Source organism: Rhinoderma darwinii, assembly GCF_050947455.1.
Source record: "Rhinoderma darwinii isolate aRhiDar2 chromosome 3 unlocalized genomic scaffold, aRhiDar2.hap1 SUPER_3_unloc_6, whole genome shotgun sequence".
Lineage (NCBI taxonomy): Eukaryota > Metazoa > Chordata > Amphibia > Anura > Rhinodermatidae > Rhinoderma > Rhinoderma darwinii.
Genome location: NW_027461749.1, coordinates 338390 through 482568, shown reverse-complemented (window position 1 = coordinate 482568; position 144179 = coordinate 338390). Strand labels below are relative to the sequence as shown.

At 52.9% G+C, this 144179-nt stretch overlaps 2 protein-coding genes and 1 non-coding gene across 4 annotated transcripts; all 3 read right to left on the bottom strand.

Annotated features, from left to right (window-relative positions):
- Positions 1–11030: 11030 nt before the first annotated feature.
- Positions 11031–16763, bottom strand: EIF4A1 (eukaryotic translation initiation factor 4A1). Of its 2 annotated transcripts, none has more exons than XM_075847407.1 (11): positions 16670–16763; positions 14504–14552; positions 14295–14427; positions 13848–13987; positions 13605–13773; positions 13269–13378; positions 12739–12882; positions 12319–12456; positions 12027–12116; positions 11609–11688; positions 11031–11393 (listed from the first exon to the last, which is right to left on the bottom strand). In XM_075847407.1, the coding sequence occupies exons 1-11, from the start codon at positions 16690–16692 to the stop codon at positions 11249–11251; spliced, it is 1221 nt and encodes a 406-aa protein (XP_075703522.1). In that variant the 5' UTR covers positions 16693–16763; the 3' UTR covers positions 11031–11248. The 2 variants fall into 2 exon arrangements, with proteins under 2 accessions (XP_075703522.1, XP_075703521.1); XM_075847406.1 differs by lacking the exon at positions 16670–16763 and adding an exon at positions 16224–16378.
- Positions 12960–13099, bottom strand: LOC142683561 (small nucleolar RNA SNORD10). Its single transcript, XR_012853969.1, has one exon. It is a non-coding gene; the product is annotated as a small nucleolar RNA SNORD10 (small nucleolar RNA).
- Positions 16764–71472: 54709 nt separating the features above from the next.
- SENP3 (SUMO specific peptidase 3) lies at positions 71473–121572 on the bottom strand. The gene is made up of 11 exons (XM_075847408.1): positions 121194–121572; positions 103301–103748; positions 103017–103217; positions 86228–86339; positions 85917–86064; positions 85774–85821; positions 82441–82518; positions 73627–73764; positions 72196–72279; positions 72065–72115; positions 71473–71987 (listed from the first exon to the last, which is right to left on the bottom strand). Exons 2-11 carry the CDS (start codon positions 103737–103739, stop codon positions 71877–71879), a joined length of 1410 nt encoding a protein of 469 aa, XP_075703523.1. The 5' UTR covers positions 103740–103748; positions 121194–121572; the 3' UTR covers positions 71473–71876.
- Positions 121573–144179: the final 22607 nt, after the last annotated feature.

Genomic DNA, 144179 nt, shown 5'->3' with positions numbered 1-144179 from the left:
TTTCAGTTTTTTGGTCACGAAATTAAGTAATCAAAAAGTCGCACGTATCCAAAAATGGTGGCTATAAAAACTACAGCTCGTCCCGCAAAAAACAAGCCCTCATACAGCTCCGTCTACGAAAAAATAAAAAAGTTATGACGACAAAAAAATACATTCAAAGTAATTGTATTGTGCAGAAAGTTGTAAAACATAAAAAAGTCCTATAAAATAGGTATCACCGGAATCGTACGGACCCGCAGAATAAAGGTAACATGTAGTTTATAACGCATGGTGAACGCTGTATAAAAAGAATTAAAAGAAAACTATGGCAGAATTGATGTTTTTGGTCACCTGGCCTCCCAAAAAATAGGATAAAAAGTGATCAAAAAGTCACATGCACCCCAAAATGGTACCAATAGAAACTACAGCTCGTCCCGTAAAAAACAGCCCTCATACCACCACGTCTATGAAAAAATACAATTAGTTAAGGCTCCAATAAATCAAGAAAGAAAAAATATACAGTTGTGCCGGCCCGAGGGGAACATTTCTTCTGTTTCAAGAGGCGATTTATCGGGGCCCTAAAATTAGGGAACCAGGAAGGGGGGGCCCAAACATATCTGCTGGAAGTGAGGGCGCCCGTATTATACCAGGGAGGGGAGGGCCCAAACATATCTGCTGGAAGTGAGGGCGCCCGTATTATACCAGGAAGGGGAGGGCCCAAACATATCTGCTGGAAGCGAGGGCGCCCGTATTATACCAGGATGGGGAGGGCCCAAACATATCTGCTGGAAGCGAGGGTAACCGTATTATACCAGGAAGGGGAGGGCCCAAACATATCTGCTGGAAGCGAGGGTGCCCGTATTATACCAGGAAGCGGAGGGTCCCCATATTATACCAGGAAGAGGAGGACCCAAACATATCTGCTGGAAGCGAGGGCGCCCGTATTATACCAGGAAGGGGAGGGCCCAAACATATCTGCTGGCAGCGAGGGCGCCCGTATTATACCAGGGAGGGGAGGGCCCAAACATATCTGCTGTAAGCGAGGGCGCCCGTATTATACCAGGAAGGGGAGGGCCCAAACATATCTGCTAGAAGCGAGAGCGCCCGTATTATACCAGGAAGGGGAGTGCCGAAATATATCTGCTGGAAGCGAGGGCGCCCGTATTATACCAGGGAGGGGAGGGCCGAAACATATCTGCTGGAAGCTAGGGCGCCCATATTATACCAGGAAAGGAGGGCACAAACATATCTGCTGGAAGCTAGAGTGCCTGTATTATACCAACAAGAGGAAGGCCCAAGCATATCTGCTGGAAGCGAGGGCACCCATATTATACCAGGAAGGGAGGGCCCAAACATATCTGCTGGAAGCGAGGGCGCCGGTATTATACCAGGGAGGGGAGGGCCCAAACATATCAGCTAGAAGCGAGGGCGTGCGTATTATACCAGGAAGCGGAGGGTGCCCGTATTATACCAGGGAGGGCCCAAACATATCTACTGGAAGCGAGGGCGCCCATATTATACCAGGAAGGGAGGGCCCAATCATATCTGCTGGAAGCGAGGGTGCCCGTATTAAAACAGAAAGGGAAGGGCCCAAACATATCTGCTGGAAGCGAGGGCTCCCGCATTATACCAGCAAGGGGAAGGCCCAAACATATCTGCTGGAACCGAGGGCGTCCGCTTTATACCAGGAAGGGGAGGGCCCAAACATATCTGCTGGAAGCGGGGGTGCCCGCATTAAACCAACAAGGTGAGGGCCCAAACATATCTGCTGGAAGCGAGGGTGCCCGCATTATACCAACAAGGGGAGGGCCCAAACTTATCTGCTGGAAGCGAGGGAATTGGCAATTCTGAGGAAAAATGTTAATATTTACTTTGCACCATATGCAGCGCCTTCATTTATGGGAAAGACCTGTAGGGTGAAAATGCTCATTACACCCCTTAATAAATGCCTTGAGGGGTGTAGTTTCTAAAATGGGGTCCCTTCTGGGCGGGGTTTCTTTTATTATTTCCCATCAGAGCCTCTGCAATTGTGAACCAATTCTGTGTAAATCGTCAAATTAGGCCTCAATTTCGCATGTTACTCTCTCACTCCTGAGCCTGGTCGAATGTCCAGGCAAAAGATTAGGGCCCCATGTAGGGTGATTCTAAAACCGGGAAACACCGCATAATAATTGGAGAGCGGTCTTGTTATGGTGGCACAAGCCGGGCACCACATATTGGCTTATCTATGGAAAAAATAAACATTTTTACTCTGCAATATCGAGTGCACACTAATTTATGCAAAACACCTGCAGGGTTAACATGAGCACTACACCCCTATGTGAATACCTTGAGGAGTGTGGTTTCCAAAATGGGGGTCACTTTTGGGGGGTTTCCACTGTTTTGGTCCCATAGGGGTGTTGCAAATGCGACATAGAAACCAGAAACCAATCCAGCAAAATCTGAACTCCGAAAGCTAAATTGTGCTCCTTCCCTTCTGAGCCCTGCCGTGTGTCCAAAAATGAGTGTATAACCACATATGGGGTATTGATGTACTCTGGAGAAATTGCTTAACAAATGTTGGGGTTCTTTTTCTGCTTTATTGTTTGAGAAAATGAAAAATTTTGCGCTAAACCTACGTCTTATTGGGAAAAAAAAATGTAACTTTTATTTTCACTGCCCAATTCAAATAAAATCTATGAAACCCCTGTGGGGTAAAAATGCTCACTACACCCCTAGATTAATTCCTGAATGGGTGTAGTATCACAAATGGAGTCACTTTTGGGGAGTTTCCACTGTACTGCTACCTTAGGGGCTTTGCAAAAGCAACATGGTGCTGAGAAACCAATCCAGCAAAATCTGTGCTCCAAAAGCCAAATGGCGCTCCTTCCCTTCTGAGCCCCGCCGTGTGCCCAAACAGCAGTTTATGACCACATATGGGGTATTGACATACTCGGGAGAAGTTGCTTTACAAATGTTGGGGTTCTTTTTTTCCTTTATTTGTTGAGAAAATGAAAAATTTGAGCTAAAGCTACATCTTATTGAAGAAAAAGGATTGTTTATATTTTCACTGCCCAATTCTAATAAATTCTATGAAACCCCTGTGGGGTAAAAATGCTCACTACACCTCTAGATGCATTCTTCAAGGGGCGTAGTTTCCAAAATGGGGTCACTTTTTGGGCGTTTTCACTGTTTTGGTCTCTCAGGGGGTTTGCAAATGCGACATGGCCTCCGCAAACCATTCCTGCTAAATTTGAGCTACAAAAGCAAAATGGCGCTCCATCCCTTCTAAGCCCCGCCGTGTGCCCAAACAGCCATTTATGACCACATGTGGGGTATTGTTTTACTCGGGAGAAATTGCTTTACAAGATTTGCAGTGCTTTTTCTCCTTTAGTCCTTTTGGAAATGAGAAAAAATGAGCTAAACTTACATTTTCTTTGAAAGAATGTAGATTTTCATTTTCACGGCCTACTTCCAATAATTTCTGCAAAAAAACTATCCGGTCAAAATGCTTGCTACACCCCTAAATAAATTCCTCGAGGGGTGTAGTTTCCCAAATGGGGTCACTTTTCGGGGGTTTCCACTGTTTTAGCACCACAAGAGCTCTTCAAATCTGACAGGGAGCCTAAAATATATTCTAATAAAAAGGAGGCCCCAAAATCCTCTAGGTGCTCCTTTGCTTCTGAGTCCGGTGCTTCAGTCTGTTACCCCACTAGAGCCACATGTGGGATATTTCCGAAAACTGCAGAACCTGGGCAATAAATATTCAGTTGCATTTCTCGGGTAAAACCTTCTGTGGTACAAAAAAAATGGATTCAAAATGAATTTCTGCAAAAAAATAATCAACTTTGTAAATTTCACCTCGACTTTGGTTTAATTCCTGTGAAAAATCTAAAGGGTTAAGAAACTTTCTAAATGCAGTTTTGAATATTTTGAGGGGTGCAGTTTTCAAAATGGGGTGATTTATGGGGACTTTCTAATATATAAGGCCCTCAAAGCCACTTCACAACTGAACTGGTTCAACCCCCTCCTTTCTCCTGCCACTAGCCAGGAGAGAGAGGGGATTGTTTGAGGACACTAGAGCGAGTGTGTCTTCTCCAATTTTGCAGCATAAAGCAATGAGGTTGCTTTACCACATTGCCAATGCTGCAATTTTCGGAATTTCTCCCTCTAGTGACCAGCACAGGGAAATGTTATAAATTAGAATCTAATTTATAACATTTCCTGACTTGTGAAAAATTGTAAAAAAATTTGAACAATGTTTAATCAATTATATACTAACTGTTTAACTGAAAAAAAAAAAAATAAATTGTAGCGTTATTCCTTTTAATGTATCGAGCAAATTTTGCCAATAACATAAAGTTCAATGTGTCACAAGAAAACAATCTCAGAATCGCTTGGACAGGTGAAAGTATTCCGAAGTTATTACCACATAAAGTGAAACATGTCAGATTTGAAAAATGAGGCTCTGTCAGGAAGGTCAAAAGCGGCCAAAGGGGGAAGGGGTTAAACAAGAGATGATGCACGACGTGCGCCGGGTGTTTTGTTTTTCTCTCCTTGTCTATCTATAAATATATTAATGGCACACACAAAAAATATGATGAAATCCTGTTCCATGTAAAACCCCCTCAAAACACAAGGGGGCGCTCCCTCCGTCTGGAGAAAAATCTATGGAATAGTCTACCCCTGGAGCTGGTTCTTTACTGTAAGAGCAGTGAATCTATGGAATAGTCTACCTCAGGAGCTGGTTCTTTCCTGTAAGAACTGTGAATCTATGGAATAGTCTACCCCAGGAGCTGGTTCTTTCCTGTAAGAGCAGTGAATCTATGGAATAGTCTACCTCAGGAGCTGGTTCTTAACTGTAAGAACTGTGAATCTATGGAATAGTCTACCCCAGGAGCTGGTTCTTTACTGTAAGAGCAGTGAATCTATGGAATAGTCTACCTCAGGAGCTGGTTCTTAACTGTAAGAACTGTGAATCTATGGAATAGTCTACCCCAGGAGCTGGTTCTTTACTGTAAGAGCGGTGAATCTATGGAATAGTCTACCTCAGGAGCTGGTTCTTTCCTGTAAGAACTGTGAATCTATGGAATAGTCTACGTCAGGAGCTGGTTCTTTACTGTAAGAGCGCTGAATCTATGGAATAGTCTACCTCAGGAGCTGGTTCTTTCCTGTAAGAACTGTGAATCTATGGAATAGTCTACCTCAGGAGCTGGTTCTTTCCTGTAAGAACTGTGAATCTATGGAATAGTCTACCCCAGGAGCTGGTTCTTTACTGTAAGAGCAGTGAATCTATGGAATAGACTACCCCAGGAGCTGGTTCTTTACTGTAAGAACTGTGAATCTATGGAATAGTCTACCCCAGGAGCTGGTTCTTTACTGTAAGAGCGCTGAATCTATGGAAGTCTTACAGTAAAGAACCAGCTCCTGGTGTAGAGCGCTGAATGTCTTGAATAGTCTACCTCAGGAGCTGGTTCTTTACTGTAAGAGCGGTGAATCTATGGAATAGTCTACCGCAGGAGCTGGTTCTTTCCTGTAAGAACTGTGAATCTATGGATTAGTCTACCTCAGGAGCTGGTTCTTAACTGTAAGAACTGTGAATCTATGGAATAGTCTACCTCAGGAGCTGGTTCTTTACTGTAAGAGCGGTGAATCTATGGAATAGTCTACCGCAGGAGCTAGTTCTTTACTGTAAGAGCAGTGAATCTATGGAATAGCATACCCCAGGAGCTGGTTCTTTACTGTAAGAGCAGTGAATCTATGGAATAGCATACCACAGGAGCTGGTCTTTACTGTAAGAGCGGTGAATCTATGGGATAGCATACCGCAGGAGCTGGTTCTTTACTGTAAGAGCAGTGAATCTATGGAATAGCATACCGCAGGAGCTGGTTCTTTACTGTAAGAGCAGTGAATCTATGGGATAGCATACCGCAGGAGCTGGTCTTTACTGTAAGAGCGGTGAATCTATGGAATAGTCTACCGCAGGAGCTGGTCTTTACTGTAAGAGCGGTGAATCTATGGGATAGCATACCGCAGGAGCTGGTCTTTACTGTAAGAGCGGTGAATCTATGGAATAGTTCACCGCAGGAGCTGGTCTTTACTGTAAGAGCGGTGAATCTATGGAATAGTCTACCGCAGGAGCTGGTCTTTACTGTAAGAGCGGTGAATCTATGGGATAGCATACCGCAGGAGCTGGTCTTTACTGTAAGAGCGGTGAATCTATGGAATAGTTCACCGCAGGAGCTGGTCTTTACTGTAAGAGCGGTGAATCTATGGAATAGCATACCGCAGGAGCTGGTCACAGCAGATGTCTTTAAAAAAAAGACTTGGTTAATTTCCAAGAACAGAAAAATATTAGCTCCTTAATGTAGAAATTCTTCCCAGCCCTTGGTTGAAGATGGACATGTGTCTTTTTCTACCGTACTATGACACCGAGATGGTGGAGCTCTTCCACGTAATGCAGCAAATCAATGGCCACGCCTGACCTGCAAACGGGAGCAGTTAGGAAGCCAGCGGACTCCTGCCCCGAAGAGTGCGGGCGTGGAAATACCCCATCACTAAAAATCGTCACACTTGACTCTATGGTCGTCCTGTCGGAAACCCTGACTGCGGGGGGGGGAGGGTCAACGTAATCTTTGTGTTTCCTGCCCCTACAGAGGTCATTACTCAATCTCCACGTGTGCCGTCAAGAGTCTATTAACATTTTTTTTTTATTATTGTCCAACACCCTTTCCAGTATCATCTACGCCATAAAGCAAAGCGCTGATTGGCTTGGCAAGGAATGACGCACAAACTGGATTTAGTGCCACATTCCCTCACCGAAGAACGTAGACATGTGACCCCGCAGGCCGGTTTTGGCAAAGCTGCAGCCCTTTCACTTTGGGGTCAATCACCAGCTCCCACTCAGCGAGATCACGGGTGCCGGCGTAGTCCTATAAGCCTTGTGAACGCCCCCAGCTCTGCTATAGTAAGATCGCCTGTCACTGTTTAACCCTTTTTGCTCGCCGCAGCCCTTGACCATGGCAAGATCAAAGGGAACTCCCAGCTTTGATCTAGTCATCGGAAACCCGGTGATGCGATCAAACACCGGGGAATCCCTCTGCAGTCAGCCCTGGGGACCTACAAAGGACCCAAGGGCTGTCTGTTCAGTAAGCCTGCTGTTCGGTCGCACTATGTGATGTCACTGACATTGTATGATGTATTGGCATACAGGACTATGCTAATACATTAAAAGTAAAAAAAATAAGTTAGAGTTCTCCCTTAATGAGATTTAACCCCTTCCCGACATTTGGGTACGCCATGGAAAGCATTGACTTCCCGCATATTGCCGTACCCATACGCCAAATGTTTGGCACCGGCTCAGAAGCTGAGCCGGTGCAATCATCGTCGGATCTCAGCTGTATCTTACAGCTGACATCCGACTAACGGTGGGGACCGAAATTAGCTTTGATCCCCGCCATTAACCCCTTAAGTGCAGCCGTCAAACGCGATCGCTGCACTTAAGGTGTTTGCAGCTCATCGGAACCCCAGCAATGAAATTGCCGGGGTTCCGGTGGCTGAAATGGCTACCGGAGGCCTAATACTGGCCTCCCGGTTTGCCTAGCACGGAAACCGGTCAAGATCCGCCCGGCGGCAGAGCCTAATCGGCTTCCATAGCCCCCGGCAAGATGGCGCCAGGTCAAGAGCTGATCTCCAAAAGCCAAATAGCGCTCATGCCCTTCTAAGCCCCGCCGTGTGTCCAAACAGCCGTTTATGACCACATATGGGGCATTGTTTTACAAATTTTGTGGTGCTTTTCTCCTTTAGTCCTTGTGGAAATGAGAAAAAATTAGCTAAACCTACATTTTCTTTGAGAAAAAAAAAAAATTTAGATTTTTATTTTCAGGGCCTACTTCCAATAATTTCTGCAAAAAACCTGTGGTGTCAAAACACTCACTATACCCCTAATTTCCAAAATGGGGTCACTTGTGTGGGTGTTTTGTCCCCTCAGGGGCTTTGTAAATGTGACCTGGCCTCCGCAAACCATTCCTGCTAAAGGTGAACTCCAAAAGCCAAATGGTGCTCCATCCCTTCTAAGCCCCGCCGTGTGTCCAAACAGCCGTTTATGACCACATGTGGGGGTATGGTTTTACTCGGGAGAATTTGCTTTACAAATTTGGCAGTGCTTTTACTCCTCGTGGAAATGAGAAAAAAAAAAATTGCTAAACCTATTTTCTTTGAAAAAAATATAGATATTAATTTTCACAGCCTACTTCCAATAATATCTGTAAAAACCTGTGCGGTCAAAATGCTCACTACACCCCTAATTTCCTTGAGGGCTGTAGTTTCCCAAATGGGGTCACTTTTGGGGGATTTTTACTGTTTTGGCACCGCAAGAGCCCTTCAAACCGGACATGGTGTAATAAAAATAAGGCCCCAAAATCCTCTAGGCGCTCCTTTACTTCTGAGGCCGGTGCTTCAGTCCAGTCGCACGCTAGGGCCACATGTGGGATATTTCCTAAAACTGCAGAATCTGGGCAAGAAATATTCAGTTGCATTTCTTGGGTAAAACTTTGTGTTAAAGAAAATTGGATTAAAAGTTAATTTCTGCAAAAAAATATGAAATTTGTAAATTTCACCTCTACTTTGCTTTAATTCCTGTGAAAAGGCTAAAGGGTTAAGAAATTTTCTAAATTCTGCTTTGAATACTTTGAGGGGTGAAGTTTTTAAAATGGGGTGACTTATCGGGGGTTTCTAATATACAAGGCCCTCAAAGCCACTTCATAACTGAACTGGCCCTGGTAAGAATGGCCTTTTGAAATTTTCTTGAAAATGAGAAATTGCTGCTAAAGTTCTGAGCCTTGTGACGTCATAGAAAAATAAAAGGATGTTCAAAAAACGATGCCAAACTAAAGTAGACAAATATGGGGGGGGGGGGGGGGGATGTTAATTAGCAACAGTTTTGTGTGTTATAATGGCCTGTCTTACAAGCAGATACATTTAAGTTGAGAATATTAAATTTTTCGCTAAATTTTGGTGTTTTTCACAATTAAATACTGAACATATCGAGCAAATTTTGCCAGTAACATAAAGGCCAATGTGTCACGAGAAAACAATCTCAGAATCGCTTGGATAGGTAGAAGCATTCCAGAGTTATTTCCACATAAAGTGAAACGTCAGATTTGAAAAATGAGGCTCTGTCAGAAGGTCAAAAGTGGCTAAAGAGGGAAGGGGTTAAAAAAAAATCCAAAAAGTCATTTTGCATAAAATATATTTTATTGCCCTGCCCCTACACGAAATAAAACCAAACCTACACATATTTGGTACCTAAACATCCGTAATAACCTGAAGAATTTATCCAACGGGATATTTAGCGTGAACGGGATCAATGCCAAGAATCGCTTTTATATTCACACTGTAAAAATATTTTTTCTAGCTCCAAACCATGAAAAAAAAAAAAAACAAAAAAAACATTTTCTCCCACATAAAATGAGGTCTCCGATAGCCACGCCCATGAAAAAATATCCGGTCATTAAGAGGTTAAAGGTACAAAAACAAATATAAATTCCAATGTATGTTTCCCAGGACATCGCACATAATATTAACCACCATTAGAAAGCACAACTTGTTCCGTAAAAAACCTGAAGTCCTCGTATGGCCGCGTCAACGCCAAAAAAATAATAAAGTTACAACCTTTTGAAGGCGGGGAGGGAAAAAAAAAAACAAACGAAAATGAATCAGGTCCTGAAAGGGTTAAAAGGAGGGGAGCAGGTGAGTTGGTTTTTTTTGCAGCGCACTTCAAGGATGATCTGGAGGCCCCACATAGTGATCGCCGTTCTCCTTAGTCATTGGATGCAGCTTCCGAGGTCTTCACAATGGACTCTGCCGGCATAGCGAGCCAGTTCTTCATTTTGGACGAGCTCCTCTTCCGGTCTTCTGCTTGACCGGCGCATCATCCCAGTCACGGGCTCTTCTGATTGACATCTACGTGAACTTACGCGTTTCGAATTTTTTAAAAATCATGGATGCGCAGTAGCAATACAATGCATTACACCTGCGCAGCAAAATATTTATCAAACTTGATTTATGGTTTTGAATGCGCAGGCGCAAAACACTTTATTTTTACTGCGCATGCGTGACAAAAAAAATATAAAAAATTGAAACGCGCAAGTACACCAAGACGTCAATCGGATGAGCCAGCAATAGGGACGTCCTGGATGATGAACCATTCAAGCAGAAGACCGGAATAGGCGCTTGTACATAAAGAACCGACAGCGGAAGAGACGATATACGATGCCGGCAGTCACATAACTCTGCAGTAATGACCGCGACACCTTTATAATATACTCAGTTTGAGTCATGCATGTTAAGATAAAAAGCAACACCCCACACACACACACCCGAAATAGCACTAGACCCGAGACCGGCATCACCTGGTGACCCCTGAACGCCCAATGATTTATAACAAAGTTAAGTGCTTGCCTAAATGCCCAATTCACTGAAAGCAAGCAGATATAAAGTGTATGGCAATCAGATTGTATCCCAAGACCAGAGAAGCTGTCCCAGTCCTGACAAGGCAAGGTTTTCTGGTGTCAGGATGCAAAGTGTGAATGTCTCCATTCACTGCAAGGAAGCAGAGATGTGTGAGAAGTTAAAGCAAAGTATATTATACGTTTTATTAGACTAAGCGCGGGTTGTTTAGTCTTGACCGGACTACGACCCGTACGGTGCAGAAGAGATCACCACGGGTCGCAGTGCCCCCAGCACAATACCCATTTCCCACCAAAAACAGCACTAAAAAGGAAAGTGGGGGGGGAGGGGGTCAATAGGGGGAGGGGGAAAGCACGAGACAAACTAAAATGCAAAAAACAGGCTTTTATTTAATAAATACTATACAGAAAGCAAATAAAAGTTTAACAATTTGTGGGTTTTTTGGAAAAAACTTTGTAAAAAAAAAATATCCAAATTGAGTTCCAATTTAAAGGGGGGATTGGTGGGGGGGGGGGGTTTGTTTGGTCCACTGATTTGGTGGGAAAGATAAGGGGGGAGGATTAGTGTTCACTTTATTATGGAAGAAAACACAAGTACAAGTATTTACGGCCACAATAACCTCAAAATAACATTTATTCAAAACAAAAAAATGAATATAAATCATTTAATGGCATACAGGGGGGGAGGGGGCGCCCATGAGTTGTGCTCCCCCCGCCCCCGCTGTCCTGGGTGAGGGCTGGCAGAGGGGGCAGGGGGGTATTTTTTGTATTTTCCATTATACGTTTTTTTTCGTTTTTTTATTTTTCTCCCCTGGGGGGGTCTAGATCAGATCCGCCACGTTCATCGGCATCTCCTCGATGGTTGTGTTGTAAAAAGTCTCAATGTCTTTTAATGTGCGCTTGTCTTCTTCCGTCACCATGTTGATCGCGACTCCTTTCCTGCCGAAACGGCCGCCGCGACCGATCCTGCAAGAGAGGGAGAGTGAGCGGTCAGGACTGTCAGCGGCGCCGCGGCTGCTTGTGTCGGCCATGTTTAAGTTGCGAGAAGCTACGGACGGAGGCACTCGCGGTGGAGCATGGTCGCGTTAGTCTGCCAAGGGCCAACGTTCTGCGCTCAGCATGGGTGGGGCTGCGCAGAGAGGGAAGCACTTGGTGCCACGCGGGCCGCGGAGGTTACTCACCTGTGAATGTAGTTCTCTCGGTTGGTTGGCAAGTCGTAGTTAATGACCAGGGAAACCTGCTGCACGTCGATACCTCGGGCCTGGAGGAAGGAGTAAAACGTCACATTCACAACTAGAAGCAGACACGCAGGGCCCTGCCAGAAGGAGCGCGGAGCGGCCGCGTTATAGGAACGTCTGACCCCGCCAGAAGGACCGCGGAGCGGCCACACGCTATAGGAACGTCTGACCCCGCCAGAAGGAGCGGACAGCATTTCCTTGACCAAACGGTTCAGGGAGCTATTATGTATGACGCTAGGTGTCCCCAGTAGGGGACAGTGGTCCCATGGGAAGGCAGAGACTCCCCGCATCTTTGATAACTATGATGTGGTCCTGTATGTCGGTCGGGGCTTGAGGGTAAGGATGAAGGTTAGTCACTCACCAGCAGATCGGTCGTGATGAGGACGCGGCTGGAGCCGGACCTGAATTCCCGCATGATCACGTCGCGCTCTTTTTGGTCCATGTCACCGTGCTGAGGAAAAAGAAGAATTAATTAGGATACATGCGACCGATGCGCAGACAAGTGTCCCCACAGCATGAACCAGTCGTCAGTCACGTGATCACCGCGCTGGGATGAATGTGGGGTTACCGTTCTCTACCCCCGTCAGATGTAAGAATGCCCGTCACGTGACAGGTCCTTGCCCAGTGACAGGGGAGGCGGCAGCAGCACTTACCAGCGCGGACACGGTGAAGTCCCGCGCGTGCATCTTTTCCGTCAGCCAGTCCACCTTCCGGCGAGTGTTGATGAAGATGACGGCCTGGGTGATGGTGAGGGTCTCGTACAAGTCACACAACGTGTCCAGCTTCCACTCCTGTAGAAATAAGAAGCCGCATTGGTGGGACCGAGGGTGGGGGTCATTCATTCAGAGTCCTGGTAGAACTACAAGTCCCAGGAATGATGGCTTGACATGAAAGATATGTCCCCATAGCATGAACCAGCTGACAGTCACATGAAGCTGCGCTGGGATGAATATGGGGGTCATTCTCTGCCCCCGTCAGATATAAGATCTCGTGCCACGAGGCGCGTCCTTGCCCAGTGACGGGGGGGGGGGGGGGGGGGGGGCGGCGGCAGCATACACAGACTGACGTCTCACCTCCCGCTCTACGTTGACGTAGAACTGACGGATTCCCTCCAGGGTCAGCTCCTCCTTCTTGACCAGGATACGGATGGGGTCCCTCATGAACTTCTTGGTGACCTCCAGCACGTCGGAGGGCATGGTGGCCGAGAGCAGCACCACCTATGAGAGAGACATCCCGCCGGTTACGCCAGGCTGACTGACCCTCCAGGCCCATATTACACGCCGCGCCCCGGCAAGTCTTCAGATACGAATGGTGTGATCATTTTCCCAGAATCCTCTGCTCCAGACTGTTCCGGCCTGCAAGACGCGGACCGGAGAGTTGGAACAGACTGAAACCTGGGACTCAGATGACACGCATGGGATATCATCATGAGACTGCGAGGGGCGGCGATCAGGGGGTCCACAACGCCAAATCACACAAAACAACAATTTATACACGTGCCATGGGCCAGTAGCCGACCCCTTATGGCATCTCATCTGAAGACCCCACTACCCTAGTTTTACTATGTGCCCCCCTTTGTGCGTGCACCCCCCACCCACCTTACCTGAGCATTGCTGCTCAACTTCTGGAAGATGTCGTAGATTTGATCCTTAAATCCTCTGCTCAACATCTCGTCGGCCTCGTCCAGCACGAACATCTTGATGTATTTGGGGGCTGAGAAGGAAACCTTAGAATTAGGCGATTGGAGAACTACAAGTCCCAGTAACGGTGGCTTGACATGAAGGATCTGTCCCCATAGCATGAACCAGCTGACAGTCACATGAAGCTGCGCTGGGATGAATATGGGGGGTCATTCTCTGCCCCCGTCAGATATAAGATCTCGTGCCATGTGGCGCGTCCTTGCCCAGTGACGGGGGGGGGGGCTTCCGCAGATACTCACACAGGTAACGCCTGTTCAACATGTCGAACACTCTGCCCGGAGTGCCCACGATGATGTGCGGAGCTTCTGATTGCAGCTTCTGGACCTCGGCCCTCACGTTGGTGCCTCCGATGCAGGCGTGGCACGAGGCGCCCATGTAATCTCCGAGAGCCATCACCACCTTCTGAATCTAGGGGGGGGGGACGTTAAGTCAACGGGTCCGAGAACATGGCACGTCGGAGGGGGAACGGCATCGACACTTACCTGCTGCGCCAACTCTCTGGTCGGTGCCAGCACCAGGGCCTGTGTGGCCTTCATATCCAGCTCAACCTGCTGGAGGATGGAGATGGCGAAGGTGGCAGTCTTGCCAGTGCCGGACTGAGCCTGAGCGATCACATCGTAACCTGGAGGACGAGAGAGGAGTGTGAGGAGATGAGGCCACGTGAGCGACACCCCCCCCCCCCGGGACATGAAGGCTCTGTCCCCATAGCATGAACCAGTCGAAAGTCACATGACGCTGCACTGGGATGAATATGGGGGTCATTCTCTGCCCCCGTCAGATATAAGATCTCACGCCACGCGGCGCGTCCTTGCCCAGTGACGGGGGCGGCAGACAGACTGCTGAATATGAGACCCAGTGCATTGTGGGTACACCAGCGGCTGCCTGTCCGTCACACGGAGGTGGTGACACCCCCCCACGCCACAACTCACCCTTGATACAAGGTAGAATAGCTCGCTGCTGGATCGCCGACGGTTTCTCAAAGCCATAGGCGTAGATTCCTCTCAGGAGGGATTCAGAGAGATTCATGTCATCAAAGCTGTCCACCACCTCATTCCAGTTACTCTGCGGGGGGAGGGGATCGTTACACGGGGGTCCGGGGGGCACAGCAGGGTATACAGAGGACAGACCAGACACCTACCTCAATGATGCCATCAGGCTCCATGCCCTCGGGCCCATTATCTCTGACTCTGAAAGAAACAAACTGGAGGTCAGAGCCGGGCGCGAGACACCGGCAACGCGGGGCGCGAGACACCGGCAACGCGGGGCGCGAGACACCGGCAACGCGGGGCGCGAGACACCGGCAACGCGGGGCGCGAGACACCGGCAACGCGGGGCGCGAGACACCGGCAACGCGGGGCGCGAGACACCGGCAACGCGGGGCGCGAGACGCCGGCAACGAGGGGCGCGAGACGCCGGCAACGAGGGGCACGAGACGCCGGCAACGCGGCACAACGACGACACAAAGCACTAATATCACGCGCACAGCCCCCCCACCACCACACCAATATCACGCGCACAGCCCCCCCACCACCACACCAATATCACGCGCACAGCCCCCCCACCACACTAATATTACGCACACAGCCCCCCCCACCACACTAATATCACGCACACAGCCCCCCATATCACACACAGGCCGCCCCCCTATCACACACACAGGCTGCCCCTCCCATATCACAAACAAACCCCCCCCCATATCACACACAACCCCCCCCCCCCACATATCAGGCAGCACTCCGGGAGGTATAAAGCCACATGATAAATATCACATCACCGCAGTAACAGACCGGACATTATATAATAGACCAGAGACTGCAGCATTATATGTATCACAGCCCGACACCTCATCCATTATAATATATAGATCATCTCACTGCTCAATCACTAGAGATCACCGCCGATCATATATACACACTATCCAGTCATATAGAGGGGGGTATATACTATCCAGTCACATATAGAGGGGGGTATATACTACGCAGTCACATATAGAGGGGGGTATATACTACGCAGTCACATATAGAGGGGTATATACTACGCAGTCACATATAGAGGGGTATATACTACGCAGTCACATATAGAGGGGTATATACTACGCAGTCACATATAGAGGGGTATATACTATGCAGTCACATATAGAGGGGTATATACTATGCAGTCACATATAGAGGGGGGTATATACTATGCAGTCACATATAGAGGGGTATATACTACGCAGTCACATATAGAGGGGTATATACTACGCAGTCACATATAGAGGGGTATATACTACGCAGTCACATATAGAGGGGTATATACTACGCAGTCACATATAGAGGGGTATATACTACGCAGTCACATATAGAGGGGTATATACTATGCAGTCACATATAGAGGGGTATATACTACGCAGTCACATATAGAGGGGTATATACTACGCAGTCACATATAGAGGGGTATATACTATGCAGTCACACATAGAGGGGTATATACTATGCAGTCACATATAGAGGGGTATATACGGTGCAGTCACATATAGAGGGGTATATACTACGCAGTCACATATAGAGGGGTATATACTATGCAGTCACATATAGAGGGGTATATACTATGCAGTCACATATAGAGGGGGGTATATACTACGCAGTCACATATAGAGGGGTATATACTACGCAGTCACATATAGAGGGGTATATACTACGCAGTCACATATAGAGGGGTATATACTATGGTCACACATAGAGGGGTATATACTATGCAGTCACATATAGAGGGGTATATACTATGGTCACATATAGAGGGGTATATACTATGTTAGATCACAGCGCCGTTATATCCCGGGACTCTCCGGCCGCCACAGCCCATAACGTTAAACATACACCGCGCTCCGCTCCTCCGTCACGATCATTGTACGGTTATAATAATCGCCCCTCGCCTCATCCCTGCCCGGGGCCACGTGCAGCACCGGAAGTGGCCGCCATCTTAGAGGGAAGCAGCTCGGCATCGGAGCGGCCGCCATCTTGTCCTCTCCCCTCCCCCATCCTTCTCCTCCCGACACAGCCACGTGCAGACAGGCGGAGGCGCCCTCATACGTACACCCGACAGGTGACGCAGTTGTACGCGGCGGGCTCGGTTTACGAGGGGTAATAAAGGGACGGCCGGGTATAAGCAAGAAAGCTGAGCCGCGAACTACAGGGAGAGCGTGGGGTCCGTCGTAGCGGGGAGCAAGGAATGAGGGGCGTCGTTTCCTCTCACATACAGGGAAGCAGGCGATAAAACCGCCGCAATGCGGACGAGGCCTGTGCGCAGCGCGGACACTACTCACCGGTTGTCGTAGCTCGCAGACATTCTTCAGAGCGGAAGCTTCCTTGCAGCCGGCGAACGCCTTTTATATAGTGTCCCCTTGTCCCCGCCTACCAGTGATCTAATTGGCTGACGTGGAAAGTGGGGCTCTGACTTGCAGGCAGCGGGCCCAGCGGATTGGTTTCATAACATGTCTGTCACCCAAAGGCGAGCCGGCTCGAAGATCTATTGGTCGCTGCGTAAAAGAGAGCTCCGCCCCTACTTGCGATGAATTATTCTTCTTCTAGCCCCTTCATTGCGCCGCCTTCATTCCTCTGCGCCACCAGCTATTAGTCAGAAACGGCACGTGACATGGTCCCATATCGGCAAACCCGCCAAGTATCTCCGTCGCTAATTGGTTCACATTAACGTCGCTCAATACATTCCGGCTGCTTATTGGTGTAAATGTCTGTAACTCCAGCAGGACTAGCGACGTATTGGCTAACGCCGCGCCGATCGCTCCCACCCCCGTGTCCCTACCGGAAGTGATGTTTTCTCTCGTTTTTTCACGGAGAATGTAACCCGGGCCCGTCCCTCGTTATGTCGCTTCCCGTTCAATGTGTCTGGTAATACTCAGAGATACAGCCGGTCCTGAGCTGTGGGGAAGACGGGGACGTGAAATAATACCAATACACCCGACGGTTACCTCAGTTACTCTTATCTCACCCGGCATTCCTCCATACACCACACGTTATCATCTCATACACCCCGGTCTAGCCTCACCCGCCGTCTCATACACCCCGATGTATCATCACCCGTCACGTCCTAGATTACTAGAGCCACGCGCTCTAACGCCGTCATCTACACTACGGCGCTGTTCACACAGGTTTTTTTTTTTTTTTTCTTTGCCGACAGAGAAACGCACAGTCTTTGCTGCATTTTTTTTTTTTGGCCACGGCCATTGAGTGGAAATGCGGAAAGAAAGAGCATGTCACCCCCCCCCCCCCCCCCCGCGAGCGCTTCTCTTCACGTTCAGGAAAAAAAACCTGCCTCTACCCGTCAATTCAATCAATGGGAGGCGATTTCAGATGTTATTTTGCGTGGTTTGTGTCAAAAACTGCACCAGCAAACTGTGTGAACTAAGCCCTATACTCCTCCCATATCCTGCACTTCTCCCTGGTCATCTCACTCCTTTATCAATATCTTCATCCTCCCCGAACAATATCTTATGTAACTATCACCGACCCAACTCCTGCTCTACACCGGCCCTGCCTGCTGCCCATGAGACCGGCCCTGCCTGCTGCCCCTGACACTGCCCCTGCCTGCTGCCCATAACACTGCCCCTGCCTGCTGCCCCTGCCTGCTGCCCATAACACTGCCCCTGCCTGCTGCCCATGAGACTGACCCTGCCTGCTGCCCCTGAACTGACCCTGCCTGCTGCCCCTGAGACTGACCCTGCCTGCTGCCCCTGAGACTGGCCCTGCCTGCTGCCCATAAGACTGGCCCTACCTGCTGCCCTTGAGGCTGGCCCTGCCTGCTGCACATGAGACCGGCCCTACCTGCTGCCCATGTGACTGGCCCTGCCTGCTGCCCATGAGACTGGCCCTACCTGCAGCCCATGAGACCGGCCCTACCTGCTGCCCATGTGACTAGCCCTACCTGCTGCCCATGTGACTGGCCCTGCCTGCAGCCCATGAGACCGGCCCTACCTGCTGCCCATGTGACTAGCCCTACCTGCTGCCCATGTGACTGGCCCTGCCTGCTGCCCATGAGACTGGCCCTGCCTGCTGCACATGAGTCCGGCCCTACCTGCTGCCCATGAAACCGGCCCTGCCTGCTGCCCATGAGACCGGCCCTACCTGCTGCCCCTGAGACTGGCCCTGCCTGCTGCCCATAAGACTGGCCCTGCCTGCTGCCCATAAGACTGGCCCTACCTGCTGCCCTTGAGACTGGCCCTGCCTGCTGCCCATGAGACTGGCCCTACCTGCTGTTCATGTGACTGGCCCTGCCTGCTGCCCATGAGACTGGCCCTACCTGCTGCCCATGAGACCGGCCCTGCCTGCTGCCCATGTGAATGGCCCTGCCTGCTGCCCATGTGACTGGCCCTACCTGCTGCCCATGTGACTGGCCCTGCCTGCTGCACATGAGACCGGCCCTACCTGCTGCCCATGTGACTGGCCCTGCCTGCTGCCGATGAGACTGGCCCTTCCTGCTGCCCATGAGACTGGCCCTTCCTGCTGCCCATGTGACTGGCCCTACCTGCTGCCCATGAGACTGGCCCTTCCTGCTGCCCCTGAGACTGGCCCTGCCTGCTGCCCATAAGACTGACCCTGCCTGCTGCCCATAAGACTAACCCTGCCTGCTGCCCATGAGACTGGCCCTACCTTCTGCCCATGAGACTGGCCCTGCCTGCTGCCCATGTGACTGGCCCTGCCTGCTGCCCATGAGACTGGCCCTTTCTGCTGCCTATGTGACTGGCCCTGCCTGCTGCCCATGAGACTGGCCCTGCCTGCTTCCTATGTGACTGGCCCTGTCTGCTGCCCATGAGACTGGCCCTGCCTGCTGCCCATGTGACTGGCCCTGTCTGCTGCCCATAAGACTGGCCCTGCCTGCTGCCCATAAGACTGGCCCTACCTGCTGCCCATGAGACTGGCCCTACCTGCTGCCCATGTGACTGGCCCTGCCTGCTGCCCATGAGACTGGCACTGCCTGCTGCCCATGAGACCGGCCCTGCCTGCTGCCCATGAGACCGGCCCTACCTGCTGCCCATGAGACCGGCCCTGCCTGCTACCCCTGAACTGGCCCTGCCTGCTGCCCATGTGACTGGCCCTGCCTGCTGCCCATGAGACTGGCCCTACCTGCTGCCCATGAGACCGGCCCTGCCTGCTGCCCATGAGACCGGCCCTGTCTGCTGTCTATGTGACTGGCCCTGTCTGCTGCCCATGAGACTGGCCCTGCCTGCTGTCCATGTGACTGGCCCTGCCTGCTGCCCATGAGACTGGCCCTGCCTGCTGCCCATGTGACTGGCCCTGCCTGCTGTCCATGTGACTGGCCCTGCCTGCTGCCCATGAGACTGGCCCTGCCTACTGCCCATCTGACTGGCCGTGCCTGCTGCCCATGAGACTGGCCCTACCTGCTGCCCATGAGACTGGCCCTGCCTGCTGCCCATAAGACTGGCCCTGCCTGCTGCCCATGAGACTGGCCCTGCCTGCTGCCCATGCCTGCTGTCCATGAGACTGGCCCTGCCTGCTGCCCATGAGACTGGCCCTGCCTGCTGCCCATGTGACTGGCCCTGCCTGCTGCCCATGTGACTGGCCCTGCCTGCTGCACAGGAAGCTTTACCTGCTGCCCATGAGACCGACACTGCCTGCTGCCCCTGAACTGGCCCAGCCTGCTGCCCATGAGACTGGCCCTGCCTGCTGCCAATGAGACTGGCACTGCCTGCTGCCCATGAGACTGACCCTGCCTGCTGCCCCTGAACTGGCCCTGCCTGCTGCCCATGTGACCGACCCTGCCTGCTGCCCATGAGACCGGCCCTGCCTGCTGCCCATAAGACTGGCCCTGCCTGCTGCCCATGAGACTGGCCCTGCCTGCTGCACATGAGACCGGCCCTACCTGCTGCCCCTGAGACTGGCCCTGCCTGCTGCCCATGAGACTGGCCCTGCTTGCTGCCCATGAAACTGGTCCTGCCTGCTGCCCATGCCTGCTGTCCATGAGACTGGCCCTGCCTGCTGCCCATGAGACTGGCCCTGCCTGCTGCCCATGTGACTGGCCCTGCCTGCTGCCCATGTGACTGGCCCTGCCTGCTGCACAGGAAGCTTTACCTGCTGCCCATGAGACCGACACTGCCTGCTGCCTTTGAACTGGCCCTGCCTGCTGCCCATGAGACTGGCCCTGCCTGCTGCCCATGAGACTGGCACTGCCTGCTGCCCATGAGACTGGCCCTGCCTGCTGCCCATGAGACCGGCCCTGCCTGCTGCCCATGAGACCGGCGCTGCCTGCTGCCCCTGAGATCGGCCCTGCCTGCTGCCCATAAGACTGGCCCTGCCTGCTGCCCATAAGACTGGCCCTACCTGCTGCCCATGAGACTGGCCCTGCCTGCTGCACATGAGACTGGCCCTGCCTGCTGCACATGAGACCGGCCCTACCTGCTGCCCCTGAGACTGGCCCTGCCTGCTGCTCATGAGACTGGCCCTGCCTGCTGCACATGAGACCTGCCCTACCTGCTGCCCATGAGACTGGCCCTACCTGCTGCCCATGAGACTGGCCCTACTTGCTGACCATGAGACTGGCCCTGCCTGCTGCCCATAAGACTGGCCCTGCCTGCTGCCCATGAGACTGGCCCTGCCTGCTGCCCATGCCTGCTGTCCATGAGACTGGCCCTGCCTGCTGCCCATGAGACTGGCCCTGCCTGCTGCCCATGTGACTGGCCCTGCCTGCTGCCCATGAGACTGGCCCTGCCTGCTGCCCATGCCTGCTGTCCATGAGACCGGCCCTGCCTGCTGCCCATGAGACTGGCCCTGCCTGCTGCCCCTGAGACCGGCCCTGCCTGCTGCCCATAAGACTGGCCCTGCCTGCTGCCCATAAGACTGGCCCTACCTGCTGCCCATAAGACTGGCCCTGCCTGCTGCACATGAGACTGGTCCTGCCTGCTGCACATGAGACCGGCCCTACCTGCTGCCCCTGAGACTGGCCCTGCCTGCTGCCCATAAGACTGGCCCTGCCTGCTGCCCTTGAGACTGGCCCTGCCTGCTGCACATATGACCGGCCCTACCTGCTGCCCATGTGACTGGCCCTGCCTGCTGCCCATGAGACTGGCCCTACCTGCAGCCCATGACACCGGCCCTACCTGCTGCCCATGTGACTGGCCCTACCTGCTGCCCATGTGACTGGCCCTTCCTGCTGCTCATGAGACTGGCCCTGTCTGCTGTCCATGTGACTGGCCCTGTCTGCTGCCCATGAGACTGGCCCTGCCTGCTGCCCATGAGACTGGCCCTACCTGCAGCCCATGAGACCGGCCCTACCTGCTGCCCATGTGACTGGCCCTACCTGCTGCCCATGAGACCGGCCCTGTCTGCTGTCCATGCGACTGGCCCTGTCTGCTGCCCATGAGACTGGCCCTGCCTGCTGCCCATGAGACTGGCCCTACCTGCTGCCCATGAGACTGGCCCTGCCTGCTGCCCATGAGACTGGCCCTGCCTGCTGCCCATGAGACCGGCCCTGCCTGCTGCCCATGTGACCGGCCCTGCCTGCTGCCCATGAGACCGGCCCTGCCTGCTGCCCCTGAGACTGGCACTGCCTGCTGCCCATAAGACCGGCCCTGCCTGCTGCCCATAAGACTGGCCCTACCTGCTGCCCATGAGACTGGCCCTGCCTGCTGCACATGAGACTGGCCCTGCCTGCTGCACATGAGACCGGCCCTACCTGCTGCCCCTGAGACTGGCCCTGCCCTCTGCCAATAAGACTGGCCCTGCCTGCTGCTCATAAGACTGGCCCTACCTCCTGCCCTTGAGACTGGCCCTGCCTGCTGCACATGAGACGGCCCTACCTGCTGCCCATGTGACTGGCCCTGCCTGCTGCCCATGAGACTGGCCCTACCTGCAGCCCATGAGACCGGCCCTACCTGCTGCCCATGTGACTGGCCCTACTTGCTGCCCATGTGACTGGCCCTGCCTGCTGCCCATGAGACTGGCCCTACCTGCTGCCCATGAGACCGGCCCTGCCTGCTGCCCATGAGACCGGCCTTGTCTGCTGTCCATGTGACTGGCCGTGTCTGCTGTCCATAAGACTGGCCCTGTCTGCTTCCCATGAGACGGGCCCTACCTGCTGCCCATGTGACTGGCCCTGCCTGCTGCCCATGAGACTGGCCCTGCCTGCTGCCCATGTGACTGGCTCTGTCTGCTGTCCATGTGACTGGCCCTGCCTGCTGCACATGAGACCGGCCCTACCTGCTGCCCATGTGACTGGCCCTGCCTGCTGCCCATGAGACTGGCCCTTTCTGCTTCCTATGTGACTGGCCCTGCCTGCTGCCTATGTGACTGGCCCTGTCTGCTGCCCATGAGACTGGCCCTGCCTGCTGCCCATGAGACTGGCCCTACCTGCTGCCCATGAGACTGACCCTACCTGCTGCCCATGAGACTGGCCCTGCCTGCTGCACATGAGACCGGCCCTACCTGCTGCCCATGTGACTGGCCCTGCCTGCTGCCCCTGAGACTGGCCCTGCCTGCTGCCCATAAGACTGGCCCTGCCTGCTGCCCATGAGACTGGCCCTACCTTCTGCCCATGAGACCGGCCCTGCCTGCTGCACATGAGACCGGCCCTACCTGCTGCCCATGTGACTGGCCCTGCCTGCTGCCCATGAGACTGGCCCTTTCTGCTGCCTATGTGACTGGCCCTGCCTGCTGCCCATGAGACTGGCCCTACCTGCTGCCCATGACACTGGCCCTACCTGCTGCCCATGTGAATGGCCCTGCCTGCTGCCCATTTGACTGGCCCTACCTGCTGCCCATGAGACTGGCCCTGCCTGCTGCCCATGAGACTGGCCCTGCCTGCTGCCCAAGTGACTGGCCCTGCCTGCTGCCTATGAGACTGGCCCTTTCTGCTGCCTATGTGACTGGCCCTGCCTGCTGCCCATGAGACTGGCCCTGCCTGCTGCCTATGTGACTGGCCCTGTCTGCTGCCCATGAGACTGGCCCTGCCTGCTGCCCATGTGACTGGCCCTGTCTGCTGCCCATAAGACTGGCCCTGCCTGCTGCCCATAAGACTGGCCCTACCTGCTGCCCATGAGACTGGCCCTGCCTGCTGCCCATGAGACTGGCCCTACCTGCTGCCCATGTGACTGGCCCTGCCTGCTGCCCATGAGACTGGCCCTACCTGCTGCCCATGAGACTGGCCCTGCCTGCTGCCCATAAGACTGGCCCTGCCTGCTGCCCATGAGACTGGCCCTGCCTGCTGCCCATGCCTGCTGTCCATGAGGCTGGCCCTACCTGCTGCCCATGAGACTGGCCCTGCCTGCTGCCCATGAGACTGGCCCTACCTGCTGCCCATGTGACTGGCCCTGCCTGCTGCCCATGAGACCGGCCCTGCCTGCTGCCCCTGAGACCGGCCCTGCCTGCTGCCCCTAAGACCGGCCCTGCCTGCTGCCCATAAGACCGGCCCTGCCTGCTGCCCATAAGACTGGCCCTACCTGCTGCCCATGAGACTGGCCCTGCCTGCTGCACATGAGACTGGCCCTGCCTGCTGCACATGAGACTGGCCCTACCTGCTGCCCCTGAGACTGGCCCTGCCTGCTGCCCATAAGACTGGCCCTGCCTGCTGCCCATAAGACTGGCCCTGCCTGCTGTCCATAAGACTGGCCCTACCTGCTGCCCTTGAGACTGGCCCTGCCTGCTGCACATGAGACCGGCCCTACCTGCTGCCCATGTGACTGGCCCTGCCTGCTGCCCCTGAGACCGGCCCTGCCTGCTGCCCATAAGACCGGCCCTGCCTGCTGCCCATAAAACTGGCCCTACCTGCTGCCCATCAGACTGGCCCTGCCTGCTGCACATGAGACTGGCCCTGCCTGCTGCACATGAGACCGGCCCTACCTGCTGCCCCTGTGACTGGCCCTGCCTGCTGCCCATAAGACTGGCCCTGCCTGCTGCCCATAAGACTGGCCCTACCTGCTGCCCTTGAGACTGGCCCTGCCTGCTGCACATGAGACCGGCCCTACCTGCTGCCCATGTGACTGGCACTGCCTGCTGCCCATGAGACTGGCCCTACCTGCTGCCCATGAGACCGGCCCTGCCTGCTGCCCATGAGACCGGCCTTGTCTGCTGTCCATGTGACTGGCCCTGTCTGCTGTCCATGTGACTGGCCCTGCCTGCTGCCCATGTGACTGGCCCTGCCTGCTGCCCATGAGACTGGCCCTGCCTGCTGCCTATGTGACTGGCCCTGTCTGCTGTCCATGTGACTGGCCCTGCCTGCTGCCCATGAGACTGGCCCTGCCTGCTGCCCATGTGACTGGCCCTGCCTGCTGCCCATGAGACTGGCCCTGCCTGCTGCCTATGAGACTGGCCCTTTCTGCTGCCTATGTGACTGGCCCTGCCTGCTGCCCATGAGACTGGCCCTGCCTGCTGCCTATGTGACTGGCCCTGTCTGCTGCCCATGAGACTGGCCCTGCCTGCTGCCCATGTGACTGGCCCTGTCTGCTGCCCATAAGACTGGCCCTGCCTGCTGCCCATAAGACTGGCCCTACCTGCTGCCCATGAGACTGGCCCTGCCTGCTGCCCATGAGACTGGTCCTACCTGCTGCCCATGTGACTGGCCCTGCCTGCTGCCCATGAGACTGGCCCTACCTGCTGCCCATGAGACTGGCCCTGCCTGCTGCCCATAAGACTGGCCCTGCCTGCTGCCCATGAGACTGGCCCTGCCTGCTGCCCATGCCTGCTGTCCATGAGGCTGGCCCTACCTGCTGCCCATGAGACTGGCCCTGCCTGCTGCCCATGAGACTGGCCCTACCTGCTGCCCATGTGACTGGCCCTGCCTGCTGCCCATGAGACCGGCCCTGCCTGCTGCCCCTGAGACCGGCCCTGCCTGCTGCCCCTAAGACCGGCCCTGCCTGCTGCCCATGAGACTGGCCCTGCCTGCTGCACATGAGACTGGCCCTGCCTGCTGCACATGAGACTGGCCCTACCTGCTGCCCCTGAGACTGGCCCTGCCTGCTGCCCATAAGACTGGCCCTGCCTGCTGCCCATAAGACTGGCCCTGCCTGCTGTCCATAAGACTGGCCCTACCTGCTGCCCTTGAGACTGGCCCTGCCTGCTGCACATGAGACCGGCCCTACCTGCTGCCCATGTGACTGGCCCTGCCTGCTGCCCCTGAGACCGGCCCTGCCTGCTGCCCATAAGACCGGCCCTGCCTGCTGCCCATAAAACTGGCCCTACCTGCTGCCCATCAGACTGGCCCTGCCTGCTGCACATGAGACTGGCCCTGCCTGCTGCACATGAGACCGGCCCTACCTGCTGCCCCTGTGACTGGCCCTGCCTGCTGCCCATAAGACTGGCCCTGCCTGCTGCCCATAAGACTGGCCCTACCTGCTGCCCTTGAGACTGGCCCTGCCTGCTGCACATGAGACCGGCCCTACCTGCTGCCCATGTGACTGGCACTGCCTGCTGCCCATGAGACTGGCCCTACCTGCTGCCCATGAGACCGGCCCTGCCTGCTGCCCATGAGACCGGCCTTGTCTGCTGTCCATGTGACTGGCCCTGTCTGCTGTCCATGTGACTGGCCCTGCCTGCTGCCCATGTGACTGGCCCTGCCTGCTGCCCATGAGACTGGCCCTGCCTGCTGCCTATGTGACTGGCCCTGTCTGCTGTCCATGTGACTGGCCCTGCCTGCTGCCCATGAGACTGGCCCTGCCTGCTGCCCATGAGACTGGCCCTGCCTGCTGCCTATGTGACTGGCCCTGTCTGCTGCCCATGAGACCGGCCCTGCCTGCTGCCCATAAGACTGGCCCTGCCTGCTGCCCATGAGACTGGCCCTGCCTGCTGCCCATAAGACTGGGCCTGCCTGCTGCCCATGAGACTGGCCCTACCTTCTGCCCATGAGACCGGCCCTGCCTGCTGCACATGAGACCGGCCCTACCTGCTGCCCATGTGACTGGCCCTGCCTGCTGCCCATGAGACTGGCCCTTTCTGCTGCCTATGTGACTGGCCCTGCCTGCTGCCCATGAGACTGTCCCTACCTGCTGCCCATGAGACTGGCCCTACCTGCTGCCCATGTGAATGGCCCTGCCTGCTGCCCATGTGACTGGCCCTACCTGATGCCCATGTGACCGGCCCTGCCTGCTGCACATGAGACCGGCCCTACCTGCTGCCCATGTGACTGGCCCTGCCTGCTGCCGATGAGACTGGCCCTACCTGCTGCCCATGAGACTGGCCCTTCCTGCTGCCCCTGAGACTGGCCCTGCCTGCTGCCCATAAGACTGACCCTGCCTGCTGCCCATGAGACTGGCCCTACCTTCTGCCCATGAGACTGGCCCTGCCTGCTGCCCATGTGACTGGCCCTGCCTGCTGCCCATGAGACTGGCCCTTTCTGCTGCCTATGTGACTGGCCCTGCCTGCTGCCCATGAGACTGGCCCTGCCTGCTGCCTATGTGACTGGCCCTGTCTGCTGACCATGAGACTGGCCCTGCCTGCTGCCCATGTGACTGGCCCTGTCTGCTGCCCATAAGACTGGCCCTGCCTGCTGCCCATAAGACTGGCCCTGCCTGCTGCCCATAAGACTGGCCCTACCTGCTGCCCATGAGACTGGCCCTGCCTGCTGCCCATGAGACTGGCCCTACCTGCTGCCCATGTGACTGGCCCTGCCTGCTGCCCATGAGACTGGCCCTACCTGCTGCCCCTGAGACTGGCCCTGCCTGCTGCCCATAAGACTGGCCCTTCCTTCTGCCCATGAGACTGGCCCTACCTGCTGCCCATGTGACCGGCCCTGCCTGCTGCACATGAGACCGGCCCTACCTGCTGCCCATGTGACTGGCCCTGCCTGCTGCCGATGAGACTGGCCCTACCTGCTGCCCATGAGACTGGCCCTTCCTGCTGCCCCTGAGACTGGCCCTGCCTGCTGCCCATAAGACTGGCCCTGCCTGCTGCCCATAAGACTGGCCCTGCCTGCTGCCCTTGAGACTGGCCCTGCCTGCTGCACATGAGACCGGCCCTACCTGCTGCCCATGTGACTGGCCCTGCCTGCTGCCCATGAGACTGGCCCTACCTGCAGCCCATGAGACCAGCCCTACCTGCTGCCCATGTGACTGGCCCTGCCTGCTGCTCATGAGACTGGCCCTGTCTGCTGTCCATGTGACTGGCCCTGTCTGCTGCCCATGAGACTGGCCCTGCCTGCTGCCCATGAGACCGGCCCTACCTGCTGCCCATGTGACTGGCCCTGCCTGCTGCCCATGAGACTGGCCCTACCTGCAGCCCATGAGACCGGCCCTACCTGCTGCCCATGTGACTGGCCCTACCTGCTGCCCATGTGACTGGCCCTGCCTGCTGCTCATGAGACTGGCCCTGTCTGCTGTCCATGTGACTGGCCCTGTCTGCTGCCCATGAGACTGGCCCTGCCTGCTGCCCATGAGACTGGCCCTACCTGCAGCCCATGAGACCGGCCCTACCTGCTGCCCATGTGACTGGCCCTACCTGCTGCCCATGAGACCGGCCCTGCCTGCTGCCCATGAGACCGGCCCTGTCTGCTGTCCATGTGACCGGCCCTGCCTGCTGCCCATGAGACTGGCCCTGCCTGGGGCCCATGAGACTGGCCCTACCTGCTGCCCATGTGACTGGCCCTGCCTGCTGCCCATGAGACTGGCCCTGCCTGCTGCCCATGTGACTGGCCCTGTCTGCTGTCCATGTGACTGGCCCTGCCTGCTGCCCATGAGACTGGCCCTGCCTGCTGCCCATGTGACTGGCCCTGCCTGCTGCCCATGAGACTGGCCCTGCCTGCTGCCCATGTGACTGGCCCTGCCTGCTGCCCATGAGACCGGCCCTGCCTGCTGCCCATGTGACCGACCCTGCCTGCTGCCCATGAGACCGGCCTTGCCTCCTGCCCCTGAGACTGGCCCTGCCTGCTGCCCATAAGACTGGCCCTGCCTGCTGCCCATGAGACTGGCCCTGCCTGCTGCACATGAGACCGGCCCTACCTGCTGCCCCTGAGACTGGCCCTGCCTGCTGCCCATGAGACTGGCCCTGCCTGCTGCCCATGAAACTGGCCCTGCCTGCTGCCCATGCCTGCTGTCCATGAGACTGGCCCTGCCTGCTGCCCATGAGACTGGCCCTGCCTGCTGCCCATGTGACTGGCCCTGCCTGCTGCCCATGTGACTGGCCCTGCCTGCTGCACAGGAAGCTTTACCTGCTGCCCATGAGACCGACACTGCCTGCTGCCTTTGAACTGGCCCTGCCTGCTGCCCATGAGACTGGCCCTGCCTGCTGCCCATGAGACTGGCACTGCCTGCTGCCCATGAGACTGGCCCTGCCTGCTGCCCATGAGACCTGCCCTGCCTGCTGCCCATGAGACTGGCCCTGCCTGCTGCCCCTGAGACTGGCCCTGCCTGCTGCTCATGAGACTGGCCCTGCCTGCTGCACATGAGACCTGCCCTACCTGCTGCCCATGAGACTGGCCCTACCTGCTGCCCATGAGACTGGCCCTACTTGCTGCCCATGAGACTGGCCCTGCCTGCTGCCCATAAGACTGGCCCTGCCTGCTGCCCATGAGACTGGCCCTGCCTGCTGCCCATGCCTGCTGTCCATGAGACTGGCCCTGCCTGCTGCCCATGAGACTGGCCCTGCCTGCTGCCCATGTGACTGGCCCTGCCTGCTGCCCATGAGACTGGCCCTGCCTGCTGCCCATGCCTGCTGTCCATGAGACCGGCCCTGCCTGCTGCCCATGAGACTGGCCCTGCCTGCTGCCCCTGAGACCGGCCCTGCCTGCTGCCCATAAGACTGGCCCTGCCTGCTGCCCATAAGACTGGCCCTACCTGCTGCCCATGAGACTGGCCCTGCCTGCTGCACATGAGACTGGTCCTGCCTGCTGCACATGAGACCGGCCCTACCTGCTGCCCCTGAGACTGGCCCTGCCTGCTGCCCATAAGACTGGCCCTGCCTGCTGCCCATAAGACTGGCCCTGCCTGCTGCACATATGACCGGCCCTACCTGCTGCCCATGTGACTGGCCCTGCCTGCTGCCCATGAGACTGGCCCTACCTGCAGCCCATGAGACCGGCCCTACCTGCTGCCCATGTGACTGGCCCTACCTGCTGCCCATGTGACTGGCCCTGCCTGCTGCTCATGAGACTGGCCCTGTCTGCTGTCCATGTGACTGGCCCTGTCTGCTGCCCATGAGACTGGCCCTGCCTGCTGCCCATGAGACCGGCCCTACCTGCAGCCCATGAGACCAGCCCTACCTGCTGCCCATGTGACTGGCCCTACCTGCTGCCCATGAGACCGGCCCTGTCTGCTGTCCATGCGACTGGCCCTGTCTGCTGCCCATGAGACTGGCCCTGCCTGCTGCCCATGAGACTGGCCCTACCTGCTGCCCATGAGACTGGCCCTGCCTGCTGCCCATGAGACCGGCCCTGCCTGCTGCCCATGTGACCGGCCCTGCCTGCTGCCCATGAGACCGGCCCTGCCTGCTGCCCCTGAGACTGGCACTGCCTGCTGCCCATAAGACCGGCCCTGCCTGCTGCCCATAAGACTGGCCCTACCTGCTGCCCATGAGACTGGCCCTGCCTGCTGCACATGAGACTGGCCCTGCCTGCTGCACATGAGACCGGCCCTACCTGCTGCCCCTGAGACTGGCCCTGCCCTCTGCCCATAAGACTGGCCCTGCCTGCTGCTCATAAGACTGGCCCTACCTCCTGCCCTTGAGACTGGCCCTGCCTGCTGCACATGAGACCGGCCCTACCTGCTGCCCATGTGACTGGCCCTGCCTGCTGCCCATGAGACTGGCCCTACCTGCAGCCCATGAGACCGGCCCTACCTGCTGCCCATGTGACTGGCCCTATTTGCTGCCCATGTGACTGGCCCTGCCTGCTGCCCATGAGACTGGCCCTACCTGCTGCCCATGAGACCGGCCCTGCCTGCTGCCCATGAGACCGGCCTTGTCTGCTGTCCATGTGACTGGCCCTGTCTGCTGTCCATAAGACTGGCCCTGTCTGCTGCCCATGAGACTGGCCCTGCCTGCTTCCCATGAGACGGGCCCTACCTGCTGCCCATGTGACTGGCCCTGCCTGCTGCCCATGAGACTGGCCCTGCCTGCTGCCCATGTGACTGGCTCTGTCTGCTGTCCATGTGACTGGCCCTGCCTGCTGCCCATGAGACTGGCCCTTTCTGCTTCCTATGTGACTGGCCCTGCCTGCTGCCTATGTGACTGGCCCTGTCTGCTGCCCATGAGACTGGCCCTGCCTGCTGCCCATGAGACTGGCCCTACCTGCTGCCCATGAGACTGACCCTACCTGCTGCCCATGAGACTGGCCCTGCCTGCTGCACATGAGACCGGCCCTACCTGCTGTCCATGTGACTGGCCCTGCCTGCTGCCCCTGAGACTGGCCCTGCCTGCTGCCCATAAGACTGACCCTGCCTGCTGCCCATGAGACTGGCCCTACCTTCTGCCCATGAGACCGGCCCTGCCTGCTGCACATGAGACCGGCCCTACCTGCTGCCCATGTGACTGGCCCTGCCTGCTGCCCATGAGACTGGCCCTTTTTGCTGCCTATGTGACTGGCCCTGCCTGCTGCCCATGAGACTGGCCCTACCTGCTGCCCATGACACTGGCCCTACCTGCTGCCCATGTGAATGGCCCTGCCTGCTGCCCATGTGACTGGCCCTACCTGCTGCCCATGTGACCGGCCCTGCCTGCTGCACATGAGACCGGCCCTACCTGCTGCCCATGTGACTGGCCCTGCCTGCTGCCAATGAGACTGGCCCTACCTGCTGCCCATGAGACTGGCCCTTCCTGCTGCCCCTGAGACTGGCCCTGCCTGCTGCCCATAAGACTGACCCTGCCTGCTGCCCATGAGACTGGCCCTACCTTCTGCCCATGAGACTGGCCCTGCCTGCTGCCAATGTGACTGGCCCTGCCTGCTGCCTATGAGACCGGCCCTGCCTGCTGCCCATAAGACCGGCCCTGTCTGCTGTCCATGTGACCGGCCCTGTCTGCTGTCCATGTGACCGGCCCTGTCTGCTGCCCATGAGACTGGCCCTGTCTGCTGCCCATGAGACTGGCCCTGCCTGCTGCCTATGTGACTGGCCCTGTCTGCTGCCCATGAGACTGGCCCTACCTGCTGCCCATGTGACTGGCCCTGTCTGCTGCCCATGTGACTGGCCCTGCCTGCTGCCCATGAGACTGACCCTACCTGCTGCCCATGAGACTGGCCCTGCCTGCTGCACATGAGACCGGCCCTACCTGCTGCCCATGTGACTGGCCCTGCCTGCTGCCCATGAGACTGGCCCTACCTGCTGCCCATGAGACTGGCCCTACCTGCTGCCCATGTGACTGGCCCTGCCTGCTGCCCATGAGACTGGCCCTTTCTGCTGCCTATGTGACTGGCCCTGCCTGCTGCCCATGAGACTGGCCCTACCTGCTGCCCATGACACTGGCCCTACCTGCTGCCCATGTGAATGGCCCTGCCTGCTGCCCATGTGACTGGCCCTACCTGCTGCCCATGTGACCGGCCCTGCCTGCTGCACATGAGACCGGCCCTACCTGCTGCCCATGTGACTGGCCCTGCCTGCTGCCAATGAGACTGGCCCTTTCTGCTGCCTATGTGACTGGCCCTGCCTGCTGCCCATGAGACTGGCCCTACCTGCTGCCCATGACACTGGCCCTACCTGCTGCCCATGTGAATGGCCCTGCCTGCTGCCCATGTGACTGGCCCTACCTGCTGCCCATGTGACCGGCCCTGCCTGCTGCACATGAGACCGGCCCTACCTGCTGCCCATGTGACTGGCCCTGCCTGCTGCCAATGAGACTGGCCCTACCTGCTGCCCATGAGACTGGCCCTTCCTGCTGCCCCTGAGACTGGCCCTGCCTGCTGCCCATAAGACTGACCCTGCCTGCTGCCCATGAGACTGGCCCTACCTTCTGCCCATGAGACTGGCCCTGCCTGCTGCCCATGTGACTGGCCCTGCCTGCTGCCTATGAGACCGGCCCTGCCTGCTGCCCATAAGACCGGCCCTGTCTGCTGTCCATGTGACCGGCCCTGTCTGCTGTCCATGTGACCGGCCCTGTCTGCTGCCCATGAGACTGGCCCTGTCTGCTGCCCATGAGACTGGCCCTACCTGCTGCCCATGTGACTGGCCCTGTCTGCTGCCCATGTGACTGGCCCTGCCTGCTGCCCATGAGACTGACCCTACCTGCTGCCCATGAGACTGGCCCTGCCTGCTGCACATGAGACCGGCCCTACCTGCTGCCCATGTGACTGGCCCTGCCTGCTGCCCATGAGACTGGCCCTACCTGCTGCCCATGAGACTGGCCCTACCTGCTGCCCCTGAGACTGGCCCTGCCTGCTGCCCATAAGACTGGCCCTGCCTGCTGCCCATGAGACTAGCCCTACCTTCTGCCCATGAGACCGGCCCTGCCTGCTGCACATGAGACCGGCCCTACCTGCTGCCCATGTGACTGGCCCTGCCTGCTGCCCATGAGACTGGCCCTTTCTGCTGCCTATGTGACTGGCCCTGCCTGCTGCCCATGAGACTGGCCCTACCTGCTGCCGATGAGACTGGCCCTACCTGCTGCCCATGAGACTGGCCCTTCCTGCTGCCCCTGAGACTGGCCCTGCCTGCTGCCCATGAGACTAGCCCTACCTTCTGCCCATGAGACCGGCCCTGCCTGCTGCACATGAGACCGGCCCTACCTGCTGCCCATGTGACTGGCCCTGCCTGCTGCCCATGAGACTGGCCCTTTCTGCTGCCTATGTGACTGGCCCTGCCTGCTGCCCATGAGACTGGCCCTACCTGCTGCCGATGAGACTGGCCCTACCTGCTGCCCATGAGACTGGCCCTTCCTGCTGCCCCTGAGACTGGCCCTGCCTGCTGCCCATAAGACTGACCCTGCCTGCTGCCCATTAGACTGGCCCTACCTTCTGCCCATGAGACTGGCCCTGCCTGCTGCCCATGTGACTGGCCCTGCCTGCTGCCCATGAGACTGGCCCTTTCTGCTGCCTATGTGACTGGCCCTGCCTGCTGCCCATGAGACTGGCCCTGCCTGCTGCCTATGTGACTGGCCCTGTCTGCTGACCATGAGACTGGCCCTGCCTGCTGCCCATGTGACTGGCCCTGTCTGCTGCCCATAAGACTGGCCCTGCCTGCTGCCCATAAGACTGGCCCTGCCTGCTGCCCATAAGACTGGCCCTACCTGCTGCCCATGAGACTGGCCCTGCCTGCTGCCCATGAGACTGGCCCTACCTGCTGCCCATGTGACTGGCCCTGCCTGCTGCCCATGAGACTGGCCCTGCCTGCTGCCCATAAGACTGGCCCTTCCTTCTGCCCATGAGACTGGCCCTACCTGCTGCCCATGTGACCGGCCCTGCCTGCTGCACATGAGACCGGCCCTACCTGCTGCCCATGTGACTGGCCCTGCCTGCTGCCGATGAGACTGGCCCTACCTGCTGCCCATGAGACTGGCCCTTCCTGCTGCCCCTGAGACTGGCCCTGCCTGCTGCCCATAAGACTGACCTTGCCTGCTGCCCATGAGACTGGCCCTACCTTCTGCCCATGAGACTGGCCCTGCCTGCTGCCCATGTGACTGGCCCTGCCTGCTGCCTATGAGACCGGCCCTGCCTGCTGCCCATAAGACCGGCCCTGTCTGCTGTCCATGTGACCAGCCCTGTCTGCTGTCCATGTGACCGGCCCTGTCTGCTGCCCATGAGACTGGCCCTGTCTGCTGCCCATGAGACTGGCCCTGCCTGCTGCCTATGTGACTGGCCCTGTCTGCTGCCCATGAGACTGGCCCTACCTGCTGCCCATGTGACTGGCCCTGTCTGCTGCCCATGTGACTGGCCCTGCCTGCTGCCCATGAGACTGAACCTACCTGCTGCCCATGAGACTGGCCCTGCCTGCTGCACATGAGACCGGCCCTACCTGCTGCCCATGTGACTGGCCCTGCCTGCTGCCCATGAGACTGGCCCTACCTGCTGCCCATGAGACTGGCCCTACCTGCTGCCCCTGAGACTGGCCCTGCCTGCTGCCCATAAGACTGGCCCTGCCTGCTGCCCATGAGACTAGCCCTACCTTCTGCCCATGAGACCGGCCCTGCCTGCTGCACATGAGACCGGCCCTACCTGCTGCCCATGTGACTGGCCCTGCCTGCTGCCCATGAGACTGGCCCTTTCTGCTGCCTATGTGACTGGCCCTGCCTGCTGCCCATGAGACTGGCCCTACCTGCTGCCGATGAGACTGGCCCTACCTGCTGCCCATGAGACTGGCCCTTCCTGCTGCCCCTGAGACTGGCCCTGCCTGCTGCCCATAAGACTGACCCTGCCTGCTGCCCATGAGACTGGCCCTACCTTCTGCCCATGAGACTGGCCCTGCCTGCTGCCCATGTGACTGGCCCTGCCTGCTGCCCATGAGACTGGCCCTTTCTGCTGCCTATGTGACTGGCCCTGCCTGCTGCCCATGAGACTGGCCCTGCCTGCTGCCTATGTGACTGGCCCTGTCTGCTGACCATGAGACTGGCCCTGCCTGCTGCCCATGTGACTGGCCCTGTCTGCTGCCCATAAGACTGGCCCTGCCTGCTGCCCATAAGACTGGCCCTGCCTGCTGCCCATAAGACTGGCCCTACCTGCTGCCCATGAGACTGGCCCTGCCTGCTGCCCCTGAGACTGGCCCTGCCTGCTGCCCATGTGACTGGCCCTGCCTGCTGCCCATGAGACTGGCCCTACCTGCTGCCCCTGAGACTGGCCCTGCCTGCTGCCCATAAGACTGGCCCTTCCTTCTGCCCATGAGACTGGCCCTACCTGCTGCCCATGTGACCGGCCCTGCCTGCTGCACATGAGACCGGCCCTACCTGCTGCCCATGTGACTGGCCCTGCCTGCTGCCGATGAGACTGGCCCTACCTGCTGCCCATGAGACTGGCCCTTCCTGCTGCCCCTGAGACTGGCCCTGCCTGCTGCCCATAAGACTGGCCCTGCCTGCTGCCCATGAGACTGGCCCTACCTGCGGCCCATGAGACTGGCCCTGCCTGCTGCACATGAGACTGGCCCTGCCTGCTGCACATGAGACCGGCCCTACCTGCTGCCCCTGAGACTGGCCCTGCCTGCTGCCCATAAGACTGGCCCTGCCTGCTGCCCATAAGACTGGCCCTGCCTGCTGCCCTTGAGACTGGCCCTGCCTGCTGCACATGAGACCGGCCCTACCTGCTGCCCATGTGACTGGCCCTGCCTGCTGCCCATGAGACTGGCCCTACCTGCAGCCCATGAGACTGGCCCTACCTGCTGCCCATGTGACTGGCCCTGCCTGCTGCTCATGAGACTGGCCCTGTCTGCTGTCCATGTGACTGGCCCTGTCTGCTGCCCATGAGACTGGCCCTGCCTGCTGCCCATGAGACCGGCCCTACCTGCTGCCCATGTGACTGGCCCTGCCTGCTGCCCATGAGACTGGCCCTACCTGCAGCCCATGAGACCGGCCCTACCTGCTGCCCATGTGACTGGCCCTACCTGCTGCCCATGTGACTGGCCCTGCCTGCTGCTCATGAGACTGGCCCTGTCTGCTGTCCATGTGACTGGCCCTGTCTGCTGCCCATGAGACTGGCCCTGCCTGCTGCCCATGAGACTGGCCCTACCTGCAGCCCATGAGACCGGCCCTACCTGCTGCCCATGTGACTGGCCCTACCTGCTGCCCATGAGACCGGCCCTGCCTGCTGCCCATGAGACCGGCCCTGTCTGCTGTCCATGTGACCGGCCCTGCCTGCTGCCCATGAGACTGGCCCTGCCTGGGGCCCATGAGACTGGCCCTACCTGCTGCCCATGTGACTGGCCCTGCCTGCTGCCCATGAGACTGGCCCTGCCTGCTGCCCATGTGACTGGCCCTGTCTGCTGTCCATGTGACTGGCCCTGCCTGCTGCCCATGAGACTGGCCCTGCCTGCTGCCCATGTGACTGGCCCTGCCTGCTGCCCATGAGACTGGCCCTGCCTGCTGCCCATGTGACTGGCCCTGCCTGCTGCCCATGAGACCGGACCTACCTGCTGCCCATGAGACCGGCCCTGCCTGCTGCCCATGTGACCGACCCTGCCTGCTGCCCATGAGACCGGCCTTGCCTCCTGCCCCTGAGACTGGCCCTGCCTGCTGCCCATAAGACTGGCCCTGCCTGCTGCCCATGAGACTGGCCCTGCCTGCTGCACATGAGACCGGCCCTACCTGCTGCCCCTGAGACTGGCCCTGCCTGCTGCCCATGAGACTGGCCCTGCCTGCTGCCCATGAAACTGGCCCTGCCTGTGCCCATGCCTGCTGCCCATGAGACTGGCCCTGCCTGCTGCCCATGAGACTGGCCCTGCCTGCTGCCCATGTGACTGGCCCTGCCTGCTGCCCATGTGACTGGCCCTGCCTGCTGCCCATGTGACTGGCCCTGCCTGCTGCACAGGAAGCTTTACCTGCTGCCCATGAGACCGACACTGCCTGCTGCCTTTGAACTGGCCCTGCCTGCTGCCCATGAGACTGGCCCTGCCTGCTGCCCATGAGACTGGCACTGCCTGCTGCCCATGAGACTGGCCCTGCCTGCTGCCCATGAGACCTGCCCTGCCTGCTGCCCATGAGACTGGCCCTGCCTGCTGCCCCTGAGACTGGCCCTGCCTGCTGCTCATGAGACTGGCCCTGCCTGCTGCACATGAGACCTGCCCTACCTGCTGCCCATGAGACTGGCCCTACCTGCTGCCCATGAGACTGGCCCTACTTGCTGCCCATGAGACTGGCCCTGCCTGCTGCCCATAAGACTGGCCCTGCCTGCTGCCCATGAGACTGGCCCTGCCTGCTGCCCATGCCTGCTGTCCATGAGACTGGCCCTGCCTGCTGCCCATGAGACTGGCCCTGCCTGCTGCCCATGTGACTGGCTCTGCCTGCTGCCCATGAGACTGGCCCTGCCTGCTGCCCACGCCTGCTGTCCATGAGACCGGCCCTGCCTGCTGCCCCTGAGACCGGCCCTGCCTGCTGCCCATAAGACTGGCCCTGCCTGCTGCCCATAAGACTGGCCCTACCTGCTGCCCATGAGACTGGCCCTGCCTGCTGCACATGAGACTGGTCCTGCCTGCTGCACATGAGACCGGCCCTACCTGCTGCCCCTGAGACTGGCCCTGCCTGCTGCCCATAAGACTGGCCCTGCCTGCTGCCCATAAGACTGGCCCTGCCTGCTGCCCTTGAGACTGGCCCTTCCTGCTGCACATATGACCGGCCCTACCTGCTGCCCATGTGACTGGCCCTGCCTGCTGCCCATGAGACTGGCCCTACCTGCAGCCCATGAGACCGGCCCTACCTGCTGCCCATGTGACTGGCCCTACCTGCTGCCCATGTGACTGGCCCTGCCTGCTGCTCATGAGACTGGCCCTGTCTGCTGTCCATGTGACTGGCCCTGTCTGCTGCCCATGAGACTGGCCCTGCCTGCTGCCCATGAGACTGGCCCTACCTGCAGCCCATGAGACCAGCCCTACCTGCTGCCCATGTGACTGGCCCTACCTGCTGCCCATGAGACCGGCCCTGTCTGCTGTCCATGCGACTGGCCCTGTCTGCTGCCCATGAGACTGGCCCTGCCTGCTGCCCATGAGACTGGCCCTACCTGCTGCCCATGAGACTGGCCCTGCCTGCTGCCCATGAGACCGGCCCTGCCTGCTGCCCATGTGACCGGCCCTGCCTGCTGCCCATGAGACCGGCCCTGCCTGCTGCCCCTGAGACTGGCACTGCCTGCTGCCCATAAGACCGGCCCTGCCTGCTGCCCATAAGACTGGCCCTACCTGCTGCCCATGAGACTGGCCCTGCCTGCTGCACATGAGACTGGCCCTGCCTGCTGCACATGAGACCGGCCCTACCTGCTGCCCCTGAGACTGGCCCTGCCCTCTGCCCATAAGACTGGCCCTGCCTGCTGCTCATAAGACTGGCCCTACCTCCTGCCCTTGAGACTGGCCCTGCCTGCTGCACATGAGACCGGCCCTACCTGCTGCCCATGTGACTGGCCCTGCCTGCTGCCCATGAGACTGGCCCTACCTGCAGCCCATGAGACCGGCCCTACCTGCTGCCCATGTGACTGGCCCTACTTGCTGCCCATGTGACTGGCCCTGCCTGCTGCCCATGAGACTGGCCCTACCTGCTGCCCATGAGACCGGCCCTGCCTGCTGCCCATGAGACCGGCCTTGTCTGCTGTCCATGTGACTGGCCCTGTCTGCTGTCCATAAGACTGGCCCTGTCTGCTGCCCATGAGACTGGCCCTGCCTGCTTCCCATGAGACGGGCCCTACCTGCTGCCCATGTGACTGGCCCTGCCTGCTGCCCATGAGACTGGCCCTGCCTGCTGCCCATGTGACTGGCTCTGTCTGCTGTCCATGTGACTGGCCCTGCCTGCTGCCCATGAGACTGGCCCTTTCTGCTTCCTATGTGACTGGCCCTGCCTGCTGCCTATGTGACTGGCCCTGTCTGCTGCCCATGAGACTGGCCCTGCCTGCTGCCCATGAGACTGGCCCTACCTGCTGCCCATGAGACTGACCCTACCTGCTGCCCATGAGACTGGCCCTGCCTGCTGCACATGAGACCGGCCCTACCTGCTGTCCATGTGACTGGCCCTGCCTGCTGCCCCTGAGACTGGCCCTGCCTGCTGCCCATAAGACTGACCCTGCCTGCTGCCCATGAGACTGGCCCTACCTTCTGCCCATGAGACCGGCCCTGCCTGCTGCACATGAGACCGGCCCTACCTGCTGCCCATGTGACTGGCCCTGCCTGCTGCCCATGAGACTGGCCCTTTCTGCTGCCTATGTGACTGGCCCTGCCTGCTGCCCATGAGACTGGCCCTACCTGCTGCCCATGACACTGGCCCTACCTGCTGCCCATGTGAATGGCCCTGCCTGCTGCCCATGTGACTGGCCCTACCTGCTGCCCATGTGACCGGCCCTGCCTGCTGCACATGAGACCGGCCCTACCTGCTGCCCATGTGACTGGCCCTGCCTGCTGCCAATGAGACTGGCCCTACCTGCTGCCCATGAGACTGGCCCTTCCTGCTGCCCCTGAGACTGGCCCTGCCTGCTGCCCATAAGACTGACCCTGCCTGCTGCCCATGAGACTGGCCCTACCTTCTGCCCATGAGACTGGCCCTGCCTGCTGCCCATGTGACTGGCCCTGCCTGCTGCCTATGAGACCGGCCCTGCCTGCTGCCCATAAGACCGGCCCTGTCTGCTGTCCATGTGACCGGCCCTGTCTGCTGTCCATGTGACCGGCCCTGTCTGCTGCCCATGAGACTGGCCCTGTCTGCTGCCCATGAGACTGGCCCTGCCTGCTGCCTATATGACTGGCCCTGTCTGCTGCCCATGAGACTGGCCCTACCTGCTGCCCATGTAACTGGCCCTGTCTGCTGCCCATGTGACTGGCCCTGCCTGCTGCCCATGAGACTGACCCTACCTGCTGCCCATGAGACTGGCCCTGCCTGCTGCACATGAGACCGGCCCTACCTGCTGCCCATGTGACTGGCCCTGCCTGCTGCCCATGAGACTGGCCCTACCTGCTGCCCATGAGACTGGCCCTACCTGCTGCCCCTGAGACTGGCCCTGCCTGCTGCCCATAAGACTGGCCCTGCCTGCTGCCCATGAGACTAGCCCTACCTTCTGCCCATGAGACCGGCCCTGCCTGCTGCACATGAGACCGGCCCTACCTGCTGCCCATGTGACTGGCCCTGCCTGCTGTCCATGAGACTGGCCCTTTCTGCTGCCTATGTGACTGGCCCTGCCTGCTGCCCATGAGACTGGCCCTACCTGCTGCCCATGACACTGGCCCTACCTGCTGCCCATGTGAATGGCCCTGCCTGCTGCCCATGTGACTGGCCCTACCTGCTGCCCATGTGACCGGCCCTGCCTGCTGCACATGAGACCGGCCCTACCTGCTGCCCACGTGACTGGCCCTGCCTGCTGCCGATGAGACTGGCCCTACCTGCTGCCCATGAGACTGGCCCTTCCTGCTGCCCCTGAGACTGGCCCTGCCTGCTGCCCATAAGACTGACCCTGCCTGCTGCCCATGAGACTGGCCCTACCTTCTGCCCATGAGACTGGCCCTGCCTGCTGCCCAAGTGACTGGCCCTGCCTGCTGCCTATGAGACTGGCCTTTCTGCTGCCTATGTGACTGGCCCTGCCTGCTGCCCATGAGACTGGCCCTGCCTGCTGCCTATGTGACTGGCCCTGTCTGCTGCCCATGAGACTGGCCCTGCCTGCTGCCCATGAGACTGGCCCCTACCTGCTGCCCATGTGACTGGCCCTGCCTGCTGCCCATGAGACTGGCCCTACCTGCTGCCCATGAGACTGGCCCTGCCTGCTGCCCATAAGACTGGCCCTGCCTGCTGCCCATGAGACTGGCCCTGCCTGCTGCCCATGCCTGCTGTCCATGAGGCTGGCCCTACCTGCTGCCCATGAGACTGGCCCTGCCTGCTGCCCATGAGACTGGCCCTACCTGCAGCCCATGAGACCGGCCCTACCTGCTGCCCATGTGACTGGCCCTACCTGCTGCCCATGTGACTGGCCCTGCCTGCTGCTCATGAGACTGGCCCTGTCTGCTGTCCATGTGACTGGCCCTGTCTGCTGCCCATGAGACTGGCCCTGCCTGCTGCCCATGAGACTGGCCCTACCTGCAGCCCATGAGACCAGCCCTACCTGCTGCCCATGTGACTGGCCCTACCTGCTGCCCATGAGACCGGCCCTGTCTGCTGTCCATGCGACTGGCCCTGTCTGCTGCCCATGAGACTGGCCCTGCCTGCTGCCCATGAGACTGGCCCTACCTGCTGCCCATGAGACTGGCCCTGCCTGCTGCCCATGAGACCGGCCCTGCCTGCTGCCCATGTGACCGGCCCTGCCTGCTGCCCATGAGACCGGCCCTGCCTGCTGCCCCTGAGACTGGCACTGCCTGCTGCCCATAAGACCGGCCCTGCCTGCTGCCCATAAGACTGGCCCTACCTGCTGCCCATGAGACTGGCCCTGCCTGCTGCACATGAGACTGGCCCTGCCTGCTGCACATGAGACCGGCCCTACCTGCTGCCCCTGAGACTGGCCCTGCCCTCTGCCCATAAGACTGGCCCTGCCTGCTGCTCATAAGACTGGCCCTACCTCCTGCCCTTGAGACTGGCCCTGCCTGCTGCACATGAGACCGGCCCCTACCTGCTGCCCATGTGACTGGCCCTGCCTGCTGCCCATGAGACTGGCCCTACCTGCAGCCCATGAGACCGGCCCTACCTGCTGCCCATGTGACTGGCCCTACTTGCTGCCCATGTGACTGGCCCTGCCTGCTGCCCATGAGACTGGCCCTACCTGCTGCCCATGAGACCGGCCCTGCCTGCTGCCCATGAGACCGGCCTTGTCTGCTGTCCATGTGACTGGCCCTGTCTGCTGTCCATAAGACTGGCCCTGTCTGCTGCCCATGAGACTGGCCCTGCCTGCTTCCCATGAGACGGGCCCTACCTGCTGCCCATGTGACTGGCCCTGCCTGCTGCCCATGAGACTGGCCCTGCCTGCTGCCCATGTGACTGGCTCTGTCTGCTGTCCATGTGACTGGCCCTGCCTGCTGCCCATGAGACTGGCCCTTTCTGCTTCCTATGTGACTGGCCCTGCCTGCTGCCTATGTGACTGGCCCTGTCTGCTGCCCATGAGACTGGCCCTGCCTGCTGCCCATGAGACTGGCCCTACCTGCTGCCCATGAGACTGACCCTACCTGCTGCCCATGAGACTGGCCCTGCCTGCTGCACATGAGACCGGCCCTACCTGCTGTCCATGTGACTGGCCCTGCCTGCTGCCCCTGAGACTGGCCCTGCCTGCTGCCCATAAGACTGACCCTGCCTGCTGCCCATGAGACTGGCCCTACCTTCTGCCCATGAGACCGGCCCTGCCTGCTGCACATGAGACCGGCCCTACCTGCTGCCCATGTGACTGGCCCTGCCTGCTGCCCATGAGACTGGCCCTTTCTGCTGCCTATGTGACTGGCCCTGCCTGCTGCCCATGAGACTGGCCCTACCTGCTGCCCATGACACTGGCCCTACCTGCTGCCCATGTGAATGGCCCTGCCTGCTGCCCATGTGACTGGCCCTACCTGCTGCCCATGTGACCGGCCCTGCCTGCTGCACATGAGACCGGCCCTACCTGCTGCCCATGTGACTGGCCCTGCCTGCTGCCAATGAGACTGGCCCTACCTGCTGCCCATGAGACTGGCCCTTCCTGCTGCCCCTGAGACTGGCCCTGCCTGCTGCCCATAAGACTGACCCTGCCTGCTGCCCATGAGACTGGCCCTACCTTCTGCCCATGAGACTGGCCCTGCCTGCTGCCCATGTGACTGGCCCTGCCTGCTGCCTATGAGACCGGCCCTGCCTGCTGCCCATAAGACCGGCCCTGTCTGCTGCCCATGAGACTGGCCCTGCCTGCTGCCTATGTGACTGGCCCTGTCTGCTGCCCATGAGACTGGCCCTACCTGCTGCCCATGTGACTGGCCCTGTCTGCTGCCCATGTGACTGGCCCTGCCTGCTGCCCATGAGACTGACCCTACCTGCTGCCCATGAGACTGGCCCTGCCTGCTGCACATGAGACCGGCCCTACCTGCTGCCCATGTGACTGGCCCTGCCTGCTGCCCATGAGACTGGCCCTACCTGCTGCCCATGAGACTGGCCCTACCTGCTGCCCCTGAGACTGGCCCTGCCTGCTGCCCATAAGACTGGCCCTGCCTGCTGCCCATGAGACTAGCCCTACCTTCTGCCCATGAGACCGGCCCTGCCTGCTGCACATGAGACCGGCCCTACCTGCTGCCCATGTGACTGGCCCTGCCTGCTGCCCATGAGACTGGCCCTTTCTGCTGCCTATGTGACTGGCCCTGCCTGCTGCCCATGAGACTGGCCCTACCTGCTGCCCATGACACTGGCCCTACCTGCTGCCCATGTGAATGGCCCTGCCTGCTGCCCATGTGACTGGCCCTACCTGCTGCCCATGTGACCGGCCCTGCCTGCTGCACATGAGACCGGCCCTACCTGCTGCCCATGTGACTGGCCCTGCCTGCTGCCGATGAGACTGGCCCTACCTGCTGCCCATGAGACTGGCCCTTCCTGCTGCCCCTGAGACTGGCCCTGCCTGCTGCCCATAAGACTGACCCTGCCTGCTGCCCATGAGACTGGCCCTACCTTCTGCCCATGAGACTGGCCCTGCCTGCTGCCCAAGTGACTGGCCCTGCCTGCTGCCTATGAGACTGGCCCTTTCTGCTGCCTATGTGACTGGCCCTGCCTGCTGCCTATGTGACTGGCCCTGTCTGCTGCCCATGAGACTGGCCCTGCCTGCTGCCCAGGTGACTGGCCCTGTCTGCTGCCCATAAGACTGGCCCTGCCTGCTGCCCATAAGACTGGCCCTACCTGCTGCCCATGAGAATGGCCCTGCCTGCTGCCCATGAGACTGGCCCTACCTGCTGCCCATGTGACTGGCCCTGCCTGCTGCCCATGAGACTGGCCCTACCTGCTGCCCATGAGACTGGCCCTGCCTGCTGCCCATAAGACTGGCCCTGCCTGCTGCCCATGAGACTGGCCCTGCCTGCTGCCCATGCCTGCTGTCCATGAGGCTGGCCCTACCTGCTGCCCATGAGACTGGCCCTGCCTGCTGCCCATGAGACCGGCCCTACCTGCTGCCCATGTGACTGGCCCTGCCTGCTGCCCATGAGACCGGCCCTGCCTGCTGCCCCTGAGACCGGCCCTGCTTGCTGCCCCTGAGACCGGCCCTGCCTGCTGCCCATAAGACCGGCCCTGCCTGCTGCCCATAAGACTGGCCCTACCTGCTGCACATGAGACCGGCCCTGCCTGCTGCACATGAGACCGGCCCTACCTGCTGCCCCTGAGACTGGCCCTGCCTGCTGCCCATAAGACTGGCCCTGCCTGCTGCCCATAAGACTGGCCCTGCCTGCTGTCCATAAGACTGGCCCTACCTGCTGCCCTTGAGACTGGCCCTGCCTGCTGCACATGAGACCGGCCCTACCTGCTGCACATGTGACTGGCCCTGCCTGCTGCCCCTGAGACCGGCCCTGCCTGCTGCCCATAAGACCGGCCCTGCCTGCTGCCCATAAAACTGGCCCTACCTGCTGCCCATCAGACTGGCCCTGCCTGCTGCACATGAGACTGGCCCTGCCTGCTGCACATGAGACCGGCCCTACCTGCTGCCCCTGTGACTGGCCCTGCCTGCTGCCCATAAGACTGGCCCTGCCTGCTGCCCTTGAGACTGGCCCTGCCTGCTGCACATGAGACCGGCCCTACCTGCTGCCCATGTGACTGGCACTGCCTGCTGCCCATGAGACTGGCCCTACCTGCTGCCCATGAGACCGGCCCTGCCTGCTGCCCATGAGACCGGCCTTGTCTGCTGTCCATGTGACTGGCCCTGTCTGCTGTCCATGTGACTGGCCCTGCCTGCTGCCCATGTGACTGGCCCTGCCTGCTGCCCATGAGACTGGCCCTGTCTGCTGTCCATGTGACTGGCCCTGCCTGCTGCCCATGAGACTGGCCCTGCCTGCTGCCCATGTGACTGGCCCTGCCTGCTGCCCATGAGACTGGCCCTGCCTGCTGCCTATGTGACTGGCCCTGTCTGCTGCCCATGAGACCGGCCCTGCCTGCTGCCCATAAGACTGGCCCTGCCTGCTGCCCATGAGACTGGCGCTGCCTGCTGCCCATAAGACTGGGCCTGCCTGCTGCCCATGAGACTGGCCCTACCTTCTGCCCATGAGACCGGCCCTGCCTGCTGCACATGAGACCGGCCCTACCTGCTGCCCATGTGACTGGCCCTGCCTGCTGCCCATGAGACTGGCCCTTTCTGCTGCCTATGTGACTGGCCCTGCCTGCTGCCCATGAGACTGTCCCTACCTGCTGCCCATGAGACTGGCCCTACCTGCTGCCCATGTGAATGGCCCTGCCTGCTGCCCATGTGACTGGCCCTGCCTGCTGCACATGAGACCGGCCCTACCTGCTGCCCATGTGACTGGCCCTGCCTGCTGCCGATGAGACTGGCCCTACCTGCTGCCCATGAGACTGGCCCTTCCTGCTGCCCATAAGACTGACCCTGCCTGCTGCCCATGAGACTGGCCCTACCTTCTGCCCATGAGACTGGCCCTGCCTGCTGCCCATGTGACTGGCCCTGCCTGCTGCCCATGAGACTGGCCCTTTCTGCTGCCTATGTGACTGGCCCTGCCTGCTGCCCATGAGACTGGCCCTGCCTGCTGCCTATGTGACTGGCCCTGTCTGCTGACCATGAGACTGGCCCTGCCTGCTGCCCATGTGACTGGCCCTGTCTGCTGCCCATAAGACTGGCCCTGCCTGCTGCCCATAAGACTGGCCCTACCTGCTGCCCATGAGACTGGCCCTGCCTGCTGCCCATGAGACTGGCCCTACCTGCTGCCCATGTGACTGGCCCTGCCTGCTGCCCATGAGACTGGCCCTGCCTGCTGCCCATAAGACTGGCCCTGCCTGCTGCCCATGAGACTGGCCCTACCTGCTGCCCATGTGACCGGCCCTGCCTGCTGCACATGAGACCGGCCCTACCTGCTGCCCATGTGACTGGCCCTGCCTGCTGCCGATGAGACTGGCCCTACCTGCTGCCCATGAGACTGGCCCTTCCTGCTGCCCCTGAGACTGGCCCTGCCTGCTGCCCATAAGACTGACCCTGCCTGCTGCCCATGAGACTGGCCCTACCTTCTGCCCATGAGACTGGCCCTGCCTGCTGCCCATGTGACTGGCCCTGCCTGCTGCCTATGAGACCGGCCCTGCCTGCTGCCCATAAGACCGGCCCTGTCTGCTGTCCATGTGACCGGCCCTGTCTGCTGTCCATGTGACCGGCCCTGTCTGCTGCCCATGAGACTGGCCCTGTCTGCTGCCCATGTGACTGGCCCTGCCTGCTGCCCATGAGACTGACCCTACCTGCTGCCCATGAGACAGGCCCTACCTGCTGCACATGAGACCGGCCCTGCCTGCTGCCCATGAGACTGGCCCTACCTGCTGCCCATGAGACTGGCCCTACCTGCTGCCCCTGAGACTGGCCCTGCCTGCTGCCCATAAGACTGGCCCTGCCTGCTGCCCATGAGACTGGCCCTACCTTCTGCCCATGAGACCGGCCCTACCTGCTGCCCATGTGACTGGCCCTGCCTGCTGCCCATGAGACTGGCCCTTTCTGCTGCCTATGTGACTGGCCCTGCCTGCTGCCCATGAGACTGGCCCTACCTGCTGCCCATGACACTGGCCCTACCTGCTGCCCATGTGAATGGCCCTGCCTGCTGCCCATGTGACTGGCCCTACCTGCTGCCCATGTGACCGGCCCTGCCTGCTGCACATGTGACCGGCCCTACCTGCTGCCCATGTGACCGGCCCTGCCTGCTGCCGATGAGACTGGCCCTACCTGCTGCCCATGAGACTGGCCCTTCCTGCTGCCCCTGAGACTGGCCCTGCCTGCTGCCCATAAGACTGACCCTGCCTGCTGCCCATGAGACTGGCCCTACCTTCTGCCCATGAGACTGGCCCTGCCTGCTGCCCATGTGACTGGCCCTGCCTGCTGCCTATGAGACCGGCCCTGCCTGCTGCCCATAAGACCGGCCCTGTCTGCTGTCCATGTGACCGGCCCTGTCTGCTGTCCATGTGACCGGCCCTGTCTGCTGCCCATGAGACTGGCCCTGTCTGCTGCCCATGAGACTGGCCCTACCTGCTGCCCATGTGACTGGCCCTGTCTGCTGCCCATGTGACTGGCCCTGCCTGCTGCCCATGAGACTGACCCTACCTGCTGCCCATGAGACTGGCCCTGCCTGCTGCACATGAGACCGGCCCTACCTGCTGCCCATGTGACTGGCCCTGCCTGCTGCCCATGAGACTGGCCCTACCTGCTGCCCATGAGACTGGCCCTACCTGCTGCCCCTGAGACTGGCCCTGCCTGCTGCCCATAAGACTGGCCCTGCCTGCTGCCCATGAGACTAGCCCTACCTTCTGCCCATGAGACCGGCCCTGCCTGCTGCACATGAGACCGGCCCTACCTGCTGCCCATGTGACTGGCCCTGCCTGCTGCCCATGAGACTGGCCCTTTCTGCTGCCTATGTGACTGGCCCTGCCTGCTGCCCATGAGACTGGCCCTACCTGCTGCCGATGAGACTGGCCCTACCTGCTGCCCATGAGACTGGCCCTTCCTGCTGCCCCTGAGACTGGCCCTGCCTGCTGCCCATGAGACTAGCCCTACCTTCTGCCCATGAGACCGGCCCTGCCTGCTGCACATGAGACCGGCCCTACCTGCTGCCCATGTGACTGGCCCTGCCTGCTGCCCATGAGACTGGCCCTTTCTGCTGCCTATGTGACTGGCCCTGCCTGCTGCCCATGAGACTGGCCCTACCTGCTGCCGATGAGACTGGCCCTACCTGCTGCCCATGAGACTGGCCCTTCCTGCTGCCCCTGAGACTGGCCCTGCCTGCTGCCCATAAGACTGACCCTGCCTGCTGCCCATTAGACTGGCCCTACCTTCTGCCCATGAGACTGGCCCTGCCTGCTGCCCATGTGACTGGCCCTGCCTGCTGCCCATGAGACTGGCCCTTTCTGCTGCCTATGTGACTGGCCCTGCCTGCTGCCCATGAGACTGGCCCTGCCTGCTGCCTATGTGACTGGCCCTGTCTGCTGACCATGAGACTGGCCCTGCCTGCTGCCCATGTGACTGGCCCTGTCTGCTGCCCATAAGACTGGCCCTGCCTGCTGCCCATAAGACTGGCCCTGCCTGCTGCCCATAAGACTGGCCCTACCTGCTGCCCATGAGACTGGCCCTGCCTGCTGCCCATGAGACTGGCCCTACCTGCTGCCCATGTGACTGGCCCTGCCTGCTGCCCATGAGACTGGCCCTGCCTGCTGCCCATAAGACTGGCCCTTCCTTCTGCCCATGAGACTGGCCCTACCTGCTGCCCATGTGACCGGCCCTGCCTGCTGCACATGAGACCGGCCCTACCTGCTGCCCATGTGACTGGCCCTGCCTGCTGCCGATGAGACTGGCCCTACCTGCTGCCCATGAGACTGGCCCTTCCTGCTGCCCCTGAGACTGGCCCTGCCTGCTGCCCATAAGACTGACCTTGCCTGCTGCCCATGAGACTGGCCCTACCTTCTGCCCATGAGACTGGCCCTGCCTGCTGCCCATGTGACTGGCCCTGCCTGCTGCCTATGAGACCGGCCCTGCCTGCTGCCCATAAGACCGGCCCTGTCTGCTGTCCATGTGACCAGCCCTGTCTGCTGTCCATGTGACCGGCCCTGTCTGCTGCCCATGAGACTGGCCCTGTCTGCTGCCCATGAGACTGGCCCTGCCTGCTGCCTATGTGACTGGCCCTGTCTGCTGCCCATGAGACTGGCCCTACCTGCTGCCCATGTGACTGGCCCTGTCTGCTGCCCATGTGACTGGCCCTGCCTGCTGCCCATGAGACTGAACCTACCTGCTGCCCATGAGACTGGCCCTGCCTGCTGCACATGAGACCGGCCCTACCTGCTGCCCATGTGACTGGCCCTGCCTGCTGCCCATGAGACTGGCCCTACCTGCTGCCCATGAGACTGGCCCTACCTGCTGCCCCTGAGACTGGCCCTGCCTGCTGCCCATAAGACTGGCCCTGCCTGCTGCCCATGAGACTAGCCCTACCTTCTGCCCATGAGACCGGCCCTGCCTGCTGCACATGAGACCGGCCCTACCTGCTGCCCATGTGACTGGCCCTGCCTGCTGCCCATGAGACTGGCCCTTTCTGCTGCCTATGTGACTGGCCCTGCCTGCTGCCCATGAGACTGGCCCTACCTGCTGCCGATGAGACTGGCCCTACCTGCTGCCCATGAGACTGGCCCTTCCTGCTGCCCCTGAGACTGGCCCTGCCTGCTGCCCATAAGACTGACCCTGCCTGCTGCCCATGAGACTGGCCCTACCTTCTGCCCATGAGACTGGCCCTGCCTGCTGCCCATGTGACTGGCCCTGCCTGCTGCCCATGAGACTGGCCCTTTCTGCTGCCTATGTGACTGGCCCTGCCTGCTGCCCATGAGACTGGCCCTGCCTGCTGCCTATGTGACTGGCCCTGTCTGCTGACCATGAGACTGGCCCTGCCTGCTGCCCATGTGACTGGCCCTGTCTGCTGCCCATAAGACTGGCCCTGCCTGCTGCCCATAAGACTGGCCCTGCCTGCTGCCCATAAGACTGGCCCTACCTGCTGCCCATGAGACTGGCCCTGCCTGCTGCCCCTGAGACTGGCCCTGCCTGCTGCCCATGTGACTGGCCCTGCCTGCTGCCCATGAGACTGGCCCTACCTGCTGCCCCTGAGACTGGCCCTGCCTGCTGCCCATAAGACTGGCCCTTCCTTCTGCCCATGAGACTGGCCCTACCTGCTGCCCATGTGACCGGCCCTGCCTGCTGCACATGAGACCGGCCCTACCTGCTGCCCATGTGACTGGCCCTGCCTGCTGCCGATGAGACTGGCCCTACCTGCTGCCCATGAGACTGGCCCTTCCTGCTGCCCCTGAGACTGGCCCTGCCTGCTGCCCATAAGACTGGCCCTGCCTGCTGCCCATGAGACTGGCCCTACCTGCGGCCCATGAGACTGGCCCTGCCTGCTGCACATGAGACTGGCCCTGCCTGCTGCACATGAGACCGGCCCTACCTGCTGCCCCTGAGACTGGCCCTGCCTGCTGCCCATAAGACTGGCCCTGCCTGCTGCCCATAAGACTGGCCCTGCCTGCTGCCCTTGAGACTGGCCCTGCCTGCTGCACATGAGACCGGCCCTACCTGCTGCCCATGTGACTGGCCCTGCCTGCTGCCCATGAGACTGGCCCTACCTGCAGCCCATGAGACCAGCCCTACCTGCTGCCCATGTGACTGGCCCTGCCTGCTGCTCATGAGACTGGCCCTGTCTGCTGTCCATGTGACTGGCCCTGTCTGCTGCCCATGAGACTGGCCCTGCCTGCTGCCCATGAGACCGGCCCTACCTGCTGCCCATGTGACTGGCCCTGCCTGCTGCCCATGAGACTGGCCCTACCTGCAGCCCATGAGACCGGCCCTACCTGCTGCCCATGTGACTGGCCCTACCTGCTGCCCATGTGACTGGCCCTGCCTGCTGCTCATGAGACTGGCCCTGTCTGCTGTCCATGTGACTGGCCCTGTCTGCTGCCCATGAGACTGGCCCTGCCTGCTGCCCATGAGACTGGCCCTACCTGCAGCCCATGAGACCGGCCCTACCTGCTGCCCATGTGACTGGCCCTACCTGCTGCCCATGAGACCGGCCCTGCCTGCTGCCCATGAGACCGGCCCTGTCTGCTGTCCATGTGACCGGCCCTGCCTGCTGCCCATGAGACTGGCCCTGCCTGGGGCCCATGAGACTGGCCCTACCTGCTGCCCATGTGACTGGCCCTGCCTGCTGCCCATGAGACTGGCCCTGCCTGCTGCCCATGTGACTGGCCCTGTCTGCTGTCCATGTGACTGGCCCTGCCTGCTGCCCATGAGACTGGCCCTGCCTGCTGCCCATGTGACTGGCCCTGCCTGCTGCCCATGAGACTGGCCCTGCCTGCTGCCCATGTGACTGGCCCTGCCTGCTGCCCATGAGACCGGACCTACCTGCTGCCCATGAGACCGGCCCTGCCTGCTGCCCATGTGACCGACCCTGCCTGCTGCCCATGAGACCGGCCTTGCCTCCTGCCCCTGAGACTGGCCCTGCCTGCTGCCCATAAGACTGGCCCTGCCTGCTGCCCATGAGACTGGCCCTGCCTGCTGCACATGAGACCGGCCCTACCTGCTGCCCCTGAGACTGGCCCTGCCTGCTGCCCATGAGACTGGCCCTGCCTGCTGCCCATGAAACTGGCCCTGCCTGCTGCCCATGCCTGCTGCCCATGAGACTGGCCCTGCCTGCTGCCCATGAGACTGGCCCTGCCTGCTGCCCATGTGACTGGCCCTGCCTGCTGCCCATGTGACTGGCCCTGCCTGCTGCCCATGTGACTGGCCCTGCCTGCTGCACAGGAAGCTTTACCTGCTGCCCATGAGACCGACACTGCCTGCTGCCTTTGAACTGGCCCTGCCTGCTGCCCATGAGACTGGCCCTGCCTGCTGCCCATGAGACTGGCACTGCCTGCTGCCCATGAGACTGGCCCTGCCTGCTGCCCATGAGACCTGCCCTGCCTGCTGCCCATGAGACTGGCCCTGCCTGCTGCCCCTGAGACTGGCCCTGCCTGCTGCTCATGAGACTGGCCCTGCCTGCTGCACATGAGACCTGCCCTACCTGCTGCCCATGAGACTGGCCCTACCTGCTGCCCATGAGACTGGCCCTACTTGCTGCCCATGAGACTGGCCCTGCCTGCTGCCCATAAGACTGGCCCTGCCTGCTGCCCATGAGACTGGCCCTGCCTGCTGCCCATGCCTGCTGTCCATGAGACTGGCCCTGCCTGCTGCCCATGAGACTGGCCCTGCCTGCTGCCCATGTGACTGGCTCTGCCTGCTGCCCATGAGACTGGCCCTGCCTGCTGCCCACGCCTGCTGTCCATGAGACCGGCCCTGCCTGCTGCCCCTGAGACCGGCCCTGCCTGCTGCCCATAAGACTGGCCCTGCCTGCTGCCCATAAGACTGGCCCTACCTGCTGCCCATGAGACTGGCCCTGCCTGCTGCACATGAGACTGGTCCTGCCTGCTGCACATGAGACCGGCCCTACCTGCTGCCCCTGAGACTGGCCCTGCCTGCTGCCCATAAGACTGGCCCTGCCTGCTGCCCATAAGACTGGCCCTGCCTGCTGCCCTTGAGACTGGCCCTTCCTGCTGCACATATGACCGGCCCTACCTGCTGCCCATGTGACTGGCCCTGCCTGCTGCCCATGAGACTGGCCCTACCTGCAGCCCATGAGACCGGCCCTACCTGCTGCCCATGTGACTGGCCCTACCTGCTGCCCATGTGACTGGCCCTGCCTGCTGCTCATGAGACTGGCCCTGTCTGCTGTCCATGTGACTGGCCCTGTCTGCTGCCCATGAGACTGGCCCTGCCTGCTGCCCATGAGACTGGCCCTACCTGCAGCCCATGAGACCAGCCCTACCTGCTGCCCATGTGACTGGCCCTACCTGCTGCCCATGAGACCGGCCCTGTCTGCTGTCCATGCGACTGGCCCTGTCTGCTGCCCATGAGACTGGCCCTGCCTGCTGCCCATGAGACTGGCCCTACCTGCTGCCCATGAGACTGGCCCTGCCTGCTGCCCATGAGACCGGCCCTGCCTGCTGCCCATGTGACCGGCCCTGCCTGCTGCCCATGAGACCGGCCCTGCCTGCTGCCCCTGAGACTGGCACTGCCTGCTGCCCATAAGACCGGCCCTGCCTGCTGCCCATAAGACTGGCCCTACCTGCTGCCCATGAGACTGGCCCTGCCTGCTGCACATGAGACTGGCCCTGCCTGCTGCACATGAGACCGGCCCTACCTGCTGCCCCTGAGACTGGCCCTGCCCTCTGCCCATAAGACTGGCCCTGCCTGCTGCTCATAAGACTGGCCCTACCTCCTGCCCTTGAGACTGGCCCTGCCTGCTGCACATGAGACCGGCCCTACCTGCTGCCCATGTGACTGGCCCTGCCTGCTGCCCATGAGACTGGCCCTACCTGCAGCCCATGAGACCGGCCCTACCTGCTGCCCATGTGACTGGCCCTACTTGCTGCCCATGTGACTGGCCCTGCCTGCTGCCCATGAGACTGGCCCTACCTGCTGCCCATGAGACCGGCCCTGCCTGCTGCCCATGAGACCGGCCTTGTCTGCTGTCCATGTGACTGGCCCTGTCTGCTGTCCATAAGACTGGCCCTGTCTGCTGCCCATGAGACTGGCCCTGCCTGCTTCCCATGAGACGGGCCCTACCTGCTGCCCATGTGACTGGCCCTGCCTGCTGCCCATGAGACTGGCCCTGCCTGCTGCCCATGTGACTGGCTCTGTCTGCTGTCCATGTGACTGGCCCTGCCTGCTGCCCATGAGACTGGCCCTTTCTGCTTCCTATGTGACTGGCCCTGCCTGCTGCCTATGTGACTGGCCCTGTCTGCTGCCCATGAGACTGGCCCTGCCTGCTGCCCATGAGACTGGCCCTACCTGCTGCCCATGAGACTGACCCTACCTGCTGCCCATGAGACTGGCCCTGCCTGCTGCACATGAGACCGGCCCTACCTGCTGTCCATGTGACTGGCCCTGCCTGCTGCCCCTGAGACTGGCCCTGCCTGCTGCCCATAAGACTGACCCTGCCTGCTGCCCATGAGACTGGCCCTACCTTCTGCCCATGAGACCGGCCCTGCCTGCTGCACATGAGACCGGCCCTACCTGCTGCCCATGTGACTGGCCCTGCCTGCTGCCCATGAGACTGGCCCTTTCTGCTGCCTATGTGACTGGCCCTGCCTGCTGCCCATGAGACTGGCCCTACCTGCTGCCCATGACACTGGCCCTACCTGCTGCCCATGTGAATGGCCCTGCCTGCTGCCCATGTGACTGGCCCTACCTGCTGCCCATGTGACCGGCCCTGCCTGCTGCACATGAGACCGGCCCTACCTGCTGCCCATGTGACTGGCCCTGCCTGCTGCCAATGAGACTGGCCCTACCTGCTGCCCATGAGACTGGCCCTTCCTGCTGCCCCTGAGACTGGCCCTGCCTGCTGCCCATAAGACTGACCCTGCCTGCTGCCCATGAGACTGGCCCTACCTTCTGCCCATGAGACTGGCCCTGCCTGCTGCCCATGTGACTGGCCCTGCCTGCTGCCTATGAGACCGGCCCTGCCTGCTGCCCATAAGACCGGCCCTGTCTGCTGTCCATGTGACCGGCCCTGTCTGCTGTCCATGTGACCGGCCCTGTCTGCTGCCCATGAGACTGGCCCTGTCTGCTGCCCATGAGACTGGCCCTGCCTGCTGCCTATATGACTGGCCCTGTCTGCTGCCCATGAGACTGGCCCTACCTGCTGCCCATGTAACTGGCCCTGTCTGCTGCCCATGTGACTGGCCCTGCCTGCTGCCCATGAGACTGACCCTACCTGCTGCCCATGAGACTGGCCCTGCCTGCTGCACATGAGACCGGCCCTACCTGCTGCCCATGTGACTGGCCCTGCCTGCTGCCCATGAGACTGGCCCTACCTGCTGCCCATGAGACTGGCCCTACCTGCTGCCCCTGAGACTGGCCCTGCCTGCTGCCCATAAGACTGGCCCTGCCTGCTGCCCATGAGACTAGCCCTACCTTCTGCCCATGAGACCGGCCCTGCCTGCTGCACATGAGACCGGCCCTACCTGCTGCCCATGTGACTGGCCCTGCCTGCTGCCCATGAGACTGGCCCTTTCTGCTGCCTATGTGACTGGCCCTGCCTGCTGCCCATGAGACTGGCCCTACCTGCTGCCCATGACACTGGCCCTACCTGCTGCCCATGTGAATGGCCCTGCCTGCTGCCCATGTGACTGGCCCTACCTGCTGCCCATGTGACCGGCCCTGCCTGCTGCACATGAGACCGGCCCTACCTGCTGCCCATGTGACTGGCCCTGCCTGCTGCCAATGAGACTGGCCCTACCTGCTGCCCATGAGACTGGCCCTTCCTGCTGCCCCTGAGACTGGCCCTGCCTGCTGCCCATAAGACTGACCCTGCCTGCTGCCCATGAGACTGGCCCTACCTTCTGCCCATGAGACTGGCCCTGCCTGCTGCCCATGTGACTGGCCCTGCCTGCTGCCTATGAGACCGGCCCTGCCTGCTGCCCATAAGACCGGCCCTGTCTGCTGTCCATGTGACCGGCCCTGTCTGCTGTCCATGTGACCGGCCCTGTCTGCTGCCCATGAGACTGGCCCTGTCTGCTGCCCATGAGACTGGCCCTGCCTGCTGCCTATATGACTGGCCCTGTCTGCTGCCCATGAGACTGGCCCTACCTGCTGCCCATGTAACTGGCCCTGTCTGCTGCCCATGTGACTGGCCCTGCCTGCTGCCCATGAGACTGACCCTACCTGCTGCCCATGAGACTGGCCCTGCCTGCTGCACATGAGACCGGCCCTACCTGCTGCCCATGTGACTGGCCCTGCCTGCTGCCCATGAGACTGGCCCTACCTGCTGCCCATGAGACTGGCCCTACCTGCTGCCCCTGAGACTGGCCCTGCCTGCTGCCCATAAGACTGGCCCTGCCTGCTGCCCATGAGACTAGCCCTACCTTCTGCCCATGAGACCGGCCCTGCCTGCTGCACATGAGACCGGCCCTACCTGCTGCCCATGTGACTGGCCCTGCCTGCTGTCCATGAGACTGGCCCTTTCTGCTGCCTATGTGACTGGCCCTGCCTGCTGCCCATGAGACTGGCCCTACCTGCTGCCCATGACACTGGCCCTACCTGCTGCCCATGTGAATGGCCCTGCCTGCTGCCCATGTGACTGGCCCTACCTGCTGCCCATGTGACCGGCCCTGCCTGCTGCACATGAGACCGGCCCTACCTGCTGCCCACGTGACTGGCCCTGCCTGCTGCCGATGAGACTGGCCCTACCTGCTGCCCATGAGACTGGCCCTTCCTGCTGCCCCTGAGACTGGCCCTGCCTGCTGCCCATAAGACTGACCCTGCCTGCTGCCCATGAGACTGGCCCTACCTTCTGCCCATGAGACTGGCCCTGCCTGCTGCCCAAGTGACTGGCCCTGCCTGCTGCCTATGAGACTGGCCTTTTCTGCTGCCTATGTGACTGGCCCTGCCTGCTGCCCATGAGACTGGCCCTGCCTGCTGCCTATGTGACTGGCCCTGTCTGCTGCCCATGAGACTGGCCCTGCCTGCTGCCCATGAGACTGGCCCTACCTGCTGCCCATGTGACTGGCCCTGCCTGCTGCCCATGAGACTGGCCCTACCTGCTGCCCATGAGACTGGCCCTGCCTGCTGCCCATAAGACTGGCCCTGCCTGCTGCCCATGAGACTGGCCCTGCCTGCTGCCCATGCCTGCTGTCCATGAGGCTGGCCCTACCTGCTGCCCATGAGACTGGCCCTGCCTGCTGCCCATGAGACTGGCCCTACCTGCAGCCCATGAGACCGGCCCTACCTGCTGCCCATGTGACTGGCCCTACCTGCTGCCCATGTGACTGGCCCTGCCTGCTGCTCATGAGACTGGCCCTGTCTGCTGTCCATGTGACTGGCCCTGTCTGCTGCCCATGAGACTGGCCCTGCCTGCTGCCCATGAGACTGGCCCTACCTGCAGCCCATGAGACCAGCCCTACCTGCTGCCCATGTGACTGGCCCTACCTGCTGCCCATGAGACCGGCCCTGTCTGCTGTCCATGCGACTGGCCCTGTCTGCTGCCCATGAGACTGGCCCTGCCTGCTGCCCATGAGACTGGCCCTACCTGCTGCCCATGAGACTGGCCCTGCCTGCTGCCCATGAGACCGGCCCTGCCTGCTGCCCATGTGACCGGCCCTGCCTGCTGCCCATGAGACCGGCCCTGCCTGCTGCCCCTGAGACTGGCACTGCCTGCTGCCCATAAGACCGGCCCTGCCTGCTGCCCATAAGACTGGCCCTACCTGCTGCCCATGAGACTGGCCCTGCCTGCTGCACATGAGACTGGCCCTGCCTGCTGCACATGAGACCGGCCCTACCTGCTGCCCCTGAGACTGGCCCTGCCCTCTGCCCATAAGACTGGCCCTGCCTGCTGCTCATAAGACTGGCCCTACCTCCTGCCCTTGAGACTGGCCCTGCCTGCTGCACATGAGACCGGCCCTACCTGCTGCCCATGTGACTGGCCCTGCCTGCTGCCCATGAGACTGGCCCTACCTGCAGCCCATGAGACCGGCCCTACCTGCTGCCCATGTGACTGGCCCTACTTGCTGCCCATGTGACTGGCCCTGCCTGCTGCCCATGAGACTGGCCCTACCTGCTGCCCATGAGACCGGCCCTGCCTGCTGCCCATGAGACCGGCCTTGTCTGCTGTCCATGTGACTGGCCCTGTCTGCTGTCCATAAGACTGGCCCTGTCTGCTGCCCATGAGACTGGCCCTGCCTGCTTCCCATGAGACGGGCCCTACCTGCTGCCCATGTGACTGGCCCTGCCTGCTGCCCATGAGACTGGCCCTGCCTGCTGCCCATGTGACTGGCTCTGTCTGCTGTCCATGTGACTGGCCCTGCCTGCTGCCCATGAGACTGGCCCTTTCTGCTTCCTATGTGACTGGCCCTGCCTGCTGCCTATGTGACTGGCCCTGTCTGCTGCCCATGAGACTGGCCCTGCCTGCTGCCCATGAGACTGGCCCTACCTGCTGCCCATGAGACTGACCCTACCTGCTGCCCATGAGACTGGCCCTGCCTGCTGCACATGAGACCGGCCCTACCTGCTGTCCATGTGACTGGCCCTGCCTGCTGCCCCTGAGACTGGCCCTGCCTGCTGCCCATAAGACTGACCCTGCCTGCTGCCCATGAGACTGGCCCTACCTTCTGCCCATGAGACCGGCCCTGCCTGCTGCACATGAGACCGGCCCTACCTGCTGCCCATGTGACTGGCCCTGCCTGCTGCCCATGAGACTGGCCCTTTCTGCTGCCTATGTGACTGGCCCTGCCTGCTGCCCATGAGACTGGCCCTACCTGCTGCCCATGACACTGGCCCTACCTGCTGCCCATGTGAATGGCCCTGCCTGCTGCCCATGTGACTGGCCCTACCTGCTGCCCATGTGACCGGCCCTGCCTGCTGCACATGAGACCGGCCCTACCTGCTGCCCATGTGACTGGCCCTGCCTGCTGCCAATGAGACTGGCCCTACCTGCTGCCCATGAGACTGGCCCTTCCTGCTGCCCCTGAGACTGGCCCTGCCTGCTGCCCATAAGACTGACCCTGCCTGCTGCCCATGAGACTGGCCCTACCTTCTGCCCATGAGACTGGCCCTGCCTGCTGCCCATGTGACTGGCCCTGCCTGCTGCCTATGAGACCGGCCCTGCCTGCTGCCCATAAGACCGGCCCTGTCTGCTGTCCATGTGACCGGCCCTGTCTGCTGTCCATGTGACCGGCCCTGTCTGCTGCCCATGAGACTGGCCCTGTCTGCTGCCCATGAGACTGGCCCTGCCTGCTGCCTATGTGACTGGCCCTGTCTGCTGCCCATGAGACTGGCCCTACCTGCTGCCCATGTGACTGGCCCTGTCTGCTGCCCATGTGACTGGCCCTGCCTGCTGCCCATGAGACTGACCCTACCTGCTGCCCATGAGACTGGCCCTGCCTGCTGCACATGAGACCGGCCCTACCTGCTGCCCATGTGACTGGCCCTGCCTGCTGCCCATGAGACTGGCCCTACCTGCTGCCCATGAGACTGGCCCTACCTGCTGCCCCTGAGACTGGCCCTGCCTGCTGCCCATAAGACTGGCCCTGCCTGCTGCCCATGAGACTAGCCCTACCTTCTGCCCATGAGACCGGCCCTGCCTGCTGCACATGAGACCGGCCCTACCTGCTGCCCATGTGACTGGCCCTGCCTGCTGCCCATGAGACTGGCCCTTTCTGCTGCCTATGTGACTGGCCCTGCCTGCTGCCCATGAGACTGGCCCTACCTGCTGCCCATGACACTGGCCCTACCTGCTGCCCATGTGAATGGCCCTGCCTGCTGCCCATGTGACTGGCCCTACCTGCTGCCCATGTGACCGGCCCTGCCTGCTGCACATGAGACCGGCCCTACCTGCTGCCCATGTGACTGGCCCTGCCTGCTGCCGATGAGACTGGCCCTACCTGCTGCCCATGAGACTGGCCCTTCCTGCTGCCCCTGAGACTGGCCCTGCCTGCTGCCCATAAGACTGACCCTGCCTGCTGCCCATGAGACTGGCCCTACCTTCTGCCCATGAGACTGGCCCTGCCTGCTGCCCAAGTGACTGGCCCTGCCTGCTGCCTATGAGACTGGCCCTTTCTGCTGCCTATGTGACTGGCCCTGCCTGCTGCCCATGAGACTGGCCCTGCCTGCTGCCTATGTGACTGGCCCTGTCTGCTGCCCATGAGACTGGCCCTGCCTGCTGCCCAGGTGACTGGCCCTGTCTGCTGCCCATAAGACTGGCCCTGCCTGCTGCCCATAAGACTGGCCCTACCTGCTGCCCATGAGAATGGCCCTGCCTGCTGCCCATGAGACTGGCCCTACCTGCTGCCCATGTGACTGGCCCTGCCTGCTGCCCATGAGACTGGCCCTACCTGCTGCCCATGAGACTGGCCCTGCCTGCTGCCCATAAGACTGGCCCTGCCTGCTGCCCATGAGACTGGCCCTGCCTGCTGCCCATGCCTGCTGTCCATGAGGCTGGCCCTACCTGCTGCCCATGAGACTGGCCCTGCCTGCTGCCCATGAGACTGGCCCTACCTGCTGCCCATGTGACTGGCCCTGCCTGCTGCCCATGAGACCGGCCCTGCCTGCTGCCCCTGAGACCGGCCCTGCTTGCTGCCCCTGAGACCGGCCCTGCCTGCTGCCCATAAGACCGGCCCTGCCTGCTGCCCATAAGACTGGCCCTACCTGCTGCACATGAGACCGGCCCTGCCTGCTGCACATGAGACCGGCCCTACCTGCTGCCCCTGAGACTGGCCCTGCCTGCTGCCCATAAGACTGGCCCTGCCTGCTGCCCATAAGACTGGCCCTGCCTGCTGTCCATAAGACTGGCCCTACCTGCTGCCCTTGAGACTGGCCCTGCCTGCTGCACATGAGACCGGCCCTACCTGCTGCACATGTGACTGGCCCTGCCTGCTGCCCCTGAGACCGGCCCTGCCTGCTGCCCATAAGACCGGCCCTGCCTGCTGCCCATAAAACTGGCCCTACCTGCTGCCCATCAGACTGGCCCTGCCTGCTGCACATGAGACTGGCCCTGCCTGCTGCACATGAGACCGGCCCTACCTGCTGCCCCTGTGACTGGCCCTGCCTGCTGCCCATAAGACTGGCCCTGCCTGCTGCCCTTGAGACTGGCCCTGCCTGCTGCACATGAGACCGGCCCTACCTGCTGCCCATGTGACTGGCACTGCCTGCTGCCCATGAGACTGGCCCTACCTGCTGCCCATGAGACCGGCCCTGCCTGCTGCCCATGAGACCGGCCTTGTCTGCTGTCCATGTGACTGGCCCTGTCTGCTGTCCATGTGACTGGCCCTGCCTGCTGCCCATGTGACTGGCCCTGCCTGCTGCCCATGAGACTGGCCCTGTCTGCTGTCCATGTGACTGGCCCTGCCTGCTGCCCATGAGACTGGCCCTGCCTGCTGCCCATGTGACTGGCCCTGCCTGCTGCCCATGAGACTGGCCCTGCCTGCTGCCTATGTGACTGGCCCTGTCTGCTGCCCATGAGACCGGCCCTGCCTGCTGCCCATAAGACTGGCCCTGCCTGCTGCCCATGAGACTGGCGCTGCCTGCTGCCCATAAGACTGGGCCTGCCTGCTGCCCATGAGACTGGCCCTACCTTCTGCCCATGAGACCGGCCCTGCCTGCTGCACATGAGACCGGCCCTACCTGCTGCCCATGTGACTGGCCCTGCCTGCTGCCCATGAGACTGGCCCTTTCTGCTGCCTATGTGACTGGCCCTGCCTGCTGCCCATGAGACTGTCCCTACCTGCTGCCCATGAGACTGGCCCTACCTGCTGCCCATGTGAATGGCCCTGCCTGCTGCCCATGTGACTGGCCCTGCCTGCTGCACATGAGACCGGCCCTACCTGCTGCCCATGTGACTGGCCCTGCCTGCTGCCCATGAGACTGGCCCTTCCTGCTGCCCATAAGACTGACCCTGCCTGCTGCCCATGAGACTGGCCCTACCTTCTGCCCATGAGACTGGCCCTGCCTGCTGCCCATGTGACTGGCCCTGCCTGCTGCCCATGAGACTGGCCCTTTCTGCTGCCTATGTGACTGGCCCTGCCTGCTGCCCATGAGACTGGCCCTGCCTGCTGCCTATGTGACTGGCCCTGTCTGCTGACCATGAGACTGGCCCTGCCTGCTGCCCATGTGACTGGCCCTGTCTGCTGCCCATAAGACTGGCCCTGCCTGCTGCCCATAAGACTGGCCCTACCTGCTGCCCATGAGACTGGCCCTGCCTGCTGCCCATGAGACTGGCCCTACCTGCTGCCCATGTGACTGGCCCTGCCTGCTGCCCATGAGACTGGCCCTGCCTGCTGCCCATAAGACTGGCCCTGCCTGCTGCCCATGAGACTGGCCCTACCTGCTGCCCATGTGACCGGCCCTGCCTGCTGCACATGAGACCGGCCCTACCTGCTGCCCATGTGACTGGCCCTGCCTGCTGCCGATGAGACTGGCCCTACCTGCTGCCCATGAGACTGGCCCTTCCTGCTGCCCCTGAGACTGGCCCTGCCTGCTGCCCATAAGACTGACCCTGCCTGCTGCCCATGAGACTGGCCCTACCTTCTGCCCATGAGACTGGCCCTGCCTGCTGCCCATGTGACTGGCCCTGCCTGCTGCCTATGAGACCGGCCCTGCCTGCTGCCCATAAGACCGGCCCTGTCTGCTGTCCATGTGACCGGCCCTGTCTGCTGTCCATGTGACCGGCCCTGTCTGCTGCCCATGAGACTGGCCCTGTCTGCTGCCCATGTGACTGGCCCTGCCTGCTGCCCATGAGACTGACCCTACCTGCTGCCCATGAGACAGGCCCTACCTGCTGCACATGAGACCGGCCCTGCCTGCTGCCCATGAGACTGGCCCTACCTGCTGCCCATGAGACTGGCCCTACCTGCTGCCCCTGAGACTGGCCCTGCCTGCTGCCCATAAGACTGGCCCTGCCTGCTGCCCATGAGACTGGCCCTACCTTCTGCCCATGAGACCGGCCCTACCTGCTGCCCATGTGACTGGCCCTGCCTGCTGCCCATGAGACTGGCCCTTTCTGCTGCCTATGTGACTGGCCCTGCCTGCTGCCCATGAGACTGGCCCTACCTGCTGCCCATGACACTGGCCCTACCTGCTGCCCATGTGAATGGCCCTGCCTGCTGCCCATGTGACTGGCCCTACCTGCTGCCCATGTGACCGGCCCTGCCTGCTGCACATGTGACCGGCCCTACCTGCTGCCCATGTGACCGGCCCTGCCTGCTGCCGATGAGACTGGCCCTACCTGCTGCCCATGAGACTGGCCCTTCCTGCTGCCCCTGAGACTGGCCCTGCCTGCTGCCCATAAGACTGACCCTGCCTGCTGCCCATGAGACTGGCCCTGCCTGCTGCCTATGAGACTGGCCCTTTCTGCTGCCTATGTGACTGGCCCTGCCTGCTGCCCATGGGACTGGCCCTGCCTGCTGCCTATGTGACTGGCCCTGTCTGCTGCCCATGAGACTGGCCCTGCCTGCTGCCCATGTGACTGGCCCTGTCTGCTGCCCATAAGACTGGCCCTGCCTGCTGCCCATAAGACTGGCCCTACCTGCTGCCCATGAGACTGGCCCTACCTGCTGCCCATGAGACTGGCCCTACCTGCTGCCCATGAGACTGGCCCTGCCTGCTTCCCATAAGACTGGCCCTGCCTGCTGCCCATGAGACTGGCCCTGCCTGCTGCCCATGCCTGCTGTCCATGAGGCTGGCCCTACCTGCTGCCCATGAGACTGGCCCTACCTGCTGCCCATGAGACTGGCCCTGCCTGCTGCCCATGAGACTGGCCCTACCTGCTGCCCATGTGACTGGCCCTGCCTGCTGCCCATGAGACCGGCCCTGCCTGCTGCCCCTGAGACCGGCCCTGCCTGCTGCCCCTAAGACCGGTCCTGCCTGCTGCCCATAAGACCGGCCCTGCCTGCTGCCCATGAGACTGGCCCTACCTGCTGCCCATGAGACTGGCCCTGCCTGCTGCACATGAGACTGGCCCTGCCTGCTGCACATGAGACCGGCCCTACCTGCTGCCCCTGAGACTGGCCCTGCCTGCTGCCCATAAGACTGGCCCTGCCTGCTGCCCATAAGACTGGCCCTGCCTGCTGCCCATAAGACTGGCCCTACCTGCTGCCCTTGAGACTGGCCCTGCCTGCTGCACATGAGACCGGCCCTACCTGCTGCCCATGTGACTGGCCCTGCCTGCTGCCCATAAAACTGGCCCTACCTGCTGCCCATCAGACTGGCCCTGCGTGCTGCACATGAGACTGGCCCTGCCTGCTGAACATGAGACCGGCCCTACCTGCTGCCCCTGTGACTGGCCCTGCCTGCTGCCCATAAGACTGGCCCTGCCTGCTGCCCATAAGACTGGCCCTGCCTGCTGCACATGTGACCGGCCCTACCTGCTGCCCATGTGACTGACTGCCTGCTGCCCATGAGACTGGCCCTACCTGCTGCCCATGAGACCGGCCCTGCCTGCTGCCCATGAGACCGGCCTTGTCTGCTGTCCATGTGACTGGCCCTGTCTGCTGTCCATGTGACTGGCCCTGCCTGCTGCCCATGTGACTGGCCCTGCCTGCTGCCCATGAGACTGGCCCTGCCTGCTGCCTATGTGACTGGCCCTGCCTGCTGCCCATGAGACTGGCCCTGCCTGCTGCCCATGTGACTGGCCCTGCCTGCTGCCTATGTGACTGGCCCTGTCTGCTGCCCATGAGACCGGCCCTGCCTGCTGCCCATAAGACTGGCCCTGCCTGCTACCCATGAGACTGGCCCTGCCTGCTGCCCATAAGACTGGGCCTGCCTGCTGCCCATGAGACTGGCCCTACCTTCTGCCCATGAGACCGGCCCTGCCTGCTGCACATGAGACCGGCCCTACCTGCTGCCCATGTGACTGGCCCTGCCTGCTGCCCATGAGACTGGCCCTTTCTGCTGCCTATGTGACTGGCCCTGCCTGCTGCCCATGAGACTGGCCCTACCTGCTGCCCATGTGAATGGCCCTGCCTGCTGCCCATGTGACTGGCCCTACCTGCTGCCCATGTGACTGGCCCTGCCTGCTGCCCATGTGACCGGCCCTGCCTGCTGCACATGAGACCGGCCCTACCTGCTGCCCATGTGACTGGCCCTGCCTGCTGCCGATGAGACTGGCCCTACCTGCTGCCCATGAGACTGGCCCTTCCTGCTGCCCCTGAGACTGGCCCTGCCTGCTGCCCATAAGACTGACCCTGCCTGCTGCCCATGAGACTGGCCCTACCTTCTGCCCATGAGACTGGCCCTGCCTGCTGCCCATGTGACTGGCCCTGCCTGCTGCCCATGAGACTGGCCCTTTCTGCTGCCTATGTGACTGGCCCTGCCTGCTGCCCATGAGACTGGCCCTGCCTGCTGCCTATGTGACTGGCCCTGTCTGCTGACCATGAGACTGGCCCTGCCTGCTGCCCATGTGACTGGCCCTGTCTGCTGCCCATAAGACTGGCCCTGCCTGCTGCCCATGAGACTGGCCCTACCTGCTGCCCATGTGACTGGCCCTGTCTGCTGTCCATGACTGGCCCTGTCTGCTGCTCATGAGACTGGCCCTGCCTGCTGCCCATGTGACTGGCCCTGCCTGCTGCCCATGAGACTGGCCCTACCTGTTGCCCATGTGACTGGCCCTACCTGTTGCCCATGTGACTGGCCCTGTCTGCTGCCCATGTGACTGGCCCTGTCTGCTTTCCATGTGACTGGCCCTGCCTGCTGCCCATAAGACTGGCCCTGTCTGCTGTCCATGTGACTGGCCCTACCTGCTGTCCATGTGACTGGCCCTGCCTGCTGCCCATGAGACTGGCCCTACCTGCTGCCCATGAGACCGGCCCTGCCTGCTGCCCATGAGACCGGCCTTGTCTGCTGTCCATGTGACTGGCCCTGTCTGCTGTCCATGTGACTGGCCCTGCCTGCTGCCCATGTGACTGGCCCTGCCTGCTGCCCATGAGACTGGCCCTGTCTGCTGTCCATGTGACTGGCCCTGCCTGCTGCCCATGAGACTGGCCCTGCCTGCTGCCCATGTGACTGGCCCTGCCTGCTGCCCATGAGACTGGCCCTGCCTGCTGCCTATGTGACTGGCCCTGTCTGCTGCCCATGAGACCGGCCCTGCCTGCTGCCCATAAGACTGGCCCTGCCTGCTGCCCATGAGACTGGCGCTGCCTGCTGCCCATAAGACTGGGCCTGCCTGCTGCCCATGAGACTGGCCCTACCTTCTGCCCATGAGACCGGCCCTGCCTGCTGCACATGAGACCGGCCCTACCTGCTGCCCATGTGACTGGCCCTGCCTGCTGCCCATGAGACTGGCCCTTTCTGCTGCCTATGTGACTGGCCCTGCCTGCTGCCCATGAGACTGTCCCTACCTGCTGCCCATGAGACTGGCCCTACCTGCTGCCCATGTGAATGGCCCTGCCTGCTGCCCATGTGACTGGCCCTACCTGCTGCCCATGTGACCGGCCCTGCCTGCTGCACATGAGACCGGCCCTACCTGCTGCCCATGTGACTGGCCCTGCCTGCTGCCGATGAGACTGGCCCTACCTGCTGCCCATGAGACTGGCCCTTCCTGCTGCCCATAAGACTGACCCTGCCTGCTGCCCATGAGACTGGCCCTACCTTCTGCCCATGAGACTGGCCCTGCCTGCTGCCCATGTGACTGGCCCTGCCTGCTGCCCATGAGACTGGCCCTTTCTGCTGCCTATGTGACTGGCCCTGCCTGCTGCCCATGAGACTGGCCCTGCCTGCTGCCTATGTGACTGGCCCTGTCTGCTGACCATGAGACTGGCCCTGCCTGCTGCCCATGTGACTGGCCCTGTCTGCTGCCCATAAGACTGGCCCTGCCTGCTGCCCATAAGACTGGCCCTACCTGCTGCCCATGAGACTGGCCCTGCCTGCTGCCCATGAGACTGGCCCTACCTGCTGCCCATGTGACTGGCCCTGCCTGCTGCCCATGAGACTGGCCCTGCCTGCTGCCCATAAGACTGGCCCTGCCTGCTGCCCATGAGACTGGCCCTACCTGCTGCCCATGTGACCGGCCCTGCCTGCTGCACATGAGACCGGCCCTACCTGCTGCCCATGTGACTGGCCCTGCCTGCTGCCGATGAGACTGGCCCTACCTGCTGCCCATGAGACTGGCCCTTCCTGCTGCCCCTGAGACTGGCCCTGCCTGCTGCCCATAAGACTGACCCTGCCTGCTGCCCATGAGACTGGCCCTACCTTCTGCCCATGAGACTGGCCCTGCCTGCTGCCCATGTGACTGGCCCTGCCTGCTGCCTATGAGACCGGCCCTGCCTGCTGCCCATAAGACCGGCCCTGTCTGCTGTCCATGTGACCGGCCCTGTCTGCTGTCCATGTGACCGGCCCTGTCTGCTGCCCATGAGACTGGCCCTGTCTGCTGCCCATGTGACTGGCCCTGCCTGCTGCCCATGAGACTGACCCTACCTGCTGCCCATGAGACAGGCCCTACCTGCTGCACATGAGACCGGCCCTGCCTGCTGCCCATGAGACTGGCCCTACCTGCTGCCCATGAGACTGGCCCTACCTGCTGCCCCTGAGACTGGCCCTGCCTGCTGCCCATAAGACTGGCCCTGCCTGCTGCCCATGAGACTGGCCCTACCTTCTGCCCATGAGACCGGCCCTACCTGCTGCCCATGTGACTGGCCCTGCCTGCTGCCCATGAGACTGGCCCTTTCTGCTGCCTATGTGACTGGCCCTGCCTGCTGCCCATGAGACTGGCCCTACCTGCTGCCCATGACACTGGCCCTACCTGCTGCCCATGTGAATGGCCCTGCCTGCTGCCCATGTGACTGGCCCTACCTGCTGCCCATGTGACCGGCCCTGCCTGCTGCACATGTGACCGGCCCTACCTGCTGCCCATGTGACCGGCCCTGCCTGCTGCCGATGAGACTGGCCCTACCTGCTGCCCATGAGACTGGCCCTTCCTGCTGCCCCTGAGACTGGCCCTGCCTGCTGCCCATAAGACTGACCCTGCCTGCTGCCCATGAGACTGGCCCTACCTTCTGCCCATGAGACTGGCCCTGCCTGCTGCCCAAGTGACTGGCCCTGCCTGCTGCCTATGAGACTGGCCCTTTCTGCTGCCTATGTGACTGGCCCTGCCTGCTGCCCATGGGACTGGCCCTGTCTGCTGCCCATGAGACTGGCCCTGTCTGCTGCCCATGAGACTGGCCCTGCCTGCTGCCCATGTGACTGGCCCTGTCTGCTGCCCATAAGACTGGCCCTGCCTGCTGCCCATAAGACTGGCCCTACCTGCTGCCCATGAGACTGGCCCTGCCTGCTGCCCATGAGACTGGCCCTACCTGCTGCCCATGAGACTGGCCCTACCTGCTGCCCATGAGACTGGCCCTGCCTGCTTCCCATAAGACTGGCCCTGCCTGCTGCCCATGAGACTGGCCCTGCCTGCTGCCCATGCCTGCTGTCCATGAGGCTGGCCCTACCTGCTGCCCATGAGACTGGCCCTACCTGCTGCCCATGAGACTGGCCCTGCCTGCTGCCCATGAGACTGGCCCTACCTGCTGCCCATGTGACTGGCCCTGCCTGCTGCCCATGAGACCGGCCCTGCCTGCTGCCCCTGAGACCGGCCCTGCCTGCTGCCCCTAAGACCGGTCCTGCCTGCTGCCCATAAGACCGGCCCTGCCTGCTGCCCATGAGACTGGCCCTACCTGCTGCCCATGAGACTGGCCCTGCCTGCTGCACATGAGACCGGCCCTACCTGCTGCCCCTGAGACTGGCCCTGCCTGCTGCCCATAAGACTGGCCCTGCCTGCTGCCCATAAGACTGGCCCTGCCTGCTGCCCATAAGACTGGCCCTACCTGCTGCCCTTGAGACTGGCCCTGCCTGCTGCACATGAGACCGGCCCTACCTGCTGCCCATGTGACTGGCCCTGCCTGCTGCCCATAAGTCCGGCCCTGCCTGCTGCCCATAAAACTGGCCCTACCTGCTGCCCATCAGACTGGCCCTGCGTGCTGCACATGAGACTGGCCCTGCCTGCTGAACATGAGACCGGCCCTACCTGCTGCCCCTGTGACTGGCCCTGCCTGCTGCCCATAAGACTGGCCCTGCCTGCTGCCCATAAGACTGGCCCTGCCTGCTGCACATGTGACCGGCCCTACCTGCTGCCCATGTGACTGACACTGCCTGCTGCCCATGAGACTGGCCCTACCTGCTGCCCATGAGACCGGCCTTGTCTGCTGTCCATGTGACTGGCCCTGTCTGCTGTCCATGTGACTGGCCCTGCCTGCTGCCCATGTGACTGGCCCTGCCTGCTGCCCATGAGACTGGCCCTGCCTGCTGCCTATGTGACTGGCCCTGTCTGCTGTCCATGTGACTGGCCCTGCCTGCTGCCCATGAGACTGGCCCTGCCTGCTGCCCATGTGACTGGCCCTGCCTGCTGCCTATGTGACTGGCCCTGTCTGCTGCCCATGAGACCGGCCCTGCCTGCTGCCCATGAGACTGGCCCTGCCTGCTACCCATGAGACTGGCCCTGCCTGCTGCCCATAAGACTGGGCCTGCCTGCTGCCCATGAGACTGGCCCTACCTTCTGCCCATGAGACCGGCCCTGCCTGCTGCACATGAGACCGGCCCTACCTGCTGCCCATGTGACTGGCCCTGCCTGCTGCCCATGAGACTGGCCCTTTCTGCTGCCTATGTGACTGGCCCTGCCTGCTGCCCATGAGACTGGCCCTACCTGCTGCCCATGTGAATGGCCCTGCCTGCTGCCCATGTGACTGGCCCTACCTGCTGCCCATGTGACTGGCCCTGCCTGCTGCCCATGTGACCGGCCCTGCCTGCTGCACATGAGACTGGCCCTGCCTGCTGCCCATGAGACTGGCCCTACCTGCTGCCCATGTGACTGGCCCTGTCTGCTGTCCATGACTGGCCCTGTCTGCTGCTCATGAGACTGGCCCTGCCTGCTTCCCATGAGACTGGCCCTGCCTGCTGCCCATGTGACTGGCCCTGCCTGCTGCCCATGAGACTGGCCCTACCTGTTGCCCATGTGACTGGCCCTACCTGTTGCCCATGTGACTGGCCCTGTCTGCTGCCCATGTGACTGGCCCTGCCTGCTGCCCATAAGACTGGCCCTGTCTGCTGTCCATGTGACTGGCCCTACCTGCTGTCCATGTGACTGGCCCTGCCTGCTGCACATGAGACTGGCCCTGCCTGCTGCCTATGTGACTGGACCTGTCTGCTGCCCATGAGACTGGCCCTACCTGCTGCCCATGTGAATGGCCCTGCCTGCTGCCCATGTGAATGGCCCTACCTGCTGCCCATGTGACTGGCCCTACCTGCTGCCCATGTGACTGGCCCTACCTGCTGCCCATGTGACTGGCCCTGTCTGCTTCACTAGCTTCTTTCGGTTCACCTCTCTCCTTTCTCCATATCTACCCCATTACATTCTCACTATACGATATCTCATATTTCTTTAGCTTTATCACGCTCAGGCAATAAGACATAATAAGGGTATGTCCACACGGCAGCGTCCAATACGGGTGAGAAAACAGCTCCTGAATTTCAGAAGTAATTGCTCGTACTCGCGTTTTTCGCGGCGACAATTACGGACGTAATTGGAGCGGGTTTTGAATGGTGCCAATGAAAACCGGCTCCATTTACGTCTCAAGAAGTGACAGGCACTTCTTTGACGCGGGCGTCTTTTTTACGCGCCGTATCTTGACAGTGACGCATAAAAAAAATGACCGTCGGCACAGAACATCGTAAAACCCATTCAAATGAATGGGCAGATGTTTGCCAACGCTTTGGATCCGTATTTTCGAACGTAATTCGAGGCTAAAACGTCCGAATTACGTCCGTAAATAGGGCGTGTGAACCCAGCCAAACACTTCACGACCAACGACGCAGCATCAAGAGTTGGGGGTGTAATATAGAAACAAAATAAGATTCTGTCTGAATACTCAGGAAATCTTTATAAAAGCTCGTTATCAGACAACCGTGTCAAAGAAAGAAAAAAGAAAGTGCCCCCTGCTGTGCCGTATGTGTAAATAACGGGCAGACTCAGCCCGCCCCCCGCTGTGCGGTTCATACACGTCAGGTAGCTGCACAATAAGCCGAAAGACTTTCAATTTGTTTAGAGAATTCGGTCAATCCCACGGATCGGCGCAGCATTTCCACGTCCACTTTCAGCATTCACGGTGCGGGTTAAATAACGTTATATTGTAATAGTTTGGACGTGACAAAACCAGTTCTGTTAATTTTTATTTCTTTAGATACTTTAGAGAAAAAAAATAAACATTTATTTTCAACCTTTTAAAGTCACACCGCAATTGTGCGGCTTTCGATGGGCTGTCGGAGTGGTCGCCCCCTCAATCGGCTTAGATGTTAGGTTCACTATTGGGCAGAATCAAAGTGATCTTAAATTCCATCCATTGCAGTGAGGCGTCCGCTTTAAAACATACAGCCGACAGCCAATCAGCATGGAGCATGCCCAGCCCATGACCCCCGACTCCATACTTCCCGTGTTCGGGACATGTTAAGGGGCTGCTTCCCAGCAAAAAATGTTGTAGTTTCCTTGGATAGTGATGTGAACAGTAGTGTAGTTCGTGTGCCTACCGGACCCTATTGACGTCACAATCTGACCCTACGTTTAGCACGTACGTCGTTAAAGCTCCTGCCGCGCACGCTAAACGTGTCCATAGGGCTCCATTATTAGACGGACATCTAAACCACCACCAAAAAAAAATAATTAATAACATAGTAGGCTATGCTATTCCATCCCGCAAATTCCGGTAACAAGGTAGCCTACGGGTGACCTATGGCATCAGTTCAACGTATAAATGGTGAGCATTTTATTACCTGTCCGTCAAACAGATGATTATAGCTTATAGGCGACGGATGCATTAAACTAACGCCTTACAGTATTATCCGTCACCCAGAACAGACACATGAAGAAAACGGTCATGAGAGGCCACGATGGACACCATTATCGCTTACGAGTGACGGACGCCACAGCGAGTGATCCGCTCTGGTCCTCCCGTTGTCCCGACGGCCATCACATAAGAAGCTGTTGGATACGGATTGCGATCCCGTGGGACAGGGGAAGCCGTGACTTTTAGGACTGGGGAGACCCAAAAAGATGAGGCCCTCGGCCCAGCGATTCTTCGGTATTCGATCTTCACATCACGAGGTGCCCTGGCCCAGTCAATCATGACGGACGCTATAACAAGCGCTGGTCCGTGCTACCTCCTTTTATCGTATTATAGGAAGGCGCGCCGTTACCCTATATACGATACGGAAATACCGCAGCTCAGTATAAAACTGCACCTGAAAAGCAGAACTCAACAAAAACTCATCACTCACCCCCAGAACTATTGTCCGGATGATATTAACAGCCGCATGGTTTTCTATCGAACTTTTTTTTATTCATTTTTTAATTTTTCTGTTTTCTGACAAAAAAAAAAAAAAAAACACAACAAAAATCCTACAAATAGTTTTCCCCCCGGAAAAGGTTTAAATAAAAGAAAAAAAAAAAAAAAAAAGATCAATTGACACAATTTTTTTTTTTTATAAGGGAGAAAACGCTTGGTTGGTCGCAGACATAAGACGGTCTGCAGGTACAAAGGGAGAAGGATCGGGGGTTGGGATGGACCTTTTTAAAAAAAAAACAAAACAAAAACTCTGGACTCCACAACTTAATTTACAAGTGAAGGCTCCAAATTGAGCCTCTGGGGGGGAGGGGGGGGCAGGTCATGGAGTCGGCAGTTACACATTGCAGAGGACCCCTCCGATCCTGTACGGTCCTGGCTCAGTCCGGACGCTGCACGGAACGTCTCCTTTCACATGGTCAACCGGCAGTGACAAAGCTCCTTGTACATCTGGCGCCGCAGTTTTGGCATATCCTGCTGCCCGAATATAAACGGGTGCTCCAAGGCCAGGAATTTGCAGTACTGTCGGAGAGAGAGCGACATATTAAAGTACCTCATCGACCAGGACGGGTAACATAGCGGACAGACGGAGGTCTCACCTGCAACACAAACGCCCCGCAGTCGCTGTCGTTATTCTGACGCGCCACATTCTGAAAAGTAAGAAAACCAATGAGCACGATATCCCAGCAATCATCCGCCACGAGTAGGGGGCCGGACCGCCACCACATACCATTTTGAAGTATCCCTTCCAGTCGCTGATGAACTCCGCTCGCTCTTTTTTGACCGCTTCAGCCTGGAGATATTTGGCTATGTGCTGTTAGAGAGGACAGAACAGGAAACCAGATTTTAATGTCGATCATAGATCGGTTACGGACCGATTCCGCAGGTCGATATTTACAGGGGGAAGCCACGGCTGCAAAATGGACAAAACATTAAAGCGGATGTCCAGCGGTGAACCTGAATGATCACGGACGAGCCATCAGTCCAATAAAGAGAATCCGGGATCTTTTATGAGTCAAATAAAAAAAATAAAAAAAAGTACGGGGAAAAGCCGACTGTGAAAAGAAACGGCATTGTTTCTATTATTCTATTCAATCGTTTCTATTGGCACCATTTAAAGTTACCACAGAATGTGCTGGGAAACGGAAAAAAAAATCTTGGCGGGCTGAAATTGGCAAAAAAACACTGCGATTCCGACATTTTTTTTGGGGTTTTCGTTTTTACGGCTTTCACCGTGCGGTAAAAACGACAACGTCACTTTATTCTGCGGCTCAATACGATTACAAGGACATTTATACCGGTTTTTGTATATTTTACTAGTTTTAAAAAAACAAAAACCGTGTGTTAAAAAAAGAATTTTGTGTCGCCGCATTCTGAGCGCCACAACGTTTTTATTATTCCGTGGTTTGAGCGGTGCGAGGGCTTATTTTTTGCGGGATGAGCTGTCGTTTTTATTGGTACGTACAACATCGAGCACTTTTTATTACATTTTTTTGCACGCTAAAGTGACCAAAAAACAGCGATTTTGACAGTTGAAATGTTGTTTTTTTACGGCGTTCTGTGCGAGTTAACGCTATATTGTAATAGTTCAGACTTTTACGGACGCGACGATACCGGTTTATTTTTTACATTACTTTAGAGGAAAAATGGGAAAAGGTGTTTTTTTTTTTTTTTTAACTTTTAAATTATTATTTTTTCACTACTAATAACTTTATTCAACTTTACTCGTCCCCCTAGGGGACTTGAACCAGCGATCGTTAGATCGCTGGTACAATATACTGCAATATTAATGTATAGCAGCCTATCGTCATTTTCACAGACTTCTGTTAAGCCGTGCTGGAGGCACAAACGGCCGACCTGGGGGCCTTCATTAGGCCCCCGGGCTGCCATGTCAGCCACCGGCGCCCCCCCGATCGCGGTGTGGGGGCGCCGATGAGCTGACAGAAGGAGGTGCCCCCCCCCCTCTATAACATTTCACGATTGACCGCAGCATTTAAGGGGTTAAACAGCCAGGAGCAGCGTTATCGCGGTTGCCGGCTGTTAGCCAACACTCGCAGACTATGGAGGGCGCTCAGCCCGTGAGCGCCCTCCATAGTTCCCTAGGACACAGGGGCGGAAACTGCTATTTACAAGGCAGGAAAGATCCGTATACAAGACTTACCTTGGGGCAGCGCCTGTTCAGGGTGCGCTGGGAATCAAAATAAGTAATGGTCCGATTAGCGACATCCACACAGACCAGAGACCAGTGAACCTCCAGGTGTATGGGAATCAACAGCAGCTGCTTACTGAATATATCAACCTGGAAATAGAGGGGAAGAAACAAGGGGTTAAATCAGTCGGGAACCGCAAAGCGTGCAAATAAAAATAAGGCGCAAGGTCGTAATAGGCAAAAAGGTCTGAGAAGAAGCCCCTAATGACGTCTGATGGGAAGATACCCGTCTATATAATAATGGCGCTCATTAGATCATGCTCTGGGGTCAACTGTCCCCCCCCATTAGCTGCACCAATGCCCTACATCAGGTGTTTTATCATTGCCCCGCTAACGGCAGTGGGTTAAGCCCCACCCCTTTTCCCCGAAATTCTGGTTTCAACAGTGATGTCATGCTAGCGTACACGTATAATTCTAGTCGACGATGGAGGAAAGGGCTCCCCCACTGGTCTGCAATTCGAGAGAGGGGGTCTCCCAGAGACAGACAGAAAACCTGGAAATTTGGACCACCGCTCTATCCTCAATGTGGATTAGGAGGTTACAAAATCTAATTAGGGTAGGAACGCGGCCTAAAGTACGGACAGAGGACGACAATAAGTAGGGGAGACCATACTGCTGCCCGACAGATCTGATCAATAGGGGCTTCACTCTCTGCCCAGTTAACCCCTTGGCACAGAATCACAGCATAGAATCCAGCCATTAGCGCATTCTGTCGTGCATGTACGTGAAGGAGATGGTGCGGGCGCAGAAGCTATGCCCGCACCATCGCTGCGGGAGCCCGGCTGTGACTGACCGCCAGGCTCCCGCTGCAACAGCCAGGATCGAGGAAACCTCCAATCCTGGGAGGGAGTTCTCTCTGTCACCAATCAGAGTTGCCATGGCAGCTGGGGGCCTAACAAAGGCCCCTAGGCCTTCTCTGGCTATAAGCCTATCAGTTAACTCATTAAACTGCCGGTTGAACGCGGTACAAAAAAAAACCCCATAAGACAAAATGGACGAATTATTTTTTTTTTTCCCATTCCTGCCACCAAAACTTTTTAATAAAAGTTAATCAATAAGTCCCATGTCCCCCAAAATTATACCATTGAAAACCACATCTCGTCCCGCAAAAAAAAAAAAGCCCTCATATGGCGACATCGACTGGCAAAATAAAAGTTACAGCTCTTGAAAAGCGGCGATGTAAAAACTATTTTTGTTATAAGTGTTTTAATTGGGCAAAAGTAGTAAAAAAAAAAAAAACCTATACATATTTGGTATCTCCGTAATCGTACTGACCCATAGGATAAAGTTAACATGTTCTTTACACCGCATAGTAAACGGCGTGAATATCAAGAGTGAAAAGCAATGCTGGAAGAGCGTTTTTTTTCATTTTCTTTTTTTGAATTCTTTCCCTAAAAAATGAATAAAAAAAATAAGCAATATAAATATATACACCCAAAGTCCGAAGAGGATTATATCCTCCCGAATATCTGGAGGTTGATTAGAAAGAGCCCGAATGTCCTCCTACTCTCCTGGACGAGGTGACTGATACTAAGAAAATTGAAGGGTGAGGAGCTTTATAGGAATGGAGATTGCTTAGAACTGTACCTAGATCCCGAGCACAGGGTCTGGAGGCCGTTGTGAAGAGCCGTCATATGGGTCGTCAAAAAGTTTTTGGTTAAACAAGGCACCAGCCTTTGATCTGGAGGGAGTCTAGAAGTATAAGGATTCCAGGGGAGATATCCATCAACAGAAAATTGTCCAAGTAGGGTACAAAAGGGTCATCCAGTTCCCGGATATGTGCCGCCATTTCTGTCACAACCTTGGAGGATACTCTTGGAGCTACCGAAACCCCAAATGGGTGCGCATGGAATCGAAGATGAACTATGGCGGCCCAATCTAGGAAGAGACCAAAAACTTCACACTACCCCCGGCGCCATTGAGAGGATGGAAATTAAATTACAATCCCTTTGGGGTTTTTTTTTCCCCCCCTTTCTAAATTCCCCCTTCCCTTTCCAATTTTTTTGTCTCTATTGGACTTCGATTCCCAGGATCTATGGGGTTTAAAGGAGCGCTAGGAAACTCCTTTGTATCTGTGGCCTTCTCCTATAGGTCACCCAAATAAGGCAAGTCATTTCTTTCAGAGACCAGGGCCTAGTTTTAGACCCCATGTCACCTACCTAACCATGATCTTACCCATAAGGCCCTATGGGCAGAATATTTTACATATACCCTCACTTCTTCCACGAAGCATCAGCAGTTGATTGTTGCCTTTTGTTGAGTTGGGAACCACGGCAAAAACTTGTTCTCTCGGAAGCCTATTTTTAAGGCGATTCTACGGTTGATCTAAGCGTTACCGGTGGTAGCCACATTGGCTTTAAAGAATGCTGCAGCCGCTCACGTTTTACGAAACCGTCCACGTTCCTATCCATAGGATCTGTGAGAGAACATCGTCAAAAGGATGGGAACACCTTCCAGATACTTTGGAAATAAGGACGGCAAGTTTAGGAAGCCTATACCTATTCGGGAGGACCAGATGAAGCATTCGGCCCTTCAGAACATTTTAATGCTTAACTAAAATTCTAAACTTCATTTCCCGCCCCAAAGATGACGATTCCTCAGATATATTGCTCTGTATACGTGACTAGTAGAGGGGGCCACTTCTTCCTACATATTACTTCTGGCCACTGCTTTTCCTGTGGTCACCTCCATCCTACATACCATAACAGGTCATGAAAAGTAGATTAGCCTTATATCGGACTTGGTTCAAGGCGTCTCCGTATTATCCAATCTGCCACGGTCCGCTAGATCCGACATGATGCCGCAGACCTAGGACCATGTTGGTTTCTCCAAACTGTTCTGCGTTTTTTTTCCCCAAGACCGGCTGAGGTCCCTTTTAAGCCTTTAGGTTCTCCACACATGACACAGGTGCATCACAGAGAAAATAAAAAGGCCCAGCCTCCTCCCTTGCCAGAAAGGTGCCACTTACCCCTACTGAAGAAGGCTGGGAAGGAGATACCGCTTGGCCTGGTGTGCGGCCTCATTCGAGACCTTGACTACTTGGAGAAAGTTTATTTCTGTTACTTATATAGCGCCAACATATTCCGCAGCGCTGTACAGTAGTCCTTTTTTTTTTTTCGGGGCTCACAATCTAAATTCCCCATCGGTATGTTTTTTGGGGTGGGGAAGGAAACCGGAGTACCCGGAGGATAAACAACGCTAACACAGGGAGAGCATACAAACCAGATATTGTTTGAGGGGCTTCGACCCTAGGCCGAGCAGAAACGGTAGATTGACCAGATGGAAGCTCGCTGTATGTTTGGCACATACCTTCGAGACAATTTTTACAAATTTTATATTACACGGGAACGATCAGATGATCGAGAAAACGCTCGATCATCTACTGGTCGTATCGTTTGAAAAAATTGAGAGATTATCAATGTCGGCAGCAGATCTCCCTGCGTAAACAACATTGGGGTTCGGTCTTTTCCTCATTACTGCACCCCAGTACGCAAGGTCGGTAAAGACCATGGTTGGGGGAGTTTGGTTGGTTGGGCAGTTTGGGGGTGGAAGATCTTGATTGACCACACAGAGTCCTGATCTCAACCCCATTCAACAGCTTTGGGATGAATTAGAACGGAGATTACGAGCCCTTCCCCCTCCTCCAACATCAGTGTCTGACCTATCAAATGTTCTTCTGGATAAATGGTCAAAAAGTCCCAGACACCCCAAAATATTGTAGAAAGCCCCCAGAAGAGTGGAAGCTGTTTTACTGCAAAGGGGGGGGGGGGATCAACTCCATATTAATGTCTATGGATTTAGAATGGGAGGTCAAAAAAGCTCCTGTAGAAGTAACGTGGAGGCGTCCCAAATCAAGGCCGCGTCTCTAGGCGATGTATATATAAGATGGCTGCCCGTCTCTAGGCGATGTACACTACCGGTTTAACGATTTAGAAAATTTAATTTTTCTTTGACATTAACAATTCTAGTGCAGCAAAGACTTGAAAATAACGAGAAAAAAAGACTTGCTTGGCCCAAGCAGCACCTCCGGAGGCCTACTGAAGAATGGAAGACGATCTTATGGATCGATGAATCAAAATTTGTCGTCATCTTTGGTACATCACGCAGGGTTTTGTACGTAGTCGAGTATGTGAAAGGACGCTTCCTCAGTGTGCGACTCCAAAGGTCAAACATGGAGGAGGAAGCACGATGGTCCGGGGCTCTTTTGCTGGATCCAGAGTTGGCAACAGGCCCAGGGTCAGTGGCACACTGGAGAAAAGGGGCTGCCGCAGTATTTTGATGGGCCGCGCAATACCCTCTGGTGTACGAATACTTGGTCAGGGGTCAAGACAATCATCCAAAACATACTTCTAGGTTACGTCAGAACTACCCAAGAAGCAGCCGGTAGGAATGGGCTGCACAGTCTACAGATTTACACCCCATTGGGATCTCCGGCTCCCTGCAGTGTGTTCGGTCCGGGAAACGCGGCCGACACGTGGACCGTATATCACGGACCGAACACGCTCGTGTGAATCCGGCCTGAACTGGTTTCATTGAGGTGTTCTGAAACTTTTGGACAGTAGTGTACATATAACAAGGCTCAGAGTTGTAATAAGGGCTGATTATCGGCTTTCGTTCCGGGGTGTCGGTATTTCTCACACAGCGCAGTTTGTGAACTGCTCGCGTGCGGCTGTGGAGAAAGTATCGTGAGTGGACAAATGGCAGCATTGGGAATAACTGACGTGGAAACTGCGGAGCACCAGGCGCCATTGATGTGAAAGGTGAACAACGGCTATGAAGGTGCGCGAGGGCCGAACGACACGCTACAGTGGAGCAGCTCACCATGACAATCAACCAGGGGGTGACCAGACGTGCGTCTAATACAACAGAGAACCTACAGCGTACGGGGCTCCGGAGCAGACGGACGGTCACGTCTACTATGTAACAAAGCTGCAGCGGGAAAAAAAAAGGCTTCAATTTGCCCGGCAGGATCGGAATTGGACCACAGGGTCGTCTTCCCCGATGAGTCACGTTTTCTGCTTCATGGAACGGATGGACGCTGGCGCGTCAGGCGAGAAACATCAGAGAACGCACACCCGGCGACCATTCCTGGAAGAACACGAGCCGGTGGTGGCAGCCTTATGGTCGGGGGATTATTTCATGGCGTTCTCTGGGCCACTCATCCATGTGGGGGGCTCTGAACCCGAATTGGGCATGAACTGATCGTTGCAGATCACGTCCCCCCTACATGCTAACTGTCTTCCCCGGGGCAGGTGGAACCTTCCAGCAAGAGAATGCGACACCTCACACGGCTAGAAATGGCCGACAGGAAGACCGCGACCAAGACCCCCAAGTACTTCCCCGGCCCCTGATTCACCAGACCGGAACCCAATGGAGCATCTGTGGAACCTTGATCGTCTTATTCCCTCTATGATTGTCCCCCATATTTTTTTTAGGTTACTGCACGGTTCTCTAAGGCTATGTTCACACAGGGTATTTTGCCGAGTTTTTTGACGCGGAAACCGCGTCGCAAAACTCGTCAAAAACGGCCCGAGAACGCCTCCCATTGATTTCAATGGGAGGCGTCGGCGTCTTTTTCCCACGAGCAGTAAAACTGCCTCGGGGGAAAAAGAAGCGACATGCCCTATCTTCGGGCGCTTCCGCCTCTGACCTCCCATTGACTTCAATGGGAGGCAGGAGAAAGCGTATTTCTCGCTGTTTTATGCCCGCGGCGCTCAATGGCCACGGGCGAAAATCGGCGTGCAGGGAGAGGAATATCTGCCTCAAAGTTCCAAACGGAATTTTGAGGCAGATATTCCTCCCCCAAAATACTTCGTGTGAACATAGCCTAAAGGTTTCCGGTTCTCTAAATATATAAAAAAGAAAAACCTCTCACCCCCCCCCCCCATAGCCATTTTTCAGTTTTAATTTTTTTCCTCCCCACCTTCCAAAAGCAATAACGTTTTAGTTTTTCCATCGACATGGTCCTACGAGGGCTTGATTTTTGTGGGCCGAGTTATAGTTTTTCATGGTACCATATAATGTACTAGGAAACGGGGGGAAAAAAATATTTGTGGGGTAGAGAATGGGGAAAAAAACCCAACAAACTGCAATTCCTCCATTGTTTTTGCGGAATTCACCGTGCAATTAAAACAACGGGTTAACTTGATTCTGCGGGTCAATAGGATTACGGCGATACCAAATTGATATAGTTTTTTTCTATATTTTAGAAGGAAAAAAACCGAACTGAAAAATAAAATATATTTTGTGTCGCCAAATTCTGAGCGCCATAACTTTATTTTTCCGTTGATTAACCCTTTGACTCATTGTCACGTACATGTGTGTGATAAGCGTCTCAGGGAAGTAAGGAGCGTGCCCTTGGGCTGAGGACCCCCCATGCCTTGCGGGTGTCAGCTGTGTTTTACAGCTGACACCCGGGACTAACAGCTAGGAAAAACGATCGCACTGTTCCTGGATGCATCACCGCTCAAATGCTGCAGTCAATCGCAACCGCAGCAGTTGAGGTTTTGAAAAAAAGGGAGGCGGCCCCCTCCGACAGCTCATCGGTGCCCCTACAACGCGATCTGGGGGTACCGATGGTTGTCATGGCGGCCCAGGGGGTCTAATGAAGGCCCCAGGTCTGCCTTCACTCTGCCTCTGACACGGCTTAACAGCAGCCTGTAAAAATGACATTAGTATTGCAGTGTATTGAACCAGTGATCTAGTGATTGCTGGTTCAAGTCCCCTGGGGGGCCAATAAAATGTGTAAAAAAAAAAAAGTGTAATAAAGTTGTAAGTTAAAAAACAAAAAAAAACAAACGTAAATCGGTATCGCTGCATTCGTAAAAATCCTAAACTATTATAATATACCATTATTTAAAGAGGCGGTCACCAGATTATAAGTGTCCTGTCTTGTACATGATGTGATCGGCGCTGTAATGTAGGTAACAGTGGTCCTAGTAATAAAGAGGCTCTGTCACCACATTATAAGTGGCCTCTCTTGTACATGATGTGATCGGCGCTGTAATGTCGATTACAGCAGTGTTTTTTTATTTAGAAAAATGATCATTTTTGACGGAGTTGTGACCTATATTAGCTTTATGCGAATGACTTTCTCAATGGACAACTGGGCGTGTTTTACTTTTTGGCCAAGTGGGTGTTGTGGAGAGAAGTGTATGACGCTGACCAATCAGTGTCATACACTTCTGCCCATTCATTTACACAGCACATAGTGATCTTACTAGATCACTATGTGCAGCCACATAAACGTTACTGAAGTGTCCTGACAGTGAATAGACATCACCTCTAGCCAGAACACGGTGTCGATTCACAATCCTGACACTTCGCTAACGTTTGTGTGCGATTACAGCAAGGCAAGCGTAATCTCGCGAGATTACACTGTAAACGGTCATTTAAAACGAGATTACGCTTGCCTTGCTGTAAATCTCACACAAACGTTAGGGAAGTGTCAGGATTGTGAATAGACACCGTGTCCTGGCTGGAGGTGATGTCTATTCATTGTCAGGACACTTCAGTAACGTTAATGTGTGTTTGTGTGGCTGCACATAGTGATCTAGTAAGATCACTATGTGCAGTGTAAATGAATGGGGAGAAGTGTATGACGCTGATTGGTCGCTGATTGGTCAGCGTCATACACTCCTCTCCACAACGCCCACTTGACCAAAAAGTAAAACACGCCCAGTTGTCCATTGAGAAACTCATTAGCATAAAGCTAAAATAGGTCATAAATCCATCAAAAATTATCGTTTTTCTAAATAAAAAAACACTGCTGTAATCTACATTACAGCGCCGATCACATCATGTACAAGATAGGCCACTTATAATCTGGTGACCGCCTGTTTTAGGTAGTAAAATATAAAAAAAAAAAAAAAAAACTTCTATAAATTAATGACCGTAATCGTATTGAGCCGCAGAATAAACTGAACGTGTCGTTTTTACCGCACTGTGAAAGCCGTAAAAATGGAAAACAAAAAACTATGTAGGAATCGCAGGTTTTTTTTTCTAATTTCAGCCCAAAAATAATTTTTTTTCAGTTTCCCAGTACATTATGTGGTACTTTAAATGGTGCCATTAGAAACCGCAAACAATAAGCCCTCACACCGCTCTAAGGACAGAAGAAAAAAAAAAAGTTACGGCTCTTAGGAGGAGAGTGAAAAATGAAAAATAAAAAAATGTCTCAGTCCTTAAAGGCAGCAAGAGGGCATTTTTTAATGGTACCTTTTTGGGGTGCATCACTTTTTACGCCATTTTTTTGTGGCAGATGAGGTGACCAATCAACAACGATTCTGTAGTTGTTTTTTTTAAGTAACGATTTCTTGTAATAGTTCAGACTTTTACGGACGCGGCGATAGCAATTATTTAAATGTTTTAGGGGGAAAATGGGAAAAGGGTTATTTTTAACTTTTAATATTTTTTTTTTTCGTACAACTTTAACTGATTTTTTTTACATTTTTTTGTTAGTCCCCCTAGGGGACTCGAACCAGCGATCGTTGGTAGGTTTGCACTATTTACAGAGGGCAGCCCTCGGTCATCTCTGGCAGTACCATAGTGAATGAATGGATCAGCAGTGCTGCCGCTCCATTAATGCGGAGGAACGGGTCCCCCCTGTTCTCTGGATCAGTTGGGGGGGGGTCCTAGTGGTCAGACCCCACCGATCGTCATGCGATCACTTATCCTGTGGTTAGGAGATGACGTTTAATCTTGGGACAACCCCTGTAACGTTAGATATGACCCGCGTAGGTGCAGGCCGCAGACACGGATACTCACATTTTTCGTCCACCTCTTGACTCCTTCATATCCTTTTGTTCTCAGTTTGTCATAAAAAAAACTGTTGAAGAAATGAACCTGTAAGAAAAAAAAGAAAAGAAGAAAATGACACGGACCATACAGCGGGACAGATACCAGTCACCGGGTCACTTCCACCATCACATAACTCTTAATGCCCCTTCGGTCTCGGATCTACCGAATCTAGTATACAGGTAGTCCGAACTGGGCGCACGATGCGGGAAACGTCACCTGCTGGTGGGGCACTGTAATCTGTGGGGCAGGGTACTAAAGGAGCACACGTGTAAGGGCACCGTGATGGTTGAGGCATTACAGGAGTGCTGAAACGACCTGTGGTTGCACAAACTATGGTGGGGTGGGGGGGGGGGGTATAAGATCTGTACTAAAAAAAAAAAAAAATAGATGCAAGCAGAACCGAGTGACGACAAGGTCCTCGAACCTAACAGTCCCACCTACTACCGGTGGAGTGGAGACGTCGCAGCAACGGGTGGACGAGGAACAATTTTATTGTATTTTGGAGTAAAGGCGTTCAATTTTCTTGCGAATGTCATTGGGGGGGGGGGGGACGACGACACACACACACACACACACACACACACAGAACCATAGGTATAGCCCCTGACCCTGGGCAAGCCATACCCTGCTCTACCCCTCGGACACGGACTCATCAGTTTTCCGCCTAGTGTCTGTAAGAGGCGGACATGACCAGATTCTCATGTCTGCCGTACACTTAATGGTTTTATTTATTCCCCCCTTTAGGTTAGTAGTGGATTGTCAGTCCGGACGACAGCCTAGTGAGACCCCCGCTGAGGGTGCGAGGAAACCAGGCAGCCCCCTGTACTGTGCGTCCTCTACGGTCAGTCCCCTAACCCCACTTTTTCTTTTTTTTTCTGTACCACAGCTGCCACGCGGTACCCCCCCCCCTCACTATCAGAGGTCACACCGCGTGCACCAGAAGACAACAGAGGGAGAGCATGAAAGCCTCAGGTTTTCCCATGCCATGGCAGGTTTGAGGACCTCCTCTCTAGGGAACGGTGAGCCCGATAGGCGTTTGCTCGTCTCCAGGAGGACAGATCTGCTCTTCCCTTTCAGGAAGGACCTGGTTTCCGAGTGGACTGCATCTCCTCCAGTGGATCCATCAGTGTCTAGGCTGAATAAGCGCACCACCTTTCCGGTCAGACGCGGCATCTCTGAAGTTTCTCTTGGGTAGGGATTTGGCTAGAGAATCCAATCTGCCTTTGTGGCGGTAGATTCTGCCCCGCGCCAAGCATTCGCCTCCTCCTGGGTCAGTAAAGCTTGTTCCACCTGGGCTATACAGCTTCACCAGGGCATTACAGAGGGAGCTCTTGAAGAAGACCGGACCGATCTAGTTTCCCCAGCTTATCCATGCCGTCAAGTTCTTATACGAAGCCTCCCGTGCTAGAGCGAATACGAACTGTGGCAGTAGACCGTTCCGTCCGGCTCAAATCCTGGGTGGCAGACGGTGCGTCTAAGGCGGCTCTCACCAGTCTTTCCTCTGCTATGGACAGACTCTGGTGACTGTATTGAGGACGACGCTATCCGCTTTTGCCAATTTTACAATAGGCCTCTCCAGAGGGCAATGCTCGGACAAATCCCAGGATTCCCTGGACAAGTCTATCATCCTGCCCCCTCGGGTCCGCCAGCAGTTGATCTAGTGGGGGACCTCCGCTGCCATCTCCCACGGCTGGTCCTTCCTCCCTCTCCAGTGGCTGGTCGTATCGATGGATGCTAGCCTCTCCAGCTTTGGCGTTTGGCCCTCTCATGGTTCAGGGCATATGGTCTGACATGGAGGGCCATTTTCCCGGCTCTCTGCCATTGGACACCTCTTCTCCATGGTCATCCGGATTGACTCCAGACAGAAATCTCCACGGCGTTCGCCACTCTGAACTTTCAAGAAAGCACCGGGGGCAGAGCAGTTATGCAGGAGTCCTCCCGGATACTCCACTGGGTGGAGATCCACGTGCAGTGCGTAGAACACTGGGCTGCAGACTTCCTCCGCCGGGAGAAGCTGGATGAGGAGAAACGGTCGCTTCATCCAGAGATTTTTCTCCAGATATAGAGCATTCTAGTTGTCTCCCGCTTCACGTCTCCATCACCGGTTTCCGCATACGGGACCACGGCTCGGACCACAAGCGCTCTCGCCCTGGTAAACTCCTTAGGTAGGATTCTCTTTTCTACATCTCATCCCTCCTCTTCAGCCCAGAGCTATCAAACGGTCAATGGCGGAGGGCATTCCAGCCATCGTGGTTGCCCCAGACTGGCCTCTACAGGTGTGGTACGCCGACTTCGCCAATCGACTCGCGGACGCCCCCATGGAGCTTTCCGCAGCGACACAACCTCCTTTCCCAAGGCCCACTGTTCCACCCAAACGTTACCTAAGCATCGTTTTACGGAGCGGCTGACGAAGCCGCGGTTCTGAGGTCCCAAGTCCAACGTTAAAGGCCAGGAAGCCTCAGCCGGCAACGATGTATTTACCGCATGTCGATGGCCTATTCCTGTTGTTGTGAGGAACAGGTTTTTTCTTAAATGGATTTCTGTCTTTCCTGCAGTCCGGTCTGGATCACGGCCTGGCTTCCTTAAAGCGACCTGTCCTCTTTTTAGCGAGCGCTGGCCTTTTATTCCTAGGTGAAGACCTCCTTGCAGGGTGGCTCATGCCGTTACTAATATTTTCGGCTTTCCGGTTAACCCTGGGATCTTAACTTGGTTGCATGTTGTGTTTTTGTTTGTATTGGGACCGCTTATAGGACGTCCCATGGTGTCCCCAAAGATATTAAATGAGAAAATATAATTTTTGTACTCTCCATAAATCCCTTTTCTAATTTAATTCAATGGGGGGGGGGGGGGGGGCACCGATCTCCCCCTCCCGTTTCGTCCCGGTACTTCTCCTATCGCTCTTTTACAGAAAAGAAGAGCGGAGCGTCGGTGGGGAGGGTACGGCCTGCGACAACACTCTGTCCTACCTAGTGTCTCCTCCTAGTGGTACGGGACTATACTCATGGTGCGGCGTTCCGCAATCAATTTAACGAGAAAGGGATTTTATGAGGGGAACAAATATCCAATAGAAACCAGCGAATCCCATCTTCATACCCACAATTTCCCCTTATGGTGGTTCATTGAGGGCTTAAAAATTTTGTAGAGATTTATCCAGGCCTGAAGGTCTCCAGTGAATTCAGAGGTCACAGCCCCAACATCTACCGATGACCCTACCCCACAACCAACTACCTGCCAATATGGTTCAAGGTGCAAACGAGGCGAGAAACCGAGGGAAGAGCAAAGTGACAACACAACACTAACCTTCTCTGGCACCGCGTCCATCACTAGGTCTCCATACATGTTCATCACCTGAAAAAGAAAACATAGGTCATGTCTGCTCCATATGTTCTACACTACACCTCCATCCTGTATCTCCACTACTCCTGAACGCGGAGGTGAGGTACCTGATCGTTGAGCCAGTTCTGGCCGTACAGTGTGCCCAGGTCGTCCATGCTGAGCACGTGCCTCTTGTAGGTGACCCGGAAGCTGCGCACCATGCTGTTCCCGGGTTGGCGCTGGTAGGACTGGATGACGTGCTGCACGACCGCCCTCCTGCGGAACATGAACAGTTACCGTGACGTACGGAACGCGTACGAGGTCCAGCCGAAGGTTGGGACGTCCCGATGAGTAACACTCCCATCATCTCCGTGTGGATGCAGACACTAGGACCCTACAGCGGACTATACTCCCGTCTGGATGTCTGCACTACACGTACCTGGAGGGGGTGGAGAACGACTGCTGGAAAACGTCTTCAAGCTTGTCCAACACCTCCACCGTCCCCAGCGGAATCAGGCTGCCATATGTCTGGAGGAACTGGTCCAGGATACCTGAGAGAGAGAGAGAGACCGCAGCATCACACGCTGCAGCAGCGGCACCATGTACAGACCCAGCACTGCTACACTGGCATGCCCATAATACAGAAAGTCTGGTTATCATGTGACATGATCTTCCTAATCTTATCTGCCCTTATACAATAATGCACCAACATACACCAAGAATCGGCTTCGCACGAAGGGATTATTTGGCCCTTGGCGCCATCTAATGCACATACACCCATGGGAGGCCTGGGAGCAACTACCCACGATTGCGTTGCGTCCCTCTGCAAAACCACTTAGGTGTCACGATCACCGTTGACTGAAGCATCGAAGGGCTATAGTGCCGTGACCTCATTACTTTATCCTATACTGATGCTCAGTGACTCCACCAGCAGAATAGTGAGTGCATCTCTGGAGTATAATACAGGATATAACTCAGGATCGGTACAGGATAAGTAATGTAATGTATGTACACAGTGACTCCACCAGCAGAATAGGGAGTGCAGCTCTGGAGTATAATACAGGATGTAACTCAGGATCAGTACAGGATTAGTAATGTAATGTATGTACACAGTGACTCCACCAGCAGAATAGTGAGTGCAGCTCTGGAGTATAATACAGGATGTAACTCAGGATCAGTACAGGATAAGTAATGTATGTACACAGTGACTCCACCAGCAGAATAGTGAGTGCAGCTCTGGAGTATAATACAGGATATAACTCAGGATCAGTACAGGATAAGTAATGTAATGTATGTACACAGTGACTCCACCAGCAGAATAGTGGGTGCAGCTCTGGAGTATAATACAGGATGTAACTCAGGATCTGTACAGGATAAGTAATGTATATACACAGTGACTCCACCAGCAGAATCGTGAGTGCAGCTCCGGAGTATAATACAGGATATAACTCAGGATCAGTACAGGATAAGTAATGTAATGTATGTACACAGTGACTCCACCAGCAGAATAGTGAGTGCAGCTCTGGAGTATAATACAGGATATAACTCAGGATTAGTAATGTAATGTATGTACACAGTGACTCCACCAGCAGAATCGTGAGTGCAGCTCCGGAGTATAATACAGGATATATAACTCAGGATCAGTACAGGATAAGTAAAGTAATGTAATGTATGTACACAGTGACTCCACCAGCAGAATAGTGAGTGCAGCTCTGGAGTATAATACAGGATCTAACTCAGGATCAGTACAGGATAAGTAATGTATGTACGCAGTGACCCCACCAGCAGAATAGTGAGTGCAGCTCTGGAGTATAATACAGGATGTAACTCAGGATCAGTACAGGATAAGTAATGTATGTACGCAGTGACCCCACCAGCAGAATAGTGAGTGCAGCTCTGGAGTATAATACAGGACGTAACTCAGGATCAGTACAGGATAAGTAATGTATGTACGCAGTGACCCCACCAGCAGAATAGTGAGTGCAGCTCTGGAGTATAATACAGGATGTAACTCAGGATCAGTACAGGATAAGTAATGTATGTACGCAGTGACCCCACCAGCAGAATAGTGAGTGCAGCTCTGGAGTATAATACAGGATATAACTCAGGATCTGTACAGGATAAGTAATGTATGTACACAGTGACTCCACCAGCAGAATAGTGAGTGCAGCTCTGGAGTATAATACAGGATGTAACTCAGGATCAGTAATGTAATGTATGTACACAGTGACTCCACCAGCAGAATAGTGAGTGCAGCTCTGGAGTATAATACAGGATATAACTCAGGATCAGTACAGGATAAGTAATGTATATACACAGTGACTCCACCAGCAGAATAGTGAGTGCAGCTCTGGAGTATAATACAGGATATAACTCAGGATCTGTACAGGATAAGTAATGTAATGTATGTACACAGTGACTCCACCAGCAGAATAGTGAGTGCAGCTCTGGAGTATAATACAGGATGTAACTCAGGATCAGTACAGGATAAGTAATGTATGTACACAGTGACTCCACCAGCAGAATAGTGAGTGCAGCTCTGGAGTATAATACAGGATATAACTCAGGATCAGTACAGGATAAGTAATGTATATACACAGTAACTCCACCAGCAGAATAGTGAGTACAGCTCTGCAGTATAATACAGGATGTAACTCAGTATCAGTACAGGATAAGTAATGTATGTACACAGTGACTGCACCAGCAGAATAGTGAGTGCAGCTCTGGAGTATAATACAGGATGTAACTCAGGATCAGTACAGGATAAGTAATGTAATGTATGTACACAGTGACTCCACCAGCAGAATAGTGAGTGCAGCTCTGGAGTATAATACAGGATATAACTCAGGATCAGTAATGTAATGTATGTACACAGTGACTCCACCAGCAGAATAGTGAGTGCAGCTCTGGGGTATAATACAGGATATAACTCAGGATCAGTACAGGATAAGTAATGTAATGTATGTACACAGTGACTCCACCAGCAGAATAGCGAGTGCAGCTCTGGAGTATAATACAGGATATAACTCAGGATCAGTACAGGATAATTAATGTAATGTAATGTATGTACACAGTGACTCCACCAGCAGAATAGTGAGTGCAGCTCTGGAGTATAATACAGGATATAACTCAGGATCAGTACAGGATAAGTAATGTAATGTATGTACACAGTGACTCCACCAGCAGAATCGTGAGTGCAGCTCCGGAGTAGAATACAGGATATAACTCAGGATCAGTACAGGATAAGTAATGTAATGTATGTACACAGTGACTCCACCAGCAGAATAGTGGGTGCAGCTCTGGAGTATAATACAGGATGTAACTCAGGATCTGTACAGGATAAGTAATGTATATACACAGTGACTCCACCAGCAGAATAGTGAGTGCAGCTCTGGAGTATAATACAGGATGTAACTCAGGATCAGTACAGGATAAGTAATGTAATGTATGTACACAGTGACTCCACCAGCAGAATAGTGAGTGCAGCTCTGGAGTATAATACAGGATGTAACTCAGGATCTGTACAGGATAAGTAATGTATATACACAGTGACTCCACCAGCAGAATAGTGAGTGCAGCTCTGGAGTATAATACAGGATGTAACTCAGGATCAGTACAGGATAAGTAATGTAATGTATGTACACAGTGACTCCACCAGCAGAATAGTGAGTGCAGCTCCGGAGTATAATACAGGATATAACTCAGGATCAGTAATGTAATGTATGTACACAGTGACTCCACCAGCAGAATAGGGAGTGCAGCTCTGGAGTATAATACAGGATATAACTCAGGATCAGTACAGGATAAGTAATGTAATGTATGTACACAGTGACTCCACCAGCAGAATCGTGAGTGCAGCTCCGGAGTATAATACAGGATATATAACTCAGGATCAGTACAGGATAAGTAAAGTAATGTAATGTATGTACACAGTGACTCCACCAGCAGAATAGTGAGTGCAGCTCTGGAGTATAATACAGGAAATAACTCAGGATCAGTACAGGATAAGTAATGTAATGAATGTACACAGTGACTGCACCAGCAGAATAGTGAGTGCAGCTCTGGAGTATAATACAGGATCTAACTCAGGATCATTACAGGATAAGTAATGTATGTACGCAGTGACCCCACCAGCAGAATAGTGAGTGCAGCTCTGGAGTATAATACAGGATCTAACTCAGGATCAGTACAGGATAAGTAATGTAATGTATGTACACAGTGACTCCACCAGCAGAATAGTGGGTGCAGCTCTGGAGTATAATACAGGATGTAACTCAGGATCAGTACAGGATAAGTAATGTATGTACACAGTGACTCCACCAGCAGAATAGTGAGTGCAGCTCTGGAGTATAATACAGGATATAACTCAGGATCTGTACAGGATAAGTAATGTAATGTATGTACACAGTGACTCCACCAGCAGAATAGTGAGTGCAGCTCTGGAGTATAATACAGGATGTAACTCAGGATCAGTAATGTAATGTATGTACACAGTGACTCCACCAGCAGAATAGTGAGTGCAGCTCTGGAGTATAATACAGGATGTAACTCAGGATCAGTACAGGATAAGTAATGTATGTACGCAGTGACCCCACCAGCAGAATAGTGAGTGCAGCTCTGGAGTATAATACAGGATGTAACTCAGGATCAGTACAGGACAAGTAATGTATGTACGCAGTGACCCCACCAGCAGAATAGTGAGTGCAGCTCTGGAGTATAATACAGGATGTAACTCAGGATCAGTACAGGATAAGTAATGTATGTACGCAGTGACCCCACCAGCAGAATAGTGAGTGCAGCTCTGGAGCATAATACAGGATGTAACTCAGGATCAGTACAGGATAAGTAATGTAATGTATGTACACAGTGACCCCACCAGCAGAATAGTGAGTGCAGCTCTGGAGTATAATACAGGATATAACTCAGGATCAGTACAGGATAAGTAATGTAATGTATGTACACAGTGACTCCACCAGCAGAATAGTGAGTGCAGCTCTGGAGTATAATACAGGATGTAACTCAGGATCAGTACAGGATAAGTAATGTATGTACGCAGTGACCCCACCAGCAGAATAGTGAGTGCAGCTCTGGAGTATAATACAGGATGTAACTCAGGATCAGTACAGGATAAGTAATGTAATGTATGTACACAGTGACTCCACCAGCAGAATAGTGAGTGCAGCTCTGGAGTATAATACAGGATGTAACTCAGGATCAGTACAGGATAAGTAATGTATGTACACAGTGACTCCACCAGCAGAATAGTGAGTGCAGCTCTGGAGTATAATACAGGATGTAACTCAGGATCAGTAATGTAATGTATGTACACAGTGACTCCACCAGCAGAATAGTGGGTGCAGCTCTGGAGTATAATACAGGATGTAACTCAGGATCAGTACAGGATAAGTAATGTATATACACAGTAACTCCACCAGCAGAATAGGGAGTACAGCTCTGCAGTATAATACAGGATGTAACTCAGTATCAGTACAGGATAAGTAATGTATGTACACAGTGACTGCACCAGCAGAATAGTGAGTGCAGCTCTGGAGTATAATACAGGATGTAACTCAGGATCAGTGCAGGATAAGTAATGTAATGTATGTGCACAGTGACTCCACCAGCAGAATAGTGAGTGCAGCTCTGGAGCATAATACAGGATGTAACTCAGGATCAGTACAGGATAAGTAATGTAATGTATGTACACAGTGACCCCACCAGCAGAATAGTGAGTGCAGCTCTGGAGTATAATACAGGATATAACTCAGGATCAGTACAGGATAAGTAATGTATGTACACAGTGACTCCACCAGCAGAATAATGAGTGCAGCTCTGGAGTATAATACAGGATGTAACTCAGGATCAGTACAGGATAAGTAATGTATGTACGCAGTGACCCCACCAGCAGAATAGTGAGTGCAGCTCTGGAGTATAATACAGGATGTAACTCAGGATCAGTACAGGATAAGTAATGTAATGTATGTACACATTGACTCCACCAGCAGAATAGTGAGTGCAGCTCTGGAGTATAATACAGGATGTAACTCAGGATCAGTACAGGATAAGTAATGTATGTACACAGTGACTCCACCAGCAGAATAGTGAGTGCAGCTCTGGAGTATAATACAGGATATAACTCAGGATCTGTACAGGATAAGTAATGTATGTACACAGTGACTCCACCAGCAGAATAGTGAGTGCAGCTCTGGAGTATAATACAGGATGTAACTCAGGATCAGTAATGTAATGTATGTACACAGTGACTCCACCAGCAGAATAGTGAGTGCAGCTCTGGAGTATAATACAGGATATAACTCAGGATCAGTACAGGATAAGTAATGTATATACACAGTGACTCCACCAGCAGAATAGTGAGTGCAGCTCTGGAGTATAATACAGGATATAACTCAGGATCTGTACAGGATAAGTAATGTAATGTATGTACACAGTGACTCCACCAGCAGAATAGTGAGTGCAGCTCTGGAGTATAATACAGGATGTAACTCAGGATCAGTACAGGATAAGTAATGTATGTACACAGTGACTCCACCAGCAGAATAGTGAGTGCAGCTCTGGAGTATAATACAGGATATAACTCAGGATCAGTACAGGATAAGTAATGTATATACACAGTAACTCCACCAGCAGAATAGTGAGTACAGCTCTGCAGTATAATACAGGATGTAACTCAGTATCAGTACAGGATAAGTAATGTATGTACACAGTGACTGCACCAGCAGAATAGTGAGTGCAGCTCTGGAGTATAATACAGGATGTAACTCAGGATCAGTACAGGATAAGTAATGTAATGTATGTACACAGTGACTCCACCAGCAGAATAGTGAGTGCAGCTCTGGAGTATAATACAGGATATAACTCAGGATCAGTAATGTAATGTATGTACACAGTGACTCCACCAGCAGAATAGTGAGTGCAGCTCTGGGGTATAATACAGGATATAACTCAGGATCAGTACAGGATAAGTAATGTAATGTATGTACACAGTGACTCCACCAGCAGAATAGCGAGTGCAGCTCTGGAGTATAATACAGGATATAACTCAGGATCAGTACAGGATAATTAATGTAATGTAATGTATGTACACAGTGACTCCACCAGCAGAATAGTGAGTGCAGCTCTGGAGTATAATACAGGATATAACTCAGGATCAGTACAGGATAAGTAATGTAATGTATGTACACAGTGACTCCACCAGCAGAATCGTGAGTGCAGCTCCGGAGTAGAATACAGGATATAACTCAGGATCAGTACAGGATAAGTAATGTAATGTATGTACACAGTGACTCCACCAGCAGAATAGTGGGTGCAGCTCTGGAGTATAATACAGGATGTAACTCAGGATCTGTACAGGATAAGTAATGTATATACACAGTGACTCCACCAGCAGAATAGTGAGTGCAGCTCTGGAGTATAATACAGGATGTAACTCAGGATCAGTACAGGATAAGTAATGTAATGTATGTACACAGTGACTCCACCAGCAGAATAGTGAGTGCAGCTCTGGAGTATAATACAGGATGTAACTCAGGATCTGTACAGGATAAGTAATGTATATACACAGTGACTCCACCAGCAGAATAGTGAGTGCAGCTCTGGAGTATAATACAGGATGTAACTCAGGATCAGTACAGGATAAGTAATGTAATGTATGTACACAGTGACTCCACCAGCAGAATAGTGAGTGCAGCTCCGGAGTATAATACAGGATATAACTCAGGATCAGTAATGTAATGTATGTACACAGTGACTCCACCAGCAGAATAGGGAGTGCAGCTCTGGAGTATAATACAGGATATAACTCAGGATCAGTACAGGATAAGTAATGTAATGTATGTACACAGTGACTCCACCAGCAGAATCGTGAGTGCAGCTCCGGAGTATAATACAGGATATATAACTCAGGATCAGTACAGGATAAGTAAAGTAATGTAATGTATGTACACAGTGACTCCACCAGCAGAATAGTGAGTGCAGCTCTGGAGTATAATACAGGAAATAACTCAGGATCAGTACAGGATAAGTAATGTAATGAATGTACACAGTGACTGCACCAGCAGAATAGTGAGTGCAGCTCTGGAGTATAATACAGGATCTAACTCAGGATCATTACAGGATAAGTAATGTATGTACGCAGTGACCCCACCAGCAGAATAGTGAGTGCAGCTCTGGAGTATAATACAGGATCTAACTCAGGATCAGTACAGGATAAGTAATGTAATGTATGTACACAGTGACTCCACCAGCAGAATAGTGGGTGCAGCTCTGGAGTATAATACAGGATGTAACTCAGGATCAGTACAGGATAAGTAATGTATGTACACAGTGACTCCACCAGCAGAATAGTGAGTGCAGCTCTGGAGTATAATACAGGATATAACTCAGGATCTGTACAGGATAAGTAATGTAATGTATGTACACAGTGACTCCACCAGCAGAATAGTGAGTGCAGCTCTGGAGTATAATACAGGATGTAACTCAGGATCAGTAATGTAATGTATGTACACAGTGACTCCACCAGCAGAATAGTGAGTGCAGCTCTGGAGTATAATACAGGATGTAACTCAGGATCAGTACAGGATAAGTAATGTATGTACGCAGTGACCCCACCAGCAGAATAGTGAGTGCAGCTCTGGAGTATAATACAGGATGTAACTCAGGATCAGTACAGGACAAGTAATGTATGTACGCAGTGACCCCACCAGCAGAATAGTGAGTGCAGCTCTGGAGTATAATACAGGATGTAACTCAGGATCAGTACAGGATAAGTAATGTATGTACGCAGTGACCCCACCAGCAGAATAGTGAGTGCAGCTCTGGAGCATAATACAGGATGTAACTCAGGATCAGTACAGGATAAGTAATGTAATGTATGTACACAGTGACCCCACCAGCAGAATAGTGAGTGCAGCTCTGGAGTATAATACAGGATATAACTCAGGATCAGTACAGGATAAGTAATGTAATGTATGTACACAGTGACTCCACCAGCAGAATAGTGAGTGCAGCTCTGGAGTATAATACAGGATGTAACTCAGGATCAGTACAGGATAAGTAATGTATGTACGCAGTGACCCCACCAGCAGAATAGTGAGTGCAGCTCTGGAGTATAATACAGGATGTAACTCAGGATCAGTACAGGATAAGTAATGTAATGTATGTACACAGTGACTCCACCAGCAGAATAGTGAGTGCAGCTCTGGAGTATAATACAGGATGTAACTCAGGATCAGTACAGGATAAGTAATGTATGTACACAGTGACTCCACCAGCAGAATAGTGAGTGCAGCTCTGGAGTATAATACAGGATGTAACTCAGGATCAGTAATGTAATGTATGTACACAGTGACTCCACCAGCAGAATAGTGGGTGCAGCTCTGGAGTATAATACAGGATGTAACTCAGGATCAGTACAGGATAAGTAATGTATATACACAGTAACTCCACCAGCAGAATAGGGAGTACAGCTCTGCAGTATAATACAGGATGTAACTCAGTATCAGTACAGGATAAGTAATGTATGTACACAGTGACTGCACCAGCAGAATAGTGAGTGCAGCTCTGGAGTATAATACAGGATGTAACTCAGGATCAGTGCAGGATAAGTAATGTAATGTATGTGCACAGTGACTCCACCAGCAGAATAGTGAGTGCAGCTCTGGAGCATAATACAGGATGTAACTCAGGATCAGTACAGGATAAGTAATGTAATGTATGTACACAGTGACCCCACCAGCAGAATAGTGAGTGCAGCTCTGGAGTATAATACAGGATATAACTCAGGATCAGTACAGGATAAGTAATGTATGTACACAGTGACTCCACCAGCAGAATAATGAGTGCAGCTCTGGAGTATAATACAGGATGTAACTCAGGATCAGTACAGGATAAGTAATGTATGTACGCAGTGACCCCACCAGCAGAATAGTGAGTGCAGCTCTGGAGTATAATACAGGATGTAACTCAGGATCAGTACAGGATAAGTAATGTAATGTATGTACACATTGACTCCACCAGCAGAATAGTGAGTGCAGCTCTGGAGTATAATACAGGATGTAACTCAGGATCAGTACAGGATAAGTAATGTATGTACACAGTGACTCCACCAGCAGAATAGTGAGTGCAGCTCTGGAGTATAATACAGGATATAACTCAGGATCTGTACAGGATAAGTAATGTAATGTATGTACACAGTGACTCCACCAGCAGAATAGTGAGTGCAGCTCTGGAGTATAATACAGGATGTAACTCAGGATCAGTAATGTAATGTATGTACACAGTGACTCCACCAGCAGAATAGTGGGTGCAGCTCTGGAGTATAATACAGGATGTAACTCAGGATCAGTACAGGATAAGTAATGTATATACACAGTAACTCCACCAGCAGAATAGGGAGTACAGCTCTGCAGTATAATACAGGATGTAACTCAGTATCAGTACAGGATAAGTAATGTATGTACACAGTGACTCCACCAGCAGAATAGTGAGTGCAGCTCTGGGGTATAATACAGGATATAACTCAGGATTAGTACAGGATAAGTAATGTAATGTATGTACACAGTGACTCCACCAGCAGAATAGTGAGTGCAGCTCTGGTGTAGAATACAGGATGTAACTCAGGATCAGTACAGGATAATTAATGTAATGTAATGTATGTACACAGTGACTCCACAAGCAGAATAGTGAGTGCAGCTCTGGAGTATAATACAGGATGTAACTCAGCATCAGTACAGGATAATGTAATGTATGTACACAGTGACTCCACCAGCAGAATAGTGAGTGCAGCTCTGGAGTATAATACAGGATATAACTCAGGATCAGTACAGGATAAGTAATGTATGTACACAGTGACTCCACCAGCAGAATCGTGAGTGCAGCTCCGGAGTATAATACAGGATATAACTCAGGATCAGTACAGGATAAGTAATGTAATGTATGTACACAGTGACTCCACCAGAAGAATAGTGGGTGCAGCTCTGGAGTATAATACAGGATGTAACTCAGGATCTGTACAGGATAAGTAATGTATATACACAGTGACTCCACCAGCAGAATAGTGAGTGCAGCTCTGGAGTATAATACAGGATGTAACTCAGGATCAGTACAGGATAAGTAATGTAATGTATGTACACAGTGACTCCACCAGCAGAATAGTGAGTACAGCTCTGGAGTATAATACAGGATGTAACTCAGGATCAGTACAGGATCAGTAATGTAATGTATGTACACAGTGACTCCACCAGCAGAATAGTGAGTGCAGCTCTGGAGTATAATACAGGATGTAACTCAGGATCAGTACAGGATAAGTAATGTAATGTATGTACACAGTGACTCCACAAGCAGAATAGTGAGTGCGGCTCTGGAGTATAATACAGGATATAACTCAGGATCAGTAATGTAATGTATGTACACAGTGACTCCACCAGCAGAATAGGGAGTGCAGCTCTGGAGTATAATACAGGATCTAACTCAGGAGCAGTACAGGATAAGTAATATATGTACGCAGTGACCCCACCAGCAGAATAGTGAGTGCAGCTCTGGAGTATAATACAGGATCTAACTCAGGATCAGTACAGGATAAGTAATGTAATGTATGTACACAGTGACTCCACCAGCAGAATAGTGGGTGCAGCTCTGGAGTATAATACAGGATGTAACTCAGGATCAGTACAGGATAAGTAATGTATGTACACAGTGACTCCACCAGCAGAATAGTGAGTGCAGCTCTGGAGTAGAATACAGGATATAACTCAGGATCAGTACAGGATAAGTAATGTATATACACAGTAACTCCACCAGCAGAATAGTGAGTACAGCTCTGCAGTATAATACAGGACGTAACTCAGGATCTGTACAGGATAAGTAATGTAATGTATGTACACAGTGACTCCACCAGCAGAATAGTGAGTGCAGCTCTGGAGTATAATACAGGATGTAACTCAGGATCAGTAATGTAATGTATGTACACAGTGACTCCACCAGCAGAATAGTGAGTGCAGCTCTGGAGTATAATACAGGATATAACTCAGGATCAGTACAGGATAAGTAATGTAATGTATGTACACAGTGACTCCACCAGCAGAATCGTGAGTGCAGCTCCGGAGTATAATACAGGATATATAACTCAGGATCAGTACAGGATAAGTAAAGTAATGTAATGTATGTACACAGTGACTCCACCAGCAGAATAGTGAGTGCAGCTCTGGAGTATAATACAGGATCTAACTCAGGAGCAGTACAGGATAAGTAATATATGTACGCAGTGACCCCACCAGCAGAATAGTGAGTGCAGCTCTGGAGTATAATACAGGATCTAACTCAGGATCAGTACAGGATAAGTAATGTAATGTATGTACACAGTGACTCCACCAGCAGAATAGTGGGTGCAGCTCTGGAGTATAATACAGGATGTAACTCAGGATCAGTACAGGATAAGTAATGTATGTACACAGTGACTCCACCAGCAGAATAGTGAGTGCAGCTCTGGAGTATAATACAGGATATAACTCAGGATCAGTACAGGATAAGTAATGTATATACACAGTAACTCCACCAGCAGAATAGTGAGTACAGCTCTGCAGTATAATACAGGATGTAACTCAGGATCTGTACAGGATAAGTAATGTAATGTATGTACACAGTGACTCCACCAGCAGAATAGTGAGTGCAGCTCTGGAGTATAATACAGGATGTAACTCAGGATCAGTAATGTAATGTATGTACACAGTGACTCCACCAGCAGAATAGTGAGTGCAGCTCTGGAGTATAATACAGGATATAACTCAGGATCAGTACAGGATAAGTAATGTATATACACAGTAACTCCACCAGCAGAATAGTGAGTACAGCTCTGCTTTATAATACAGGATGTAACTCAGTATCAGTACAGGATAAGTAATGTATGTACACAGTGACTGCACCAGCAGAATAGTGAGTGCAGCTCTGGAGTATAATACAGGATGTAACTCAGGATCAGTGCAGGATAAGTAATGTAATGTATGTGCACAGTGACTCCACCAGCAGAATAGTGAGTGCAGCTCTGGAGTATAATACAGGATGTAACTCAGGATCAGTACAGTAATGTAATGTATGTACACAGTGACTCCACCAGCAGAATAGCGAGTGCAGCTCTGGGGTATAATACAGGATATAACTCAGGATTAGTACAGGATAAGTAATGTAATGTATGTACACAGTGACTCCACCAGAAGAATAGTGGGTGCAGCTCTGGAGTATAATACAGGATGTAACTCAGGATCTGTACAGGATAAGTAATGTATATACACAGTGACTCCACCAGCAGAATAGTGAGTGCAGCTCTGGAGTATAATACAGGATGTAACTCAGGATCAGTACAGGATAAGTAATGTAATGTATGTACACAGTGACTCCACCAGCAGAATAGTGAGTGCAGCTCTGGAGTATAATACAGGATGTAACTCAGGATCTGTACAGGATAAGTAATGTATATACACAGTGACTCCACCAGCAGAATAGTGAGTGCAGCTCTGGAGTATAATACAGGATGTAACTCAGGATCAGTACAGGATAAGTAATGTAATGTATGTACACAGTGACTCCACCAGCAGAATAGTGAGTACAGCTCTGGAGTATAATACAGGATGTAACTCAGGATCAGTACAGGATCAGTAATGTAATGTATGTACACAGTGACTCCACCAGCAGAATAGTGAGTGCAGCTCTGGAGTATAATACAGGATGTAACTCAGGATCAGTACAGGATAAGTAATGTAATGTATGTACACAGTGACTCCACCAGCAGAATAGTGAGTGCAGCTCTGGAGTAGAATATAGGATATAACTCAGGATAAGTAATGTAATGTATGTACACAGTGACTCCACCAGCAGAATCGTGAGTGCAGCTCCGGAGTATAATACAGGATCTAACTCAGGATCAGTACAGGATAAGTAATGTAATGTATGTACACAGTGACTCCACCAGCAGAATAGTGAGTGCAGCTCTGGAGTATAATACAGGATGTAACTCAGGATCAATACAGGATAAGTAATGTAATGTATGTACACAGTGACTCCACCAGCAGAAGAGTGAGTGCAGCTCTGGAGTATAATACAGGATATAACTCAGGATCAGTACAGGATAAGTAATGTAATGAATGTACACAGTGACTGCACCAGCAGAATAGTGAGTGCAGCTCTGGAGTATAATACAGGATCTAACTCAGGATCAGTACAGGATAAGTAATATATGTACGCAGTGACCCCACCAGCAGAATAGTGAGTGCAGCTCTGGAGTATAATACAGGATCTAACTCAGGATCAGTACAGGATAAGTAATGTAATGTACACAGTGACTCCACCAGCAGAATAGTGGGTGCAGCTCTGGAGTATAATACAGGATATAACTCAGGATCTGTACAGGATAAGTAATGTAATGTATGTACAGTGACTCCACCAGCAGAATAGTTAGTGCAGCTCTGGAGTATAATACAGGATATAACTCAGGATCAGTACAGGATAAGTAATGTATATACACAGTAACTCCACCAGCAGAATAGTGAGTACAGCTCTGCAGTATAATACAGGATGTAACTCAGTATCAGTACAGGATAAGTAATGTATGTACACAGTGACTGCACCAGCAGACTAGTGAGTGCAGCTCTGGAGTATAATACAGGATGTAACTCAGGATCAGTGCAGGATAAGTAATGTAATGTACGTACACAGTGACTCCACCAGCAGAATAGTGAGTGCAGCTCTGGAGTATAATACAGGATATAACTCAGGATCTGTACAGAATAAGTAATGTAATGTATGTACACAGTGACTCCACCAGCAGAATAGTGAGTGCAGCTCTGGAGTATAATACAGGATGTAACTCAGGATCAGTAATGTAATGTATGTACACAGTGACTCCACCAGCAGAATAGTGAGTGCAGCTCTGGAGTATAATACAGGATATAACTCAGGATCAGTACAGGATAAGTAATGTATATACACAGTAACTCCACCAGCAGAATAGTGAGTACAGCTCTGCTTTATAATACAGGATGTAACTCAGTATCAGTACAGGATAAGTAATGTATGTACACAGTGACTGCACCAGCAGAATAGTGAGTGCAGCTCTGGGGTATAATACAGGATATAACTCAGGATCAGTACAGGATAAGTAATGTAATGTATGTACACAGTGACTCCACCAGCAGAATAGTGAGTGCAGCTCTGGAGTATAATACAGGATATAACTCAGGATCAGTACAGGATAAGTAATGTATGTACACAGTGACTCCACCAGCAGAATCGTGAGTGCAGCTCCGGAGTATAATACAGGATATAACTCAGGATCAGTACAGGATAAGTAATGTAATGTATGTACACAGTGACTCCACCAGCAGAATAGTGGGTGCAGCTCTGGAGTATAATACAGGATATAACTCAGGATCAGTACAGGATAAGTAATGTATGTACACAGTGACTCCACCAGCAGAATAGTGAGTGCAGCTCTGGAGTATAATACAGGATATAACTCAGGATCAGTACAGGATAAGTAATGTATGTACACAGTGAGACTACCAGCAGAATAGTGAGTGCAGCTCTGGAGTATAATACAGGATATAACTCAGGATCTGTACAGGATAAGTAATGTAATGTATGTACACAGTGACTCCACCAGCAGAATAGTGAGTGCAGCTCTGGAGTATAATACAGGATGTAACTCAGGATCAATAATGTAATGTATGTACACAGTGACTCCACCAGCAGAATAGTGAGTGCAGCTCTGGAGTATAATACAGGATATAACTCAGGATCAGTAATGTATATACACAGTGACTCCACCAGCAGAATAGGGAGTACAGCTCTGCAGTATAATACAGGATGTAACTCAGTATCAGTACAGGATAAGTAATGTATGTACACAGTGACTGCACCAGCAGAATAGTGAGTGCAGCTCTGGAGTATAATACAGGATGTAACTCAGGATCAGTGCAGGATAAGTAATGTAATGTATGTGCACAGTGACTCCACCAGCAGAATAGTGAGTGCAGCTCTGGAGTATAATACAGGATGTAACTCAGGATCAGTACAGTAATGTAATGTATGTACACAGTGACTCCACCAGCAGAATAGTGAGTGCAGCTCTGGAGTATAATACAGGATATAACTCAGGATCAGTACAGGATAAGTAATGTAATGTATGTACACAGTGACTCCACCAGCAGAATAGTGAGAGCAGCTCTGGAGTATAATACAGGATATAACTCAGGATCAGTACAGGATAAGTAATGTAATGTATGTACACAGTGACTCCACCAGCAGAATAGTGAGTGCAGCTCTGGAGTGTAATACAGGATGTAACTCAGGATCAGTACAGGATAAGTAATGTAATGTATGTACACAGTGACTCCACCAGCAGGATAGTGAGTGCAGCTCTGGAGTATAATACAGGATGTAACTCAGGATCAGTACAGGATAAGTAATGTAATGTATGTACGCAGTGACTCCACCAGCAGAATAGTGAGTGCAGCTCTGGAGTATAATACAGGATGTAACTCAGGATCAGTACAGGATAAGTAATGTATGTACACAGGGACTCCACCAGCAGACTGGTGAGTGCAGCTCTGGGGTATAATACAGGATGTAACTCAGGATCAGTACAGGATCAGTAATGTAATGTATGTACACAGTGACTCCACCAGCAGAATAGTGAGTGCAGCTCTGGAGTATAATACAGGATATAACTCAGGATCAGTACAGGATAAGTAATGTAAAGTATGTACACAGTGACTCCACCAGCAGAATAGTGAGAGCAGCTCTGGAGTATAATACAGGATATAACTCAGGATCAGTACAGGATAAGTAATGTATGTACGCAGTGACCCCACCAGCAGAATAGTGAGTACAGCTCTGGAGTATAATACAGGATATAACTCAGGATCAGTACAGGATAAGTAATGTAATGTATGTACACAGTGACTCCACCAGCAGAATAGTGAGTGCAGCTCTGGAGTATAATACAGGATATAACTCAGGATCAGTAATGTAAGGTTTGTACACAGTGACAACATATATGGCAGCATTGACCTACAGGCCTGAATAGCTGAGGAGAGGACATTGTATGGTGACTCGGTGGTACCAGTAAGGCTTCTAGGGGATAATACCGGTGTAATATAGCATGTGACGGTAGCGCAGTATGGGCAGATAGCAGGGGGCGGAGTATAAAGTGGACTCACTCTGCACACAGGCCACATGTTCCTCTGTTAATGCCGGGGCCTGGACCTCCTTCTCTGTAGCTGGACTTAGACCTCCTTGGTTGTGGGGTCCATTTGGGGCTGGTCCGTCCTGTCCTCCGATGCTGCACACATTGGTGATGAGGATGGCGTCGGACTCCGTGGGGAGAGTTGCGAAACCGTTCGGAAGTTTGAGCGTTGGACCTGGTGGTAAAAAGAAGGGGAGACATATTGAGGAACGGGTTATATGGGCAGAGGAAACACGCCGGCACGAGCGCGCCCCTTACCTTCGTCATCCTCAGCTACGTGATTGGCCAGTGACTGCTCCTCCATAGGTCCTAAGCGTTGTGCCTTCCCCACCGCCATTCCTGCCGAGCCTCCACCCCCTTCCCTTCTCCTGGCCCCATTTCGTCTACGGCGTCCCCCCAGACTGCCCCATATCTTCCAGTAGAAAGGCAGCGAGATTGTCCTCTTGTAGAGGCGACAGTAGAGGGAGCGCAGCACGCGTAGCCGCAGTCTTCGCCCTCTGCGCTGTCTCGGGGGCTGCTGACAGGACTTCTTCAGCTGGGACTCTTCCTCCTCCTCTTCTTCCCAGCAGTTCTCCTCTCGTATACTGTCCTCCCGGAAACGGTCATCCCGGATACTGAACATTTTGCCATGTTTGTCGGGAGGCAGGAGGTGGCTGGTAAAGGGAGGAAGATGGCGCTGGACAGGGGTGTGCCTCATCGTGGGGAGCTGCAAGACACAAAGCCAGGAAAAGCCAAATATACTCAATGCCTTACCCTATAAAGCCGCGCTCCTTCACCCCGCAAAATAGAAGGAGCAAAGGCACGAGAGATTACGGAGGGCAGAACTTATAGGGGAGCCGGATGTGGTGCTACAAGCCGCAGAACGACGACGGTCAAGAACACGGACAGCGACAAAACTCAGAGCGGTGAACAGAATAATACAAAGGCCAAGCATGAGGGATATATGAGGTGCGGTATATTACCGGGGTACAGTGTAGTGTGATATATGAGGTGCGGTATATTACCGGGGTACAGTGCAGTGTGATATATGAGGTGTGGTATATTACCGGGGTACAGTGTAGTGTGATATATGAGGTGCGGTATATTACCGGGTACAGTGTAGTGTGATATATGAGGTGCGGTATATTACCGGGGTACAGTGTAGTGTGATATATGAGGTGCGGTATATTACCGGGGTACAGTGTAGTGTGATATATGAGGTGCGGTATATTACCGGGGTACAGTGTAGTGTGATATATGAGGTGCGGTATATTACCGGGGTACAGTGTAGTGTGATATACGAGGTGCGGTATATTACCGGGGTACAGTGTAGTGTGATATACGAGGTGCGGTATATTACCGGGGTACAGTGTAGTGTGATATACGAGGTGCGGTATATTACCGGGGTACAGTGTAGTGTGATATACGAGGTGCGGTATATTACCGGGGTACAGTGTAGTGTGATATACGAGGTGCGGTATATTACCGGGGTACAGTGTAGTGTGATATATGAGGTGCGGTATATTACCGGGGTACAGTGTAGTGTGATATATGAGGTGCGGTATATTACCAGGGTACAGTGTAGTGTGATATATGAGGTGCGGTATATTACCGGGGTACAGTGTAGTGTGATATATGAGGTGCGGTATATTACCGGGGTACAGTGTAGTGTGATATATGAGGTGCGGTATATTACCGGGGTACAGTGTAGTGTGATATATGAGGTGCGGTATATTACCGGGGTACAGTGTAGTGTGATATATGAGGTGCGGTATATTACCGGGGTACAGTGTAGTGTGATATATGAGGTGCGGTATATTACCGGGGTACAGTGTAGTGTGATATATGAGGTGCGGTATATTACCGGGGTACAGTGTAGTGTGATATATGAGATGCGGTATATTACCGGGGTACAGTGTAGTGTGATATATGAGGTGCGGTATATTACCGGGGTACAGTGTAGTGTGATATATGAGGTGCGGTATATTACCGGGGTACAGTGTAGTGTGATATATGAGGTGCGGTATATTACCGGGGTACAGTGTAGTGTGATATATGAGGTGCGGTATATTACCGGGGTACAGTGTAGTGTGATATATGAGGTGCGGTATATTACCAGGGTACAGTGTAGTGTGATATATGAGGTGCGGTATATTACCGGGGTACAGTGTAGTGTGATATATGAGGTGCGGTATATTACCGGGGTACAGTGCAGTGTGATATACGAGGTGCGGTATATTACCGGGGTACAGTGTAGTGTGATATATGAGGTGCGGTATATTACCGGGGTACAGGGTAGTGTGATATATGAGGTGCGGTATATTACCGGGGTACAGTGTAGTGTGATATATGAGGTGCGGTATATTACCGGGGTACAGTGTAGTGTGATATACGAGGTGCGGTATATTACCGGGGTACAGTGTAGTGTGATATACGAGGTGCGGTATATTACCGGGGTACAGTGTAGTGTGATATATGAGGTGCGGTATATTACCGGGGTACAGTGTAGTGTGATATATGAGGTGCGGTATATTACCGGGGTACAGTGTAGTGTGATATATGAGGTGCGGTATATTACCGGGGTACAGTGTAGTGTGATATATGAGGTGTGGTATATTACCGGGGTACAGTGTAGTGTGATATATGAGGTGCGGTATATTACCGGGGTACAGTGCAGTGTGATATATGAGGTGCGGTATATTACCGGGGTACAGTGCAGTGTGATATACGAGGTGCGGTATATTACCGGGGTACAGTGTAGTGTGATATACGAGGTGCGGTATATTACCGGGGTACAGTGTAGTGTGATATACGAGGTGCGGTATATTACCGGGGTACAGTGCAGTGTGATATATGAGGTGCGGTATATTACCGGGGTACAGTGTAGTGTGATATACGAGGTGCGGTATATTACCGGGGTACAGTGTAGTGTGATATACGAGGTGCGGTATATTACCGGGGTACAGTGTAGTGTGATATATGAGGTGCGGTATATTACCGGGGTACAGTGTAGTGTGATATATGAGGTGTGGTATATTACCGGGGTACAGTGTAGTGTGATATACGAGGTGCGGTATATTACCGGGGTACAGTGTAGTGTGATATATGAGGTGCGGTATATTACCGGGGTACAGTGCAGTGTGATATATGAGGTGCGGTATATTACCGGGGTACAGTGTAGTGTGATATACGAGGTGCGGTATATTACCGGGGTACAGTGCAGTGTGATATATGAGATGCGGTATATTACCGGGTACAGTGTAGTGTGATATATGAGGTGCGGTATATTACCGGGGTACAGTGTAGTGTGATATACGAGGTGCGGTATATTACCGGGGTACAGTGTAGTGTGATATATGAGGTGGGGTATATTACCGGGGTACAGTGTAGTGTGATATATGAGGTGCGGTATATTACCGGGGTACAGTGCAGTGTGATATATGAGGTGCGGTATATTACCGGGGTACAGTGTAGTGTGATATATGAGGTGCGGTATATTACCGGGGTACAGTGTAGTGTGATATATGAGGTGCGGTATATTACCGGGTACAGTGTAGTGTGATATATGAGGTGCGGTATATTACCGGGGTACAGTGCAGTGTGATATATGAGGTGCGGTATATTACCGGGGTACAGTGCAGTGTGATATATGAGGTGCGGTATATTACCGGGGTACAGGGTAGTGTGATATATGAGGTGCGGTATATTACCGGGGTACAGTGTAGTGTGATATACGAGGTGCGGTATATTACCGGGGTACAGTGTAGTGTGATATATGAGGTGCGGTATATTACCGGGGTACAGTGTAGTGTGATATATGAGGTGCGGTATATTACCGGGGTACAGTGTAGTGTGATATATGAGGTGCGGTATATTACCGGGGTACAGTGTAGTGTGATATATGAGGTGCGGTATATTACCGGGGTACAGTGCAGTGTGATATATGAGGTGCGGTATATTACCGGGGTACAGTGTAGTGTGATATACGAGGTGTGGTATATTACCGGGGTACAGGGTAGTGTGATATATGAGGTGCGGTATATTACCGGGGTACAGTGTAGTGTGATATATGAGGTGCGGTATATTACCGGGGTACAGTGTAGTGTGATATATGAGGTGCGGTATATTACCGGGGTACAGTGTAGTGTGATATACGAGGTGCGGTATATTACCGGGGTACAGTGTAGTGTGATATATGAGATGCGGTATATTACCGGGGTACAGTGTAGTGTGATATATGAGGTGCGGTATATTACCGGGGTACAGTGCAGTGTGATATATGAGGTGCGGTATATTACCGGGGTACAGTGCAGTGTGATATATGAGGTGCGGTATATTACCGGGGTACAGTGTAGTGTGATATACGAGGTGCGGTATATTACCGGGGTACAGTGTAGTGTGATATATGAGGTGCGGTATATTACCGGGGTACAGTGTAGTGTGATATATGAGGTGGGGTATATTACCGGGGTACAGTGTAGTGTGATATATGAGGTGCGGTATATTACCGGGGTACAGTGTAGTGTGATATATGAGGTGTGGTATATTACCGGGGTACAGTGTAGTGTGATATATGAGGTGCGGTATATTACCGGGGTACAGTGTAGTGTGATATATGAGGTGCGGTATATTACCGGGGTACAGTGCAGTGTGATATACGAGGTGCGGTATATTACCGGGGTACAGTGCAGTGTGATATATGAGGTGCGGTATATTACCGGGGTACAGTGCAGTGTGATATACGAGGTGCGGTATATTACCGGGGTACAGTGCAGTGTGATATATGAGGTGCGGTATATTACCGGGGTACAGTGTAGTGTGATATACGAGGTGCGGTATATTACCGGGGTACAGTGTAGTGTGATATATGAGGTGCGGTATATTACCGGGGTACAGTGTAGTGTGATATATGAGGTGCGGTATATTACCGGGGTACAGTGTAGTGTGATATATGAGGTGCGGTATATTACCGGGGTACAGTGTAGTGTGATATATGAGGTGCGGTATATTACCGGGGTACAGTGTAGTGTGATATATGAGGTGCGGTATATTACCGGGGTACAGTGTAGTGTGATATATGAGGTGCGGTATATTACCGGGGTACAGTGTAGTGTGATATATGAGGTGCGGTATATTACCGGGGTACAGTGTAGTGTGATATATGAGGTGCGGTATATTACCGGGGTACAGTGCAGTGTGATATATGAGGTGCGGTATATTACCGGGGTACAGTGTAGTGTGATATACGAGGTGCGGTATATTACCGGGGTACAGTGTAGTGTGATATACGAGGTGCGGTATATTACCGGGGTACAGTGTAGTGTGATATATGAGGTGCGGTATATTACCGGGGTACAGTGTAGTGTGATATATGAGGTGCGGTATATTACCGGGGTACAGTGTAGTGTGATATATGAGGTGCGGTATATTACCGGGGTACAGTGTAGTGTGATATACGAGGTGCGGTATATTACCGGGGTACAGTGTAGTGTGATATATGAGGTGCGGTATATTACCGGGGTACAGTGTAGTGTGATATACGAGGTGCGGTATATTACCGGGGTACAGTGTAGTGTGATATATGAGGTGCGGTATATTACCGGGGTACAGTGCAGTGTGATATATGAGGTGCGGTATATTACCGGGGTACAGTGCAGTGTGATATATGAGGTGCGGTATATTACCGGGGTACAGTGCAGTGTGATATATGAGGTGCAGTATATTACCGGGGTACAGTGTAGTGTGATATATGAGGTGCGGTATATTACCGGGGTACAGTGTAATGTGATATATGAGGTGCGGTATATTACCGGGGTACAGTGTAGTGTGATATATGAGGTGCGGTATATTACCGGGTACAGTGTAGTGTGATATATGAGATGCGGTATATTACCGGGGTACAGTGTAGTGTGATATATGAGATGCGGTATATTACCGGGTACAGTGTAGTGTGATATATGAGATGCGGTATATTACCGGGGTACAGTGTAGTGTGATATATGAGGTGCGGTATATTACAGGGGTACAGTGTAGTGTGATATATGAGGTGCGGTATATTACCGGGGTACAGTGTAGTGTGATATATGAGGTGCGGTATATTACCGGGGTACAGTGTAGTGTGATATATGAGGTGCGGTATATTACCGGGGTACAGTGCAGTGTGATATATGAGGTGCGGTATATTACCGGGGTACAGTGCAGTGTGATATATGAGGTGCGGTATATTACCGGGTACAGTGTAGTGTGATATACGAGGTGTGGTATATTACCGGGGTACAGTGCAGTGTGATATACGAGGTGCGGTATATTACCGGGGTACAGTGTAGTGTGATATATGAGGTGCGGTATATTACCGGGGTACAGTGTAGTGTGATATACGAGGTGCGGTATATTACCGGGGTACAGTGTAGTGTGATATATGAGGTGCGGTATATTACCGGGGTACAGTGTAGTGTGATATATGAGGTGCGGTATATTACCGGGGTACAGTGTAGTGTGATATATGAGGTGCGGTATATTACCGGGGTACAGTGTAGTGTGATATATGAGGTGCGGTATATTACCGGGGTACAGTGTAGTGTGATATATGAGGTGCGGTATATTACCGGGGTACAGTGTAGTGTGATATACGAGGTGCGGTATATTACCGGGGTACAGTGTAGTGTGATATATGAGGTGCGGTATATTACCGGGGTACAGGGTAGTGTGATATGAGGTGCGGTATATTACCGGGGTACAGTGTAGTGTGATATACGAGGTGCGGTATATTACCGGGGTACAGTGTAGTGTGATATATGAGGTGCGGTATATTACCGGGGTACAGTGTAGTGTGATATACGAGGTGCGGTATATTACCGGGGTACAGTGTAGTGTGATATATGAGGTGCGGTATATTACCGGGGTACAGTGTAGTGTGATATATGAGATGCGGTATATTACCGGGGTACAGTGTAGTGTGATATATGAGGTGCGGTATATTACCGGGGTACAGTGTAGTGTGATATATGAGGTGCGGTATATTACCGGGGTACAGTGTAGTGTGATATATGAGGTGCGGTATATTACCGGGGTACAGGGTAGTGTGATATGAGGTGCGGTATATTACAGGGGTACAGTGTAGTGTGATATATGAGGTGCGGTATATTACCGGGGTACAGTGCAGTGTGATATATGAGGTGCGGTATATTACCGGGGTACAGTGTAGTGTGATATATGAGGTGCGGTATATTACCGGGGTACAGTGTAGTGTGATATATGAGGTGCGGTATATTACCGGGGTACAGTGCAGTGTGATATATGAGGTGCGGTATATTACCGGGGTACAGTGTAGTGTGATATATGAGGTGCGGTATATTACCGGGGTACAGTGTAGTGTGATATATGAGGTGCGGTATATTACCGGGGTACAGTGTAGTGTGATATATGAGGTGCGGTATATTACCGGGGTACAGTGTAGTGTGATATATGAGGTGCGGTATATTACCGGGGTACAGTGTAGTGTGATATACGAGGTGCGGTATATTACCGGGGTACAGTGTAGTGTGATATATGAGGTGCGGTATATTACCGGGGTACAGTGTAGTGTGATATATGAGGTGTGGTATATTACCGGGGTACAGTGCAGTGTGATATATGAGGTGCGGTATATTACCGGGGTACAGTGTAGTGTGATATATGAGGTGCGGTATATTACCGGGGTACAGGGTAGTGTGATATATGAGGTGCGGTATATTACCGGGGTACAGTGTAGTGTGATATACGAGGTGCGGTATATTACCGGGGTACAGTGTAGTGTGATATATGAGGTGCGGTATATTACCGGGGTACAGGGTAGTGTGATATATGAGGTGCGGTATATTACCGGGGTACAGGGTAGTGTGATATACGAGGTGCGGTATATTACCGGGGTACAGTGTAGTGTGATATATGAGGTGCGGTATATTACCGGGGTACAGTGTAGTGTGATATACGAGGTGCGGTATATTACCGGGGTACAGTGTAGTGTGATATATGAGGTGCGGTATATTACCGGGGTACAGTGTAGTGTGATATATGAGGTGCGGTATATTACCGGGGTACAGTGCAGTGTGATATATGAGGTGCGGTATATTACCGGGGTACAGTGTAGTGTGATATACGAGGTGCGGTATATTACCGGGGTACAGTGTAGTGTGATATATGAGATGCGGTATATTACCGGGGTACAGTGTAGTGTGATATATGAGGTGCGGTATATTACCGGGGTACAGTGTAGTGTGATATACGAGGTGTGGTATATTACCGGGGTACAGTGTAGTGTGATATACGAGGTGCGGTATATTACCGGGGTACAGTGTAGTGTGATATATGAGGTGCGGTATATTACCGGGGTACAGTGTAGTGTGATATATGAGGTGCGGTATATTACCGGGGTACAGTGTAGTGTGATATATGAGGTGCGGTATATTACCGGGGTACAGTGTAGTGTGATATACGAGGTGCGGTATATTACCGGGGTACAGTGTAGTGTGATATATGAGGTGCGGTATATTACCGGGGTACAGTGTAGTGTGATATATGAGGTGCGGTATATTACCGGGGTACAGTGTAGTGTGATATATGAGGTGCGGTATATTACCGGGGTACAGTGCAGTGTGATATACGAGGTGCGGTATATTACCGGGGTACAGTGTAGTGTGATATATGAGGTGCGGTATATTACCGGGGTACAGTGTAGTGTGATATATGAGGTGCGGTATATTACCGGGGTACAGTGCAGTGTGATATACGAGGTGCGGTATATTACCGGGGTACAGTGTAGTGTGATATATGAGGTGCGGTATATTACCGGGGTACAGTGTAGTGTGATATATGAGGTGCGGTATATTACCGGGGTACAGTGTAGTGTGATATATGAGGTGCGGTATATTACCGGGGTACAGTGTAGTGTGATATATGAGGTGCGGTATATTACCGGGGTACAGTGTAGTGTGATATATGAGGTGCGGTATATTACCGGGGTACAGTGCAGTGTGATATATGAGGTGCGGTATATTACCGGGGTACAGTGTAGTGTGATATACGAGGTGCGGTATATTACCGGGGTACAGTGCAGTGTGATATACGAGGTGCGGTATATTACCGGGGTACAGTGTAGTGTGATATATGAGGTGCGGTATATTACCGGGGTACAGTGTAGTGTGATATACGAGGTGCGGTATATTACCGGGGTACAGTGTAGTGTGATATACGAGGTGCGGTATATTACCGGGGTACAGTGTAGTGTGATATATGAGGTGCGGTATATTACCGGGGTACAGTGTAGTGTGATATATGAGGTGCGGTATATTACCGGGGTACAGTGTAGTGTGATATATGAGGTGCGGTATATTACCGGGGTACAGTGTAGTGTGATATATGAGGTGCGGTATATTACCGGGGTACAGTGTAGTGTGATATATGAGGTGCGGTATATTACCGGGGTACAGTGTAGTGTGATATATGAGGTGCGGTATATTACCGGGGTACAGTGTAGTGTGATATATGAGGTGCGGTATATTACCGGGGTACAGTGTAGTGTGATATACGAGGTGCGGTATATTACCGGGTACAGTGTAGTGTGATATATGAGGTGCGGTATATTACCGGGGTACAGTGCAGTGTGATATATGAGGTGCGGTATATTACCGGGGTACAGTGTAGTGTGATATATGAGGTGTGGTATATTACCGGGGTACAGTGTAGTGTGATATATGAGGTGCGGTATATTACCGGGGTACAGTGTAGTGTGATATATGAGGTGCGGTATATTACCGGGGTACAGGGTAGTGTGATATGAGGTGCGGTATATTACAGGGGTACAGTGTAGTGTGATATATGAGGTGCGGTATATTACCGGGGTACAGTGTAGTGTGATATATGAGGTGCGGTATATTACCGGGGTACAGTGTAGTGTGATATACGAGGTGCGGTATATTACCGGGGTACAGTGTAGTGTGATATATGAGGTGCGGTATATTACCGGGGTACAGTGTAGTGTGATATATGAGGTGCGGTATATTACCGGGGTACAGTGTAGTGTGATATATGAGGTGCGGTATATTACCGGGGTACAGTGTAGTGTGATATATGAGGTGTGGTATATTACCGGGGTACAGTGTAGTGTGATATATGAGGTGCGGTATATTACCGGGGTACAGTGCAGTGTGATATACGAGGTGCGGTATATTACCGGGGTACAGTGTAGTGTGATATATGAGGTGCGGTATATTACCGGGGTACAGTGCAGTGTGATATATGAGGTGCGGCATATTACCGGGGTACAGTGTAGTGTGATATATGAGGTGGGGTATATTACCGGGGTACAGTGTAGTGTGATATACGAGGTGCGGTATATTACCGGGGTACAGTGTAGTGTGATATATGAGGTGCGGTATATTACCGGGGTACAGGGTAGTGTGATATATGAGGTGCGGTATATTACCGGGGTACAGTGTAGTGTGATATATGAGGTGCGGTATATTACCGGGGTACAGTGTAGTGTGATATATGAGGTGCGGTATATTACCGGGGTACAGTGTAGTGTGATATATGAGGTGCGGTATATTACCGGGGTACAGTGTAGTGTGATATATGAGGTGCGGTATATTACCGGGGTACAGTGTAGTGTGATATATGAGGTGCGGTATATTACCGGGGTACAGTGCAGTGTGATATATGAGGTGCGGTATATTACCGGGGTACAGTGTAGTGTGATATATGAGGTGCGGTATATTACCGGGGTACAGTGTAGTGTGATATATGAGGTGCGGTATATTACCGGGGTACAGTGTAGTGTGATATATGAGGTGCGGTATATTACAGGGGTACAGTGTAGTGTGATATATGAGGTGCGGTATATTACCGGGGTACAGTGTAGTGTGATATACGAGGTGCGGTATATTACCGGGGTACAGTGTAGTGTGATATATGAGGTGCGGTATATTACCGGGGTACAGTGTAGTGTGATATATGAGGTGCGGTATATTACCGGGGTACAGTGTAGTGTGATATACGAGGTGCGGTATATTACCGGGGTACAGTGTAGTGTGATATACGAGGTGCGGTATATTACCGGGGTACAGTGTAGTGTGATATATGAGGTGCGGTATATTACCGGGGTACAGTGTAGTGTGATATATGAGGTGCGGTATATTACCGGGGTACAGTGTAGTGTGATATATGAGGTGCGGTATATTACAGGGGTACAGTGTAGTGTGATATACGAGGTGCGGTATATTACCGGGGTACAGTGTAGTGTGATATATGAGGTGCGGTATATTACCGGGGTACAGTGTAGTGTGATATACGAGGTGCGGTATATTACCGGGGTACAGTGCAGTGTGATATACGAGGTGCGGTATATTACCGGGGTACAGTGTAGTGTGATATATGAGGTGCGGTATATTACCGGGGTACAGTGTAGTGTGATATACGAGGTGCGGTATATTACCGGGGTACAGTGTAGTGTGATATACGAGGTGCGGTATATTACCGGGGTACAGTGTAGTGTGATATATGAGGTGCGGTATATTACCGGGGTACAGGGTAGTGTGATATGAGGTGCGGTATATTACCGGGGTACAGTGTAGTGTGATATATGAGGTGCGGTATATTACCGGGGTACAGTGTAGTGTGATATATGAGGTGCGGTATATTACAGGGGTACAGTGTAGTGTGATATATGAGGTGCGGTATATTACCGGGGTACAGGGTAGTGTGATATATGAGGTGCGGTATATTACCGGGGTACAGTGTAGTGTGATATATGAGGTGCGGTATATTACCGGGGTACAGTGTAGTGTGATATACGAGGTGCGGTATATTACCGGGGTACAGTGTAGTGTGATATATGAGGTGCGGTATATTACCGGGGTACAGGGTAGTGTGATATATGAGGTGCGGTATATTACCGGGGTACAGTGTAGTGTGATATATGAGGTGCGGTATATTACCGGGGTACAGTGTAGTGTGATATATGAGGTGCGGTATATTACCGGGGTACAGTGTAGTGTGATATATGAGGTGCGGTATATTACCGGGGTACAGTGTAGTGTGATATATGAGGTGCGGTATATTACCGGGGTACAGTGTAGTGTGATATACGAGGTGCGGTATATTACCGGGGTACAGTGCAGTGTGATATACGAGGTGCGGTATATTACCGGGGTACAGTGTAGTGTGATATATGAGGTGCGGTATATTACCGGGGTACAGTGTAGTGTGATATACGAGGTGCGGTATATTACCGGGGTACAGTGTAGTGTGATATACGAGGTGCGGTATATTACCGGGGTACAGTGTAGTGTGATATATGAGGTGCGGTATATTACCGGGGTACAGGGTAGTGTGATATGAGGTGCGGTATATTACCGGGGTACAGTGTAGTGTGATATATGAGGTGCGGTATATTACCGGGGTACAGTGTAGTGTGATATATGAGGTGCGGTATATTACAGGGGTACAGTGTAGTGTGATATATGAGGTGCGGTATATTACCGGGGTACAGGGTAGTGTGATATATGAGGTGCGGTATATTACCGGGGTACAGTGTAGTGTGATATATGAGGTGCGGTATATTACCGGGGTACAGTGTAGTGTGATATACGAGGTGCGGTATATTACCGGGGTACAGTGTAGTGTGATATACGAGGTGCGGTATATTACCGGGGTACAGTGTAGTGTGATATACGAGGTGCGGTATATTACAGGGGTACAGTGTAGTGTGATATATGAGGTGCGGTATATTACCGGGGTACAGTGCAGTGTGATATATGAGGTGCGGTATATTACCGGGGTACAGTGCAGTGTGATATACGAGGTGCGGTATATTACCGGGGTACAGGGTAGTGTGATATATGAGGTGCGGTATATTACAGGGGTACAGTGTAGTGTGATATATGAGGTGCGGTATATTACCGGGGTACAGTGTAGTGTGATATATGAGGTGCGGTATATTACCGGGGTACAGGGTAGTGTGATATATGAGGTGCGGTATATTACCGGGGTACAGTGTAGTGTGATATATGAGGTGCGGTATATTACCGGGGTACAGTGTAGTGTGATATACGAGGTGCGGTATATTACCGGGGTACAGTGTAGTGTGATATATGAGGTGCGGTATATTACCGGGGTACAGTGTAGTGTGATATATGAGGTGCGGTATATTACCGGGGTACAGTGTAGTGTGATATACGAGGTGCGGTATATTACCGGGTACAGTGTAGTGTGATATATGAGGTGCGGTATATTACCGGGGTACAGTGTAGTGTGATATATGAGGTGCGGTATATTACCGGGGTACAGTGTAGTGTGATATATGAGGTGCGGTATATTACCGGGGTACAGTGTAGTGTGATATATGAGGTGCGGTATATTACCGGGGTACAGGGTAGTGTGATATACGAGGTGCGGTATATTACCGGGGTACAGTGTAGTGTGATATATGAGGTGCGGTATATTACCAGGGTACAGTGTAGTGTGATATATGAGGTGCGGTATATTACCGGGGTACAGTGTAGTGTGATATATGAGGTGCGGTATATTACCGGGGTACAGTGTAGTGTGATATATGAGGTGCGGTATATTACCGGGGTACAGTGTAGTGTGATATATGAGGTGCGGTATATTACCGGGGTACAGTGTAGTGTGATATATGAGGTGCGGTATATTACCGGGGTACAGTGTAGTGTGATATACGAGGTGCGGTATATTACCGGGGTACAGTGTAGTGTGATATATGAGGTGCGGTATATTACCGGGGTACAGTGTAGTGTGATATATGAGGTGCGGTATATTACCGGGGTACAGTGTAGTGTGATATATGAGGTGGGGTATATTACCGGGGTACAGTGTAGTGTGATATACGAGGTGCGGTATATTACCGGGGTACAGTGCAGTGTGATATATGAGGTGCGGTATATTACCGGGGTACAGTGTAGTGTGATATATGAGATGCGGTATATTACCGGGGTACAGTGTAGTGTGATATATGAGGTGCAGTATATTACCGGGGTACAGTGTAGTGTGATATATGAGGTGCGGTATATTACCGGGGTACAGTGCAGTGTGATATATGAGATGCGGTATATTACCGGGGTACAGTGTAGTGTGATATATGAGGTGCAGTATATTACCGGGGTACAGTGTAGTGTGATATATGAGGTGCGGTATATTACCGGGGTACAGTGTAGTGTGATATATGAGGTGCGGTATATTACCGGGGTACAGTGTAGTGTGATATATGAGGTGCGGTATATTACCGGGGTACAGTGTAGTGTGATATATGAGGTGCAGTATATTACCGGGGTACAGTGTAGTGTGATATATGAGGTGCGGTATATTACCGGGGTACAGTGTAGTGTGATATATGAGGTGCGGTATATTACCGGGGTACAGTGTAGTGTGATATACGAGGTGCGGTATATTACCGGGGTACAGTGTAGTGTGATATATGAGGTGCGGTATATTACCGGGGTACAGTGTAGTGTGATATATGAGGTGCGGTATATTACCGGGGTACAGTGTAGTGTGATATATGAGGTGCGGTATATTACCGGGGTACAGTGTAGTGTGATATATGAGGTGCGGTATATTACCGGGGTACAGTGTAGTGTGATATATGAGGTGCGGTATATTACCGGGGTACAGTGTAGTGTGATATACGAGGTGCGGTATATTACCGGGGTACAGTGCAGTGTGATATACGAGGTGCGGTATATTACCGGGGTACAGTGTAGTGTGATATATGAGGTGCGGTATATTACCGGGGTACAGTGTAGTGTGATATATGAGGTGCGGTATATTACCGGGGTACAGTGTAGTGTGATATATGAGGTGCGGTATATTACCGGGGTACAGTGTAGTGTGATATATGAGGTGCGGTATATTACCGGGGTACAGTGTAGTGTGATATACGAGGTGCGGTATATTACCGGGGTACAGTGTAGTGTGATATATGAGGTGCGGTATATTACCGGGGTACAGTGTAGTGTGATATATGAGGTGCGGTATATTACCGGGGTACAGTGTAGTGTGATATATGAGGTGCGGTATATTACCGGGGTACAGTGTAGTGTGATATATGAGGTGCGGTATATTACCGGGGTACAGTGTAGTGTGATATATGAGGTGCGGTATATTACCGGGGTACAGTGTAGTGTGATATATGAGGTGCGGTATATTACCGGGGTACAGTGTAGTGTGATATATGAGGTGCGGTATATTACCGGGGTACAGTGTAGTGTGATATATGAGGTGCGGTATATTACCGGGGTACAGTGTAGTGTGATATATGAGGTGCGGTATATTACCGGGGTACAGTGTAGTGTGATATATGAGGTGCGGTATATTACCGGGGTACAGTGTAGTGTGATATACGAGGTGCGGTATATTACCGGGGTACAGTGTAGTGTGATATATGAGGTGCGGTATATTACCGGGGTACAGTGTAGTGTGATATATGAGGTGCGGTATATTACCGGGGTACAGTGTAGTGTGATATATGAGGTGCGGTATATTACCGGGGTACAGTGTAGTGTGATATATGAGGTGCGGTATATTACCGGGGTACAGTGTAGTGTGATATACGAGGTGCGGTATATTACCGGGGTACAGTGTAGTGTGATATACGAGGTGCGGTATATTACCGGGGTACAGTGTAGTGTGATATATGAGGTGCGGTATATTACCGGGGTACAGTGTAGTGTGATATACGAGGTGCGGTATATTACCGGGGTACAGTGTAGTGTGATATATGAGGTGCGGTATATTACCGGGGTACAGTGTAGTGTGATATATGAGGTGCGGTATATTACCGGGGTACAGTGTAGTGTGATATACGAGGTGCGGTATATTACCGGGGTACAGTGTAGTGTGATATACGAGGTGCGGTATATTACCGGGGTACAGTGTAGTGTGATATATGAGGTGCGGTATATTACCGGGGTACAGTGTAGTGTGATATATGAGGTGCGGTATATTACCGGGGTACAGTGTAGTGTGATATACGAGGTGCGGTATATTACCGGGGTACAGTGTAGTGTGATATACGAGGTGCGGTATATTACCGGGGTACAGTGTAGTGTGATATATGAGGTGCGGTATATTACCGGGGTACAGTGCAGTGTGATATATGAGGTGCGGTATATTACCGGGGTACAGTGTAGTGTGATATATGAGGTGCGGTATATTACCGGGGTACAGTGTAGTGTGATATATGAGGTGCGGTATATTACCGGGGTACAGTGTAGTGTGATATATGAGGTGCGGTATATTACCGGGGTACAGTGTAGTGTGATATATGAGGTGCGGTATATTACCGGGGTACAGTGTAGTGTGATATATGAGGTGCGGTATATTACCGGGGTACAGTGTAGTGTGATATATGAGGTGCGGTATATTACCGGGGTACAGTGTAGTGTGATATACGAGGTGCGGTATATTACCGGGGTACAGTGTAGTGTGATATATGAGGTGCGGTATATTACCGGGGTACAGTGTAGTGTGATATATGAGGTGCGGTATATTACCGGGGTACAGTGTAGTATATGAGGTGCGGTATATTACCGGGGTACAGTGTAGTGTGATATACGAGGTGCGGTATATTACCGGGGTACAGTGTAGTGTGATATATGAGGTGCGGTATATTACCGGGGTACAGTGTAGTGTGATATATGAGGTGCGGTATATTACCGGGGTACAGGGTAGTGTGATATATGAGGTGCGGTATATTACCGGGGTACAGTGTAGTGTGATATATGAGGTGCGGTATATTACCGGGGTACAGTGTAGTGTGATATATGAGGTGCGGTATATTACCGGGGTACAGTGTAGTGTGATATACGAGGTGCGGTATATTACCGGGGTACAGTGTAGTGTGATATATGAGGTGCGGTATATTACCGGGGTACAGTGTAGTGTGATATATGAGGTGCGGTATATTACCGGGGTACAGTGTAGTGTGATATATGAGGTGCGGTATATTACCGGGGTACAGTGTAGTGTGATATACGAGGTGCGGTATATTACCGGGGTACAGTGTAGTGTGATATACGAGGTGCGGTATATTACCGGGGTACAGTGCAGTGTGATATATGAGGTGCGGTATATTACCGGGGTACAGTGTAGTGTGATATACGAGGTGCGGTATATTACCGGGGTACAGTGTAGTGTGATATATGAGGTGCGGTATATTACCGGGGTACAGTGCAGTGTGATATATGAGGTGCGGTATATTACCGGGGTACAGTGTAGTGTGATATACGAGGTGCGGTATATTACCGGGGTACAGTGTAGTGTGATATATGAGGTGCGGTATATTACCGGGGTACAGTGTAGTGTGATATATGAGGTGCGGTATATTACCGGGGTACAGTGTAGTGTGATATACGAGGTGCGGTATATTACCGGGGTACAGTGTAGTGTGATATATGAGGTGGGGTATATTACAGGGGTACAGTGTAGTGTGATATATGAGGTGCGGTATATTACCGGGGTACAGGGTAGTGTGATATGAGGTGCGGTATATTACCGGGGTACAGTGTAGTGTGATATATGAGGTGCGGTATATTACCGGGGTACAGTGTAGTGTGATATACGAGGTGCGGTATATTACTGGGGTACAGTGTAGTGTGATATATGAGGTGCGGTATATTACCGGGGTACAGTGTAGTGTGATATATGAGGTGCGGTATATTACCGGGGTACAGGGTAGTGTGATATGAGGTGCGGTATATTACCGGGGTACAGTGTAGTGTGATATATGAGGTGTGGTATATTACCGGGGTACAGTGTAGTGTGATATATGAGGTGCGGTATATTACCGGGGTACAGGGTAGTGTGATATATGAGGTGCGGTATATTACCGGGTACAGTGTAGTGTGATATATGAGGTGCGGTATATTACAGGGGTACAGTGTAGTGTGATATATGAGGTGCGGTATATTACCGGGGTACAGTGTAGTGTGATATATGAGGTGCGGTATATTACCGGGGTACAGTGTAGTGTGATATACGAGGTGCGGTATATTACCGGGTACAGTGTAGTGTGATATATGAGGTGCGGTATATTACTGGGGTACATGGCAGGGAGATATACGGGGGTGCAGGTTATTCCTCCGGTGGTAGCTCTGTCTTCCCTCCCCCTATCACGTACACGTCCGCTGTTGCTCTCCAGGGTCCCCCGCGTCCTTTCATCCCCTCCCTTGGACACCGGGCCGCGCTCTTTTCTCTCTGTCGTCGTCGGTCGGGCAGTCGCACGTTAATGACGTCACACAGTAGCGCCGACACCTCCTGCAGGGAGTGGGACCGGATCGCTATGGTAACACCGCCCCCGTTCCGGAAGCGTCGCCATCTTTAGCCTCTCACAATGCGGTATTTAGACCCGGCGCATGTCGCCATCTTGGTACTCCTGTAAACTGCTCTTCTCAATTGCAGCTACTGTCGTACGGTCCTTGAAGACGTTGATGGACGACTAAAGGGTTATCTGGGGGCAGTAAAGGAATGTTTCCCGGGCTCGGGGCTGTGTAAACCGCCATGATACCCCATCAGCATTTTATTGACGCCATCTTGGAACACCCAGACAAGCACCGCACGTGTTCATCACTTATTGTTTCTTTTACTAGCAGCCCTGACATAGTACCACATGGGCTGCCCCAGGCCACGTGACCAGTCTCCTTGGAAACTACAGTTTCCTCCACACCCCCTATATTTCTCACATGTACCCTCCCCAGAGTCACATGGTAAGCGGTGTAATGTGAAGGGGGGTGTATATATATATATATGGTAATATCAGTGTATGAGGGTGTATATAGGGTAATGTCAGTGTATGAGGGTGTATATAGGGTAATGTCAGTGTATGAGGGTGTATATAGGGTAATGTCAGTGTATGAGAGTGTATATAGGGTAATGTCAGTGTATGAGGGTGTATATAGGGTAATGTCAGTGTATGAGGGTGTATATAGGGTAATATCAGTGTATGAGGGTTTATATAGGGTAATATCGGTGCATGGGGTGTATATAGGGTAATATCGGTGTATGAGGTTGTTTATAGGGTAATATCAGTGTATGGGTGTGTATATAGGGTAATATCAGTGTATGGGGGTGTATATAGGGTAATAGTGTATGGGGGTGTATATAGGGTAATATCAGTGTATGAGGGTGTGTATAGGGTAATATCAGTGTATGGGGGTGTATATAGGGTAATATCAGTGTATGGGGGTGTGTATAGGGTAATAGTGTATGGGGGTGTATATAGGGTAATATCAGTGTATGGGGTGTGTATAGGGTAATATCAGTGTATGGGGTGTATATAGGGTAATAGTGTATGGGGGTGTATATAGGGTAATATCAGTGTATGAGGGTGTGTGTATAGGGTAATATCAGTGTATGGGGGTGTATATAGGGTAATATCAGTGTATGAGGGTATATAGGGTAATATCAGTGTATGGGGGTGTATATAGGGTAATATCAGTGTATATAGGGTAATATCAGTGTATGAGGGTGTGTATAGGGTAATATCAGTGTATGGGGGTGTATATAGGGTAATATCAGTGTATATAGGGTAATATCAGTGTATGAGGGTGTGTATAGGGTAATATCAGTGTATGAGGGTGTATATAGGGTAATGTCAGTCAGTGTATGAGGGTGTGTATAGGGTAATATCAGTGTTTGGGGGTGTATATAGGGTAATATCAGTGTGTGTATAGGGTAATATCAGTTTATGAGGGTGTGTATAGGGTAATATCAGTGTATGAGGGTGTATATAGGGTGCATATAGGGTAATATCAGTGTATATAGCGTCATGTCAGTGTATATAGGGTAATGTCAGTGTATGGGGTGTGTATAGGGTAATGTCAGTGTATGAGGGTGTATATAGGGTAATGTCCGTGTATGAGGGTGTATATAGGGTAATATCAGTGTATGAGGGTGTATATAGGGTAATATCAGTATATGAGGGTGTATATAGGGTAATATCAGTGTATGAGGGTGTATATAGGGTAATATCAGTGTATATAGGGTAATATTTGTGCATGAGGTTGTATATAGGGTAATATCAGTGTATGGGTGTGTATATAGGGTAATATCAGTGTATGGGGGTGTATATAGGGTAATAGTGTATATAGGGTAATATCAGTGTATGAGGGTGTGTATAGGGTAATATCAGTGTATGGGGGTGTATATAGGGTAATATCAGTATATGGGGGTGTGTACAGGGTAATATCAGTCTATGGGGGTGTATATAGGGTAATATCAGTGTATGGGGGTGTATATAGGGTAATATCAGTGTATGGGGTGTGTATAGGGTCATATCAGTGTATGGGGGTGTATATAGAGTAATAGTGTATGGGGGTGTATATAGGGTAATATCAGTGTATGAGGGTGTGTGTATAGGGTAATAGTGTATGGGGGTGTATATAAGGTAATATCAGTGTATGAGGGTGTATATAGGGTAATATCAGTGTATGGGGGTGTATATAGGGTAATATCAGTATATATAGGGTAATAGTGTATGAGGGTGTGTGTATAGGGTAATATCAGTGTATGAGAGTGTTTATAGGGTAATGTCAGTGTATGAGGGTGTGTATAGGGTAATATCAGTGTTTGTGGTGTATATAGGGTAATATCAGTGTGTGTATAGGGTAATATCAGTTTATGAGGGTGTGTATAGGGTAATATCAGTGTATGAGGGTGTATATAGGGTGCATATAGGGTAATATCAGTGTATATAGCGTAATGTCAGTGTATGGGGTGTGTATAGGGTAATGTCAGTGTATGAGGGTGTATATAGGGTAATGTCCGTGTATGAGGGTGTATATAGGGTAATATCAGTGTATGAGGGTGTATATAGGGTAATATCAGTGTATGAGGGTGTATATAGGGTAATGTCAGTGTATGAGGGTATGTATAGGGTAATATCAGTGTATGGGGGTGTATATAGGGTAATGTCAGTGTATGAGGGTGTATATAGGGTAATGTCAGTGTATGAGGGTCTGTATAGGGTAATATCAGTGTATGGGGGTGTATATAGGGTAATGTCAGTGTATGAAGGTGTGTGTGTGTATAGGGTAATATCAGTGTATATAGGTTAATGTCAGTGTATATAGGGTAATATCTGTGTATGGGGGTTTATATAGGGTAATATCAGTGTATAGGGGTTTATATAGGGTAATGTCAGTGTATGAGAGTTTATATAAGGTAATATCAGTGTATGGGGGTGTATATAGGGTAATGTCAGTTTTATGGGGGTGTATATAGGGTAATATCTGTATGAGAGTGTATATAAGGTAATGTCAGTGTATGGGGGTGTATATAGGGTAATATCAGTATATGAGGGTGTATATAGGGTAATATCAGTGTATGAGGGTGTGTATAGGGTAATAGTGTATGAGGGTGTATATAGGGTAATATCAGTGTATGGGGGTGTATATAGGGTAATATCAGTGTATGAGGGTGTATATAGGGTAATGTCAGTGTATGAAGGTGTGTGTATAGGGTAATATCAGTGTATGGGGGTGTATATAGGGTAATATCAGTGTATGGGGGTGTATATAGGGTATTGTCAGTGTATGAGAGTGTATATAAAGTAATATCAGTGTATGGGGGTGTATATAGGGTAATGTCAGTGTATGGGGGTGTATATAGGGTAATATCTGTATGAGAGTGTATATAAGGTAATGTCAGTGTATGGGGGTGTGTATAGGGTAATATCAGTGTATGAGGGTGTATATAGGGTAATATCAGTGTATTGGGGTGTATATAGGGTAATATCAGTGTATGAGGGTGTATATAGGGTAATCTCAGTGTATGAGAGTGTATATAGGGTAATATAAGTGTATGAGGGTGTATATATGGTAATATCAGTGTATGGGGGTGTAGATAGGGTAATATCAGTGTATGAAGGTGTATAGGGTGATATCAGTGTATGAGGGTGTATATAGGGTAATATCAGTGTATGGTGGTGTAGATAAGGTAATATCAGTATATGAGGGTGTATAGATTAATATCAGTGTATGAGGGTGTATATAGGGTAATGTCAGTGTATAAGGGTGTGCATAGGGCAATGTCAGTGTATATAGGGTAATGTCAGTGTATATAGGGTAATATCCGTGTATGAGGGTGTATATAGGGTAATGTCAGTGTATGAGGGTGTATATAGGGTAATATCAGTGTATGAGGGTGTATATAGGGTAATATCAGTATTTGAGGGTGTATATAGGGTAATGTCAGTGAATGAGGGTGTTTATAGGGTAATGTCAGTGTATTAGGGTGTATATAGGGTAATATCAGTGTATGAGGGTGTATATAGGGTAATGTCAGTGTATGAGGGTGTATATAGGGTAATGTCAGTGTATGAGGGTGTATATAGGGTAATATCAGTGTATGAGGGTGTATATAGGGTAATGTCACTGTATGAGCGTGTATATAGGGTAATATCAGTTTATGAGGGTGTATATAGGGTAATGTCAGTGTATGAGGGTGTATATAGGGTAATGTCAGTGTATGAGGGTGTATATAGGGTAATATCAGTGTATGAGGGTGTATATAGGGTAATGTCACTGTATGAGCGTGTATATAGGGTAATATCAGTTTATGAGGGTGTATATAGGGTAATGTCAGTGTATATAGGGTAATATCAGTATATGAGGGTGTATATAGGGTAATATCAGTGTATGAGGGTGTATATAGTGTAACGTCAGTGTATAATGGTGTGTGTATAGGGTAATATCAGTGTATATAGGGTAATGTCAGTGTATATAGGGTAAATTCAGTGCATATAGGGTAATATCAGTGTATGCAGGTGTATATAGGGTAATTTCTAGTGTATTACAGTGTATATAGGGTAATATCAGTATATAAGGGTGTATATAGGGTAATATCAGTGTATGAGGGTGTATATAGGGTAATATCAGTGTATAAGGGTGTGTATAGGGCAATGTCAGTGTATATAGGGTAATGTCAGTGTATGAGGGTGTATATATGGTAATGTCAGTGTGTATATAGGGCAATGTCAGTGTATGGGGCTGTATATAGGGTAATGTCAGTGTATGAGGGTGTGTTTATGGTAATATCAGTGTATGAGGGTGTATATAGGATAATGTAATGTCAGTGTATGGGGGTGTATATAGGGTAATGTCAGTGTATTAGGGTTTATATGGTAATGTCAGTGTATGAGGGTGTATATAGGGTAATGTCAGTGTATGAGGGTTTATATGGTAATGTCAGTGTATGAGGGTGTATGTAGGGTAATGTCAGTGTATGGGGCTGTATATAGGGTAATATCAGTGTATGGGGCTGTATATAGGGTAATGTCAGTGTATGAGGGTGTGTATATGGTAATATCAGTGTATGAGGGTGTATATAGGATAATGTAATTTCAGTGTATGGGGGTGTATATAGGGTAATGTCAGTGTATGAGGGTTTATATGGTAATGTCAGTGTATGAGGGTGTATATAGGGTAATATCAGTTTATGGGGGTGTATATAGGGTAATGTCAGTGTATGAGAGTGTATATAAGATAATATCAGTGTATGGGGTGTATATAGGGTAATATCAGTGTATGAGAGTGTATATAAGGTAATGTCAGTGTATGGGGGTGTATATAGGGTAATATCAGTATATGAGGGTGTATATAGGGTAATATCAGTGTATGAGGGTGTGTATAGGGTAATATCAGTGTATGAGGGTGTATATAGGGTAATGTAAGTGTATGGGGCTGTATATAGGGTAATATCAGTGTATGGGGGTGTATATAGGGTAATATCAGTGTATGAGGGTGTATATAGGGTAATGTCAGTGTATGAGAGTGTATATAGGGGGATATCCGTGTATATAGGGTAATATCAGTGTATGAGGGTGTATATAGGGTAATATCAGTGTATGAGTGTGTATATAGGGTAATACCAGTGTATGGGGGTGTAGATAGGGTAATATCAGTATATGAAGGTGTATAGGGTGATATCAGTGTATGGGGGTGTAGATAAGGTAATATCAGTATATGAGGGTGTATAGGTTAATATCAGTGTATGAGGGTGTATATAGGGTAATGTCAGTGTATAAGGGTGTGTATAGGGCAATGTCTGTATATAGGGTAATGTCAGTGTATATAGGGTAATATCAGTGTATGAGGGTGTATATAGGGTAATATCAGTATTTGAGGGTGTATATACGGTAATGTCAGTGTATGAGGGTGTTTATAAGGCAATGTCAGTAATGTCAGTGTATGAGGATGTATATACGGTAATATCAGTGTATGAGGGTTTATATACGGTAATATCAGTATATGAGGGTGTATATAGGGTAATATCAGTGTATGAGGGTGTATATAGGGTAATGTCAGTGTATGAGCGTGTATATAGGGTAATATCAGTATATGAGGGTGTATATAGGGTAATGTCAGTGTATATAGGGTAATATCAGTATATGAGGGTGTATATAGGGTAATATCAGTGTATGAGGGTGTATATAGGGTAACGTCAGTGTATAAGGGTGTGTATAGGGTAATATCAGTGTATATAGGGTAATGCCAGTGTATATAGGGTAAATTCAGTGCATATAGGGTAATATCAGTGTATGTGGGTGTATATAGGGTAATTTCTAGTGTATGACAGTGTATATAGGGTAATATCAGTATATAAGGTGTATATAGGGTAATGTCAGTGTATATAGGGTAATATCAGTAGATGAGGGTGTATATAGGATAATATCAGTGTATGAGGGTGTATATAGGGTAACACCAGTGTATAAGGGTGTGTATAGGGTAATATCAGTGTATATAGGGTAATGTCAGTGTATATAGGGTAAATTCATTGTATGAGGGTGTATATAGGGTAATATCAGTGTATGAGGGTGTATATAGGGTAATATCAGTGTATGAGGTGTATATAAGGCAATGTCAGTGTATATAGGGTAATATCAGTGTATGAGGGTGTATATAGGGCAATGTCAGTGTATATAGGGTAATGTCAGTGTATGAGGGTGTATATATGGTAATGTCAGTGTAGATAGGGTAATGTCAGTGTATGGGGCTGTATATAGGGTAATGTCAGTGTATGAGGGTGTGTATATGGTAATATCAGTGTATATAGGGTAATGTCAGTGTATGAGGGTTTATATGGTAATGTCAGTGTATGAGGGTTTATATGGTAATGTCAGTGTATGAGGGTTTATATGGTAATGTCAGTGTATGTAGGGTAATGTCAGTGTATGGGGCTGTGTATAGGGTAATATCAGTGTATGGGGCTGTATATAGGGTAATGTCAGTGTATATAGGGTAATATCAGTGTATATAGGGTAATATCAGTGTATGAGGGTGTATATAGGATAATGTAATGTCATTGTATGGGGGTGTATATAGGGTAATGTCAGTGTATGAGGGTTGATATAGTAATGTCAGTGTATGAGGGTGTATATAGGGTAATATCAGTGTATGGGGCTGTATATAGGGTAATGTCAGTGTATATGGGTGTGTATATGGTAATATCAGTGTATATAGGGTAATGTCAGTGTATGGGGTATATATAGGGTACTATTAGTGTATGGGGCTGTGTATAGGGTAATGTCAGTGTATGGGGTGTATATATGGTAATATCAGTGTATATAGGGTAGTATCAGTGTAGGGTGTAGATAGGGTAATATCAGTGTAGGGTGTAGATAGGGTAATATCAGTGTATGATGTTATTTAGGGTAATATTAGTATGTATATAGGGTAATATCAGTGTATTAGGGTATATTTAGGGTATAATCAGTGTATGAGGGTGTATATAGGATCATATCAGTGTATGAGGGTGTATATAGGGTAATGTCAGTGTATCGGAGTGTATATAGGGTAATATCAGTGTATGGAGGTGTATATAGGATAATATCAGTGTATGAGGGTTTATATAGGGTAATATCAGTGTCTGGGTGTATATATGGTATTATCCGTGCATATAGGGTAATATCCGTGTATAGGGTAATATGAATGTACAGGGGTTTATATAGGGTAATATCAGTGTATATAGGGTATTATCAGTGTATGGGGTGTATACACTGATAATTGTCAATATATGGATGTGTGTATATAATGTAATGTTAGTGTAAGGGGCTGTATATAGGGTAATATCTATGTATGAGGGTGTATATAGGGTATTATCAGTGTAGGGTGTAATATCAGTATGTGAGGGTGTATATAGGGTAATATCTGTGTATGGGGTGTATATAGGGTAAAATCAGTGTATAAAGGGTAATATCAGTTTGCGTATATAGTGTAGGGGGGTTTATATAGGGTAATGTCAGTGTATGGGGTGTATATAGGGTAATATCAGTGTTTGGGTGTATATAGGGTATTAACCATGTATAGGGTAATATCCGTGTATGTAGGGTAATATCAATGTACAGGGGTTTATATAGGGTAATATCAGTGTATATAGGGTATTATCAGTGTGGGGTGTATATATTGTATTAGTGTATATAGGGTATTAGTGTATGGTGGTGTATAGGCTATTATTAGTGTATGGGGATGTATATGGAGTAATACTGTATGAGGGTCTTTATACGGTAATAGTGTATGGGGTGTATATAGGGTAATATCCATGTATGTGGTATATGTAGGGTAATATCAGTGTATGTGGGTGTATATAGGGTAATATCGGTGTGTGTGTGTTTATATAGTGTATGAGGGTGTATATAGGGTAATATCAGTGTATGGAGGTGTATAGGGTAATATCAGTGCAGATAGGGTATTATCAGTGTATTAGGGTGTATATAGAGTAATATGAATGTATGCGGTGTATATAGGGTATTATCAGTGAATTGGATGTATAAGGTATCACTGTATGGGGTGTATAGGGTATTATCAGTGTATGAGGGTGTATATAGGGTAATATTAGTGTATGAGGGTGTATATAGGATAATAGCAGTGTATGAGGGTTTATATAGGGTAATAGTGTATGAGGGTGTATATATGGTAATATGAGTGTATGAGGGTGTATATAGGGTAATATCAGTGTTTTAGGGTGTATATAGGGTAATATCAGTGTATGAGGGTGTATATAGGGTAATGTCAGCATATGTTGGTGTGTATATATAGGGTAATATTAGTGTGTATATGGTGATATCCATGTATATAGGGTAATATCAGTGTATGAGGGTGTATATAGGGTAATATCAGTATATGGGGGTGTATATAGGGTAATGTCAGTGTATGAGGGTGTATATAGGGTAATATCAGTGTATTTGGGTGTATATAGGGTAAAATTAGTGTATTAGGGTGTATATAAGGTAATAGTGTATGAGGGTGTATATAGGGTAATATCAGTGTATGAAGGTGTATATAGGGTAATATCAGTGTATAGGGGTGTATATAGGGTAATGTCAGTGTATAGGGGTGTATATGGGGTAATGTCAGTGTATGAGGGTGTATATAGCGTAATGTCAGTGTATGAGGGTGTATTTGGTGTTATTTTTAGTATATATATATGTAGGGGATTATGTAGGATTACACGGTATAGGGATGGGGTCCCCTCTTTGGGGGCACATTGTGATCATCCTGTCCCTCTGTATATGGGGTTTGTTACTCTGTGTATGATGGAGATTCTTTCGCTCCCTGTTTCCATGGCAACAGAATATCTCGTAGCAACCAGATCTGTTGCCATGGCAGCCGGGCACGGCTGGGTGACATGTTTGGGCAGTATACACGGCACGCGCTCCGGATGACACGCCTGTAGTGTGTGATGTGGATTTACAGGACTGCGGCCTCTGCCCCAACACTAATTAATATTCACCCCAATTAATATCTTCTCTGCCTAATGAATGGGGGGTGTGGACAGGAAATTAGATGTATGCAAATCATGCTCATTAGCATTCATCCCACAATCCCTCAGGATGAGAGCAGAGAATGTGTATTCAAGATCCGCTCCGGCCCGGCTGCTTCATACTCTATATATTATATACACCCTCATATACCTATATTCACACCTATCCTGTATACCCCTATATTATATACATACTCACCCTCTCCTATATACTCCTGTATTATATATATATATACTCACCCTCTCCTGTGTACCCCTGTATTATATATACTCACCCTCTCCTGTAAGCCCCTGAGTATATATATATATATATATGCGGGATCTATTTCCAGCTGTTTTTTCTTGTAATGTTGATGATTATGAGAACAGTCACTGAAAACCCCAAATTTCGTGTCTCAGAAAATGAGAATATTATATAAGCCCAATATCAAAAATTATTTTTAATACGGAAATGTCGTCCTCAGAAGTCTGTCCAGTATCTGCCCTCAATACTTGTCCGTGGCTCAGACTCTGCATGAATTATTGCATCACTGCGGCGTGGCATGGAGGCGATCAGCCTGTGGCACTGCTGAGGTGTTATCAATGCGACGTGGCATGGAGGCGATCCGCCTGTGGCACTGCTTAGGTGTTATCAATGCGGCGTGGCATGGAGGTGATCAGCCTGTGGCACTGCTGAGGTGTTATCAATGCGACGTGGCATGGAGGTGATCAGCCTGTTGCACTGCTGAGGTGGTATCAATGCGGCGTGGCATGGAGGTGATCAGCCTGTGGCACTGCTGAGGGGTTATCAATGCGGCGTGGCATGGAGGTGATCAGCCTGTGGCACTACTGAGGTGTTATCAATGCGGCGTGGCATGGAGGCGATCAGCCTGTGGCACTGCTTAGGTGTTATCAATGCGGCATGGCATGGAGGTGATCAACCTGTGGCACCTCTGAGGTGTTATCAATGCGGTGTGGCATGGAGGCGATCAGCCTGTGGCACTGCTGAGGTGTTATCCATGCGGCGTGGCATGGAGGTGATCAGCCTGTGGCACTGCTGAGGTGTTATCAATGCGGCGTGGCATGGAGGTGATCAGCCTGTGGCACTGCTGAGGCGTTATCAATGCGGCGTGGCATTCAAGGCGATCAGTCTATGGCACTGCTGAGGTGTTATTAATGCGGCGTGGCATGGGGGCGATCAGCCTGGGGAACTGCTTAGGTGTTAGCAATGCGACGTGGCATGGAGGTGATCAGCCTGTGGCACTGCTGAGGTGTTATCAATGCGGCGTGGCATGGAGGCGATCAGCCTGTGGCACTGCTGAGGTGGTATCAATGCGGCGTGGCATGGAGGCGATCAGCCTGTGGCACTGCTGAGGTGTTATCAATGCGACGTGGCATGGAGGTGATCAGCCTGTTGCACTGCTGAGGTGTTATCAATGCGGTGTGGCATGGAGGGGATCAGCCTGTGGCACTGCTGAGGGGTTATCAATGCGACGTGGCATGGAGGTGATCAGCCTGTTGCACTGCTAAGGTGTTATCAATGCAGTGTGGCATGGAGGGGATCAGCCTGTGGCACTTCTGAGGGGTTATCAATGCAGCGTGGCATGGAGGTGATCAGCCTGTGGTACTGCTGAGGTGTTATCAATGCGGTGTGGCATGGAGGCGATCAGCCTGTGGCACTGCTGAGGTGTTATCCATGCGGCGTGGCATGGAGGTGATCAGCCTGTGGCACTGCTGAGGTGTTTTCAATGCAGCGTGGCATGGAGGTGATCAGCCTGTGGCACTGCTGAGGCGTTATCACTGCGACGTGGCATTCAAGGCGATCAGTCTGTGGCACTGCTGAGGTGTTATTAATGCGGCGTGGCATGGGGCGATCAGCCTGTGGCACTGCTGAGGTGGTATCAATGCGGCGTGGCATGGAGGTGATCAGCCTGTGGCACTGCTTAGGTGTTAGCAATGCGGTGTGGCATGTGGCGATCAGCCTGTGGCACTGCTTAGGTGTTAGCATTGCGGCGTGGCATGGAGGCGATCAGCCTGTGGCACTGCTGAGGTGTTATCAATGCGGCGTGGCATGGAGGTGATCAGCCTGTGGCACTGCTGAGGTGTTATCAATGCGGCGTGGCATGGAGGCGATCAGCCTGTGGCACTGCTGAGGTGTTATCAATGCGTCGTGGCATGGAGGTGATCAGCCTGTGGCACTGCTGAGGCGTTATAAATGCGGCGTGGCATTCAAGGCGATCAGTCTGTGGCACTGCTGAGGTGTTATTAATGCGGCGTGGCATGAGGGCGATCAGCCTGTGGCACTGCTTAGGTGTTAGCAATGCGACGTGGCATGGAGGTGATCAGCCTGTGGCACTGCTGAGGTGTTATCAATGCAACGTGTCATGTTGGCGATCAGCCTGTGGCACTGCGGAGGTGTTATAAATGCGGCGTGGCATGGAGGCGATCAGCCTGTGGCACTGCTGAGGTGGTATCAATGCGGCGTGGCATGGAGGCGATCAGCCTGTGGCACTGCTTAGGTGTTAGCAATGCGGCGTGGCATGGAGGCGATAAGCCTGTGGCACTACTGAGGTGGTATCAATGCGGCGTGGCATGTGGCGATCAGCTTGTGGCACTGCTTAGGTGTTAGCAATGCGGCGTGTCATGGAGGCGATCAGCCTGTGGCACTGCTGAGGTGTTATCAATGCAACGTGGCATGGAAGCGATCAGCCTGTGGCACTGCTGAGGTGTTATCAATGCGGCGTGGCATTGAGGTGATCAGCCTGTGGCACTGCTGAGGTGTTATCAATGCGACGTGGCATGGAGGTGATCAGCCTGTTGCACTGCTGAGGTGTTATCAATGTGGTATGGCATGGAGGGGATCAGCCTGTGGCACTGCTGAGGGGTTATCAATGCAGCGTGGCATGGAGGTGATCAGCCTGTGGCACTGCTGAGGTGTTATCAATGCGGCATGGCATTGAGGTGATCAGCCTGTGGCACTGCTGAGGTGTTATCAATGCGGAGTGACATGGAGGCGATCAGCCTGTGGCACTGCTGAGGTGTTATCCATGCGGTGTGGCATTGTGGTGATCAGCCTTTGGCACTGCTGAGGTGTTATCAATGCGGCGTGGCATGGAGGTGATCAGCCTGTGGCACTGCTGAGGCGTTATCAATGTGGCGTGGCATGGAGGCCATCAGCCTATGACACTGTTTAGGTGTTATCAATGCGGCATGGCATGGAGGTGATCAGCCTGTGGCACTGCTGAGGTGTTATCAATGCGGTGTGGCATGGAGGCGATCAGCCTTTGGCACTGCTGAGGTGTTATCCATGCGGCGTGGCATGGAGGTGATCAGCCTGTGGCACTGCTGAGGTGGTATCAATGCGGCGTGGCATGGAGGCGATCAGCCTGTGGCACTGCTTAGGTGTTAGCAATGCGGCGTGGCATGGAGGCGATCAGCCTGTGGCACTACTGAGGTGGTATCAATGCGGCGTGGCATGTGGCGATCAGCTTGTGGCACTGCTTAGGTGTTAGCAATGCGGCGTGTCATGGAAGCGATCAGCCTGTGGCACTGCTGAGGTGTTATCAATGCGACGTGGCATGGAGTCGATCAGCCTGTGGCACTGCTGAGGTGTTATCAATGCGGCGTGGCATGGAGGTGATCAGCCTGTGGCACTGCTGAGGTGTTATCAATGCGACGTGGCATGGAGGTGATCAGCCTGTTGCACTGCTGAGGTGTTATCAATGTGGTATGGCATGGAGGGGATCAGCCTGTGGCACTGCTGAGGGGTTATCAATGCAGCGTGGCATGGAGGTGATCAGCCTGTGGCACTGCTGAGGTGTTATCAATGCGGCATGGCATGGAGGTGATCAGCCTGTGGCACTGCTGAGGTGTTATCAATGTGGAGTGACATGGAGGCGATCAGCCTGTGGCACTGCTGAGGTGTTATCCATGCGGTGTGGCATTGTGGTGATCAGCCTTTGGCACTGCTGAGGTGTTATCAATGCGGCGTGGCATGGAGGTGATCAGCCTGTGGCACTGCTGAGGCGTTATCAATGCGGCGTGGCATGGAGGCCATTAGCCTGTGGCACTGCTTAGGTGTTATCAATGCGGCATGGCATGGAGGTGATCAGCCTGTGGCACTGCTGAGGTGTTATCAATGCGGTGTGGCATGGAGGCGATCAGCCTTTGGCACTGCTGAGGTGTTATCCATGCGGCGTGGCATGGAGGTGATCAGCCTGTGGCACTGCTGAGGTGTTTTCAATGCGGCGTGGCATGGAGGTGATCAGCCTGTGGCACTGCATAGGTGTTAGCAATGTGGCGTGGCATTGAGGCGATCAGCCTGTGGCACAGCTGAGGTGTTATCAATGCTACGTGGCATGTTGCCGATCAGCCTGTGGCACTGCGGAGGTGTTCTCAATGCGGCGTGGCATGGAGGCGATCAGCCTGTGGCACTGCTGAGGTGGTATCAATGCGGCGTGGCATGGAGGCGATCAGCCTGTGGCACTGCTTAGGTGTTAGCAATGCGGCGTGGCATGGAGGCGATCAGCCTGTGGCACTACTGAGGTGGTATCAATGCGGTGTGGCATGTGGCGATCAACCTGTGGCTCTGCTTAGGTGTTAGCAATGCGGCGTGGCATGGAGGCGATCAGCCTGTAGCACTGCTGAGGTGGTATCCATGCAGCGTGGCTTGGAGGTGATCAGCCTGTGGCACTGCTGAGGTGTTATCAATTCGGCGTGGCATGGAGGTGATCAGCCTGTGGCACTGCTGAGGTGTTATCAATGCGGCGTGGCATGGAGGCGATCAGCCTGTGGCACTGCTTAGGTGTTATCACTGCGGCGTGGCATGGAGGTGATCAGCCTGTGGCACTGCTGAGGTGTTATCAATGCGGTGTGACATGGAGGCGATCAGCCTGTGGCACTGCTGAGGTGTTATCAATGTGGCGTGGCATGGAGGTGATCAGCCTGTGGCACTGCTGAGGCGTTATCAATGCGGCGTGGCATTCAAGGCGATCAGCCTGTGGCACTGCTGAGGTGGTAACAATTTGGCGTGGCATGGAGGCGATCAGCCTGTGGCACTGCTTAGGTGTTAGCAATGCGGCGTGGCATGGAGGCGATCAGCCTGTGGCACTACTGAGGTGGTATCAATGCGGCGTGGCATGTGGCGATCAGCCTGTGGCACTGCTTAGGTGTTAGCAATGCGGCGTGGCATGGAGTCGATCAGCCTGTGGCACTGCTGAGGTGGTATCAATGCGGCGTGGCATGGAGGCAATCAGCCTGTGGCACTGCTTATGTGTTACAATTCGGCGTGGCATGGAGGCGATCAGCCTGTGGCACTGCTTAGGTGTTAGCAATGCGGCGTGGCATGGAGGTGATCAGCCTGTGGCACTGCTGAGGTGTTATCAATGCGACGTGGCATGGAGGTGATCAGCCTGTGGCTCTGCTGAGGTGGTATCAATGCGGCGTGGCATGGAGGGGATCAGCCTGTGGCACTGCTGAGGGGTTATCAATGCAGCGTGGCATGGAGGTGATCAGCCTGTGGCACTGCTTAGGTGTTAGTAATGCGGCGTGGCATGGAGGCGATCAGCCTGTGGCACTGCGGAGGTGTTATCAATGCGGCGTGGCATAGGGGTGATCAGCCTGTTTTTTTCCATTTCACCCCACGTATAATTTTTTTTCAGTTTCCCAGTACATTATGCAGTGAAATAAATGGTGTCTATCTGTCGTATTGTGTGGCATGACCTCTGCCTGCTGAGGTGGTGCTTGGGCGCTCCGTGTGTCATTTATCATTCTGGTATGTTATGTGGCCCCACAGCCTTTATTTATTTTTTCACACACAATGTTTTGTTTTTTTAAATCAACACTTTACTTTACGGGGGGCTGCCATGTTTTATTTCATCTGTGTATGTGTCTCTTAACGACACATACACAGATGGAATACGGCAGCTACAGGGCATAGGACATAATGAACGGCTCCCGTCCATAGCGTCCTCCACTTCTGCTATCTCAATCTGTACTGTGCAAGCGCAGAGAGACCCGGCATAGAAGCTGGTTTGTAGGGGGAAAGCCGGCGCCATTATGAAGACTGGCCGCACTGCAGGTAAGGTGTGTGTCTCTGTCTCTCTCTCACAGCCGCCATCCACTCATGGCCCCCCCCCCGCACACCTGCCGTAACTGTGTGTGTGTAGCAGAGCTGTGTGTGTGTGTGTAGCAGAGCAGTGTGTAGCAGAGCAGTGTGTGTGTGTAGCAGAGCAGTGTGTGTGTAGCAAAGCAGTGTTGTTGTAGCAGAGCAGTGTGTGTGTGTATAGCAGAGCAGTGTGTGTAGCAGAGCAGTGTGTGTAGCAGAGCAGTATGTGTGAAGCAGAGCAGTGTGTGTAGCAGAGCTGTGTGTGTGTAGCAGAGCTGTGTGTGTGTAGCAGGGCTGCGTGTGTAGCAGAGCTGCGTGTGTGTGTGTAGGAGGGCTGCGTGTGTAGGAGGGCTACGTGTGTGTGTGTAGCAGGGCTGCGTGTGCGTCTGCGTGTAGCAGAGCAGTGTGCGTGCGCAGTAGAGTTGTGTGTGTAGTGTGCGCAGAAGAGCTGTGTCCTATTTTTGTGCAGCGGAGTATGCACGTGCGCCACTGATCCTTCATAGCCGCTTATCAGCTGTTTTGAAAAATCAGCGGCGAGCACCCCCCGCCGCACACAGACAAATCCAACATGCAACTGCGCTACACACAACCCCTCCCACTGTTCGTTTTTACGCAAAATATTTTTTCAAAACGCTTGCATAAAAAACTAACGGCTCACTTTCCCATTGATGTAAATGGGAAGCCTAATGAAGCGTTTGACGCGTGTTTGACGCGTTTTGTTTGCGCTTTTTGGTCGCATAATTAGGACTCCCATTGACAATGGGAACATTTGGCGTGTTTTAGGTGCAAAGGAATTGACTCGACACTTCTTTATTTACACAATGGTGTTTTTTAAAAACGTGCGTGTAAGCGCGTTGTATGTACTCTTAGCGCACTTTATCATTTATGTAAATTAAAAGCGTAATCGAGAGTTTTTTTATGCGGTTTTTGGCACGTAAAATGCCCCAAAAACGACGTCAAATACACGGCGTGTGAACCTGTTAATTGAAAAGTCATTCACTTAACTTTCATCATTCTTAGGGTATGTGCATGCGTAGTGTTTTCAGTTATTTTTCGGGACGTAAATGGCCCCAAAAACAGCAGAATAATCGGAAGCCTCCAAACATCTGCCCATTGATTTCAATGGGAAATACGGCGTCAGTTCCGACGGGGCATTTTTTTACGCCTCGTTTTAAAAAAACAGCACGTAAAAAGACGCCCACGAAAAAGAAGTGCATGTCGCTTCTTGAGCCGTGTTTGGAGCCGTTTTTCATTGACTCTATAGTAAAACAGCTCAAAAAACGCGAGTTTGATCAAAAAGCGGCTTCATTGTACAATCACTCCCAAAATGGGAGCCGGACAATGCTTAGCAATTTGAAGACACACTTTCCTCTCCCACATTTACAGCAGCTGTGAGTCAGCTTGCTTTACCTTATTCATCTTGCTGTAATTCTGGGAAGTGCTCCCTCTGGTGGCCAACATAGAAAAACATGTCAAATTATTATTTAATTTTTAATACATGTGAAAGAAAAAATTAAATACAGCAAAAAACGTAAAAAAATATAATAAAAATGAGTAACTTAAAAAAATAATTCGGGACACATTCCCTTTAAGGTAAAGATTGCAAAATTCCTTTGACTTTGCCCCCAGTTTAGCCTTAGCCAAATCTAATTGTGACACAGTGGGTCTATGCTCCGGTCCCGAGGCTTGATTGTGATGCCCACAAAGAGAAGGTGATGGCCAGGACCAGCTTTAGGTTGGATGCCACCCTGTGCAGTGCCTTCTATTTTCATCCACCTCTTGATGTATACAATATAGTGCCTACATAATACAATAACCTACCATACAGCGCCTAAATAACACTGCCCAATCCAAAAACTAGGAAACGCAGCTAGATCCAGTACAGTTGCCTCCTCATAGGATCGGGCACCAAGTGTGGGATCAGGGGTGGAATCTCCAGGTGCCCAGGCCATCAGGTCCAGGACATGGCACACACCCGTAAGGCAAGCCATGGTGATGGTCACGACCAGTGTTATCTGTGAATTAATGCAGTTAAGGCTTTGTTCACATCCGCGTCAGGGCTCCGTTCCGTCTGATCTTTCCGTCGGAACGTAGCCCTGACTGACACAAACGAAAACCAGAGGTTTCCGTTTCCATCGCCATTGATTTCAATAGTGACGGATCAATGGTTTCCGTTTGTCTCAGTTGTGCAGGGGTTCTGTTGTTTTGACAGAATCAATAGCGTAGTCCAAATCAATGGTGATGGAAATGGAAACCTCCGGGTTCCGTTTGTGTCAGTCAGGGCTCCGTTCCGACAGAAAGCTCCGGTGGAACATCGGAACGGAGCTCTGATGCAGATGTGAACCCAGCCTAAGGCCTCATGCACACGACCGTAAAAACGCCCGTTATTACGGGTCGTAATCACGACCCGTAATAACGGGCTCATAGACTTCTATTGGCGACGGGTGCCTTCCCGTTTTCTCACGGGAAGGTGCCCGTGCCGTTGAAAAAGATAGAACATGTCCTATTTCAGGCCGTAATAACGGCACGGACAGTCCATAGAAGTCTATGGAGCTCTCGTAATGACGGGTGGCTACATGTGTGCACCCGTCATTACGGCAGCGTTGCTAAGCGACGTCAGTAAATAGTCACTGTCCAGGGAGCTGAAAGAGTTAACTGATCGGCAGTAACTCAGCACCCTGGACAGTGACTACCGATCAGTATAAACCTGTAAAAAATAAAAATAAAAGACGTTCATACTTACCGACAACTTCCTGCTTCCTCCAGTCCGGTCTCCCGCCCGTTGCCTTGGTGACGCGTCCCTCTCGACATCCGGCCCGAAGTCCTGGATGACGTTTCAGGCCATGTGACCGCTGCAGCCAATCACAGGTCAATCACAGGCTGCAGCGGTCACATGGACTGCCGCGTCATCCAGGGATGTCGGGCTGGATGTGAAGAGAGGGACGCGTCACCAAGACAACGGCCGGTAAGTATGAATTTCTTTAACTTTTATTACAGAAAAGGCTGTCCCTTCTCTCTATCCTGCACTGATAGAGAGAAGGGGCTGCCGATTAGTGCAGTGCTATTTTGCCGCCAAAAACGTGCTCGTAAATACGGGTGGAATACGTGTGACACCGGACCCATATTTACGGGCACGGGTTCGTAAATACTGGTGCAAAACGGGTGGAATACGTGTGACACCGGACCCGTATTTACGCCAGTATTTACGGGTGGGAAAAAATACGGTCGTGTGCATGAGGCCTAACCTGACCTAATGTTTCTATCAATGGTGAAGGGAAAATCAGGTCTCATTATCTGCAGTACATGTCCAGGGAGAGCAGAATGTGCGGGTCTTATCTCCAGATCGATCACCCTGAGGGGAAGAGCTCGAATGGTGAAGTGTTCATTAGGATTCAGGGCAGGTGATGGCTCCAGAAATAGATCTTCTGGCCTCCATGTACAATCCTAAAGCTGGAAGAAATGAACTCCTGATGTGGGGCCACACAGCCAACCGTTTCAGAAGCTTCCTCCATTGTATCTGGCAGTAGGATGGGCCCATTTAGGTTATGACATTATCTGGCTAAGTCAGTGATCGACCTTCATTGAACCTTCATGTAGCTACAAGCAGGTCTTCATTGTGGGGGATACGAGTCCCCTCGATTGTACTATATGGCCTAGAGGGCTCGGCGGCAGTTTTGTAGTATGACCTACCGTACGATGTGTTCTGAATTGATCACCTAATGAGCATTGTGTTGGTTCATTTAGTGGGGACTTCTCTGTAATAGGTTATTTTTATAGATACCTCGATGTAGAGGGGTCCAACATATTGGTAGATTTCCCTTTAATACTATATATGATTTTCTACCTGTGTCCCTAAAGTTCGCATTATTCAGGTAAGTCATTGGGGCTAAGACCAGTATAAGATGGGCCATACACATCAGATACCTGTTGGCCGAATGCTCGTTCTGCGGACAGCTATTCCTCGAGAACCCCCCCCCCCCATATTCATGCACGTTCGATTCAGCCGTATTCTGAATGGGGAGAGGGGAGTAAGTCTGTCACGAAGGGTCTGTGGACCCACTGGGCAGTACCGCCTTGGCGGTAAGGCAGCTGGCCATCAGGGCGCAGGTCTGAGTCTATGGTATATAGGATACCTGTGGCAGCACGGACAGTAGCTTGGCAGGAACTAGGCAGCAGGTGGACGACAGGCGTGGGTAGGCAGTCAAACGTGGTATTCAGCACAGCACGACTATAGCAAGCACGGCACTAGATCGTAATACAGGAACAGGAAACACGGGAGCAGGAAACACTAGGGGACCAATTTGCATAGACAGACTAAGGAAAACACAACAACGCTCAGGCATAGAACTAGGGGGCTGGATCCCTCTTATAGTCCAGGGTACTCACGGGTCAAAGGTCGTACATGAGGTCCGGTGGATGCGAGCGCTGGCGTCTCCTGAGGAGGAGGCTGTGGCCAGCGCTTGCCGACTCGTGGCTGTCAGCGGGAGGTCGGAGCTGACAGACCGCAGCCACGGATATTTCAGTATCCCCCCTCTTGCGCCCCCTCTTTTTGGGACCAGAGCGAGAGAGAAACTTCTTCAGTAGGGGCATTGATGTTCTCCTCTGGCTCCCAGGTCCTCTCTTCGGGACCAAACCCCCTCCAATCCACCAAATAAAAAGTCTTTCCTCTCACTCTCTTGGTGTCCAAGATCTCTTTGACCTCAAAGATGTCCGAGGGGCCGCTGGGGACAACCGCAGGGCTGGGAGTCTTGAAATAGCGATTTAGGATCACAGGTCTCAGGAGGGAGACGTGGAAGGAGCTGGGAATCCTGAGGGTAGGAGGCAGCCGAAGCTTGTAGGCGACAAGGTTGATCAGTTGCAGAACCTCGAACGGTCCGAGGAAGCTGGGGGCAAATTTACATGATGGCACCCTCAGTCGGATATTCCTAGACGACAGCCAGACCTTAGTGCCAGGAAGAAACCGAGGGGGCTCTCTTCTCCTTGTGTCAGCCTTCCGGTTCATGCGGTCCACTGCCATTAGGATGGAGGATCGAGTCTGCTGCCAGATCTGCAAAAAGTCACTAAACGTGGAGTCAGCTGCAGGTACCTCGGAAGTATCAGGCACCGGAAGAGGAATTCGTGGATGCTGGCCATAGACAATGCAGAACGGAGTATTCCTAGTAGACTCACTGGTGTGATTGTTGTAGGAGAACTCCGCCCATGAGAGCAGCTGCACCCAGTCATCATGCTGTTTGAAGATGAAGTGGTGTAGGTAGTTCTCCAAAATCTGGTTGATCTGGCCCCTAAGGTACTATTACAGTGGAAACCCCTCAAAAGTGACTACATTTGGGAAACTACGCCCCTTGAAGAATCCATCTAGAGGTGTAGTGAGCATTTTGACCCCACAGGGGTTTCATAGATTTTATTAGAATTGGGCAGTGAAAATAAAAACAATTTTTGTTCTTCAATAAGACGTAGATTTAGTTCAACATTTTTCATTTTCTCAACAAATAAAGGAAAAAAGAGCCCCAACATTTGTAAAGCAACTTCTCCCGAGTACGGCAATACCCCATATGTGGTCATACACTACTGTTTGGGCAGACGACAGGGCTCAAGAGAAGGAGCGTCATTTGGCTTTTGGAGCTCAGATTTTGCTGGATTGGTTTCTGGTTTCTATGTCGCATTTGCAAAGTCCCTGTGGGACCAAAACAGTGGACACCCCCCAACAGTGACCCCCATTTTGGAAACCACACCCCTCAAGATATTCACCTAGGGGTGTACTGAGCATGTTAACCCCGCAGGTGTTAAGCATAAATTAGTGTGCACTCGATGTTGCAGTGTGAAAATAGGATTTTTTCCATAGATATGCCAATATGTGGTGCCCGGCTTCTGCCACCATGAAAAGACAGCTCTCTAATTATTATGCTGTGTTTCCCGGTTTTACAAAACACCCTACATGGGGCCCTAATCTTTTGCCTGGACATTCGACCAGGCTCAGGAGTGAAAGAGTAACATGCAAAGTTGAGGCCTAATTTAGCGACATATAAAGTATTGGTTCACAATTGCAGAGGTACTGATGTGAAATAATAAAAGAAACCCCTGACAAGTGACCCCATTTAGGAAATTGCACCCCTCAAGGCATTTATTAAGGGGTGTAGTGAGCATTTTCACCTTCCTGGTATAATACGGGCGCCCTCGCTTCCAGCAAATATGTTTGGGCCTTCCCTTCCTGGTATAATACGGGCACCCTCGCTTCCAGCAGATATGTTTGGGCGCTCCCCTTCCTGGTATAATACGGGCGCCCTCGCTTCCAGCAGATATGTTTGGGCCCTCCTCTTCCTGGTATAATACGGGCACCCTCGCTTCCAGCAGATACGTTTGGGCCTTCCCTTCCTGGTATAATACAGGCACCCTCGCTTCCTGCAGATATGTTTGGGCCTTCCCTTCCTGGTATAATACAGGCACCTTCGCTCCCAGCAGATATTTTTGGGACCTCCCCTTCCTGGTATAATACGGGCGCCCTCGCTTCCAGCAGATATGTTTGGGCCTTCCCTTCCTGGTATAATACGGGCGCCCTCGCTTCCAGCAGATTTGTTTGGGCCCTCCCCTGCCTGGTATAATACGGGCACCCTCGCTTCCAGCAGATATGTTTGGGCCCTCCTCTTCCTGGTATAATACGGGCGCCCTCGCTTCCAGCAGATAGGTTTGGGTCCTCCCATTCCTGGTATAATACGTGCACTATCGCTTCCAGCAGATATGCTTGGGTCCTCCCCTTCCTGATATAATACGGGTGCCCTCGCTTCCAGCAGATATGTTTGGGCCTTCCCCTTCCTGGTATAATACGGGCGCCCTCGCTTCCAATAGATATGTTTGGGCCCTCCCCTTCCGGGTATAATACGGGCACCCTCGCTTCCAGCAGATAGTTTTGGGCCCTCCCCTTCCTGGTATAATACGGTTACCCTCGCTTCCAGCAGATATGTTTGAGCCCTCCCCTTCCTGGTATAATACGGTTACCCTCGCTTCCAGCAGATATGTTTGAGCCCTCCCCTTCCTAGTATAATACGGGCGCCCTCGCTTCCAGCAGATATGTTTGGGTCCTCCCCTTCCTGGTATAATACGGGCGCCCTCGCTTCCAGCAAATATGTTTGTGCCCTCCCCTTCCTGGTATAATACGGGCGCCCTCGCTTCCAGCAGATATGTTTGGGTCCTCCCCTTCCTAGTATAATACGGGCGCCCTCGCTTCCAGCAGATATGTTTGTGCCCTCCCCTTCCTGGTATAATACG

Bases quoted from the DNA above. Each gene is read 5' to 3' on its own strand.
- EIF4A1 (XM_075847406.1), bottom strand. From the start codon at position 16,363: ATGGCGGCCGCTCCGATGCCGAGCTGCTTCCCTCTAAGATGGCGGCCA. The intron at 14,428-14,503 runs GTAGGTGTCTGG...CTCCCCCCGCAG, and splicing joins AGCCTGATGGCATCATTGAG to AGTAACTGGAATGAGGTGGT. The intron at 12,883-13,268 runs GTAAGGTGGGTG...TCTCTCTCATAG, and splicing joins AGTTGAGCAGCAATGCTCAG to GTGGTGCTGCTCTCGGCCAC.
- SENP3 (XM_075847408.1), bottom strand. From the start codon at position 103,739: ATGAGGCACACCCCTGTCCAGCGCCATCTTCCTCCCTTTACCAGCCAC. The intron at 85,822-85,916 runs GTACCTCACCTC...TTTCTTTTTCAG, and splicing joins AGAACTGGCTCAACGATCAG to GTGATGAACATGTATGGAGA. The intron at 72,116-72,195 runs GTATGTGGTGGC...CTTACTTTTCAG, and splicing joins GGAAGGGATACTTCAAAATG to AATGTGGCGCGTCAGAATAA.